The following is a 121,896-nucleotide window of genomic DNA, read 5'->3' as shown; positions in this document are numbered from 1 at the left end:
TCTTTCAACCAAGTTGAGTTAAATTATACGTATAATGATTTCAAGTATCAACTCATGTGTGATAAATCAGAAAGCAAACAACCAGGACTCTTTTTTTTTTTCAGAAAAATGTATTTGCAATTCAAATGTTCATATAAAAAGCATAAATTTTAAAAAGTTCATAGATGTGTTTTTTCAGAAGTGTTATGGTTTTGCCATTCATTGCAATTACATTCCAAAGTAATGCAGGCTGGTCCACACTGCACCATCATAGACTTTTGTCACACTGAAGTCACTCGCATCACAACTTCCCCTGAGCTGTTGTCTTCTGACAGATCTTCGTGGGGCCTCATTCGACTGAACAGATGCAATAACACGTAGCCGCACTGGAACCGAGGGGAGGTTAGCTGCGTCGGGTGGACCAAGTTCCTGTTTCGCAGAGCCGTTAGTGGCAGCCATAAAGTCCTGCTTGTGGAAGACTCTCCCCTGCTACTTTCTTCGATATCTGTGGCTTTGTCATAGTTTAAGACATCCCAGTGTAAGTTAACAGCTCGCCAACGCTTAAACACTCTGTAAACTGCAGCTCCTTCATGGACAATGAGACCTAGAATTCAAGAAAAAAATAAATTAAAATGGCTGGTCATAATCAAGTAACATCAATAACATTTGGGAATGTTATTTTGCCTGCAATTAAGTATTTAGTCAAATTTGTTACTCATCATCTTTAAAAATATGGTATTCTTACTACTAAAATGTTTTGGATAATAGCAAAAACCATATTACATGGGAATGATTAATCAATATTCAATGATTAAGAATCCACTACTATGCAGAAAACAGAGTTACCATGGGATATAATTTACTTTGTCCATTATGGCTCAGGACATATCTTGGGCATTTCATTGCCTTAGGAGAAACACTAGGTTCCTTTATTCATTCGGCATATATTTAACATATATTTCTTGAGCCAAACAATGTGTTAAGGGGTTGACTCCAGCTGGTTACTTAATTTGGGAAGGAGACAGGAATTAATATTGATGCCATCTCCCCAGTTCCTAAAACAATGCTTGACACAAAAGGAGGTATGATATAATTTTTTGTTATTTTTACTTTCCTCAACAATTTAACAAAATTTTATTAAGTGCTTATTTGAGAGCTTTATGTATATTATCTCATTTGGTTCTTACCAGAGCCTTATGAAGTAATTATGGGCATCTCCCCCATTTCATAAGCAAACACACCAAGCCCCAGGCATGTTTGGGAACTTCTCAGGAGCAGACAACTAGTTGCAGTGGGGCAGGAATTCAGACCCAGGCAGGACAGTTCCAGGGTCCTTGCTCTTCGCTGCTTCAGTGAATTAGATGATTATGCATTTCTGAGAGAGCATCTTGGGAAAATAAATTGGGTAATAAAAGGACTTCAGAGACCACAAACTAGCAGCCAGTGAGTCAGATATGGTGCCCTGATACATGGGTTCATGTCCTCTATCCACCCAAGGTTCCACCACACCCTGCATTTTTCGTACATTTCTATTTCAGCTGGAGTGCAAAAGCTTTTGAATTTGTGACCCCCTCACAAAAAGGAGTCCTGCGTGGGGGGTTGGAGGTGTCCTTCAGACAGAAATGTGAGGGGCAGCCCTCCTCTTTCAGGAGGTGGCCAGTCCATTGAGAGGCGGTGGAGAGGTCAGTGAAGTCTTTTTTTTTTTTTTTAATACAATGCATCAGATGCCAACCATTTTTTAACAATAAATTCAAAAATGAGTAGCTCCTCCCTCTCCTGCATTTAGAATCTTGGTTATATGCTCTCAAGACACTCTTAATAAATGTGAACAAGGAAGCGTGTTCAAAATGATTATTTACATATTAGTTTGCTTTTGAGAAAACAGTATCAGCACAATCTCAATGTCAATCCTTAAAAGGACAGACAGCTTGTGGTGTGTGGATCTGAAGGACTTCAGAGACGAAACCGAAGGGACACAGTCCCAGGCACTAACGTGGATAAACCTTAAAACCACAGTGGAAACTTCAAAGCCACAATGAAAAAAATGAATGTTTCAAAAATAACTAACTAAATAACATATTTTTATGGATACAAATTATGATAAATAAAAGCATAAAACATGCATGAGAATAAGAACCATTAAATTCACAATAGTGGGAAGAGAAAAAAAATGAAATGAGATCTGGGAGAGGCTTCAAAGAAGACTTCCAACTGTATCTCTATTGTTGCCTTTTTTTAAGCTGGGTGCTGGGGAACATATTCACCATATTATTCCGTAGCCTCTTCTGTGTGCCTGAATAGTTCCTAATTTCAAAAATGACAGAGAACAAGGAAAATTGACCAAAGACAGACTGAAGAATTGACAGGCGAAGTAGAAGAGACAGTAAGGAGGTGACCCATGTAAATGTGGGGAGCAGGGTGGTAGCAGTAAGGAGAAAACAGAGGGACAAAGTAGTAAACTTGTCAGAGGAGAACTGAACAGCAACTGTAATACAGCGAAAGGGGTAAATCAGAGTCCCACATTTTTAAGGCTGGAGAAATGGGTGATTGAGAGGATGAGTACAATGAGTAAGGGTTTTGAACATGTTTTTTGGGGGGGAGATTAGTTCCTATTTTCATCAACTAAAACAATGCCACATAGGGGAGAGAGACACTCAGCCCTTGGAACAGCACACCTGCCTACTAGCAGAATTTAAGCTTTACACTGCTCCCTCACCGGGAGATCAACTCCAGGCATAGGTGACTTACCAGCATTCCAAAGACATTGCCATAGGCCACCAAAAATGCATATGGTCTAATAAATAAAAATGTCTTAACTGAAACTATTGTACATCACCAACATAACAAGGAGAAATGTAAATGTCTATTAATTACAACAATTTCAAATAATTGTTATAATCAATTTCTTTTTCCAAAGGAATATTTGGAGTTGACCCAAACAATGAGATGACTTTGGGGAAAGCCATATTTAGAAGTCGAAACTACCAGATTTTAATGGATGATTCTATTATCAGCTCTCTGAAAGTTCAGTGGCCAATAATTTAATTTTTCTGGTTCTATTTTTCCTCCTTAAAATGCAATTGGAAAACCTAATCTATACATCTAGCAGAACAGTATGAAGATAAATTAGAATTCATCAACTATAAAGCACTCAGATTTCTTCAGAGATGGTAACTATATAAATACAAGATATTATTATTAATTAAAATATCAATAGTGGATCTATGTGGTGAGGAACATTCATTCACACTAATCACAAAACCATTACAGCTTGCAACGGGTTCACTGTAGATCAGTGCTGTGATAGGGGGAGACAGCTTCACCAGGGAAAAGCACTCATTTTGCAGAATCCTATTCTCTTTTTTATTGATTTCCTTTGAAAAGCCAGAAATCAGATAATTTGCTAGAGCTTAAAGTCACTTTCTGGGCATACACTCCTGGTAGCCCTTTTCTAAATACATAAATCCACCCATGTGCAGAAATAAATCCCACAGGTCTTTACAGAACATTTTGAACTGAATTTAGAGAGAGAGAGAACTACTTGAAGTTTTCACGAAGACACAGTCTCTTAAATTTCCAGCTCCAACTGCTGCTTCTTAATTGCATTTCAAGTTATGAATAATGCTTAGATTGTGTTTTATTCCCCCCAAGAATTCAAAATTACTCCTTGCCCTTTAGAAGCTTAAATTTTACTGAAATACATGGAACCCCGTCCCAGCCCCAATGCTGTGCTCTGTGATGAGCATTTTCCCCGTCCTTCCTCAAATGTGCAGGAGTTGTCGCGAACGCCTTCCGTACTAGTGGTTATGAGAAGACAAGACCTCTATGATCATTGAAATCCAGGAGTAAAAATTCATCCAACTCTAGTTTGTGTGTTGAAAATCCTGCCATTAAAATCACACCGCCGTCCTTTCTTACTGATGATGGGTCTCCTCTGGCTCCCTCACGGGGAAGCCCACTTTCTCCAGCCGCTGTCACTCTCTGAGCAGTACAAGCTAAGCCTTAAAAAGAATTGATCGCCTTGACATTTTAGGTCGTAGGAGAACACGCTTAACTTTACTTTTTCATCTGAGTCACTAAACCTAAAGAGAAAATCAATAATTTCTATGAAATGTAAGTATCAAATATTTTAGAACACTTGCTACATTATTAATGGCATAGACGTGAACAAGGTGTGATTCATGGGAATTTGAAGAGTTGAGCACTGTGTGGCGGCTTTTTATCATTTTCTTGCCAGTAACATTTAATTGGGGCACCCCTTTGTATTGAGGTGCAAAAGAACATTTTTGTTAGAGAATAGTCTTTAAAAACAAAGGGCGGGTTTAAATAGTTTCTGATTTCGTTGAAATAAAAACAATTTGTTTATATAGGTAAAATATACCCGATATTTTTTGGAACATATTTTTTTGGAAGTGGCGTGTTCGTTGAAATTCTTATATGGTAGTAGAAAATGAGCTAATTACCATAGGAACTTATGGGGCAGGCTCTCAGGTAAACATGTTCATACGCACATGCATCCACACACACCATATGTCTATTGTGTGAACACAAGAGAAATGGCGTGTTATCACTGAAAGAGACTTCCAAAATTTACAATCAAATACAAATTTTGATATTAATGACCAAAAAGCACTGGTCAAACATTTCATTTCTTATGTTACCACTCAACTTTTGCCCAAATAAGTTTGGTCAGTTTCACAATTTAAAAACCAGATTTTTATCAAGGATCTATTTTGATAGCCAAGCACTGTGCTATGTGCTTTACATGCACAATTTTCATTTAATCTTGATGGCAATGTTACAAATAGATACTGTTACTGAACAATTTCATGGTTGAGGAAATCGAGACTTACAGAGAACTTGTCCAACATCACGAAGATAAGAGAATCAGAGCTGAGATTAAAGCTCAAATTTGTCTATAAGCAAACCTTGAGTGTTACAGCCCTACTCGTGGTAAATGTCGAATGTAAGGCAGTATCTCCTAGTCACAGAATGACGACAAACTAAAAGAGACCTGCTGTCAACTGAATGTATGTGTCTCCCTAAAATTCTTGTTGAAGACCCTAATCCCTAATGTGATATATCTGGAGGTGGAACTTCTGAGAGGTAAGGAGGGTTACAGTAAGTCCTAAGGATGGGGACCCTGTAATGGGATAAACGCCCTCATAAAAAAGGCCATGTGAGGACACAACGAGAAGATAGTCGTCTGTAAATCAAGATGAGAACCCTAACCAGTCACTGAGTAGGCCAGCACCTTCACCTTGGACTGACTCCCCAGTCTCCAGGACTTTAAGAAATAAATGTTTGTTGTTTAAGCCACCCAGTCCATGGTATTTTAGTACCTTGAACAAGCTAAGACAGACCCTGCAGATAAACTACATCACCCTCATTTAAAATATAAGTAAATTAAGTCCTGGAGACTGTGGTTGGAGCAAAGTTATACGATTAGCTGCCATTTTTTAACATCCTTGTATGTCACTGCCAATGCAACAGCCCTTTCTCTGCTCCCTTCTCCCTCAACCACACAATAGAAAAGGGAGGGGAGCCTTATTTGAAGGCAACACTACATGGTGAGAGCGTCATCTGGTTCGCTGAACACGCCCTGGGCCTTCCGGAGTAGTGTGAGGCCCTGGGGAAACCACAAAGAGACACAGGCTAATGCCCTGTGTGCTGTTCAACCAAAACGACCCTTGGGAAAGCTAAAGAGCTCTCAACTCACAGCAGATATTAGCCAGAAAAGGGCTCTTGATTGTGAAAATATCCAAGATTTCTAGATTCAGTTTTACTCTTCTCCCTTGCCAAGATTCTTTCTCTCTGAAAATTGCACATAACCAAACTTTACATATATAATCCTGTGTCATTCTGAAAAGTCAGTGTGCGCCAAAATAATGGTGACTTTGGGTTCCATTTGACCTCATTTAGGAATATTTTCGAGTCAATCTCACAAACTGGCCTGGCTTTTGACGTCTAAATTTTCATCCCTTCTTGGAAAACCAGCATAAGTTTAGACCGAAGAGAGTTAAATAAATGAGACTTCAGTCCAAGATACTCTTTGCTGCAATAATCTTTGCTGGAATGTAATAAAATGCATTAATCCTCCTAGCCCATTTCCCAACCTACCCCAAATTTAAATGGAAACTTAGATGTGAGTAAAGAGGTGATAACTTTAGAAATCACTCCCCCATTGTTGAGTCTTGTTAATATAAATCTTGAAGTAACCATAAGTCATTATTGCTATGTATACTAATGTTTTTTGCTGGACTAAACTACAGATGGAGCTTAAGGAAAAAAACAGCAATGCAAAAATATAAAACTTAGATAAAGACTGAAAGCAATACATATATCACCACAGAAGTCATTAAGCTCAGGAAACAGTTATAGTAAATCGACAACTTAAGAGGCAAGTCTCTGGGAACTACAATACCCTGATTATATGTGGGAATTTCTGTGAATACATATTTCCAATGGTGCCCATATCAGAACAAATAATGTAAAAGAAATCCTACATAAAATGCACTTACATCTATAAAAGATGGGTTGATTTTTCTATTGTTGAATACGAGTTTTAAATACACATTCACAGAACCAAGTTGTTACTGGCAGACTGGTCATTAATGCTTTAATGAGAGCTTGATGCTTTACAGCCTCAACACAAACCACTGGTAACAAAATCTGTACAGAAACCATGATACAGACAACTTATTGAGAAACACCCCATGACATGAAAACCTTTGACACTAGAGGCTAATTTCCAAATATCGATGACCTAACTCACTCAACCCCAAAGCAGATCACAGTGCACACGAAGAGATGATTATTGAATAGTAAAGACCCCAAATGACTCTTTCTCTGGGATCGCACAACGGAAAATTCATGGTCACTGTCCTATAACACTGACAACACTCTCTCTGTCCTCCTCGCTGCCCAACAAAACCTGCAGCCATCAGCCTAGATGCAAAGAGCACATTAGTGCTGCATTTGTAATGCTGATGATATCAGTGACTGGGAATAGAACAAGACGGCAAAGCCAAATTCCAGGAAGGAGCAGCATCTCTTACTAGCTGGCAGTGGGAGAAGCACGCCCTTTCCTGCAAGGTCCTGACACAGGGTGAAGTGCTTCCTGACCTGCCCTCCTCATACCGGTTAAGGACCATCTCCCAAGTCAGCCGAAACCTGAAAATCACCTAGACTCCTCTATCCCCTTGCACTAAATGCTGCTAATTCTGCCTTCTTAGCAAATCTGAGATAAAACATAAATCAGAGAATTCCCTGAAAGGAGCACTCTCCTACATTTGCATGATGAAGTATTAAACATGCTTCAAGATCTAAATGCTCTCATAATTTTTTTCTCTGATTCACTCAAAATTAATCATTCCCTCCTACCTTCTACCACACCACACAAGAAACACCTGCACTGTTTTACTTATTACCCATTTTGGAACAACTTGTTTATATGCCTGTGACTCTAATCAGCTGTGTGCTCTCTGATGACAGGAACCCTATTCCTACTTCAATGCCTTATACACAGTAGGAATTCAATAAATCTTTACTGAATGAGAAGACATGAGAAACACTGGAATTTAAAGGGATAACAAGAATTGACAACCTAGTTGTGGCTATTATTAAAACAGAGAAGAGATCTCAAGTTTTGTTCTTCAAAGCATTAGGGTAGTATCTTGATATCAGAGACAAACAGGTGTACACTCCAAAACTAGAAATTAAAAGGGCCCATATTTTATGACAGCGGATTCTGGGCCATTGGGGTGGGGATGGCAATGATTATGTAAACACAGAGACAGACATACCCGCTGAGGGTTCAACAGGAGTAAATTCTCTACAAGGATTTTTTTTTCAGCCCCAATAAATTTAGCAGCCTCCCTCATTGTTTGGTGGGCCTAGTCATCAAATGTTTGTCTGCATAAATCGATCATGAAGTCAGACAGTTACAAAATTATTGTACCCAGACCCAAAGACTAAGAGACAGGTATAGATTCCAGGTAAACAGGGAGAGTAAAAAAGATGTTATCCATTCATCTGACTGACCACTTGCTTGCCTAAGAAGTCAATCTATCAATTAATTATTTTAATTATTTCTTTATTCTTTAGTAGACAGAAGACTCCTGATCTTTTGATTACGAGCCCTGGAATATTACCATACCATGGCAATATTCAGAGAACAGTCCTCAAAAACTGCAAACTTTTTGTTATACATTATAAAATACATGATGTTAAATTTTGTTTTGTTTTGTTTTTGCAAAAGGTTTCAAAGAATTCACTGGAGAGAACTGTTAATCTAAGTTTCTACCCAGAATTGCTTGAGGTAAAAAAACAAACAAAACTATGGATATGATTATTTCAATAAAAGAAATAAAGGAATGAGCCTGGTATTTTTACAGATAAAAAAATATATATCCTAGAGTTCTCATTAAACTGGGAGCATGAATTAGAATCAGTTTAATTTCAGTTGAATGCAACTTCAATCCTGTCCTCAGTTCATGAACAGATGAAAGTAGCAAGGGTTAACACTGTGTATCACAGGGCTAAAGGGACTCAGTTACTGAATTTCAAAATTAGAAAATTTGGGGTATGACTTAATCCAACCCCTTCATTTTGGGGTATGAGGGTCCTAAGGACCAGAGAGACAACATGGCTTGACAAAGCATCCACGTCCCACGGTTCGTGTCCAAGCCCAGAATCAGAGCCAGACGCTTGACGCCGGTTCCAGAGTGCTCACTCGGCAAGAACTCAAGACTTCAGCAGCCCTCCTTGGGCAAAGCCAGCCCTCACTGTGCCTCTCTGGCCCAAGGAGTATTATACTGACTATGAAGTGGATAGAATCAAAATCTCCCCTTCAGTTAAAGCAGAGGCTGGGGTGTAAGCTCTCTGGCCTTTAGCCTCAAGGGTACATTGCAGCATTTGGACAGGAGATGGGAAAATTCCAATGACCCTCACAATTTATAACAACAAATTACTCTGCAAGCCTGATGTAACAGTATGAGGTTTAAACACTGATCAAAATCCACCTCCTGTGTTAACTAAACTTTTTGGGATCAGTAATCTACTTTGATATACGTCCATTAGTTTCCACACTCTAGTATGTGGACCAAAGCCAGTTCTTAGAAGGAGACTATTAGTAGACTTTTCCTCATGGGAAGTAGAAATAAACACAAGTAATTTCCTCCTTTTTCCTGCAATGGACAAACTGTCTACTGCAAACTCATAGAACACAGTGTTATTAATCTTTAGAGTAAACCATATGTGTCTTGGTTGTTTTATCTTCCAGGGTGAGAATAGTATTTTTAAAAATCTAAATTTAAATATGTAAAAAAAAAAACCTCTGTTTATCTTTGTCACCTATGATAGGCTATTTCACTTTTCTTGGCCTTATTTTTCATTTCTCTTAAATCATACAGGCAGTGGGTAAAATTTCCCAAAAGCAGTTACCATCTAAGCATAAATAAAATGTCTAACTCTTCCATTTCATTCACGTCTGTTAAGTTTAACTGCAAAAATTAAGGGAATTTTTAAGCTAACTATAAAAAAAATGCTCAAACCTCTGTTTCCTTGATATTTTATTCTGTGATCTAGCAACAGAATTTGAGGTTGAAATGTGATTCCTTATATAAACAATTATTATTAAGAAATTGTTTCATGCAGATCAGCGGAAAGAGATGGCTTTGGTATGGTGTATTAAATATTTTCCATTCTCTTAACTAATGTTTCTGTATTTTTTGGTTCTATTAATTTAGAATGAGTAAAGGCTTCACAAAATAGCTACATTATTTTGGGTTTTTAGAAAAATTTTTTTCCCACCATTTCCAATCTAAAATCAGTTCTTTCATACTTAAAAGTATTTCTACTTGATGTCTCACCTCACAAAAAAAGCAACAAAGAAGTGGTTTCACTTTATTGACTAGACAACATTTGTAAATTAGCCATTCAGGCTCAGCATGTAAGAAGTGGTTTCTACCAAATAATAAATAGAATTAACTGACACATAAACTACACAGGCCCTGGAGCAACAGGGTCTGGGATTCCAATCTTCGGTGTCTCTTCCAATCTATGTGACCTTGGAAAAACCTGTTAATGGTGCCTTAGTTTTCTCATCTCTGAGATGAGAATAAAAGTATCTACACTTCATTGGACTTTTCTGAGGATTAAGTGTTCAAACTTAATAGAAGTGCTTAGAATCTTGCCTGGATCGCAAAAAACATGCTGTCAGCTATCACTAGAGATACAGCTTTGGAAGCAGTGGGAACCATACATGGATCTCATCTCTATGCTCATCTCTGTGGTTTCTCATGACATAAGAGTTTGTCCCCTACTCCGGGTAGCACACCCAGTCCCTCATCCTCCATATAATACATAAAAGCATCATTTAGAAGAATAGTCATACTCACTTTTGCTTCAGTTAAAAAAAAAAAAATCTTTACTGCAAAACAGAATGAAGGCAGGAGATCCCCGAAGAGGGTGTGCCAGTGCTGAAGAAGGATCCTGGGTTGGTAGGTTAAGGGAGGTGCCTCTTCTTTTCATGGTCCTCATTACCACACAATCTACTTGGCTCCCTCTTGCAAGGAAAACTTCCTGTTCCCAAGTTGGGTTGGCCTCTTTAATAACCTCATTTCAGAGTAGCTTAGGAATGCACTCAGCTCTAACGTTGGTGCAGTTGTTCCCAAACCTCATGTGTTTAGAATTCTCATAACCACTTTTCTGGAAAATAGTCACAGAGAGAGTCAAGTTTCCCAAACACACACATATGTTCCCGCCTGCTTGCAGAGTAAGGCCACAGGAGCTGTCGTCGCCTGACCGCTCACCTGCTCTCCACAGTTGCAGCTTGTGTGTCCTCTGATTCGTGGATGTCCTTGGCTTCCTAGACCCATGCACTTTGGGTCCATGTGGATGACTCAGCCACAACGTGGTGGGCCTAATCCTTGCCCTCCTTGAGTGATGATCCTCCTTCACTCCAGCTGGGAACTTGCCCTTCCAGAAATGACAAGCTCTAAAACTACCACCCATTGCTGATAATAACCACCTCCAATGCCTCTCACTCACTTTCTTAATGTGTCTTGTTCCACCCCTTGCAGACTTTGAGCCCCTGGACTGCGTAGTCTTCGCCTGACCCGCCAGCTTCTTTCTGGCTGTGGTCCCTTCCCTAAGAACTGAGAAAGCGCAACCCATCCTTTACCAGGGGTGTCCAACCTTTTGGTGTTTCTGGACCACACTGGAAGAAGAGTTGTCTTGGGCTACACATTAAATACACTGTGACATGTAATCACAAAAAAACTCAATGTTTTATGTTAATTTACAATTTTGTGTTGGGCCACATTCATAGCCATCCTGGGCTATGACACCCCTGTTTAATCACTCTCTCACCAACGGAGTGAAAGGCAAGGTTCATCTTGCTGCTGTCTTCCAGCAACTCTGCATACGAGAACCCATCATAGCCCAATCTCACCATTTCACTGCTCTGCACTTACTCTTCATCCCTATTGGGTAAAAAAGGACAGCTGTAAAGCCCTGTAAATTGGGGCCACCCCTACTCCTGTCTCAAGAGGGCACTCAATCATGTCCAGTAAGGCTCTTGGCTCAGCTTCCTCCCCCAAAGCCCTCTGTGGCTCTCCTCAGACTCCCTTCCCCATACTGTGCTTCTCTGTCTCAGCAGATGGCCATAGCACCTACTTGACAAAGGTATTTTACAAGGAGTCCCTTTAGTTTATTCTCCCAGAGCAGCAGCTGCAGCCATCCCTAGCTGTGCCACCCTTTCCCCCTGCCTGCCCGCCTCAGGGGCACAAAGTCCATCCTATGCAAGTCAAACCCCTCCCCTGTGTGCTGGGTTCTATTTCTGTGTTCTCAGGGACATCAAGCTGTCCCTTCCCACCTGGATCTTCAATCTTCTGATTTCTTTGGGTCTCTCTTCTCAGTATTTGCCCATGCCTAACTCTACCATTAAAACATGGAACCTTTCTCAATTCCACAGTCCCCTCTTTATTCTGTCCTCATTCAGCTGAGATCTGTGACATAGTCTGACCCCTCATCTGCCCATTTCAGCCATCCTCAGCCTACTGCAGTCTTGTATCTATTCATCCGACCCCTGTATTGCCAAAATCCAGTGAACACACTTAGGCTTTATTTCACCTACTCTTGACGTGGCATCTGGGACTGTTGGTCACTTGCTCCTCCTCCCCGAAGTTCTTCCTCACCTAATCTGACCCCACTGTTTTTTTCACTGGTCATGCTTCTCTCTGCCTTCTCTTTGAGTTTCTGTGTGCTCCTCAAACTGCCAATCGTCTCACCTGAATCACTTTCTTTTGCCAACATACTGGTTTCAACTACCAGATATACCATAATCTCCAACTCAAATTTCTATCCTCAGTTTCAGACTCCTAAATCCAGCTGCTTACTAGCCATATCCACCTAGACTCCCCAGAAAAGAAAATGTTCAAAGGAACTTATCTTTCCTGTCAATCAGCCTCTATGAATCACATCTGATGGTCCCTGTCCACTGCTCCCCCAACTCCATCCTACCGCCATAGAATTGATCACCTTGTCTTCTAACTGATCTCTTTTAATATTATGATAGTCTAGCAGCTGCCCACTGCCAGTCTTAATGCAGGCCTAATCACAGTATTACAACTCCCCCAATGTCGGCCTCTCACTCCCTCCCCTTCAACAACCCCTTGCCATCAAGGTCCTTTCTTCAATATCAAGCTGATCAGTTGGGTACAGCAGACCACCCTTAGGGGTCCCTGAGCTTTCCCTCTCCTAAGCTCCATCACAAGGGCCCTCTAGCTGATCAAGACTTATTCCCCCACTACTACTTGCCAACAAGCATCCTGTGTTCTTGCCACAAGAAATCACATGAATCCTTAAAAATATTACATGTTTTCATGTGCTGACAAGTCCAAGCAGTTGCTCCTCTCTGGTCCCCCGTTGATTTTCTTTAAAAGTTAGCTCAGGACTTCTTTCTTCCCATAGACTTTGCTGACCCTAAGTATGATTAACCTTCCCCCATCTGCTCTCACATATATTTCTCTCCTGGAACTTCGCAAGTTGTAATTGAAGTGCTTATTTCCCTATCTCTGTCCAGCAGCTGGTGAGCAGGGGGCGTGTTATATTCCAGGGCTAGACAAACCATTACTTCGAAGGAGCAGAGAGAAAGTATTTTAGGTTATGTGACATTATGGTCTCTCCAAGGTTCCAACTACTCATTGATAATACATGAATGGACATGTCTGTATTCCAATAAAACTATTTATGGGCACTAAAATTTATATTTGATACAATTTTCATATGTCACAAAATATTATTACTCTTTTGATGTTTTTCAACTATTTCAATATGTGAAAACCATTCTTAGATCATGGGCTGTACAAGAACATCCCAGTGTCTTTTATACCTCTACTCTGCACTCCAGGCTTTGGAGACAATAAATAGTCAATTGATGACTGTCACCTCTTTGGCTAAATTACCCCCAACTGAGAGAGATGGCTCAAAGAGTCACACTATGTCTTAAGGAGGAAATGGAAGTCAGCAATAACAATATGTTTGGTCAGCTGCTCTGCTAATTATATCAATATTTCTCCAGAAGAACTTGAACCTTACAAGGTCAAATGAGAGAAAGGTGCTGGTTTGGGTTTTCTCTCCAGGGGAGGCCTGAAGAGTTAATTAGTTTTGAGAGACCATGAAGGGCAAGTAGCAAAACAAATTCCCTTCTATTTTATTTCCTGGGGTTTTTTAAAGGCAGCAGTATCACTAATAATTAACTATGATAATAATCTTTTAGAGAAACTGATAAACATCAGTATGACTAAGGCATACAAAAGCCTATAATTGGTACCTCCAGAGTGAAGAGATAGTAACAGTTTACTTCTTAAAAAGGATAAAAATGTGTTTCATCTCTAAGAATTTTGAATTACAAAGGGCTACGCTGCCTCTCCCATGGAAAGGCTTATCCAGGATGAGCTCAGAAATTATAAACATAAAGGACCGGAAGCTGGGGCTGGTGTTGGAGACCAGACTCCTGCTTGTGCTGTATTAGAATCTTTCTATAAATGAAGTTGTGGCATTTTCTGGGGCAAGAGGCACATTAAAATATTCTGAAATCAAGAAATATGATCTGTGCTTGTAAAAGAATTCTACTCCAAGAAATCATTCCTAACAAGCTAGCAGAGTATGCAACTCTGGTAACAGTCCTGGCTACAGGGGGGACAGACCTTGCCAGCGTGGCCAACCTCACAGCCCGGTCCCCGCCGAGGGAGGAATTTAGAAGGGAAACCCAGGGAGGCTCAGGCCAGAATGGAAGAAGGTTTCTGTCCACCTGCACTAACTAGCAGCTCTGCAAAGGTCTCCTAAGTAGCCAAATTGCTGCACTGAATGGATGTAGGTCCCTGATCAAGTTATAGATCAGGAAGCAGAGCAGGGGTGGCTGATAGTCTTAAGTCAGGGGAAATTGTGATATGACGATTCAACAAGGACATATTGGGCGAATCAACTTTTCTAGTTATTTTACCAAAGAGTGTTTGAGTTCGTGTGTTTGTTTCACATGCCTAAAATTCAGGCAGACTTATCTAGGTTAGGGCTTCTCATGAACTTCAGAATGAAACAGAAGGCCAACACCTTCGGCAGTGCACCTTCTTAGACCGTAATGCAAAATGCCAACCTCCCACTGAGGCAGCTCTCCACGGCGCCCGCTGTGGCTGAAGGCTGGCCTCCTGACATTCAGGGCTGTTTTCCTGAGCGATCTCCGTGCTCAGGTCCCAGACCTGGTGGTGGTGGTGGTCGTCACTGGGGTGGATGGAAGTGGAATGTGATGGAAGTTTGAATCTGGGCTTCCAATGTTTTGTGATTAAAAAAACAAACAAACAAACTGCTTGACACAAATTAGAAGTCTTAGAATCAAACTTGCTGACAATTTTGAATCGGGTGGGGCAGGAGTCGGGGCATAGGCAGCTGATGGCTATTATCCCCACCCCCCACAGGAAAAGTACTTTCGAAGTGGAGATGGCCTGTGTCCATCACACTGGGTGCTGGGGTCCTGGTCCTCCTTAGGGCAGGCTAGGACAGGGCTCACTCTAGTGGAGTTGGTAATATATCTAACTAAATGCAGGACACCTAGTCGCTCCTCATTCAGCTGAGGCCTGTGACATATTCTGACCCCCCATCTGCCCATCGCCATCCTCAGCCTACTGCAGTCTTGTGTCTATTCACCCAACCCCCGTATTGCCAAAATCCAGTGAACACACGTGGGCTTTATTTCACCTACTCTTGACGTGGCATCGGGGACTTTGTTACTCTGTGAAGGACAGCGCCTGCGCAGGCCCTAAACAGTGCAATCAACATGCATAGTCTCTTGGTAATTTTACATTTTCATTTGAAACTACTTGATAATTTCACATTTTTATATATATATATATAATTTTATATTTATATATATCTATTTTGCAGCTTAAAAAAAATGCTCTCTCTACAATGACCCAAGGCCTGTACTTTCTGCAAACTTTGCCAGCCATTGCTCTTTCAAGCACCTTCTTCTATGTGGTCGATGACCCTGTGTGGTTACTAAGCAGGAACTGGAAGCTCTTCTGTGCTCTCCAGCCAACTTATTGTTTTCTGTTCTACATTATGGCATTTCAATTCCAATGCTAATTTCTTTCAAACTCTTTCAGTAAATATGTTTCTCATTTAAAATATTGTCAATTTCTGAATCATGCTGATTGAGAAGTGCCAGAGAGCATGGAAAATCTTAAAGAGGGGAGAGTCTAAAAGTCATTTTTATTTTGCTTGGAATGCATTAGAATTTTTTTTCTTTAGTTGATTTACTTTTTTAATTATGCTTTGCTTAAGCTAATTGCTTTATACTGGTTGAAAGTGAGCCACAGGAAGGAAGATGACCTAAAAGTGCCATTTAGAAGGAAACACGCTGGCATCAGACAGAAGACTGGTCATTCTCGATAGCAAGAACTCATTTGTGGTAACTGGGTTTGATTATCCTAAACTTGTTTGTTGAACTTCCTCACCTTTCCTCATTACTATCAAAGAATTATAAAATGTACATTTTAAATTCCATGTCAATAAAATGTTAAATAATGTGGTACTTTAAGCTACATTGCCTGAAGGAAAAAAATAGCAAAGTGAAGCAATAACAAAAGCAAGAGAAAAATATTACCTTGGCTTTTAAAAATGTAAACATATGTCTGATATCATCAGTCTAAAGCTGTAGGAATATGTTGTGTTTATTTATTATTCTGAAGTGCTATAATGAAATGTGCATACAAGTTACCAACTGGGAACTCTAAATAGTTTTCCTGTGTGTACAAGTTTTTAAGTTGCTTTAGTTAGATATATTACCAACTGTGAAAAAACAGATTTTCAAAAGGGCTATAATAATGTTGATAGAATTTACATGAATTTTTAAAAAAATTATTTAAAATTCAAAACATAGGAAAATAAAACTTTATTTTGGAGAGTATGGCATTTCTTCAGAGGAGCATTTTGTTTTTGGTATTGACTATAATTGGCCCAGTAAAGAAAAGATATTTTGATTTGATCCTCATTCTAGTACATCTCAGATTATTTTTAAAATTCCTTAATTTTTGCAGCTTTCAAAAGCAAGAAAGTATAAACAATCATGTTATACTTTATTTCATTATTTCAAGAGAGCACTGAGAAGTACACTTGGTTCCTGATGGGAAAACTGTGTGCGTGTGTGCGCGCAAGCAAGCACCCCCCCGCCCCCTGCATCTGCATGCTTGTGCTTTAATCTGAGAAATAGAAAAATACAGAGAACAAGCAGTAACAGAAGCAGTACTTTAGCCACAGAGCCAAGTGACCGAGGAGCAATTTTTCTTAAAGCGATTTCAGGGAGCACTTTCCTCATGAAAGAAAGGGGCAGACTGAGGAGTGAAACCCCCTCAGTGTCAACAGTGTAAAAGAAGAGACTGGCCCCTAAGCTCCTAAATGCGCAGGGAAGGCAGGGTTTTTGAGAGGCGGTGATCTTTGATTTTGATCGCTCTTGCTGGATTTCACTTTTCAGAAAGAATAAATGGAGTGTTTACAACACAGATCATCAGTCTCTGTCCCTGCACATCGTGTCCCTGGCATCCCAAAAGACACCAGGGAGCACAGGCTGCATGTTCGCCTGGCCCAGTGTGGCCATTCTTACTTTCTTAGATAAAAATTACCTCATAGACTTAAACAGTTATAGAATGGATTTTTAAAAAACCACTCTAATGGTGTTAAATACAGTTCCAACTACCAGCTACAATATCAAAAAATGACATCCATGCTTGTCAAGGACCAGGAAAACTGAAACTCTCGTAGTAGTGCGAGGCGAAGGAAAATATAAATTGTTAAAGCCTTTTTAGGGTACAAAATGTTAACATGTGCTTATTACTGAAACCAGACTTTCCACTTCTTGGAATCTGGCCTACAGAAATACATAAAAGGATGTCCTTCGCAGCATTGTTCCTAATGGCAAAAATATCCATCAACAGAAGAAAGTTTAAGTAAATCGCGTACATCTGTTCTAATGCGAAAAGAGCTCGAGATCATATTGTTGAAGGAAGATGACTATTTGTATGAAAAATAAAACACGTAAATGTCTCGGTACCCATGTGCATGTGAACCTAATGAAAACGATCTGGAGGATACGCGGCAGAACATTGAGAAGGGATGCTTCTTCAGATGGACTGACGGAACAGAGTCAAGTGAATAAAATGGCCTTTTTTAAGCTTTATGTATTTCACAATTATAAATACAAAGGTGTTTTTTTTAATTTGAACATATATATATATTTATGAGGACAATTAAGAAAAATTTTAGAAGAACAAAAGTAATCCAAGTTTCTAAATTTTGTCATCATAGTTAGTTCCTTCCCTTAGTATTTCAGGGAAGATCAAACCATTTTCCAGACGTGGATTTGACACCACTTTACAGTGTTACTGAGATTAGGTATAGTAATCACTGATATTTTTGGAATTTCACTAAAAAAATAGGATTTTAGTTTTAGTTTGTTGCTTCTGCCAGAAACTGAACTCACCTCTATTCTGCTAAACACTAAATGACTTGGGAACAGCTCTCCTTTTTAGACACAAGTGAATTAAATGACTCCCTGTCTTTGTGGCCATCTTAGTCCCTCAATCTTTTAGTCATTAATAAACGTATTCTTCCTGTGGACCAACCTTGCCTAGAATCACATCACCAATGGAAGTAAGAGCCTTCTATTTTCTCAATGCACAAAGTTAAGAACCATGTGCTGTTCCTAGTGCCATCAGCCATTCGTTTGCTCTCCATTTTTGGCTTGGTAACCTTCCTTTGTCCACTGTGCAAATCCTCTCAGTGGGGAGCCTACCTGAATCTGCTTTGGTTATTACTTCTCCCTAAATTACTGCCCCTGGGCTACATCATCTGGGTGGTTTAAATCCTTTATATTAGTTTTTCTGGTACACAATGATAGTCTGAATGCTGTCTTTTTAAATATATAAAAGATCTCCCCAGATGTAAGAGTTTTCTCTCTTTATACCTCCATTTCCTTAAGACATGTGTCCCTCTTACAACTCTCTACCTCTTGACTGCCACCCTCTTCACTGTTAGTACCCTTCTTTCTCTTCATCCTCTTGAACTCATTTTCACTTTATTCATCTTTCACGGAACAGTTTCTTTATTGTTGAGGAAACACAACCTATTTATACAGACATGGTGAAACTTGTTAAATCAAATCCTTACCCATTTACCATTCAATCATCTAGAAATCTGTCCAATATTGTAGCCACTAGCTACATGTGGTTAAATTTAAATTAATTTAAATAAAATTAAGTTTAATATGCAGCTTCTGTTTCTCACTAACTACATTTCAAGTACTCAATAGCCAAATGTAGCCAGTGTCTACGGTCCTGGACAGCACAAATATACAATGTTTGCATCATTGCAGAAAGTTCCGTTGGACAGCCCTGATTTAGGTCCTTCGACTCTCACAGTACTTAGACCCTTGAGAAAATTCAAACCTTCAATAGCAGGAAAAAAACTGGCGGTGTAGGTAAACATGGTTCACTTCTTTGCACAATCACATCAAAATTACAACTAAAATATTGAACCATCACTCAGGACCATCAGAAATCAAGTTGAATGGAAGTCTGACAAATACAGAATTAAAAAAAACACATCCATCCAGACTGGTAGGAGGGGCGGAGATGTGGAACAGGCTGGTCTCACATCCACATGTGGAAGATAAAAGTTTGGGAGGAAAATCTTAGGAGCAAGGCATCCCAGCTCCACACCAGGTCCCCTGCCAAGGGTTCCAGTGCCAAGAAGATAAGACTCCACAACTATTGACTGCAAAAATCAGAGGGGATTGAGTCAGAGGAAGAAACTTCTGGAATCCCAAGTAGTTCTGCTTAAAGAACACACAGGCTTACTCAGATTCACTCCCTCTGCGCTCCAGCACTGGGGTAGCAGCTTGAAAGGTACCAGTGGCATACAAGGAGGAACTGAAGTGTCTGATATAAAGGTGGGAGCTAGAGGACAGTTTTCCCCTAGACAGAAAGTTGGGCACAGGCCATTGTCCCTTTTCTTAGCCCTTCCCCCAGAGTCACAGAGCTGGAAGGCTATTGCCATATCTGAGACTCCATCAACCTAGCTACACTATTTGCCCTGCCCTGGAGATCCCCTGAGACTCTGTCCCACCCACTTACAGGTTCACCCAAACTGTTAATGGTGACTTCTGCATATGAATGGCTGATCTTGGTTCCTGCTTCATGACTTCCTAGGTCCTACCAAACAAGCAAGAGCCAGCCCCAGTGAGCCCCCAGCCCTCATACCTCTTGCTAAGTGGCTCCAGGCATGGCACTAGCAGAAGCCAACCCAGATTCACAGGCTGGGAATTTCCAAGCCCAGCACAAGTGGCAGCCATCTCAGACTGCTTTATATCTCATGCAGGCAGCCCCGGGCAGAACACAAGTGGGGGCTGACCTTGGCCTGCACTACCTGGGAAACTCCAGGGCCTGTGCAGGAGGCCCTGTGTCCACTCACTGGACAGCTACAGACCACGTCAGAGTGCCATCACCCTGCCCATGCACAGCTGATCCTCCACGGAGGGCAGAGGTTGGTGGTAAGTGGTCACAGCCAATCTTTGCAGCTGACTTGCCTGGGTAAATCCCATCCACTGATCTACCAACAACAATCAAGGCTCAACTACAAGAGAAGGGTATACTTAGCCCACACAAAGGGTTCACCTGAAGTACCCAGCTTAGGTGATAGGAGAGGCTGTGCCACTGGACCCTACAGGACACCTTTTACATTAAGCCATGCTACCAAGACACAGAGGCAAAGCAGCTCTACTTAATACATAGAAATAAACACAAGGAGGCTGTCAAAATGAGAAGACCAAAAATAAAAAAAAAAATAGCCCAAATGAAAGAAAAGATCAAAAGTCCTGAAAAAAAGAACTAACACAATGGAGAAAAGCAATCTATCAGATGCAGAGTTCAAAACACTGGTTATAAGCATGCTCAAAGGACTTAGTAAGGACCTCAAGAGCATAAAAAATATCCAGTCAGCAATGAAGGTACACTAACTGAAATAAAGAACAACTTCAGGGAAACAACAGTAGGGTGGATGAAGCGAAGAATGAAATCAATGATCTGGAATGCAAAGAAGCAAAAAACTACACAGAATAAGAAGAAGAGAAAAGAATCCAAAAAAACAAGGATAGTGTAAGCAGCCTGTGGGACCACTTCAAGCATTCCAATATTCGCATCCTAGTGGTGCCAGAAGGAGAAGAGAAAGAAAGAAACTGGAAATCTATTTTTAAAAAAATGAGAGAAAACTTCCCTAATTTGGTGAAGGAAATAGACATACAAGTCCAGGAAGCACAGAGAATCCAAAACAAGATGGATGCAAAGAGGCCCACTCCAAGACACATCAAAATTAAAATGCCTAAGGTTAAAGATAAAGAGAGAATCTTAAAATCAGGAGGAGAAAAACAGTTACCTACAGGGTAGTTCCCATATGGCTGTCAGCTGGTTTCTCAAAAGAAACTTTGCAGGCTAGAAAGGATTGGAAAGAAATATTCCAAGTCATGAAAAGCAGGGACCTTCAGCCAAGATTGCACTACCCAACAAAGCTGTAATTTAGAATCAAAGGGCAGATAAAAAGCTTCCCAGACAAGAAAAAACTAAAGGAGTTCATCATCACCAAACCATTATTATATGAAATGTTAAAGGGAGTTTTTTAAGAAAAGGAAGATCAAAACTATGAAAAATAAAATGGCAATAAATACATATCTAGCAACAACTGACTCTAAAAAACAAACTAAGAAAACTAGAAGAACAGAGACAGAATCATGGCTACAGAGAGCATTTTGATGGTTGCTAGATGGGAGAAGGGTGTAGGGGAACAGGTGAAGAGATAATGGGATTAGGAAGTACAAATGGGTAGTACAGGATAACCATGGGGATGTAATGTACAGTATAAGATACGGAGTAGCCGAAGAACTTATCTGTATGACCCATGGACATGAACAAAGCTGTGGGGATTGCCTGAGGGATGGGGCTGCTGGGTGGAGGGGGACCAAGGGTAAATAGTCAGGTCAACTGTAATAGCATAATCAATAAAATATAATTTTTTTAAAAAACATAAAAAAAAGAAAAAATAGATGATGAAAAGCAGAAAATATATTAATAATAAATGAAAGCAACAATAAATTCACTGTGGCTGGAAATAAGTAAATAAATTTCCCAAGTAAGTAAATTTTCTATAAATCTTTACATTTCTATTTAAGAATCCAATAAGAATCTCATCGTAAACATTGTATACACTGGCTGGATCATAACATTTTTTGATTCTGGAGTAATCTATAGATTTTTCAGAACCATTTTTTTAAAAGAACATTTATGAAGCTGCCAACCTACTCCTTATAAACAAGTTTAAAAAGCTTGGATGAATAGAAATGTAGGAATGTTTTCAACTGCTTTAAAGCCCTCTGAATGGCGAGCCAGTCTTACATCCTCCAACAGTGACAAGGGGGCCATCCTCCCATTGCCGAGCATCTCCTCACCCCACAGCCTGCTTGGCTCTCACCTCCCCATGGAGTCCGCCGGAAACCATCCACCCTCTACGTGCGGCGGCCCAGTGTTCACCTCTCCCAGCTCTGTCCCGTCTCCTCTGCACACTGTCACGCTGTGCCCACCTCAGTGCATCTACTTGCCTACTACATGTCTGTCCTGCCTGTGGGGCTGGAAGCTCCTTGGGGGCAGGGAAGAGATGGACACATTTTTATTCGCAGCACCTAGCACTGTGTCTGGCACATAGAAAGTCTTCAATAAATATTAATTAAACTGAGCTGAGCAAATTGGCCTCTAACTTGCTTTTCATTGTATTCCGACTCAAACTCTTGCTGTCGGGGATATTTGAGGTGTAATCAATGTAATCTATTTTGTCACTGTCTATACTTAATTACCAGACATTTAAATTAATTTGAAATGTTAGCAAGAGCTATTACAGTCTATGATCTGTTTGGCTACTAGAAGCTTATCTCTATTTGCTTTCTTGACTATAGATAGTAGTTTCCTGATTTCTTGGGAGAAAAAATAAAATTTTCTCTGGCCCCAGACTAATTAATGAGTTTTCCAAGTGAAATCAAGAATGCTGTTCAATCTGAATTCTTTAATATTTTTCAAAACATACATAAATCATTGAATAATGAGATTTGGATTTGATGAGCCAAAAGACAAAAAGTATTGTCAATACTTAAAACTTACATAAAAATTCACTCTCCAAAGTGTCTCCAGGAAAATGTCAACTGGTTTTTGTTCCTAAGAAACTTGACCTTATAAAATGGGCAAATTCCTAGATTTCAAAACAGATTGCCAAATATATCATAGATTGTTGAAATATCATTAGTTCATATGTATGTGCTTTTTAAGGCAGGATTCTAACATTAGAATCCTGCTAATGTTAGAAGTCTGACATTAGCAATCAAAATTTGAGACATAATAAAACTAAATGCAAGCTGTGAAATTTAGGAAAACAGTTTCCTGACCAGGAAATATATGGCTCCTTTTAGGTAATATCAAGAAAGTTAACTGGGTTTTTTTTCCTGTAGGTTGGATTGGGAATCTAATGGGTTGTTTTTTTTTTTTCACCTTCCTTTTGAATAGTAATGGAATATCACATTTTACAACATTTATGTTGAAAGACAGAAGAAACACTATCTCTGAATTTGTTGAGGGACTTGTAGAACAATTTTGTAATCCTTCTTCATTTAGAACCCTACCCTCGAGATTACATTTGTATAGAGATTTTGAATTTCTAAAAGCGTGCATAGGCATTTTCACATTTAATGCAAATTGTTCATATACATGATTAGCTCAATTATTCAGGCAACATCTGCTCAGTTTACATATTACCCATGACATTTCCTTTCCTTTTTTTTTCCTTTCTGGCTTGAAATTTGATCATTTTCTTTCTCCCTAGCTTTGCACTAGTGACAAAGGAGAAAAGAAGATAAGGAGGGGAAATTTAGACTGATCATATTTTAAAATTTATAGAGGTCTTTTAGAAAAAAATAACAGAATATTAAAACTGCTAGCTAAATTAAGGCTTTCATGAGTAGAGACATTTAAGTGATTTAAATTATTTCGATGTTTGAGATTTACTCAAATACCCTTAATTTACAACTTGCAATTGATAACATTATTTTATAATCATTATTTCATTTAGGCCTGTCCTAAATGATTATCCCCATTTTTATAGGTGAGAAAACAGGAATTTGGGCAAAGCTGATCTGTCCAAGCAGAGACTAGGGCTAGTTGAGCACCCATTCCTTTAATCAGCGTGCATCAGAACCTTAGGAGGCTTGTAAAACACAGATGGGGCTGAAGTTTCTGATTGAGCAGGTCTGGGGTGGGGCCTGAGAAATGTTCATTCCTTAAAAAAAGACGTGGTAGATGTTGCTGCTGCTGGTGGTGGTCTGCAGACCACACTTTGAGAATCGCTGCTTTAAACTGTAGCTGCTCTCCTGAGCTCTTCCCACATTCCACTGAGCTACAAAGCACATCAGTGCAGGGAAAGTGTCCTTGATGTGGTGTTGCCCTCCTCATCCCGGCTCCTCACTGCCAACTGGTCCCCATCAAGGCGCCCGCGGCACCTCCCACACCACATAAACACTGCATGAGCTGGCTTCCGTTTTTCTCATAGACAATATCAGGGAAACAACAGATCAGTGAAGTGAAACGTACAAATAGGAAATCTTTTTTGTAGTGTTGGCTTAGGCTAAAATGTTGGATCCTTTTTCTCTTCGAAGCCACTGAATTTAATAAGTGAAACACAGAGGTACAAGACAGAAATTAAAACTGTCCCCAAGTCCCTGTTCTCTCCCCAAATGAACAAATATCACCACCGGTGTCTTATCAGTGCTATCCCAGCTTTGTGAAGGGTAACTGACTTGCTTTAATTCCTTAGAAATAAATGACTGTCCTTACATTGCCCACCCCAAATAATTTTGAGTCCTCCTTCTTTTGCATTGCAAAACATGTCACTTAACATGGACATTATTCTGTTCATTTTTTCATATTATTTAAGAACATAGATGCTATGCTCTTTTAGAAGAGTGGCCAGGTTGTGATGGCCTGGACAATTAATTAACTGGAGAACCAAGATCATGCGAACCACAGCATTCTATATGACATCCACCTGATGAAAATGTAATAGCTGCAAGAAACGGATTACTGACAATTGGTTAACGTTTAACGTCATGGTCTTACCTATGCACACTAGATCCATAAAACCATACATTCCATAGCAGATTTGAAAAAGGATGTCCTTCCTCTGCCACACTGCATAGGGGCTGAAGGCTGACCAGAGGAGCCAGGTCACACTCGCTATTAAGAACAGGGATCCTAGGATTACAGCAATCATCTGAACTTTCTCAACCAGTGTTATAGAAATGCTTTGCCACTAAAAGAAAAACAGAGGCATGTAAGAAAAGAGGCGCTGTGTTTAATTTAAAAAGAAAAAAAAAACATTTTTATCTCCATGTTTCTCTTTGTAATTTCAGACCCTTTTCAATCTGATCGGCCCCCAAATAAGTTTTTCCATTTCATCCAGGCTATACAAAGTAGACAAGGAGAAAAATATTAACGAATTGCCTTAACTTTATTATTTTCAGTAATTCGCCATTCTACAAGTTTAATCTAGTTTTATTCCAGATAACAGTACTGAGCATGAATGGCTGAGGACTATTTAGTACCTGGAAATCACATTATCATCTATCTGCACGCACAGAATTAAAAACACTCTGGAGAAATATGGTGAAGACTCCTCTATCTGGAAGTTTATTTTGCTCTTACCGCATATGGCTACTGCAAAAAGGGGAATTTCTTGTTTTTGTGAGAATGTAAAAAACAAATAATCAGGTTATATAAGAACAAAAGTGAAAAAGCTATTTAAGGTAAAACACTAGAATAATTATAATGGAACTATAAAATTATATATCATCTGTTATTGGTACACCTCATGTACTCAGATATTATTGACTTTTAATTATTTATAGGGTAATCCACGAAGTCATTTTTGTCAAGATTTAGAATTTGTACACAAATGGAGCATCTTTGAAACTCACAAACTATATAAAGCACACATTATTCAATGGGGAAAGTAATCTAAGACAGTTTATAGTACAAATGATCAAAAACCTTTCAAGTGTGCTATCAACTTGAGAGAATTAATTAGTTATGTTCACACTTTGCATAGGTGAAACAAAACCAAAACTGCTATACAGTTTGTCAGTAAACAATGAAACTCAAAAAAACCTACAGAATCTCATTTTACGTGAAAGAGCTCTGACTGTTGCAACATATGGCTTGTCAGAAGAATTCCTAAACAGTTTAAATAACCTTTAAAAACAAATGAGCTGAAATGATGAGGTCCATTGGGTGAATCTGGTATCTCTAAAACCCTTTACTTACCTGAAGTCTGAATATGTGCATACACAACTGGCAAGTCGATCACTATCAATACTTCCCTCTCCCCTCTCATGTCTCTCGGTCTCTTTCATCATAAATAATTTACATGTAATATTTAAGTAGGCACTTGACCATGTATATTCATGAATACTCTTAAATTCTACATTTGTGAAAGATTATATATCGAAATGTATTTGAAATATTTCATTCTCTGGAGTCATTTATTTTTCTTTTAAAAACAGAACCAAATGACAAAGTTTGGTGGAAATTCTATTAGAAAGATATTTCTAATCATTTTAATATGAAGATCAATTTTGTGAAAAATGGTTCTTGCTTTCACAATTCTGAATGAGTAATAATTAAACTAGTCAACATTATCTTATCATTACAAATCAATCAATGTTGTATTTCAAGCTGGCTTTTCACTAACTTCCTGACATAATTTTGAACACATGAATATCAAGCTGCTGGGAATTTGAACTTTAAAACATTTTAAATTGGTGTCATCAAACAAGTGTGAAGTATCAATGTCTGTTGTTCTTGTTTAGTGTTGTTACTCACTAAAATCTGCATTAAGTACAAACACTTGGTAGGCAACATAGAAAATGACTTTCGGAGGAATCAAGATGGTGGAGGACTGAGTGGAAGTCACACTGACCTCCTCCAAGGAACAACCTGGAATTACAACTACAGTGTGGAGAAAACACCTGGAACAAACAACTGAACAATAGCGAGAGAAGGCTTTTAACCTCGGACAAACAGAAGAATCAGCTTTAGCACAACCTAACTAGTAAGGAGTGTGATAGAGACTCGAGGAGGCAGGAGGGGTACCCATGGGTGGCAGCACCAGAAGGATACTGAAACGGCCAGCTGGATCCCGCTGAGAAGAACGGGGTCAAAACCATAAGCAAGGATCTTGAGCCTGCAGCACCAGAACCCCAAAAGTACACAGAAAACAGTCAGCTGGGTTGCTCTCTGCCAGAGACAGGCAGTTGGAGACACAAAGAACAGTTTAAAGTGCCAACATATAAATTTTTGTTTGCAGCCACTTACCCTGGTCTCCGGCAAAGACGGGGGCAGAGTGGGCTAGAGACGCCTGAGGAGAGACTGGGGAGAGAGGCTTTGAGGGAGAGAACTGAGAGAGTAGCTGGCGGAATCCCAATGTTGACTCATCCCCCATGTGGCAGCAGCCGTCTTGCTCAGGCAAAGACCACTCCCCTGAGCAGCAACAGCATGAGAGGACACAATAGCCCTGTCCCCAGGAGGCTCAGCCTAGGCCCAGTAGTGCTAAAGCCTGACAGCTGGGTACAGAGTGGCAGCCACAGACAGTAGATCCCTGGCTAAAGGGGGAGCAGAGTGGTCTAGAGACACTTGGGGAGAGACTGGAGACAGAGACTTTGGGGAGAGAACAGGCAGAGTAGCTGGCGGGATCCTGGTGCTCACTCCTCCCCCATATGGCAGCAGCCGTTTGGCTCAGGGAGACCACTCCCCTGAGCAGCAGCAGTGTGAGAAGACCCAATACCCTGTCCCCAGGAGGGACTATGCACCGCCCTGTGGTGTCTCTAAGCCGGCCCACTGAGTGCAGAGTAACTAGATTAACAGCTGAAGGTGAGAGCCACAGACAGTAAGTAGATTCCTGGAAGTCTTAAACAGACTGCCTAAGGTTGGACAGGGTCAACATCTGACATCATCAGAGGCAGATCCAGAAAGAAAAAAAAACAGCAGTCTCCTACCATAGAAGTTCACACCACAAAGTCAGGAAATCAAGACAAATCAACTTAAGAAGCAGGAGCAAAAAAAAAAAAAAAAAAAAAAAAAATCTCACAAATAATGGAAAGACATAGAAACACCTCTGAGTTGAAGGGAAAGGAGGAATCCCCAGAAAGAGAACTAAATGAAACAGAGGCAAGTAAACGATCAGATATTGAGTTCCAAACAACAGTTATAAGGAAGGTCAATGAGCTCAGTGAGCTCAGAGAGAACTACAAAGAACTACAGGGAAACTACAAGGAACCTACTTAAAACTGTATCAGTATGAAAAAGGACATAGAAACTATCAATAAGAGACAAGAGGAAATGAAGAATACAATTTCCAAATTGAAGAACACAGTAGAAGGAATAAAAAGCAGGCTAGATGAAGCAAAGGATCCAATCAGAAAGCTGGAGAATTAGGTAGAAAAAAGCTCCCAGAAGGAGCAAGAAAATGAAACAAGACTTTAAAAGAATTAAGAGGTGTTGAGGGAAATGCAGGACAACCTGAAATGTAATAATATCCATATAATAAGGATACCAGAAGGAGAAGAGGAGGAGCAAGGGATGGAGAACCTGTTTGAAAAAGTAATGATGGAAAACTTCCCTAATTTGAGGAGAGAAAAAGGTCACACAAGTCCAGGAAGCACAGAGAGTCCCATTCAAGAGGAACCCAGTGAGGCCCACTCCAAGGCACACATCATCATTAAAATGGCAAATATCGAAGACAGAGAATACTAAAGGCAGAAAGGGAGAAAGAGGTAGTAACTGGAAGCCCCAGTATGGCTAGCAGCTGACTTATCAACAGAAATACTACAAGACAGAAGAGAATGGCAAGAAATATTACAAGTCATGAAAAGCAAAGGCCTGCAACCAAGACGTCTCTACCCAGCAAGTCTCTCAATTAAAATGGAAGATGAAATAAGGAGTTACCCAGACAAAAAGAAGGCTAAAAGAATACACTTCCACCAAACCAGTATTGCAAGATATGCTCAAGGGACTGCTTTAAGAAGATGAAAAGAGTCTATGAATACCCAGTTCCTTTCACAGTCACCAATACTTGATATTACCAATATTTTTAATACTTATTAATCTGATTGTGACAATGATGTTATTTGAATTGTTACTTTATTAATTGTTGAAACTAAACCTGTTTTTGTATATTTCTTGCCTATTTCTATTATGTTTAAAAAAGATTTAAATGACTTTTTGGTATTCTTCATCCATTTTTTGATTAAATGTTTGTAGAATTTTTTCCCTAAAAAAAAAAACAAACCAAACCATTAACCCTTTTTTAGATGTGTTGCAAATACTTTCCTATTCTATTACTTGTCCTTTAACTTTATACATATATCACTGTATAATCTTAAATGTTTAATATAGTCATATTGTCAATATTTTACTTCATTGCTTCTGGGTTTGAGTATGTTACTTTAGGGTACAAAAAAAATTTTATTTTCTCTGAAAACTCCTTAGATTTTACATACTGACTTTTAACTCACCTGCATATTTCTTGTATAATGTGTGAAACAGGGCTCTATATTTGTTTTATTTCAAGACTTAGTGGTCCCTGCACCTTATTTGTTGAATAAGCCTTATTTTCCCCATTCATTTGAAATATTAATTTAATCATATACTATATTGTTAGAAAGATATACACGTTTGTTTCTAGAATGCTCATTTTATTTCACTGATCTACTTGATTATTTCTGTACAGCTATCATGATTGCTGAGATTTTTTAATGGATTTAAATTTTTTAATACTTTATAATGGATCTTGACAAAAATTAAATAAGTAAAATCAATCTACATTAAAAAGAAAAGAAAGAAGGAACTCCTACCTTTTGCGACAACATGGATGGAACTGGAGAATATTATGCTAAGTGAAATAAGCCAGTTGGTGAAAGAAATACCATATGATCTCAACTATAAGTGAGATCTATTCAACAAAATAAACCACAGGCAAGAAAACATGGAGCAGACTGAAAGTGACCAGAAGGGGTGGGGAAGGAGGACAATGGTGGAAAGGAGAAGGAACTAAACAAAGAACATGTATGAATGACCCACGGACATGGACAACGGAGTGGGAATTGACTGTAGGGGGGGATGGGTGGAGGAAGGCAAAGGGGAGAAACTGAGACAACTGTAATAGAATAAACATGATTTAAAAATTTAAAAAATAAATTACTTTCAACTAGCATCCATCCTAAATGAGTGCTACTGTGTCTATATGCATTAGCATACCCTTTATCAATTTATTAATCACATCAGGTAGATGAAAACAAAGCACACTTTTAAATCCACTAGGCACAGGTGTTTGCAAGTAATCCTTTATGTTCCAGACTCATTACATAATTTTAGTGGAGTTAAATTTGGACAGCTCAATATTGTATGGATAATTATATTTAGCTTCAATTAGTCTTACTAATTAATTGACCCAAAGCTGCCTGCATGCCAATTCAGTAACAAATGGTGGCCAGAGGCCCTGCCAGACACTGGGATTTGGATGAACTGGTGGGGATCATTTGATGCCACTGTAATGTCTCCTGAGACACAGGAAATTGTGGTGGCTCTCAGAGTTAGTATGACGGCAAGGGGGTAGGGGCGCGGAGGTGGCAGCCTTCTGACACATGAGGCTTAGCTGTTCCTTAGAGAAAAAGTGAATGACTAAAGGGACAGATTTACTAGGAATAAGAAAAATTGATGCTTCACACTTGTTTGGTGATAGCAAATTTAAAATGGTTTAAAATTCAAATATTTGGCAGTTTGGAATAAACGTGGTCAGAATTATGTCAGAAAGCAAAGAAATTAAAAACGCAATCACAGTACACAGGAAGCTTAACTATATCTTATTATCATAAACATAATTTTTCTTTGCGGATATAAGAATTTGAGATTTTTGAAGCTTATTTTTAAAGAAGAATAAACTGTTCAAGTCTATAATGAGCTCACTGAAATTTTTCATTTTGTATCTCTTCACTAACAATGAAAATCTGCCTAAAAGTGCATCGATGTTCTTCATAAATTAGTGAACCTTAAAATTAACACCATTTCACTGAATAGCTAATAAGAACCATTACTGAAACCAAAATTATTAAACCAATTATGAACATAGGCATTTCCCTTTGAACACTGATAGTATCTTGGTAATTTGCCCACTAGATACTGATCTTTCTTATTGTTGCCACTATGTGCAGTAAGTGGGATTTGTTCACATTCTTCCCCCAGGAAAATAACGTGGCTTTCCACCACTAGGAAACATCCACCTAGCATTCTTGCCCTGGAAGGTGCACATTATCTACAGGCTCAGCCTCAAGGAGCTGTGCTAATGGACCATTAGCTTGGACAATAAAAATAGATGAGTCTCTCGAGACTTTTGTCTTTACCCAATGGTATCCAAGGCCTGGATTTCAGTTTGTAAGACATTTCTGAATCTTAGAACAAAATCCGTCAACTGCTGAACACACGGTCTCCTCTAAAACTTGATATATATGAATATATATACACAATACTTTTTTCACTTAAATTTCTTCCCAAGATTGGAAAGGGAAGCAAAAGAACAATAACCAGGTTGGCTCTAAATAATTCCTATTATTGTCTTTCTTTCCATAACATTTAGGTATGTGTTGACACTTTTATACTCCTGAAAAGCCCAATTATATACAAACTATGGAATCTAGCAAAGTTAGACCAATTAGTTCCTCTTCTGGAAGTTTGTTCTTATTGAGTGGACTGGAATTTAATAACCCTAGTCTATATTTTTGTAGGGCTAATACATACTGGGTACTTTTCTAAGAGGTTACACATATTAACTAACTTAAGCCCCAGGATAACTCCATCAGGAAGGTACTATTATAACCCCCATTTTGTAAATAACTGAGGTAGAGAGGTTAAACAATTTGTCCAAGATGAAACACCTAGTAAGAACTAGAAACTGAGATACAAGCCCAGGTAGTCTGGCTCCCAGGTAGTCATGCTCTTCACCCTTATACTATACTGTGTAGTAATGCCACCGGGCGCTAATTGCATACTCCCTGTCTTTGCAGTGCCACAGCAAATTTTCCTGATAAAAGCTTTGAGCCTGTCCTCCTTGTATGTACTGGGAATAGCTTTCCAGCTGGACTTCTAGCTCTGAATCACTCCCTGATCTCTCTATGTAACTCCCAACTCAACAATGTTAATAAAAGAAGAACTGCCCCCACTGGGCTGGACTCAAAACTCCATCAAGGAAGGCTAAGTGTTTGGTTCAGCACACATTCCCAGTGCCTGGCACACAGCTGTTGCAGGAAGGGTGGAAGAAAGGGTGGCGGAGTATTACCAGGGAGAGAGGAAAGGTGGGGAGGGGAAGTCGAAAGGAAGGAAGGAAAAAGGGCGGGAGGACAGATGACGAGAGGCACCCTCCTCAATGTCCTTTCATCTAACTTCTCTGTATTCTCCCACATACTATGTACTCTTTACTTTGGTCCCTCTCTGCTTCGGAGCATGTCCCTTCCTCAGCGTGTGATGCCCGTCTCCCCTGTTTTCACCAGATGAAATCCCCATCCATCCGTAAAAGGCTCTAATGCCATCTAAAGCCATCTGCCTCGTGCCGCTCCTCTTCTAAGCAGAATCCCTCTTTCTGGTCCCCGTAACCCAATGTTTATACTTCTGTTTAGTTCAGATTTCTTTCTCACTTGGATCCCAGATACGTGTTTGCCTGCTGTCCACGGACTGCAGGTTCCATAACAGCAGAAGTGGAGACTCATCTCCCTTTGTGCTCACCAACGAGCTGGACACACTGTTGATGCTCAGGGAAGACAGCCCAAATGTTCCAAAATGGCGTACTGATTTCTTTGAATTAGTTACTTGCCTTGAATACAAGATTTAAATCTCCACTGTAAAAGGAGTACTCCATGCTCCAGTGGAGTCGGGGTATAGAGGGAGGGTCCTAAGAGAGACACCCTTATCTAGAGTGAAGGAGTCCACAACTGAAAACCTTACATAACAGACCTTGTTACTCCTTTACTACCCAACCTCAACTTTTACTTAGATTCCTCATGAATGAGCAACCCAAACTTAAGTGTCTCTGTTCTTTCACTTTTCACAAATTTATTGTTTCTTAACCTACAAAGTGTAAGAAGCAGCTGGTTCATTATTCTGAGAGTATATTTTTTGATCTCCTGTGTGCACATATTAAATTGATTTTTATCCTGTTAATCTGGTCTTTCTCAATTTTATTATTAGTCCAGCCATAAGAACTCGAGAGGTAGAAGGGGGGGAATTCTCCCCGGCCCTGACAACACTGAGCAAGTGCTTTAAATACAAAGTATTCTGACTTCAGTTCCATCATCTATCTGGACTGCCAGATTAACATTCTCTCCACATTCATTCTATTGCTACCTACAGGATAAAGTTACAGCTCTGTCTAAACCACCAGTAAGGAGAGAAGTGAGAATTTAAACTCAGATCTATTTCCAAAGCATAAGTTCTTTCTAAAATGCCCTCTCTCTGTATGGACACAATTATACCTATCTAAAAGGTAGTCACAGAGATATAAAATAATCAAGTATTAAAAAAGCAGTTCAGCAGAGTGCCAACTGAATCTGACCTACATAGCTTTCTAAATGGCATTCTCAAATATTTCTTGAATCTGAATGTTGCAGTTCGTTAAATGAGTATTAACATACAGAAGAAAACCTCAAAGAATTGTTTCTTTTTAATTTTAATGAAGTTTGGAAAGAATTAAACTCATGTTGGAAATTATTTAATATTCTCTTTATACACAACTCTTCATAGATACATCAAGTAAGGGCGACCAGTCATAACAAGATACAAGCAATGTACATGGCACAGAGTTGAGTACCGTTTTGTGGGGGGGGTCATGCCATTGTGGCTGTCTTTATGGGAAGTTAGATAAGCACCCCAACAATTACCACAGGCTGCTCTGAAACCGTGGCAAAAATTACCACCCTTACCAATGAAATCTTACTATCAACACGGGTTTGTTACTGCCTTCGGAGAAAAAAAGAGTAGAATAAAAAGCTAAGAGTTTTCTTCAAAGAGATGGGAGCCTAAGCCAAGGTAAGATCAAGAGTCACACCTTGTAAAAATCTACTTCAACCAGTAAGTTAAGAACTGAAGAAAGGCCTGACTCAATGAGGCCTCCAGGAAGCTATTTAGAAGCTGTACCTGTCATTCCATTGTCTGAAAGAGCTAATATACCTTCTCAATTTAGAACTCAATTTCCTCCTGAAAATAAAAAATGCTCAGAGAGAACAAGACTGAACTCAGGGAAAGTAGATTCATTCAGTGTGCATTAAATCATTCAGTCTAAAGTACTGTTTCATCTTTGTTTTTACAAGGAAGGCCAGCTATGAATCATAAACTAATAGATTTGTAGTACGATGATTTATAGTACACAGGTGACAAGTGGGATTACTCACCAGTGTCACGGGAGAAAACACCTGCTCTGAACAAGTGTCCTCTTCAGTAAAAATGAATTTAACTAAAACCTATTTTCAATCATCTTTAGATGGTTTTTAAATTGAACCACTGAATTTGGGATTTTAAATGCTGGTTGGAAAGATCTCAAAGTATAATCAATTTGACATGTGGATACAACATTCAATTAATTACATTCCCATTCTTTGTAGAATTGTACTTACAGGGTGCATGTTAAAAGTGATTTCATGGTTTGGTATGGGTCTTCTCTGATAGAAAAACATCTTCATAAACTTACCACAGCTGAGATAAGTGTCAGACATAAGAAATTTACTTTGCTTCTGAGAAAGGTGAAATCTAAAAAACCTAGCGAAAATAACTAGGGAAACATAAAACTGCTTCTTTAAAATACTACTAAAACTGATAAAACTCAGCAAGACTAACCAAGAAGCAAAAGAGGAAATACAGTCACTGATCCTATAGATAAAAATAGTAGTAACGAAATTTCATACACAACCTAATGCCAATTAATTCAATAGCATCAATGAAATAGACACATTTTTTTGAAAAACATATTAAAACTGACTCAAGAAGAAATAGAATGTATGAACAACCCTATATAAAATAAATTGAATTTTTAATCAAAAGTCTTTCACAAACAAACGAACAAACACCTCCAGGACAAGGTGGTTTCACCGGAGAATTTTATCAAGCATTTAGAAAATACAATATTAATCTTATATAAACTCAGAAAATAAAGGGCAGGACATTTCCCAATCCATTTTATGAGACCAGCATAAACCAGATACCAACACCTAACAAAAACATAATGAGAAAATAAAAATTCTTGACCAGTATCCTTTATGGGCACAGATTTTTAAAAAATATCTCTATAGAATGTTAGCAAATCAAATCCAGCAATATATAAAGGAGTGAGCAGAGTTTATCTTAGGAATGCAAGGTGAATACAACGTTCACATATTAATCAATGTAACTGACCTTATCAACCAACTAAAAAAATAGAGTCTCTCAATAGATTGGTAAAATTATGACAAATATCCATTCATGATAAAAACTACAAACAGAAATAAAAACTCCTTACCCAGAAAAAAAAGTGTCTACAAAACACTTAAAACTAAAATAATATTTATGGAGAAAAAAAGTGCTCCTGCATGCCTACCCAAGATCAAGAACTAGACAAAGATATCTACTATTCAGTACTGAATTGGATGTCCTAGTCAACAGAATAAGGCAAAAATAAAATAATAACAAGTATAAAGTTTGTAAAGGAAGAAGTATATAACTGTTTTTATTTTTAGATGAGGAATTGACAAGAAAGCCTAATAAATTAGGGAATTAATTTAGCAAGCCTCAACATGTAAGGTCAAAAAACAAAGGTCAATTGTATTTAAATGTCAGCAGCCAAAAGATGGAAAATAAAATTACCAAATACTATCGATATATAAAAAACACCATAAATCCAAAATTGCACAGGACTAAGATTTTTTAAAAGATCATCCAGAAATCATTGCTAAAAGAAACTAAAGAAGACCTAAACTGGCACTTACGGATTCGAAGACTACTATTGCTCAGATAACCATTCTCCTCAAATTTAACTTCCACACTTAAAATAGAAGAAAAATAGTATCAGGAAAACAAAGTTTTCTTATTATTGTTTACATTATTGAAGAAGAAACTGCTTCTTTAGAATAGTCATCAATCAGATGATGTTATCAATTGAATTTTAATTCACAGTGATTTAAAAAGAAAAACATACCTCAAAATTGTTGGTTGCAATTTCCACAAGAATTATGCAGGAGAAAACCCTCTGAATCACTTCCTTGTGGGGAACAATCTTTAGCAGAGCTCCCTTGGCTGTTGGTAATGCCTATACTTTGAAGGACAGTGTCTTGGCCACAGATCATTGCTTTATTTAATTACAATGCCTAGAACTAGATCATGGGACCAAGAGAAATGCAGAGAGATTGGTGGGCAGCTCACCATGTGTGCTAAGAAAAGCTATGAGGGGTTCACATTATTGTACAGAACTCAGAACATCAATAACTTTTTTCTCCCAGAAACCTGGAAATTCCAAGAGGTTTGACATACCATATTTCATACTTTGGAAATGTGTTCAGTATGGTTTGTACTTCCAGGGGAGGGTCATCTTTTAGGTTCCTGGGATTAGTGTCCAGGACTGTTGACCTAGGCCCTAGGATTAAAAGAGAGAAATTGTCTTCTTCCAGAAAGGAAGCTCTTATAAGATTTCATTCCAGTACTGAGATTCTTACCAACTGTACCCTGACAATGGGTTCAACTGGGGTGGATACAGGGATAGGCAAGCCTAGCCTTTGTCTTTAGAGCCTGAAGAGTAAAGTCCTAGATGAATCCAAACAAAGGTGAAGCTGGCCTGAGGCCACTTGTGCAGCAAAGGGACTAAGAATCCAGGGGTAAACCAGAGTGACCAGACAAGCCTGGATAGTTTGAAAATGCAATTCCAAGAGGGGAGGAAATTAATCCAAAGTGAAGGTTTGATTACTAAGTGAGAAGCAAGACTAGCAGAGTCCAGAGACATGGCGTAGGCAGGATGCTAAATGGGAGAAGAGAGGTATCTGTGTGTGGATGGCCAGGAACCAGGACACTGATTATAAGGGTGAGATGGGCCTTATAAAGAAACATCTATTCAGAAAACTGTTCTAACAAGCTGTCCTTTATTATCCAAATGCCACATCCGTGGAGATAGGAGACTGAGTCCTGAAGACTATCCTATCTGGTTGTTTACAGATTCACAGGAAGTGGTAGATCAAAGGCAGACAATTGTAATTGTTTCTTACAAAAAGACGGAGTATCCTTAGTTAGAAGGTTTCACCCTGCTGAGAAAAATCTCTCAAATGACTATGAACAAGAAAAATAACTTTTCAAACTGATTAGCAAGCAAGATTAATTCAGCAAATATGACGTATGGAGTCTACATAAGGAATTTCAAGGGTTCTGGATCTCAGTCAAGGAAACACATATTTATGCCTCCATTTTTTCCCCAGAACCATCATGTTTTGTCTCTCAATGTAATTTCTTGTTCAACTGTTTTGATTGTTACAGATTTTCATACTTGTACAGGGTTTCTCATCCACATTTAGCGGTCCAAAGCTGAAATACAAAGACATTTTAGCTCTTCAGAGTTCAAGAGCTTACATGGCCTTTTTCTTCTGTGTGCTAATTATTTCTTGTAACAAAAGCAGGTGCTGTCCATTATTTCAAATCAAGGAAATTTGGCCCAAGTATCAACTGTCTAATGTAGTTAGTCTTAGTAACTAGGCTTTGCCCCATATGAATTAAATATGTGTGTCTGCATATAATGCATTTTTGTTTCATTACCCTCCTCAATATTCGGTATTAATTATGTTTAAACACAGGCACCCCAGGGGATCTCTAGCTAAGTAATTAGTGGTGGTCATAATCCTATTCGCTTGTTCTCTCCAAGAGGAGTTAAAAGCTTTCTTTGCTGAAAGAGTTTATTCAAACTCTCAATGGACTGTTACTGTTTTCAACCTTGCTTGTGGAGCAGAAATTTCTTGGAAAGCAACTACCTTCCCATTTGCAATACTTCAGTTCACATAGACCAAACACTGTTATTCTCCTGGTGGTCAAAATGGCATCCTTGGTAACTAGGAACCACAGCATCAGAAATATCAGCACTTCCATGGGATCTGGGCAGGATCTTTACAAAGTGCCTTTCTCTTAGTGATGGCAAGGCAGCAGAATGTGTTGAGACAGAGAACTGTGAACTGGCTCTACTACCAAACAAGTTATTCTTCTCATAAGGACTTCAGTACCCAATTATTCTGAGATAAGTACATCAAATGTCATTTTATAAAGAACATTGAAGTCTTGTTATTGACTTAGCCACTTGGTAAGTTTTAAAGCTACTAGTCAGTCCCCAGAACCCCATTAAAGAAGGAGAACAAGGCATGAAGGTAATTATTCTGAGATAACTATGTTAAATGTCACTTTACAAAAAGAGGAAGAGCAAAGAAGGCAGTATGTTTGGGAAGCTGTGAAATTTTTATTGTCACTAGAGAGTGGAATCCATGTTGGTTTCTATATTCAAATAGCCTATAATCTACTGGAGTGATTAGACCAATGCATGGGAAACGGGGGGGGACCAATCAATAAGCTATAGCTGTGCAAAAGAGATGGGAGTTTCATACTGGGAGTCAGGTGGGTAGACATCAAAGCAAGCTAATGCAATCCAGAATGGCTTTTTGGAGGAGACAAGCCTCCTGTTGATAGTGGGGAGAATTTGGAGATGTAAAAGTCTCAGATAAGACCTTGTAGGCAGGAACAACCTTAGCAAGGTCCAAGGAGGGGAAATGACCAAGGGATGTTTCTTCTGTGATACCAAATTTAAAATAAGGTTGTGTCTGCAGGACCTCAGAGGGACCATTTGAGAAGTGAAACATGTGGTAAGTATCTGACAGATTTGGCTATATACCATCTAACAATATGATTAACTTCCTCCCTATAAGTCCTGTGTATATATGATTATCTGTTTACACATCTGCTTCCCCATTTCACTGTGAGCTCTCTGTAGGCAGGAACTGAGCTTTTTTGATGTCTGAGTCTTTGTTACTTGGCACAGTGCCATGGCACGTTAGCAGAACTTAAGAAACATTAGGTCAATGAATTAGTTTGGTTTTGCTTTGTCTCTTCACATGACTTGTTTTGACAGCATGAAGGGATCACAAAAGTCACTTTAACTTTCTAATTCTAGTCTTGTGGTTCTCAACCAAGGCTAATTTTGCCCCATCCACTCCTCAGGGGACATTTGACAATCTCTGGAGACCTCTTTAGTTGTCATTACCAGAGATGATCCTATTAGCATCTAGGTGACAGAAGCCAGTGATGCTGCTAAACATCCTACAATGTACAAGTTGCCCCTCCCCCCAAAAATTGGCCCAAAATGTCAATAATGTAGGAGGGGTGTCCAACCTTTTCGTGTCTCTGGGCCACACTACAAGAAGAGTTGTCTTGGGCCACACATTAAATACATTGCAACATGTAATCACACACACACACACACAAAAATCTCATAAAGTTTTAAGTAAATTTACGATTTTATGTTGAGCTGCATTCATAGCCATCCTGAGCCACATGTGGCCTGCAGGCTGCAGGTTGGACACCCCTGGGAGAATGAGAAACCCTACTCTAATCCGTTACCCTTAAGACTAAAACAGATGCCATGTTAGGATTTTTGGGGTGTTTTAGTTGTGTTCTCTTTTGAACTTAAGCAAGCTTATCTTTTAAAAGAAATGAAGGGGAAAGAGCCTGATTCTTTTCTGGATAATTACTCTTAGTTTCCTGGGAAACTTAACAGTAATAATGTCCAAAGTGTGTCATTGGTCATCTCATCAGCTAGAAAACTGCATTACATGGTGACTGTGGCCAGAAAAATACATGAAAAATGGATAGTGCAGAGAGGACAACGTCAGATAGTGACTAATATGTTGATTTATTCAAGGTGCATAGTTAAAAACAAGTTCAAATTCTTTGTAATTCTGCTTTCAATAACCTACATGTACATATTATCACAACATGCTAATTTGGTAAATAAATGACTGATATTTCAATGCACTTAGACGAGTAAGGGAAAAGCATATCCCTTAAGGAAAGATTTCTTTATAACATGGGCAGATAGAGACGGATAGATGAACACATGGGTGAAAAGGAGGAAGGAAAAGAAGGAGGAAGGAAAGAAATATAGATGGATGGATGGATGGATAGAATAGGTGATTGAGAGGTAGGTAGGTAGATAGATTTACACATGTATAAATAGATGGACAGATGGATGGATGGATAGGTGGATACATGATGGATGGATGGATGGCTAGAGAAATATACAGACAGGTGAAGAGACAAACGAATGGATGAATGAATGGACACACAGGTGGATGGACAAACAGACTAACCTGCCCCTACCCAAGGCCACAGTTAAGGTCACTATAACATTAATAGTGCTGTATGGCCATCCTGCATTGTGTCTTCATACACTATAATCACCCAAATTAAAAGAAATGGTTGGCTTCTCTAGATTTGGTTGAGAATTGGAAGAAAACTATCCACAAATGTTAGGATGATGCTAATATTCTGCTGCCAAACAACTTCTGGATCAGGCCACCTTTAGGTCTTGGGCAGGAGAAACTACCCTAAAGACTAAATGATTGGTTGTTTTGGAGAAAAGATGGTTCATCAGATAGGAGAGAAGAGCAAAAGCAACCTCGTAGTAAGACACAGTGGGCGTGGGAGAAAAACGTGTCCACTGACCAAATCCAGCCTAGCCTGCATTTGATCATACACAGTTTAGAAGGGTCCTTATATAAACACATTTGGAAGGAGGCAGAAAGCTCCTCAGAGGCCCTTCATTTTTAGGAAAAGTGGTTAAGGTCACCGAGCTGGCTCATAGGACATAACATGACCACTAGGTTTGGTCCAGTGTTCCTGTTACTCTGCCACAATGCCTCTGAATTTTCTCTGAAATATCCTTCTTTCTTAACTTGGACCATCTTCTCAGTCCTATGAGCTCATGTACTATTCACTCTCAAGTCTGCCTTGCCAATCCAAGGGAGTCAGCCCATTATTTATGACAGAAACCACTTGCCCCATGACCCACAATGTCAGAGGTGACTGGGGAAGGGCCTGGGACCCTGACCATAGCCGGGGCCCTGGCTGCATGTGAGCTGTTTTACAAAGGTGCACCTGTCCTTCTTATGAAATGACTGCCTACTCTGAAAAACATTCCAAAGTAGTGAACATTTCAGAAGGGATGAATATGAATTTACCCACATGACAGCTGAACTAGTTTTTAAACTACCTATGAACAAGACTTATGTTATAAAAGATGTGAAAGAAAATTTTCTAGAGTTCTCCTTTCCCTGAGAGATGTTTAGAAAAATAAAGTAAGTGGTTTGGAGAAAAGTGGAGGGCCTGAGGGAAGCACTATTGATTGTTTTTGGCAATCAGATCCTGTATTATTGCTTTTTAGGAGGTTATATCCCTATTAAAAGATAATTGAGTCTTCAACAAGTTTTGTTGACATAAGTTTTGTAACTGGAAGTAGAAATGCACAGCTAGAGCTGAGCATACTTTGCAACAAGCAACTTGGACCCCCAAATAATCAATAAATTATTAAATAGCTGCAATATAAAATGTGCCCCCCCACTAAAATAAATAACGCCTATATATGGGCATTTTAAGGCTAAGAGAGAGAAGAGGAAGGGCAGGCATGGGGTTGCAGTGGAGTTCCCGGGAGGAGGAAGGGGACCTGCTGATGCCCAACTGTTCCCAGGGCAGGACAAACTCTAGGTGGCGTAAAGGAGCAGAGGGCTGCATCTGCTCACTTGTGGAAGCTCCCTCCAGCTTGAGGCAGGGGAGAGAGGGCAAAGAGGGGGCTGCAAGGCGAGAGGTTCAGAGAGAGTGCAAATGGGAGGTGAGGCCCATGGAGGTGGCCCATGGTGGGTGATTTCTGGAAGCTGCTCTCCCTGACATTACAAGGCTGGGAGGGGTGGGGTAACACAGAACAAGGCTGGTGCACCTCCAGGTAACGGAGGCACATGACAGAGTGCGCTCTGGGCTGTGCTTCTCCTTTATGGAGGCGGTATCTGTGTGAGTGCAGTGCACATGTATTTGTGTGTGTGCATGCATGTTTCTGATTATGTGCTTGTGTCCTTCACCTGGTATTGATGATGGTTAACATCACAAGCCTGAGTATGGTCAGACCTCAGTAAGAGTCTCAAATCTGCTGTTTCCTACATAACCTAGGAAATTTGCTTGACCTTCCAAAATCTCAGTTGTCTTGTTTGTAACACAGGATAACAATACCTACCCCAAAGGACTGCTTTGAGCATCTCAGGAGAAAATTTTCATGAAAGGCTTAGTAGCATCCCCAGAACATAAACATTCAAAGAACAGCACCTAGTGATTAAATGTTAAGACGACAGAGTTCCTGAAATTCACCCCTCGAACCGTGAGCACAAGCAAGCCCAGTGATGTGTTGTCAAGTGAGCAAGGACAGAAACTGCTTCCCCCCTCCCCCAGAACTATGATTGGAACACATCAGTTAGTTCCCATTTGGGGAATACATTTTCTTCCAAGTTCTTTAGAAAAACTTGGCATATTATATTTATATATTTTTCATTGATTTAGAAAATGCTGTAATATGTGTAATTCTAAAGGCCTCCTTGAAAAGAAATGATAATACAAAGAATTCTTGGTTAGGACACTGAGACTAAGGTCACATAATTCAGTTTCTGTATTTGTAAGATTATTTTGTACAAATGAGTCATTACACTGTGTCACTGGACTTAGGAGACTGGATGGAATGTGGAAGACTATTGATCTGCTTTTGCGTGTTTCCACTATTGTAGTGTCATATAGGCTACCAGTTGCGTGTGAAGGACAGCATCTTCATATACAATGTATACAATCATAATATAGTATAACATACAATATAAAATGAGTATTTATCTGAACTATAGAGTATGAGAGGTTAAAAAATGCTTAGAAACATTCTAGTCCAAACTCTTATTTTATAGAAGCTAAGAATAAGGGTAAGGTGACTTACCCAGGGCCACACAGCTAGTTAATTACCAACATAATAAGTTACAGATCTTTATATTACCATTAGTAACAGCAAACTCAAAAATGATGTGAATTTATATTTCTAATCTCCAGCCTGTGAATTAATAACTACTGAATTCCTTGAGGTCTGACAGGAAGATAATTTATTTAATATCAAAATCTAACAAATTATAGAATGACATGGCCAGAAAGCATGATTTTTTTTATGGTATCCATGACAGGAAATTGTTAATGCATGGCCAACACTACTGGTAAACATTAGTCTAGGTAACACATGACATATTTAAAAGTAAAATTGGCTCTGGTAGACATATTATTTTTCCTAAAAATTATTAGTAGCTTAACATGATTTACAGAAAGCTCTTTATACAATGGGTTGGCAATATTCAGGGTATATAATAATTTTTTTTCTTGGTGGTGAAGAATGGAAATTTCCATTCCAAAGGAATCTAACATATAGTTTATCATTTTAATACAACAATCATAATTAATGTTGACTAGCGATCAAATGAAAAGTATGACTAAAATTTGGGAGAATATTCTTAAGCATACTGAAAACTCAGCATGTTATTGAGGCTTGACTTTAACAAAAAATTTTAAAAGAGAGTCTTTTTAGATCAGAGACTATTTCTCCAGTTAAAGTATATACACGGTTGGGCAAAAATGAGTTTAGCGATGTTCATATAGAAAACAGTAAAATAATTAATAAATAATAATACAAGATTAAACTTTGCATTTCACATATTCATAACTGTAAATCTACTTTTGTTCCACCCTGTGTGCACTTGAATGAAGAGGATAAAGAGGGCGTAATTGAGGAACGACAGAATCTCAACAACATGCTGTATTGAGAAATAGTTAACAGCAAAATCCACCCTCCTAATTTCAATATTTTATATCAAGGGAGTATTTAGATTTTTTAAATGAAAGCTATTACCTTACTTTTCACAGAGCTGGTTTATAATGCCAGTATTAAAGGTAACAGAAACCTGGATTTTAAGATGAAAACTGAGATTATACAACTAAAGAAGAAATACAGAAAGAGTCTAAAATCTGAAAAACAATTATGCTGTACTTCATTTTTGCAGTGATGATGAATGAGGGTCCATTGCATACATGCCCTTCTTTTCTTGTTTCCAGCTCGTTAATCTCCCAGAAAGCATCACTGTTCTTGGCAGAGGGGTCATCTTCCCGCTTTGTCCAGGACTGCCACACTGCCCAGATTTGGAGGACCTTGAGGCACGGGTACATTCTTGGAAAGGCTGATGTTCTTGGAAGTCTTTCTTTCATAATCAAGAAAAATGGCTGCCTAAATTATTAATATGAAAATGAAATACAGTGTGGTTTCTCACACTTTTCCCTTGATTAAATTCACTTTGTTTGGACTGCTGTTTTAAGAATAAAAACCTGTGTGTGGAATCAAAAACATTTATTGAAGCTCTTCTAGTTGTTGACATTTATCCATAGCATTTAACTGCACATCATGGCTCACACTGCTGAGATTATTTCATTCTTTGGCAGTGGCTCCATTCCCGTCATGAGTGGGGCTCATGAATAACATTATGAATCTTGATTCTGCACCAACATCTTTAATGGAGGCTGAGATGCATCTTCGGAAAAGGCATTTTTCAACAAGCATAACTTACAATGAAATATTTAGTCCATCTACTTACTAAGATAAAATTTGTGAGTCTAATTTAAACCACTATTTTGTAGGGAGTGCCCTTCTGTTTCTTAATTCCACTGCCGTCCTAACACTGACATTAGACAGCCACTCAAATCCTCTTCCCGTGCTTCTTGGACTGCGTGTTTGGTGCTGCTGGCTTTCTCCTCAGCTGAGGAGACTGTCAGGTGCAGCCGGATGTCACAGCCTCATCAGTTTAGGAGGAAAGAATGAACTCACCAGTAAATCTGAATCAAGAGGCCTGTGGGTAGAAGAGAGGATAGGAGCAAGCCATGAAAGTATTTTTTCTTCAAAAAGCACTTCCAGAAAGCCTGTATGCTAGTAGTCACCTTGTATTTTTACATGTTGGGTAAGAGGGAAGAAATAAAAAGGTTTATGTTAAAATTTTGTACCAGTTTTTGATGCTTTGATGTAGTGTTTGCAAGTGCCTCTGAGGAACTAAACAGTCTCCTGAGCAAAGGTAGATGTGCATTTTATGAGGTTGAAAACTTCTTGGAGTGAGATGGCAGTTTAGTGTTATGATTCCAGCCTTTGGACCCGCCAAGTACTTATGAATGACCATCGGAAGGCACAGCAAGCAACAAATAAAACCATCTCTTTACATTTATTTATTAAGTCCATGAACAGTATTCTTGAAATTAGTGTCCTCCGAGGAAGCTTTTCCATCATGTGACGCTTACTGCCTGCCTGCCTGCCTGCCTGTAACCACCAAGTGGAATCTACTTGTGTAAAGTGAAACTGAGGGACTTCAGTGCCCGAGGCCTGCGACTCTCTCCCACCAGGGAATACACAGCACTCACCCACTGTCCCCACACACGTGCTCCGACTAACAGGAAAGAGGGATGCCTGCGTTTCCATGCTTATGATTTCATCATACAATTCGGAGCATCTCAAGTGGCTTAGCCCCGCACAAAAATTGCAGGGGACTGTCATAATAGGTGATTTAGAGAACAGTTCCTGCTACCATAGGAACTTCTGAAAGAAATAAGTGCTAAGCTATTGATTGCAGCTTGTGTAAAAGGACCGTAGAGTGACTTGAGAAAAATTATTCTGAGGCTACTGGAATCATAAGTAAAAGCTGTTAATTGGAATAAGAAGTAAAAGCTGCTACTCAGGCTACTGGAGTAATTGGTAAAGGGTGCTATCCTCCCATGCACAGTGACATCACATTTTGGAATGCTTGGGAGGAATTTAAAGGTATGCGCTCATACAATGAACAGTTGCACAAAAATACCTAAACCTGTGGACAAATGTTTCAGAAATTGGATTTGGGTGCAATTCCCACAGAAAGCGCATTCCCAGGCAGAGTCCTACCGCCTCATGCAGGGTCAGGCAGTGGGAGGCGCTAAGACTTTCTTCGGGCACAGGGATAAAGGCTCAAGCAGAAGAGTTGACTTTGCCCAGTCAGAACATTTGAAGACAGAGATAATGGGCGAGAACTAACTCTAACATAAAGTCATCTGGCAATTAGAACCTCAAAGGGATTATTTAAATTCCAAGTAAGAGACACACAGAGAAGGGCAGGTGTGTAAACACTGCAGTAGTGACAGCAGTAAAGAACTTACCAGAGGAGAAATAAGAGCAAGAGAAAGGAGGAGCTTTGCAACTGTGCCATCGGAAAAGAACCACCCAACTTAACACACAGAAGACAGGGCAGCTGAGCCCCAGGACGGCTTTGGAAATTTTCTCAAATTGATTTTCTTCCATACGGAGATGAATAAAATATGACTGAATCAGCTGTGCTATATAATATGGCTCACTTGGGAGGCTGTGAATTATTTATTCCTGAGTATGTACCCATTTGGTATATTTATTCACTAACCTTTTAAAGTCATCTGATAAAATGGTGCAAATTTTTCTTAAATTGGTTCATTTGGGTAAAGCTGTTTCATGACCAGCTTCTTCCTTCTGCACCCCCCAACTAACTTGCTTTCATCCATACATCTGGAAAAAACAGCATCCATGAAGTAAGTGCTCTCCACGTAACAGCAGAGGACAGTCACACCACATTTAGACTTGGTCCCTCAGGAAAGCCATAGGCCCACAGAATTTGGTTGACTACTCCCTTTAAACTCAATCACTTTCCAAAATAAAGAAAGAAACTTCACTCATCCATCCTGTAACTTAGTCCTCACACTGCGCCTGGCCCTGGTCATGTGTTGGGGAAAAGCAGGTAAGTTTCTCCTCATGCAGAACTTACAGACTAGCAGAAGACACCAACATCAGACCAAAAACAGCATAGAGGAAGATGGCATGCAACTATAAACTGTGAAGAGTACTACGAGAAAGTACCGACTGCTTGGCAAAGGAGAAGAGAGAGAACTCATTGCGGCCTGGGGGCTCAGGGAAGGCTCTCGGATGAAAAGGCACTTGATCCTGAGACCTGAGGGATGGGTAAGCCTGAGAGGAAAGCAAGCGGACAGGTGTGCCTGGCAAAGGGAAGAGCCTTGTGTCGATTCTGAGGAACACGTTGAACCAGAGATGGAATGTGGCAGGTCAAAGAGCCAGTGACACAAAATGAGCTCAAAGACACAGGCATGGCCTGGGTTAGTCAGAGCCTATATGTCCTTTTAAGGATTGAAGTTTTCTCCCCAGTTCACTGGGGAACCAGCTGCTAAAGGGTTTTTAGGCAGGAGGTGACGTTTCCTTCACTGCTGCATGCAGAATGGACCTGATCAGGGGAGAAGTGAAAAATCCATTTAGGAGGTCATTTAACTGGTTCCAATAAAAGGGGGCCGTGACTTCGGCCAGATGGTGGCTGGAGAAGGAAAGCGAACGAAGCTGAGGTCCACTGAGACAGGGAAATGAGAGGAGGTGGATGTGTGAGGGGAAAGGCCAAGCATTCTGCTTCAGACATTTAGGTTTTTCTGTCTTGTTTAATATTCATTCAAGGATACTTTTCTATTGATTTTAGAGAGAGATGAGGGGAAGGAGAGAGAAAGAGAAACACCAATGTTAGAGAGAAACATCGACTGGTTGCCTCCCTTACATGCCCTGACTGGCAATCAAACCCACAACCTTTTGGTGTATGGGATGACTCTCTAGCCAACTGAGCAACCTGGTCAGGGCTGGACGGTTACTTTGAAATTCCCATTAAATATTCAAGTGAAGATAATCAGGTAGGCTTTTAGATTTACGAGCAGGAAAGAAGCATTATATTTGACAGAGAAGCCATGAACAGGATAAAAAATCAAAATGAAACAGATCAGATAGCAGGGGAACCTGACAGAGAAGAATCAGGAGGAGGACATTGTCTGCTGCAGCCTATCTGAGATGTCTGGAGACCCCTCTTCTGTTGGAAGACCCTTCTTCCAGGCCATGGCTGGCTGGAGCAAGAAAACTTTCAGCCAAGTAAGTAACAGGCAGAGAAGCTAGCTTAGGGCGGGTTGAAAGTGACAGGGATTAAGGAGGGGGGAAACATTTAAGTGTGGGCAACAGTGTCCTCTTGAACAAGGGGTCTAGGGCTGCCAACACCTCACTCAGTTGAAAATCTGCATATAACGTTTGGCTCCCCCAAAACTGAACTACTAATAGCCTACTGTTGACCAGAAGCCTTAGTGATAACATAAACAGTTGATTAACACATTTTTTATGTTGTATGTATTATGTACCCTAGTCTTACAACAAAATAAGTTAGAGAAAAATGTTATGAAGGACATCATAAGAAAGAGAATATGCATTTCCAATATTTATTTTTTAAAATCTGTATATAAGAGGACCTCTAAGTTCAAACCCATGTTGTTCATGCGTCATAGGAGTACAGCTCAGGTAAAATAAAAAGCAGTGGCCGGATAGGTCCAGGGAACTTCAGTTTGTTAGCTTTTGGCTTTTCCTTTTCTGTTTCTTAGATTGGGGGCAGGGACTATTGAACTCTATACAACTACTCTTGGGAATAATCCAACAAAGAGGAGACACCAGAGAGTCAAGAAAGCTAAGAAACAACTGACGAACAAAAACCTTAAGCTGTTGAGCACTGTACCAGGAAGAGAGAGATCATGCAGGAAGCATCACCCTGGCATTCCACACAGGACTTGAAAAAAAATTGATTTTAATTTTTCCAAATTCCCAGGGCTGTGCAGATTGGAAGCCTTGAGAATTTAGAAATGTTAAGGGATGCTTCTTCATGAACAGTATGTATTTGGGATACTGGAGTCCTGTCAGCCAACAACACAATTTTGCTTACTAACTCGCTGACAATGCCATTTGAGAATCCTCAGATTCTGAGTTTATTCCACCAATTATTCCTCTAAGTCAGAACACCCAAGGCTCTGTGTTTTATTACTTCTATTTATAGTAATAAAAATTCAATCCAGAGATTAAAATAAACACATAGAATGCAATGAAGTAAAATGAACTAGCTTCAAATGCATTACTAAGTAACCCCTCACAAATGGAGTCCCCTAGGCTTTATGTCCGTACATATGCTGCTAAGTGCTTAACTCAAGGACACTCCCATCGCAGCAGCCGGTCCAAGGACAACAAGCTCCATACACAGATACTATAAGCAGAGGCATGCATCTGCACAGCATGCCATGAGCAGCTCGGAGCCAGCGGGGTCCCCTATGGGGTTTCTGAGAATGGGGCTCTCTTTATTTGTTTCTCAATGTTCGTCTTGTAAATTTGAAGTACAATAGATTCACTTACTCATTCATTCATTCAACACCTATGTATCAAACATCTACCAAGTGCCAGTCATGATCTAGTGCTGAGAACACTATGCAAAATAAAACAATTCTTGTCCACAAGGAGCTTTCACTTACATTATGAATGCAACCTAAACGTACACTTACAACTTACAAGGCTGTGCTATTCTCTGGCTTCTTCAATGTCATGACACTTTCTTTAGGTAGGTGACTTTTTTATTATATCCTCAAGTGGCAGAAAGAGAGCTAGCTATCTCTGCCTTGTCTTCTCATAAGGACACTAATCCCCATCATTCAGATGCTACCTTCATGACCCAATCACCTCCCACAGGTCCCACCTTCAAACACCACCACATTTGAGATTACATTTGAACACATGAATTGGGGCAGGGGTAGGGGGTGGGGTGGGGGACATAAACATACAGTCCATAATATCAGGTGATTGCAATAATATAAAATCATTAAGGTGGACCCTAATCCAATATAACAGATGTTCTTGTAAAAAGAGGGAATTTGAACACAAAGACACATAGAGAAGAAAGACCATGTGAAAATGCAGGAGAAAGCAGCTATCTACACACCAAGAAGAGGGGCACTGAACAGACCCTTCCCTCCTCACTCTTCAGAAGGAAATAACCCTACCAACACCTTGATCTTGAATTTCCAGCCTCCAGAACTGTGAGACAATAAATTTCTGTTCCTTAAGCAAAATAGTCACATAACAGACATGCAGGGAATACAAGGGCATGTTTTCTAGAAGTTAAGGTCAAAACTAGAGGCATGGTCTATTTCTATGCTCTATTAATTAACATTTTTACTTCCAATAATGAAAAGTGAAGGATGCTATTCTGCAGCTTCACATCCACTCACTTTAGTGATAGCTACAGAGAATTTGGTGTTGGGGGCATGTCCTCAGCCTGTTTCATCTCAGTTGCCTAATCAAATTAAAATCCAAGGTATCCATTAATCTTGGAAATTCAATTACCAGATCAGGGCAATTAATGTCTCAAGATAAGAACTAAGGTTAGCCTAATGCAAAGTTGTAGACATGGTAAGAACTATTAGATAAGGTCTTTTTTAAATTGAATTTATTGGGGTCACATTGGTAAATAAAGTTATCCAAATTTCAAGTGCAAGGTTCTGTAATACATCATCTGTATTGTGTGTTTACAACTCCAAGTCCAGTCTCCTTCCATCCCCATTTATCCCCCCTTTACCCTCTCCTACCTCCTACCATCCCCGCTTCCCTCTGGTAATCAGCATATTATTGTCTATGAGTTTGTTTTGCTTAATCCCTTCATCTTCTTCACCCAGCCCCGCAGTGCTCTCCCCTCTGACGGCTGTCAGTCTGTTCTCTGTATCTGAGTGTTTCTATTTTGTTTATTAGTTTACTTTGTTCATTAGATGCCACATATGAGTGAAATCATACTCTCTCTTTCTCTGACTGGCTTATTTCACCTAGCATAATACTCTCCAGGTCCATCCATGATGTCACAAAAGGTAAGATCAACAGATACAGTCTTTTATAAGACCTTCAAAAAAATTCAAGGTGCACGAATAAAAATGGTATGCCCTGTTCAAATGTGTTTTGAAACTATCTTTCAGAAATAATGTAGGAGATCTGCCTCCATAATTTGCATAAAGCTTTGAAAAGGTCTCGGTACTTATGGTTTTACAGCTGAGGTTCCCAGATTTTCCTGGTTTCCGGAGCCCTTGGTGTCACAGTAAACTTTCTCACATCTGTCCCAGGCACCCCCCACCCAAAAAAAACAACCCACAAAAAATACCAAACCTTACATTTCTGTTTATTAAGTAGTTGGATTCAGACAATCTCATGAATACTTATTTCCTAACAAATTAGTAGCTATTTAAAAACCATAATATAGATTATTAATGTCATTATTAAATGACCACAATTCCTTGTAATGGGCCATGTGACCCTGCTGGGCACTGAAGAGCCTCTCAAATTTTGGACTCATTTAAGACACTACCACCTCCATTCCCTGTTCCACCTGGATCTTCGGGGGCACTTCATTTTATCTGAACAATCACTGAAAATCTGGCTTTATAAAAGAATTATATCAAAAGGAACATTTGAGATCTAATGTTGAAACCTGAAACCCTGAGCTACCTCAAGCTAGCAATTCACCCTCTGCTCTACAGATGGCGCTGCATTTTCCTTGAAAATTCACAATATCTAGAGGTGTCTCTGGGGAAGTCTTAAGGCATGAATCTCTGAGCCAGGGATTTATACAAGCATTAGTTTGTTTCTTGGATACTACAATACACTTTGGGGTAAGATCTGTAATTAACAATAGGAGATGGAAACTCTCATTTCTAATAATCTCTTAATCATTTCCAAGGTTTTGGCTGAATTTTTGGCAGATATGACATTTGTCAGTTTTTTTTTCTGGAAACATGGCTGCACTAGTATGAAAAATGCCAGGTCGGCCATGTTCTTATTGCTTGATTATGTTTGCATTACTATAATTGTCTTCGATTGGAGGTTTCTTTGAAGGAATATTTTCAGCCTCTTGTCAATTATGCGATGGTAAAATGGAGTTTAAACCCAGTATTATAATCTGTACTCTCAACTCCACAGGCCTAATAACCATGATACGTCACATTAAGCTGAACTGCAACATGAGTGAGAATGGCACTGCCAACTCCTCATTCTTTGGAACACCGCTGGTGGCATATTCAGGACCATCTGACATTCACACTGAGCGCTGGAGACAAAAGCCAACCTGGATATTAAACACAGATAAAGCTTCTATTGTGTGGATTGAGGGTAATACCTGTAACTATCCTAGAACTGGAATGGCACATCAATCAAGTTCCATAAATGCCGTTTTTATCATTGTCTTAAGGCAAGAAAAGCTAAATGATTTATTTTTCCCCTGCACCTCTGTCTCTGGTCTTAAATATTTGGTTTCAAATATTTCAAAATATTTCATATAATAGGACATGTAGAGTTACGATTCTGACTGCAGAGTTAAGATTCTAGTAAATACTGACATTAAATCAATTCACTATCTTAACTATTTGCCATAATACAATTCATTTTTCTAATCTTAAGATATAGCATTTTCAATGGTCCTGCTTTGGCTAGCATCTACTCTTAATAAGCATGAAGATTTCATAAAGAGTAAAGTAAATAACTTGATTAAAGCATTGAAGTTGAAGGAATATTCAACTTTATTTCTTTAGCTGAAGGGCCGAAAATCTTTAGTAACAACATAAATCTACTTACATCATTTCAACTCAGTTGAAAAATAAATAAATAAAAAGCATCTCTCATGGTTCTTCCAAATAATAAATGATGGAGATTAATTAAAGTCTCACATAATTAAATAATTAGATAATTAAAGTGGCATATCTAAAGTAACTAAACATTCAAGTTTCACAAGGTATGATGGAAATTCATAGGACAACGGGAATTGACAGATATGTTGCAATCATGGGGGCTGAGTTTCAATTAACATGCGTTAAGGAGTCCAGCTCACTCTACGTTAGGTTCATTGATGGCATTCAGGCACCAAACAGAGACTGTTTATACTCTTCAAACATCCTGTTTTTCTTTGCATTTAGGCTGGAGCCATGTGACTAAGTGATCAATAGAATGTGAATGACCAGGTGTCAGCTACACCAGGCCTGGCCATAAGGTCATTTTATGGGATTCTGTCTCCTCCACTTCCTGAAGACCCTGTGTTGCAGACAGAGTATCTCCGATGGAGGAAGGCGCTTGACCCACATTGGACCGGAACGTGAGCAAGCAGTACTCTCTGCTGGGTTAAGCCACTAAGGTTTTGGGGATTGCCTCTAGAGCACAGCCTCACCTTGACTACTACAAGGTGTGTCTGGGCAGTCTGGTGAAATGTCTGGGTCAACATAGCAAGACTTTACTTGCACGATTAGCCAGCCTTCTGGACAAAGACTCAAGTGCCACAATTAGAATTTGTCACTGTTCCACAGAGAAGAGGGACTGTTCCAAATGCGGCAATGCATCCGCTTCGCAGATTTCTACACCAACCACCCTCCAAGGACTCCTGTCTAGTGCGGCATGGGGGAGGTGAGAGAGAGTGAAAGGCTGTGTGTCAAATACTCTGCATTTCGCCCTCCATGTCTCATTTCTTTCTTTTCCTGTCCTATTTTTTATAAAACCATCTCATTAGCTCCACTGCCCTCTGGCTGGATGGGGACAACGGGAGGGGCTTGCAGAAGATGAGAAGCGGGGAAGGAAGGGGAGGGGAGGGGAGGGGAGGGGAGGGGAGGGGAGGGAGGGGAGGGAAGTGGGGGAATCTGTTCCCCTGCTCCCTCCCTCGCTATGAACTTCGCAGTGGCTACGTTCTTCTACAGCCTGGTGTCTCTCTTTCACCACAGCTACAGCTCTAAACAGTGGCCAGGAACTCCCCAGCTGCCCCCTCCCAAAAAGGTGGCTGTCACCTGTTAGTTCTTTCAGTCCTGCTTGTACCACCTACAAAACGTATTGAGCAATCTGTCTGTTCCATATAAGACCTGATACAGACCACATATAAATAATAAAGAGAAAGCTATCTTTATTGAAATGTCTGTAAGACACCAAGTCATACCGCAGCACTATCAGGTGAAGTGAAGTGTTGCCCCTACTGTGACTCAAGGCACCATGTAGCTTGGCTATTTGTTCACCACCCTTCATGTAATAGACATGTGAGTGACATGTGCTACTACTCTGCTGCTTACCTTGGCACATTTGTTTTCATTTCTGAAGGGTCAGATGTCTTACAATTTTAAGAATAAACATCAGGCTATCCAAAGACATTTATAGATTATCTAAAGTTATGGAATAGCTGGGAATGTTCTCTATCATATTCACACTATTATCAGGATTTCTTTGGTTATATTTTCTAGGCATTGCTCAGGAAAGCTTTTTATAGCATATAGTTTGTTCTCATCCATTTTTTTTCTATAAAGTAATATATTAGAATAGACTTTTAAAGTCACAGTACACAATGGAAAAAATTCCTTATTTTTTAAGTCACGTGTTTTATACTTTAGTTATGCCAAATTTAATTTTACTTAATATAAAGATGTCCAAATAAAGATATTTAAAATATTTATTTTAGAGTTATTTTACAGTCCCATTACACCTTAATAAAGTTAATTATTTTTCAAACAACTTGCTGGCTCAGCAATTCTTAGTTTCTATACTCTTTCAACAATTCCAGAAGAAAACTTTATAAAAGTTAACTGCAGAATTGAGTATGATATTTGTAACATCCTCCTCAAGTTTGTTGTCAGGTGTTTTGATAGAAAAACAGCAATTGCCGATTGATATCCATTTCAATGAGTTACATGACTCTTTTGTTTGAGGTCATTTTATGACAGCTGTCCCAGCTTACTTTTATCTTTACACAGGACTGGGGATATGCTGTCACCAGAGTGAGGAATGCCTATTATTGAGATGAGGGCCAAAATAAAGATAAATCAAAATGGGGAAAAAACAGTGTGTAGTCAAATGTCTGCTATGAAATACAAAATTGACATAATTAAAACTTCCATGTCTTCCCATTTTTGACACTTCAAGATATATTTCCTAAGAAATTAATAGAGAAAAACTATTTCACCAGCTACAGAAAAAAAATGAAAACTAATTATTGCCCTAAGATTTTGTCTAACTGCACTATGTAAATACAGGTAAAATTGCATTTTAATAAATTCAATCATTATATCCAGATTCAATTTTAGAAATTTGGTCCATTTCTCAGCTAACAATTCATATTAACAACTGTGTGGCTGGAAGTATCATAAATTCTAGGTGACAAACACACATATTATGTGTGTGTTCATGTTTTTATTAACCACTGATTAACCATTGAGCCATGTTTCTAACCAATGAAAATCATGAGAATTTCGGTAAGATTAGATGTGATAGCTCTTGAACTTGATACTTGTGCTATGCTAACTACACTCACTAATTAGGACACAGTAATACAAAATACTGTGCTGGTAATATTTGGGCAATATAAATATAGTCTTGTTGCTTTGCAGATTTCTGTAGAGCTGTGGGCTGTTACAGAATATAATCAATGCAGGGCGCACTAACTAGAGGACAAATCACTCTTTGGAAATTAAAACTTCACTGGTTCTGGTTTAAAAAAATCTGATGATGCTGTTTATATGATACATAAAAGGACAACAGACAGTAACAATTTCATAGATGAAAACAATGAAGAACACATTATTAAAGGAAGTCGGGAATGCTTAAAGTGTACTTCTAACTTGCACTGCAATTTTTGGGGATAGAAGACAATCATTCTATCTCCAAATCAACCTAGTATCACTGCCAGAGATCAAACCACAAGCTGACAGCCTGTCTCCAGATATGTTTACACTGTAGATACATTGTCCATTCTCAATGAAATTCACTTCATAAATCTATTCCTACCTGCCAAAATTTATTTTAATCCATATGCCTGAAGGCTCATGTTAATTTACCAGGCAAATATGATCTAATGGATCCCTCAGCTTAAATAAATGAAACAATGTTGAATATTTACACATGCCTTTAATACACATTTCAAAGCCAGTAGTACCTTGACTATTCCATTTAACACAGGATAGCATGAAGAAGTAAATAGAAGAGTAAATTTACAAAAATCCAAACATAGTATTAACGCAAGTGCTACAAGAGTTGAAAGTCATTATTTTTAAGAAGCTCAGAAGTCTAATCTTAATGCCAATAACTCCTAATTCATTTGTAAGGAAGAAAGCACATGCTCACTATAAAAGAAATGGCATGCAGTAATGTATTTGGTTCAGTAAGCAGTAACATGATCCCATTAGAATTACCTTCTATGGAGAAATGGAAGCAGGAAATAGTAAAATTCAGTTTGTTATTTGTTATTTTCAATTCTTAAATATAATAAATATATAAATGTGTAATTATATTAGTATAAGGGTGAAAAAAATTGGACACTGGTAGTAGGAAGGGAAGGAAAAAGTACAATCAATATCAAAATGTAATGTCAGCAAAGCAGTGTGAAGAACTGGGGAAAGATAAAAAAATAAAACAGCAGCAGACTGAAGGGATCTGGGTATGAATTCTTTCTTTCAATTACTCATTCTGAAATCATGAATGAGTCAGTCCAACTTTTCTGGGGCTCAGTTTCCACCAGATGTACTACATGATCTCTCAGATCCTTTCCAGCTCAAATATTCTGGGAACATTGCCATTTCACAAAGGACAGTTCAAAAAGAAAGATTAATTTACTTTCTGCTTAGGAATTGAAATACATGTCCTTTTTTTCCCCTAAACACCTACTCAGTTCTAACTTCTGCCAACTTCTGATATGAGATATTAAGTAGTGGTGATGTGGTACTATTTAAAAGAAAGATACAATAATTAAGTCACAGGTACTCTGAGGTAGGGTAAAGTTCACTAGAAAGAACAGAAAACAAGCGAGACAAGCCACTGTCTACAGCCCTCTAATGTAGCCCAGAGCCAGCCAGAGGATTCCTTTCATCTGTGATCCAGAGCTCCAGGCAAGAGGTCCAGCCTCCTGGCCTGAGGCTAAGGAGGCTGCCCAGGTGATGTGAGAGGAGGGACAGCTCGTCCTCTTGCCTACAGAGCAGGTTTGTTGCTAGGTTCAGAATCAAGTATAAAATAAGTTATTCCCAAGGTGTGTAAGTGGCCAAAGAGCAGAAATAATTAAAAAGCTGAAAAGGAGAAGGGACAAAGTGTGATTTAGATGAGCATCTAAATACATTCCTTTTGCTCTGATGCTATCCATCTTTAGGCTACTCGCATGTGCCTCGCCAGTTCAACTGAGTACCTATTTCAGGGCTCCATTCCTTACTGGTCTGGGGCGTCCTCTTCACATCAATATTTGGCTTCTTCCTCCTTAAAATGGTCCTTATAACCCTTGTACAGTGCCTGGGTTGCCAGAACCAATGACAGTCAATGATGGAAAATCTGTATATGGAAGTTTTCTTGTGTAAGGAAAGGTTTTTTGTTTTTTGGGTTGTTTTTTTTTTCTTTTTTTTTTGGTAAGCAAAGTACTAGGATATGGAAAAGTTTAAATGAGAGGCCAATAAAGAGTTTTATTTGGATACGTATGATTTATATGCAGCGTAAGAGAACAAGATAGTGCGGAGTGTTAGCCTGGAGACCAAAAGATAGACAGCTGATGTTTTATTAACAGAAGCCAAAGAACATTTTAAAAGACTTCTTCAAAGCCTCAGAAATACGGGGGGAAGAAGGTATGCCCTGTAAGAACTAGAAGTAGAAAGTTAACAAGGAGAGAAAATTCTCAGCTGTAAAGTCAGCAGGAACACAGAAATACAACCGGCTACAGTAGAGATAATGCTAAATAATTGCAAGGACATAATAAAATATAATAGGAGAACCAAAATTCACATTGGAGTAAGCAATTGATATTAACATGGACAACAGGAATACATGCAATAATCAAAGACATGATGAATAAAGCTTTCCTGTACTTAAAAAGAATAAATTAGTTTTTGAAATGTCTCTTAGATACATCCTAGGGAAAAAATTACTGAAATAGAAACATGAAGAAATATCCTAAAAGAATCCAGGTTAAAAAAAAAAAACCAAAACAGAACTAGTTACCAACTGTGGAAAAATCGAAAGAATGGCCACAATTATTCAGTCCTATATCCATGCCTTTTGTGTTTTCCAGTTCCTTCCACTGAGAGGTAGTTGAGTCTGTTTTGCCATCCCTTGAATCTGGTCTGATTCTGTGACTTGCTTTTACCAGTAAAGATGTCAGAAATGGCTGTGTACCAGTTCCAAGCCTTTCTCAGATCCCTGCTGTTTGAACAAGGCAAACTAGCCTGGAGAAAGAAAGAGAGCCCAGTTGCCCTAGCCCAGGTCAGAGTTCAGCAAGCCCGCGAATGCTCACAATGTGAGACATCTCAGCTAAGGTCCACAGAAGCATCTCTCTACCCTATAGCTGACCACAGAGGCATGAGAAAATCCAGCCAAGACCAGAAGACCACATAGACTACCCGGAGACTAACAAACAATAACAAAGGATCGTTGTTGTAAGCCACTGCATTCGAGGGCTTTGTTACCCAGCACGAGCTAACTAATTTACCTAAATAGGAATGAAAAATTGTAACACGCACAGACACACACACACAAATTTGCAAAAATATGAAAAAACATGAAAAAAATATCAAAATATTTTAAATATCCTTAAAGGAAATAAGCAAAATTTGAATACTCCCACAGCCAATCAAGCAAGATAATCTCTTTAGACAATTCTTAGAAAAAATGCAAATGGTTAAATAATTATCAAAATCTACTCGACTCAGTTGATAAAATAAACAAACAGCAAAATTTAGTAAACGCTGAGGTTGGCACAAGAAGGCAACCACAAACCGCTTGCGGTGAGAGTGTCAAATGGTGCAGCCATTCTCATAAGTAAGCTCATGCTGTATCTTGAGCCTGAAAAATGCTCATGCTCATGTTTTATACATAGACTATTTCATAGAGTATTTCATGTTATAACACTTCAAAAACAAACCAAAGAACAGGCACCAAAAATTGCATGTTCTTCCACCTATTAACCCTACTCAGACCTTATCTTAATGAAATAGTTATATATATGGACAAAAATCTGATTACACAAGAATTTCAACAATGAAGGAGTGACTATATCCTGGTATATCCTTTTAATTAAGAATTATGTAACCATTACAAAAACCATATGTAATCAGTATTTATAACAATAAAATAAGAACAATACAAAAAGAAAAAACTTGGTATTAAATTTCAGATATATTAAGCATGACTACGATTTAATAAAATTGTATATGTGTATATACTTAAGAAAAATCAAGGTCATGCTAAATAATCTTTGTATCCTGTGGATACAAATATCTCTAACATACAAACACACACACAATTTTCCAATTTCCTACTCTAAGTATACATTAATTTTATAACTACAACCAATAAATTGACTTTTTAAACTATCTGTTACAGCTTTGGGTAAACTTAGAGATCATTTCCTGGTTCAGTACATTTTATAATCTTTACATCAGTGACTACACATTGGCACAGTATATAAACTTAATAGCTTTGGGCCCTTAACCAAACCGGAGACTGTATGAATTTGGATGACATTGTTAAATGCTGAAGTGATCGGAAATAAACAGGATGAGATTTAAAAGGGACTTCTGCTGGGTCATTTACAGAGGATAAACTAATTACACCGTGTAACAAAGAGAATGAGGGCAGGTGTGTCTGAAACAGATCTAGGAGTTAGTGGACCAGAAACGGAACATGAATTAGAAAGTTGTATATAAAATCGAGCACATTATTGAAGCCTAAATGAACAAAACATGAGATTGATTCTTCCCTACCCTACTGGCCACGTATAGTGTTTTACAAATATCATCTATAGTTTCTGGATCCACAATTTAAGAAGAGGGGTTCAAAGGGAAACATTATAAATAATAGTATCTCTTTAGAAATGAGATCAAAGAGAAAACACTGCTGAAGAGATTTAAATCTTGGAATAGATGAAAAGTAGTTATTACATAGTTGGCAATGGGTGGTCTCCATGTCTAGTAAAAAATGCCAAAAAATATGAGCGAATCATCTGATAACGTGTCATCTCCCTCCTTGTCACCATCTCCTGCGCCCAACTATCCACGTTTCCGTATGGAACATGTTCCCCAGTGCAAACATGTGGGAAAACATAGCAAAGATGATATGAAAGAAGGAAGGAAAGAAAGAGAGAGAAACCACAGAGGGACAGAGGAGGAGCTAAGGAAGTGAGGGTGAGACAGAAAGAGGGAATGCGGAAGGTTAGAAGAGAGGGAGGGAGGGCAATCTGGAAAAGACATTCTACAGGAAAAAAGCGGACACACCTGAAAAGACAGAGGGAGACGACCTGGTTTTGAATTCGAGCCACTCCTGTCTCTCACTGTGCCTCAGTTTCTTCTCTATAAATTAAGGAGGAAGATAAATGAAATATGCTCTTTAAAAAACTCAGGGAGAAAGTGGTAGCAATTAGACAAGGAGATACTGTATGTGCATACATAGTGACCCAGGACAAGAAAACAGCAAATAGGCAAGAAAGAAAGGGAAGCAGATGGAATACATGAAAATGTTTGAGAAATACATCAAACAGATTGAAACTGCGTATTAGGTACTGGAAATAAATTTGATATATAACAATAAACATGAAGTTAATGGACTTCAATGATAAAGAAAAATCCTTTGGGCTTCCAGCTAGGATAAAGGGATAAATTTATCTTGAAGGGCTTAAAGACATCAGCTGACCTTGGGCTTCTCCCCAGCAACATTCAATATTAAGACATGGTAGAAGATCTCCAGAGACCTCAGACAAAGAAAGTTGAGACAAATAAAAAACCTTTGCAAAATGACTAATAGTGACTGCTCAATGCATTTAACCAAAGAACAAGAAATAAAGCCACTGTGAAACCTACGGCTATAGAATAGAATGAACACAGTGACACCATAAAATTCCTAGAGGAGAACATAACAGGAAAATCTCAGATACTCCAAAGCAGCAATATTTTCACTCATATATCCCCTACAGCAAGGAACATAAAGGAAAGAATAAACAAATGGGACTTCATCAAAATAAAAAGCTTCTGCACAGTTAAAGAAAACATCAGTAAAATTAAAAAAGAACCAACCATATGAGAAAATATATTTTCCAATGATACCTCACACAGGGGTTTGATCTCCAAAATATATAAAGCACTCACATGACTCCACTCCAGAAGACAAACAATCCAATTAAAAAATGGGCAAAGGTCCTGAGCAGGCACTCCTCCAAGAAGGACATACACAGGGCCCAGATCAGCATCACTAGCCATTAGAGAGATGTAAATTAAAACCACAATGAAATACCACTTCACACCAGTCAGAACGGCCATCATAAACAAGTCAACAAACAATAAGTGGGGGTGAAGTTGTGGAGAAAAAGGAACCCTAGTGCACTGTTGGTGGGAATGCAGACTGGTGCAACCACTGTGGAAAACAGTATGGAATTTCCTCAAAAAACTAAAAACGGAACTGCCTTTTGATCTGCCAATTCCACTGCTGGGATTATACCCTAAGGATCCTGCAACGCCAATTCAGAAAGAACCTATGCACCTCAACATTCATAGCAGCACAATTTACAATAGCCAAATGCTGGAAGAAACCTAAGTGCCCATCAGTAAATGAGCAGCTCAAAAGACTATGGTACATTTACACAATGGAATACTACACAGCAGAAAGAAAGCACTGCTACCTTTTGAGACAGCATGGATGGAACGGGAGAGCATGATTCTAGGTGAAATAAGCCAGGCAGTGAAAGACAAGCACCATATGATCTCGCTTATAAGCGGAACCTAATTAACAAAATAAACAAGCACGGAAACAGAACCAGAGACACTGAAATAAAGAACACACTGACAACAACTAGAGGGGACAGGGGAGGGAGACAATGGGGGAAAGAAGGGGAAGGGTCATCAAGGAACACGTATAAAGGACCCATGGACAGAGCCAAAGTGGGGAAGGATTGAGGGTGGGGGGTGGGCGGGGCAGGGGAAAGTGGTGGCAGGAAAATGCAGACAACTGTACTTGAACAACAATAAAAATTAAATAAGGGTGATTAAAAAAAGAAACATTAACTAACTAAATTTAGCACACAGAAAGAGACGGGGAGAGGTGGTGAAGTGCAATGATAGTCAGGGTAAACAAAATTCAAATCTGGTAGAGGAAAAGGAAAAGCAATGAAAGTATGTTAAAATACAGAAGTAAACAGAGAATAGCTAAAAATATATAGTGTAATCAACTTGAATTCGGTAGCAGAAGGAAGTAATGAAAGGTAGAATTATATTTATTTCTTGATAGGATTTAGGGGCATAAAGATACTGCCTGAATAAATATAATTAACTAAATAAAACTATGAAGCTACAGTTATAAAGGTTATCACTAAAAGAGTTACAACATGAAAGACAAGAACTTTCCAAATAATGGAAAAAAAACAAACAATTACACCAAGGCCATTTAATAAAATGTTAGGAAACAAAGAAAAACGTAAAATATAATTACAGATTTAAGACTAAATACAGCTATTATGCAAATAAATACATTTGCATTGTATTAAGATCCAAAGAAAAAGACCTACAGACTGGTTCCTAAAGGGAAAAAATGACATGCTCTATGTAAGAAACACTTAAAGTGACTCAGAAAAGTTGAAAAAAAGGTTGGGCAAAGGCATGCTTGGTGAGTACCAACAAAAATTCAAGGACTTTTATCTTAATTTAAGGTACAATGAATTCAAGCAATTAGCATCCAAGAAGAAAAAGCTACTTGAAAACTACAGCCAGTTCCAGCCACAGAGAGCATCCAACAGTCATAAATATGGCATCATCACTTATATAGCAAAACCTATATGAAATACGAAAGTATAAGAATTATTAGGTACTGAAATGTACAATATCTTTTTGCCAAAGAACCACTTAAACAAGAAATAAAAATATCACAAAGCTGTGCTAAGTGTTTTATAAATGGAATTCCACATCTTAAAATAGAGAATGTGACTTCTTTACAAGTCTCCATGGAATATATTGAGCACTAAATAGGTAAAATAAATACATAAAGCCTCAATCAATTACAAAACAAAAACAAAATAATTTCTGTTTATAATGCAATAAAAATAAAAACCAAAGACAAAACCAGAAAATCAAGGGACCTTACCATCTGAAAATTTTAATTCTTTAAACTAAACTTAGTGTCAAAAATAAAATCAAAACCAAGAATGCGGAATATGCAGAAAATAGTGAAAATAGAAAACTCTATCAGTCTCTAGGAAAGAGCTGAAATGTGCTCAGAAAAAATTCACAGCCTAAACTTCTTATATTAATAAATTAGAAACAGTTTTTCAAGTCAAAAAAATCTAAAGGCAATAAATGTAATAAACCCTTATCTAACCAAAATCAAGAGGGAAAAAAACAGAAGTAACCACAAATTATTCATGGAATATGTGAATCAGAAAAACTTCTTGGCTCAAAAATATTATAATAATTGTAAAAACTGAAATGAATGGATGATTTTACACATTACCAATTACCACAAATAAAACTGATGTACATTTTCAAAGAATAACCCTTCCCAAAATACACCAGACTTGTGAATCCCACAAATCGTTAAAGCAAAAGATCATGTCAGTGCTATTTATGATGCACATAGAAAAGTAAGGGAAGCTCTATGCTCTTTCTAGGAAACCAGCATAATATCCACACCAGCATCTGACGAAGACAGCACACCCACGTAGAGAGAAACCGCAGAAAAATTCCACTGTGATCCCAGTGCAAAAATCTCAAAGTAAATGTGTGAAGCCCCACTGTGCAAACAATGGGGCTCACGACAGCTGTGCAAGGACTGTTGCGTGTTAGAAAATAAGTCAATGTAATTCTTCATATTATATTGACATAAAAAGAGAGAAATCTTAAATTCTTCATTAATGCTGGGTAGGAACTGAACACAGTTTAGTTAAATTTAAGTTTTATCTATTTTTAATTTTTTAAAACTCAATAAAAAATATGGAAACATCACTAATATGATAAAAATAATGCCTAACCTTTATATAGTGCCTCTTACGTGCCTGGTGCAGTTTTAAGGGGGCATGTACTTATTCAAAAGCGTTCTTTCCTCTTTTCCTAGTAATGGTGAAGCAAGGCAGTGGCAGTGGGGATGCGGGGGGAGGGGGGGCTGCGGAGCCCAGGCTGCAGGACTCTTGGTTTATTCTGAAAGTTGGAGGAATCATGTAGTTGCCAAACCAAAAGAAGAGAACCATCTAAAGTCCTTCCACCCTCTGGACCGGAGGCCGTGACTGCGTATGAAGCACTCTGCTTTACCAACAGCTGGCGTACCGCACGTCAGATGCAGGCACACTCTTCCCGCGCGGACAGTTCCCGAGAGCCCGCCAGGGGCCGGACACCGTCCAGGTGTTAGAGGTACGCCAGCAGAGATAAACCGTCCCCGTCCAGCTCACTTTCTGGTCCTAAATCTAAAAGCAGGAAGGATTTAGCGGCATGAGCCCTCACTGTTGGTTGTCAACACTCCCCAAATCTCAGGCACCAAGTTAAACAAAAACAAAATGTGGCCCTTTCCTAAGGGGCCCACGACGTCCACAAGGACACGAAGGCCATCTGGAAACCGATGACCTGTAAACACCCCAGTCATTTTCCATGGACAAAATAAAAGCAGGAAGACCGTGGGAAGTCTTCAAACAAAAACGTTGAGGGAAATACATCCACTGGAACCTGAATAGCCTGGGACCCCACGGACCATATAGCACGCTCACTTTAGTGGTTTGATGAAAATGGACATTTTTAAAAACCAGTAAAATCTACCTTCCAATCACCCTGAAAATATGAATTGAAACTGAAGAGCCAAGAAACATGAGAATATACTCTGATCTTAAGCAAAAGAGGTGGCACTACCTCCAAAACACCGATACTGTGAAAACTACTTTCTGTTCTCCAGGTACTTCGAGTTCATTACCTCACGGCACAAGGAACACCCCACCCTTCACCCCCCGCCCCACCCCCCACAAGCCTTCTCAGCAGTAAGAATGTTGCTTAATTTTTCAGGAGATTTCTTTTCCTCTTTCCTGGCAAATCACTTTAATATAAAGATTTTAAAAGGCAAACCAGAGCCACCCTATGATTTCCAAATGACTGACTCACTGCCAGAAATTGAGAAGTCAGCCTTGTGAGCATTTTTAAAAGGAAAAACAGCAGATTCTATCTTCATCACAAGCCAATATGACTAAGAACTTCACTGGAAAAGTTGGCATAAAGGTTTCTAAAACTAAAATGGTCAATAAGTAGTTAAAATGGGTAAAAATTATTAAATTGTACTCTATTTCACAAACACAAGCCATTTCTAAAGTACTACTTTAAAAGGCAAAAGCATCCAAGAACTTACAGTCACCACATGACTTTTTTTGAGCAACCTGGTACCTAACTCATCATCTACCCTACTCAAGCTCACTTTCCTTGTTAAAATAACATTAAAAGGAATTTCCCTCCAGGGCTGTTGGGACAGATTCCAAAATCCTTCTCCTGAGCCCAGAAGCATCTTAAGCCAAGTAGATGGCTCATAAAGCAACCAGATAACAAAATATATTCTAGAGGACTACAAGGAAGCCTAGTTTTGCCCTGAGGGTTCAAACTGCCTACAAGTTCTGGATGCTGGCGTTTCAATGGAACACAGTATGTGTGCAATCTAGCAACCCAGGTCAAGTTCATCATTACTGCTTCCACTGCCTTCCACTGCTCTTACTAGCTCCACTGAAAGGCAAAGCCCTGCTTACACTTTGTGCATTTCACCCCTTAACGTATAAAAGCAAACTGCATCAGATGTTAAAAAGGGCAAAACACTCTGTGCCTGTCTCTTCCCTTCTCTCTTCTCTATCCCTGAGCTTCTTTACCTGTCCTTGGCTCGCCATTCTATCGAAAGCTCTCTAGCTGATAACTTTGTTCTGTTTCTGACACTTAAGATAGCATAGGGAGGTGGAAGGTAAGAGAACTCCACGAACGCGTTGGAGCCGGGAGGTTAAGCAGGGTGAGGGAGGACCGCTGATGCGGAGACTTGTCCTACCCTCTGCTCCTATTCCCCAGACATTCTCTCTCCCGCTAACTAACATTCTGTCTGGTACCCTGGGCCACGGCACTTGGGCTGCTCCCGCCCGCCCTGGCCAGGCTGTTCCTCCTCCCATCACCCCCCAGGAGGAGCGGGCTCCCCATGCCACTGGGTGTTGACATTCTCCCGCTCTAAGATGAACCAGCCTTGCCCTGTGTCTCTATAGAGTTTCTGTGATCTCTCAAGCAGCTAATCTGATGCTCTCATCGACAAAAAAAAAGTGCCTGCGAAGGAGGATTCTCCTAAGCAAACGCAGGCCCTGTTAGTATTTCAAGGAACACAGGCCTTTTTCTTTACCTCTAATTCAGTCTTTTTGCCTAACCCAGGAAGATTAATTGCAAAATAGAACAAGGTCAAAGAGAGGGAGGTGGGTATTTGAGAAAATCTTGTCTAGGTCGAGGGGAACGTGGGCATGAAGTAGGAGTTGCAGTCACGGTCCTCAGGCCCGAGTGTGGGTGAGCGCCCCCAGAATCCGACCTCGCTTAGACATCCAAATAAGGAAGCCTCTTCAAAACCCTGGCAGGACTTCAGATGGAGTTCGATTTAAATGGACGGCGGTGGATCTGAGGGTACGAGCTGCAGCCTGGAGCCCCACAGGCAGACTCCCTCTGGCTCAGCGGGCCCTGGCAGTGGAGGCTGCCCGCTCCATGTGAACGGACACCAACCGACTTGAATCGAAACAGACAAATTCCTGTTCTTTATTTCACAACAAGTGATCCAGGAAAAACTGTTTAGCTCCCCTTGGTTTTACTGTATCCACCTGTGAAAAGGACGACTTAAAAAATATCACAGATTTTTCTTAAGGGATTTTTTAATTAATGCATATGAAATAACTTTATATGAGAAAAACAAGAAAATGTTAATCATTATTTCTCAAGAGAAAATCAGAATGAACACTGTAAAATAAGTTTAGTAAAGTCGAGGATGTGTTCTCGAACACTCTCTATATATTCATTAAGATGACAATGCCCTTTAAAACGCGATTTATCAAATTGCTCCATGACGCCCAGAATACTCTTCCCAATGTGCTATTCACCTTGATGTATAATCAGCAGATCTTCACTGCCCTCTCTATAACAGAACACTTCCCAACAGCATCGTCCTACACACTCTTATTCTCTTTCCTTCATTTTCTACCACTAACAGTTAAACGTGTGCCCACTGACCTTTTCTCTCATTTATCCCATAATCCTACCTCTTGTTTTTCCATTAGCCAGTCTGATTGATTTGAGGGGTTTGACTTTTCGTTAAAGTGTGCATTCTGATTCTTAATCAAAGCAACATATTGTACTCTGTTTGTCAAGCACACAGAGGAATGCTCAGATATGAGTCACATGGCTCCACCGCCAGTGAAATTATATTGTAATTTAATAACAAAGTGAGAAATTCATGGTACCAGAGCAAGTATATCACTTGGCAGTGCCAAACACTGTGATTAAAGAATAATTTTCAGTTCATTATCTGAATTTTTAGGCTATTAGGCAAACATTTAAATTAAATGGAAACAGGGGGATAGCTGATTTTTTCAATCTTAATCTTGATTTTAAATGCCATGTGTGTCTATGACAGAAAAGAAGCAAAATTAAGAGTGACAGCTGACAGCAGAACTGAGAAAAAGACATAGTACTTGGGGCTCATGGCACAGTCTCTAGGCAAAATCTTCCCATTAGAGTTAGAATAAGGATTAGAATTGGGATTCACTTAAATGTTGAAGGTTAGTAGAAAACAGCTCAATACGTTTATTTAATGAAGTCAAAGATCTTCCACGTTTTGAATTGTTTTCAAAGAGTAGATTATGGAGGAAGAAGGGAGTAGCCTTCCAGTGGAGTAACCTGACAAACACTACTTCAAATCAGGTGATCGAGGTCAACAGCAACAGTAACGACTCATGTGGATAGCATGTAGCCTTATACAATGGGATGAGAATGGCACTTCAACTCCATGGATTTGCTCCCAAAAAACCATTCCAGTCCACCTAAGATAAAAACATCAGCAAACCTAAATTCAGGAACATTCTAAAAGACACCTGACTAATACTCCTCAAATCTCTCTAGGCCAAAAACAAGGAAAGCCCAGAAACTGTCACAGCCAAGAGGACCTAAGGAGACAGAGGACAATTAAATGTAACATGATATCCTGGAGAGGATCCTCACACAGAAAAAGAGTATTAGGAGGAAACTGGTAGGAGTTTAGTAGAGTGTGAAGCTCAGTCAATAACAACGTGTCAATGCTTCTCCTTAGTGACAAGAGCACCAAAGCAATGCAAAAAAACTGGACACGAGATAAACAAAAACTCTCCATGTTATCTTTGCAACTCTCTTGTAAATGTAAAATTATTCTAAAATTAAAAGTTTATCAAAATGTCAAAGTCTACTAACCTGGAAAAACAAAACAAATTACTGACTTTCACTGTGAGCATTTTGTAGGGCTAGAATAAACAAGAGGCAGTTACATGTTGTTGCCATCATTGTTGTTGTTGTTATTGTTGTTTCTGTAGCCTCAATTTCCAGATAAGGCTTCTATTTCATCTTTTGCTCGTCTTGGTGCTAAGTATCTTCCCGCAGGCTTCTAAGGGCTGGCCTTAATCGCTAGCCAGCGCCCCCTTACAGGTCCTTAGACTCACTCCTTTTTCTGACCCTGACCATGACCTCTACACACTGCTCTCTAGTAGAAACTGACCCATTCACTGATGTTAACATTATCAACAGCTCTTAAATAATCTACAGGCACCTGGAGTAATGTTTAAAGGAAAAGAAGTATATTTAATTGGAAAGGCCTATAAATTTGCGGGCAACATAAGCTTTTCTGGACTTTCCCATCATGCTAAGGCAATGTGGAAGGGCCCATTCTTTACCAAGAGAGTTGGACATAAGATATGAATTAAGCCTCAGTGTCCATCCCAGACTGAAAATAGAATACTTTTGTACTGTAGTTATCTACTTAAGTCCAGAAGTAATGTTCTGTTATGAACTGCGTATGTCTCCTACAAAATTCATATGGTCAAACACTAATCCCCAATGTGACTGTATCGGGAAATAGGAATTTCAGAAGGTAATTATGTTAAATGAGATTATTAGTGGGGGCCTAATCTGATAGAACCATGATCTGATAAGCAGAGAGTCCTCCATGTGCGGACACAGAAAGAAGGCAGCACTCTACAAGCCAGAAAGAGAGCCACACCAAGAATCAAACCAGCAAGCACCTTGATCTTGCACTTCCCAGACTCTAGAACTGTGAGAAATAAATCTCTGTTGCTTAAGCCACCCAGTCTGTGTTATTTTGCTACAGCAGCCCAAGCTGACCAATACAGTTCTTTATGAAAGAAAAAGTGGTTTTAGAAGACAGGGCCAAATATACTTACTCTACATAAAATGATATATATGATGGAAAGATCAGTTTGCTAATACTGCCAGAAGTGTATTTCGTTCCAGACAAGAGAAAGCTAAAGGAGTTCTTCACCACCAAACCAATATTACAAAAAAATGTTAAGAGACTCTTTTAAAAAAAAAACCAAACCAAAAATATGAATAATAATATGGCAAAAACTACATACCTATCAATAATTACTTTAAATATAAATGGAATTGATTCTCCAATAAACAGACGTAGTGTGGTTGAATGGATAAGAAAACAAGATCCATACATATGCTGCCTACAAGAGACCCATTTCAGACTGAAATGCACACAGACTGAAAGTAAAGGGATGGAAAAGGGTATTTCATGCAAATGCAAATGAAAAAAAAATCTAGAATACTTATATTGAACAAAATAAACTTTAAAACAAAGGTTATAACAAGAAACAAAGAAGGATACCACCCCAATTCCATTTCAAAAAAAAATACTAATTCAAAAAGACATATGCATCCCTATATTAACTGCATTATTATTTCTAATAGCCAACATATGGAAGCAACCTAAGTGTCCATCAACAGGCAAAGGGATAAAGAAGATGTGGTAGATATATACAATGGAATATTTTCCAACCTTAAAAAAGAATAAAAATCCTGACATTTGTGACAACACGGATGGACCCAAAGAGTATTATGCTAAAGGAAATAAGTCAGACAGGAAAAGATAAGTACTATGTGGTTTCATGTATACTGGAACCAAAAAACAAAAAACAAAAAACAAAAAAAGAGAAGAAGTATATTTTGGAAAAAATCTAAACTATGTCTTTTTTTCTCATCTAGCACATACTCTTATCCAACCAAATGCATAAAGATGTTTTTCTTCCTGATGAACGTCACTGGTGCTACTTTTCATAGAATCAACTCTCCCCACATTTCAATATTCATGCAACACATGATCCTCAGATGGGTGCCCTAATAGTAAATTTCCTTCCATTTCTAGATAAGTTTTGGCCATATTTTTCCATATAGAGAAATAATTAGATAAACTTTTACCTTTTTTATTATGTACTGGATCTTTAAGATGGCTTTGTGTGGAAGCATTTCAAATCCCTTATCTAATTAAATAATACTCCCCTCAAATTTCATAAATTGGGTGTATCATCCAATTGCATTTAGTTAGCAGGCATTTGAATGCAAAGGTCGTAATAATTTTCAAGAATAGTAGAAAACTGATTGCTTTTGTAAATAAAAGAATTAGGACATATGGTCAACCTCTTCAATCATGGGTCGGTGATCTTGATAATCTCCCTGTCTAAAGGCCAAAAACCAATTTGTTTCTATTTTATTAAATTAAAGGGGCAGGCAGGGTGCCTATAACCTCTCCCAGAGGCCTTCCTTATACTATACCAAATGTTCTAACTCACGGAAGTTGCTCTCTGCTACTTACCAGTTAATATCACAAATAAGCAAAACAAAGTACAGTTAAGCAAAGCTTTTAATTTTCCTAAAAGCCATTTTTTTTTCCATTTTAGCTCAGATGGTTGAGATAGCTTTTAAAAGAGTATTCGTGCTGAGCGAGGAAGACCACCAGCCAAAAGTGGAGAATTCTGTCCTGTTCATTACCACAGGGAAAAGAGTGAGAAGACTCCGGAACTCAGGGGCCACTGAGTCTGGGCTCACTCTACCAGCACTACGATCTCAGAGCTTGGAGTGTATATATAACATCTAAGGAACCTGAGGTTCTAACAATAAAAATCTGAAACTAATTCGATGTTCTGGTTTGAAAGGCTGAAAGAAGCAGGAAACTGGAGCAGATTGTTTGCATGTTTCTGAGTTTGGGCACAATAACTAAACTGGAGGATAATCAATAATCTCATTTTAGCTTTCTGCTATAGCACAATTTGAAAGCAGTCCAGCTAATGCAGAAGCAGAAATACCGGCGGTTGCAGACACATTTCTTAAGCAGTACAACTCTTACCTTCCATTGCAGTACTTTATAGAAGAGTACTACTTATCAAGGATAAAACTGGAAATTCTAGCTTTGCTACTCTGTGCTAAAAATCTAAAAGGACAGAAACAGAGACTGACAGAGACACTAACAGCTTTCAAGTTTACCAGAGTGAAAACACTGGAAGTATCCAATAGTTCTTAGATTCTTTTTCTCAAAGGAAGGAACTTTCCCAAGAGCTCTCTCTCATTTGCTGTCCTGGTAGACAGCATGTCTGAAGGGGCTGTGTTTAGAGTGGGGCACAGTGGCCACAACAAGTGTTGATCTATAGGGAGCACAAGTGAGCCTGTTGGGGACTGATCTGAACAGTGGATATGCAAGTGTGGATACATATAAAAATCCATCAGGCCATAAACTTCAGATGTATGCACTTTATTCCCAAGGAGTCAGTTCTCAATGAAAGAGCACACTGTTCAAAATAAATGATATAATTCTTAGACTTCAGAAGGGTCCTGTGTCTGCTTGAGGGATAGGAGGAAGCTGTAAGAACCAATTCTGGCTGCAGTCTACCAGAGAAGAAGGGCTCACTGCTCAGAACTGGTGCGGGGCAGGGGAGTTTTGATTTCCTGGGTCCTGAGAGCCAGTCATGAAGTTGGAGACATTGAAGTTAAAAAAAAAAACTGTATCCCACCTCCGCAAATCCAGAAATCAATTCACCCACAATACAGAGCACACAGGCTAAATGGCCTCAGTGGGCAGGCCTGAGAAGCCCACACAGTCTCTGTGCGTGAAAAAGTATTGCTATTTCCAAAAGGGTTTAACATGTTATCTGTTTGTGACTTAAAGATGGCCTTTTGTATCAGTGTAATGGTCAAGTCTGAGATAACTGTTCACGTTTGTTTCTCCACATAACTAACCCACCCTCTGTGTTTCAACTGACACTGACCTCTTCTCAACACCCTCCCCTCGCCTCCATGCAGCCCTTCGCCCTCTACCCCTGTTCACACATTCAGGGCTTAGGTAGGTATTTTCAGTCCTACCACAGTGCCCTGGGCATTTTCCATAGGGGACTGCAATCTATGCACTTTTACGCGCCACTAAACTCCTGAGTCTGAAGGCCAGAAACTAATAATCGATCCTTGGCACCAGCCTCATTGCTGTAACCCAGACATCGAGGAGGAGTGCTTTATACCTCCCCAGAATGCTGTCCTGCCTCTCCACCCCTTCAGACCTGACCTCTAGGGAATGAATCAACTCTAGTGCTTCCCACTGCAGGAAACCTTCTCCGATCGCTCTTGCTACACTGGCTTTCCTTTCTCTGAAACTCTGTGACCTTAAGATCTCACTGTTAGTATCTTCTGTTATGCCCAACAGCTTCATATTTGCATGTTCCTCGCCAGTTAGATTTGAATGATCAATGTCAGTATTTTAATAATTTTTCCTATCTTCCTATATTCATAGATATGTTGATATATAGCTATGGATCTGTCTAGTCAACTACTGAGTGGAATTAGAGCACACACATGTTCTCTAACCTGTTTTTTTGTCCTCAAAGATAGGTTGTAAAAAACTTTCCAAGTCAATAAATGTCATTGGCTTCAGAGTGCTCCCTTGTACTGTGCTGACATAATTTATATAACTGTTCACTGGCCCTTATAGATAAGCATTCAGGTCCTTCCCAATATTCCTCTATCACAAACAAGACTGAAATCAATACCCATGTACATACACCACTTCAGACTTGGATAATTATATCCTTAGAATACACCTCTTGAGGTGTGACTGCCAGTCAAGGAGTGGAAGATTTTCTATTCAGAAAATAGTCCTAGATCCACTCTCCAAAAACACTGTTACCAGTTTGTAGACCCCAAGTGCTTTTTCTAGAACCAATCGCCTGCCAAGTCCCACTTTTTGAGACTGATTTGTTATTTTGTTTCCTAGAAGGACAAAAACATGGCAGCTTGTAGCCTTGCATCTTTGCCTTAAGATTGTGGGGAGGTGGGGGGAGGGGGGGCGGCGCGGCAGTGCTGTTGAGAGACAATGCAGTCAGAATTCCTCCTTCCATGTCTCTAGTTATTGGTGTAAGTAAACATTTCATCTCACTCTTAACATTGCCACTAAATATATAAAAAGATGTCCAATCTCTCTACCAACCAGGAAAATGTGAATAAAATAAAAATGGCTTTTTTGGTTTTGCTTTCTTCTTGTCGTCTTTTTGGGGTGAAAGCAAAGAATACCATTTTATGTTGATGCAAGTGCGGGGAAGTGGCATGTATGCCCATTTTTTGTTTTCTTCCCTAAATGCATTAGCTAGCACTTCCAAAACAATTTCAAATAACAGCGGTGACAGCAGGCACTCATGCTTTGATCCTGATATGAACAGCTGTATTTCTACTATCTCAGTCATGAACCATGAAGAGGTTTTCAGTTGAGCTTTATATTTTTAATTATATTTTACTATTTTTATATTTTAAAATAAAAATTATTTTTAATAATTATATTATGATTAAATGACTTCTACCAAATGTATTTTTGAGCATCCACCAATATGAATACATAGTGATCGATACCTACGACATCGTGTGATATAAATGAGACAATTTCTACCTATCTGCCCATGTGTCTAAGAACTTTTCACTTTCTGTCCAAACATGAGATTTGTTCAAAGTTTCTGGACCAACAGGCAAAAAGATAGTTAAAACACGTATTCTGATTATACGTATGAGTAATACGTAAGAGTAATAACAGTATTATCAAAATCCACGTCACAAGCCATTTTAAGCCTTGTTTATTAATTCATCTTAGGGAAACTGAGCCAAATTTTGGCAAGATTCAGTCTTGTGCAAAGAAATCCCGATTGAGACAAGACAGGTCCAAGGCCCCAGAATAAGATCACCTGCAAAGAACTTTCACAGCAAAATCAGACATCCATTTCTTACCCTCAATCCGAAACACAAATGGAGCCCAAGGTATTTCCTCCCTCCTTCTCAAGGTTCATGGCATGAAGTGCCCCCTGATAAATCCAATTGCTGGAACTGGCATTGTTTTTAAGTTCTGCTTCCTTTAGTTGGCTAAGAATAAATCTGTTTAAATATTAAGATATGCCAGTAAGTGATATCATGCTTTTTCTCACCACCTGCAGCTAGTTATGCTATCTTTGAACTAAATGCATCTCTCTGCTTAGTATTATGATCAAGCACCAACAATGCCATATGGACCACACAGAGAATAAATTACAGTAAGGTAATATGATAATTTAGATTTGAATAAAATAAATATGATGGCACTAAATGCACACATTTTATACACAGTCATTCACTTTAATAAACTTCCTTGACTGATGTATTGTCCAATACTATGCACATGGTCAGGCACCATCCTGCCCTTGAGTTCCTCCCACTGTAGTGGAGAGACAAAAGCGTATGCACAACTGCAGAAGCACAGACTAGATAAAATTCCCATGACAGTTCCCAGAGGAAGAAGATTACACACATATTTGAGTGATCAGAGATGTCTTAGTGTGTATGTGGCTTTTGAATTAGATTTGGAAAGCAAGGGGAGATGTCGCCACATAGAAAACAGAAAAAAGGCATTTCTCGATGGAGAAAGGAATGCCATCAGCACAGGAGCTAATACTGTATTCATGGTCTGTGCCGGAAAAATGCAGTTACTCTTTAGCAGATTCACAGGTTATAGGATGCACAAGAAGTGGGCATACTTTTGGCAACTTCCAATGCAGCTCACTCAGTTAATACCTTGACTACCATGCCAGGGAGCATGAGTGGGACTCTAGGCAATTGAGAGTTGAAGAGGATCTTAAGAGGAGATACAGCATGCTCACAGTTGTGTTTTAGGATATAGAAAAGGTGTGATTCTAAGTATTTTAGCAAAATTAAGTGATGTATTATTTATACTTGAAGACACTTGTATTAAAGAGAGTATTAATTGGTGGATATATGTTGATCAAATGGTTTTGGCAGGCTGCTGATTGTTGCTCAATACCTACTCATCCATTTCTCATTAAAGAACTCTCAAATTCAGCTGGTTACAGGCTAATCAAAACAGACACCACACACGTCCTGTCTCGCCTGGCAGCTGGATGTCATCAATGACTAACCTGGAGCTCAGGGTGGGCCCTCTGAGTGCTGCACACAGCTTCTGGGGAATGGCCTCCAGAAGCCCTAGACATTTCCAGAGAGATGTCCTGACTGCTCTTCCTTCTGGAATGTGGACGCAATGTCTGGAGATAAAGCAGCCGTTTGGGGTATAAGATGAACTTGGGATGGAGGTCACATACACCAGGATAATAGGAAAAAGACCTGGACTGTGGTACATGGAGCACCTGCATGCCCCAGGGCACCTTCCACCTGACACTTTATAAAAGAAAGAAGTTCCTATCCTTCCTGAGTTTCAGATACTCTGGACATCAACCACTGGCATCTAACCCAGTCCTATCTAACATGGTTGGGAAAGGGATGCAAGGGGCTTAATGTAGCTACATGTCCACCAAATCTGTTATGTTCATCTTCAGAAGTTAAGAATTCTGTAAAGGATGGAGCAAACCATACTGAACAACCCAATCAAACCTAAGAAACTGCATCCAACTGCTGGAGAAAACACATTCTTTTTGGGCACATATTACACATTTACAGAAATAACCAGATATGGCCAAGATTCAAGTGTCAGCAATTACTGAAAGAATGAATTCAAAGCAAGTGTGTTTTCTAATCATAAGGCTACTAAGCTAGAAATCAGTAACATGAAGATAATCTTCCTATGTTTAAAAATTAATTGTATTGTAATTTGTTAATGTCTATGTCCAAATCAGATTGTAAGTTACGTAACAAACTGACAGATCAAGCCAATCAAAAAATATTTTTAAAGTTTGTAATGATGTTAAGTATTAATTTTTAAAATTAATAAACTTGCTTTCAATCAAAAACAGGTAAAGGAGAGGGACATATACACAATCACCGAAATGCCAGGAGGGAGTAAATATAGAAAGCAATACTCTACTCAGCAAAGTTATTATTTAGAATTAAGGGGCAGATAAAGTGCTTCCCAGACAAGGTAAAACTAAAGGAGTTCACCATCACCAACCCATTATTATATGAAATGTTAAAGGGACTTACAGAAAAAAAAGAAGATCAAAACTATGAACGTTAAATGGCAATAAATTCACAACTATCAACAACTGACTCTAAAAAACAAACTAAGCAAACAAGTAGAACAGAAACAGAATCATAGAGATGGAGATCATTTAGACGGTTATCAACTGGGAGGGGAAAGGCGGAGAATGGGGGAAAAGGTGCAAGGATTAATAAGTACAAATGCATAGGTACAAAATAGAGAAGGGGAAGTTAAGAACAGTATAGGAAATGGAGAAGCCAAAGAACTTATATGCACAACCCATGGACATGAACTAAGGGGGGAAGATTGCTGGAGGGAATGGGGGTACCAGGTGAACGGGGGTAGAGGGGCGAAATTGGGACAACTGTAACAGCATAATCAATTAAATATATTTTTTAAAAAGAAAGCAATGTTCAACCTCCTAGTAATTAGGAAAATACAAATTAAAACAACAAGGTTATCACATTTATAAACCATTAATAATTCACTTTGTTAATTATTAGTCATTTCCAGTATTGGTGAGGATACGGGAAATGGCCACTGTCCTACATTGCTGATATTAGCACATCTTAGGCGGATGACTATATTCTGAGAGCAATTTGGAAGTATTTATCAAAAGTTAAATGGCACATACGTTCTAACCCAACAGTTCCACAGCTGGCTCAACGCTGCAGTAATTCACCCACCATGTGTTCAGAGTTCACTGAAGCATTTGTGTAACAATAAAGATTTGTCAACTACCTAAATGTCCCTCAACGTGAAAACTGTTAAATAAATTGTTAGGTTCATTCTGAAGAACACACTTGTTAAAATAATAATAGAGTTATATGTTATGACATACTGTCCAGTGAAAGAAACTTCAGAACAAGGCAGACAGTGAAGAATAAAACATTATAGAGACAAACACGTATATGCATGTAAATGCATTCTTCAACAAGCCCAAGCGGCTACAGACCAGCCACTCGACAGTGATTCCCTAGACTGGGGTGATGGATGGGGGTGGCCTCTGGGAGGTAAATAAAAGGAGGGGTTATTCATTTTACACTCCCGGTTTTTATATTATCTCAATTTTTTAAGTTTTAACATACATATTAACAGTATTGTTGAGTAAAATAATAGTTACCACAAGTCCCACGGTGATGTGTGGTGACTCATAAACTAAATGAAGTGTTTTTCCATTTTCCCAAACTGATGTAAACTTTCCTGAACTCCAGAGATTTTGATCAATCTTATTAAATGCTGGCACGACTTAAACTGAAACACCTCAAAGTGGGATACATTTTTCTAGACCACTCACTCAACAGCATTTTTGAGAATTATTTGTGGCAATGCCTTCAGCACTTTGGAAGACACCTGGCACAGAGTCAAGAAATAGCAGCTATTGTTATTATCAGTAACAATCCCTAGAAGTAGTCACCACAGGGCAACACAAACTTGTAACAAGTGTGCTGATTTGCAGAGCTCAACCAAGGTTCAGCCACAGTCAGCCAGGGAGAGATCCAAACATACCCTTTACTTCCTAATCCAGATCATTCGCGACCATACTTTTCAATCCTGGACATGACATGTTTGCTTAAAGTGAGCATTTCTCTAACCTACATCATTTTCTACTGCTGTTTGCTACGTAATCAACTTATTTTTAATCCATACATATCTGTAAATACATAAAAAAAACAGTATATTCATTGTATTGAGTTCTGAATGGATTTAGCAGATACTTCAAAGATAATAATTGTATAGTTTAATCTCTGTAAAGTCAATATACTGACGCTGTTTGGTTTTGGGTTTTGGGGTTTTTTTTGATCAGACATCTAGAAGAAATTCCATTTTCAGACTGATTCCATATGAGAAATGACTGCTCGTACTTCTGAAGTGCTGGCCAAATTGTGACGCACAGTGATAAGCGGCTCTATGTTACTTTTCATATCATACATCTGTCAGCCACAAATACCTAGCACCTTATTTGAAGTAAGAGCCTTGTCTTCAGACTATAAACTAAAACTGCCTCCAACAATGGCCAATATTCTTTTAGTTCTTTATGGGAATAGTAATCTTCTGTCATTGGGGAGCTGCTAGGAAAAGGTTAAATGAATACATTTTAATGCAGATCATGCAATGTAGATATGTTATTAATGTTAGGATTTCTCTCCTTACTTTCAATGAAACTTTATGCTATTTAATTGAAAAATGTCCCAGTTTTATATCAACCCTTTGCTGCAATACTGCCATAAAAATTAATATGCTCGATTTTGCTAAAGGTGTTAACTGCTGAAAACATGTTATTGTCCAAGCAAAATAATTTTAATTTACATGTGTTTATACCATATGGTACCCAAGGGTTTGCTGCTGAGAGAAAAAGTCACTTACTAAGTAACACCGTTCACTTTTCTTACTGTATCAATACCTGATGAAGAATATCTAGCTGTCCAAATTGAAGCATATACTACCACGATACTCAATTTATAAATTAACCATAATAATGTATTCAATTTTTATCATTTTAGCTTTTAAATATTCTCTGAAATCCATATTGGCCTACAAATACATTTCAATATTTGATAAGGCCAAAGTATTGGGTTGGCCAAAAAGTCTGAAAATGATCTTTCAGAAAAAAATGGTTTTTTTCTGAAAATGGCTCCAATATGCTTAGCTGTCTTTAACTTCATTCAAAACAATTTTGTTAGATTGTATTGTGACAGCTGTCATAGCAGGGATTTTTTTAAAAAAGTCAAAATTGGTGAATTTTTGTGCAGTCATTTTAATATTGAAGATGGAAGAAATAAGTAACATTTTTGGCATACTGTGCTTTATTATTTCAAGAAAGGTAAAAATGCAACTGAAACACAAAAAAAGATTTGTATAGTGTATGGGAAAGGTGCTGTGACTGATCAAATGTGTCAAAAGTAGTTTGCGAAGTTTCGTGCTAGAGATTTCTTGCTGGAAGATGCTCCATGGTCGGGTAGACCAGTTGAAGGTGATAGTGATCAAATCAAGACATTGAGAAGGATCAATGTTATACCGTGTAGGAGAGAGCTGACATACTCAAAACATCCAAATCAATAAAGTTATGGTGAAAATGAAAAATGTGTCTTTTATTTTACGGAAAAAACTAAATGGATTTTTTGGCCAACCCAATACTATGTGTACATCTTCATGTAAAAGATGGTATATTTATTTTATGCATTTTTTCACTTAAAATCCAATACCACACTTTATTCCTGTTTAAAATATGTTTAATTAGCCATGGCTGGTGTGGCTCAGTGGATTGAGCACCAGCCTGCGAACCAAAGAGTCACTGGTTTGATTCCCAGTCAGGGCACATGCCTGGGTTGCAGCGGGAGGCAACCACACACTGATGTTTCTCTCCTTCTCTTTCTCCTCCCTTCCCCCCTGTCTAAAAATAAATAAATAAAATCTTAAAATAAAGAAATTAATTTTATATATATATGTTTAATGAATGTTATGACCAAGTCATCATCTGACATAAGTTTCATATTCCTACAGGCCCCAGCTGCACCTATGTGGATTCTTGAAAACCACAGAGCTGAGATGGTTTTCCCTGACAGAGCACAGCATTCCTTGTACCTTTTGTCATGCTATCCTGTAATTGAGTTACTCTGCCAAGATGGCAGAGACAGTGTGAAAAATCAAGTTTTTAAAGTTACATACACATTCTCTATTTTCAATAGCTAATGTACCATATTTTCTGTGCATCAAACGGGTATGCATGTCTTCGAAGCAAATAATATGCCTGACACCCATTTAGTGTTCTTGAAATGCCTTGTATCTCTGAAGTAAAATTCTATTTCCCATTTAGAAAAAGAAAATTATATTTATCTCTCCTTGTTCCTTTATTTCTTTGTTATTCCCAGTTATTTCCAAGTACAGTGCTTTTCCTTGGGATTCACAACCAATCAGGGAGACCCATTCTCCACACCTCTTTCCCACCAACTATGAACCTCAGGAGATGGCTTGCCTCAACAGTTACCACTTAATTAAGGTTCCTCCAGTTGTTAACTAAGAACTTAAGCTGCTTGGAAAATTGTTCTCCCTCAAGCAAGATGGCTTGCCATTAGTAAAACAATCAGCAGTAATTAAAACCCTCATTTTCAAATACAGTTCATAAGTTTTACATCATAAAAATTGCTTCTCACCTAATTCTCTTTAAAAGCAAAATCAAGTCCCTCTTTAAGAAAACTAAAGCCAAACAAAACCCAACATGCAATCACTATTTCTGTTTCAAATAATGAAACTGCCCCATATTTTGGTCAATGGTAGCTTTTAGTTACATGAATTCAAGTAAGGAATATTCTCCTTGTTTTATCTGGCAAAAATGTCTAGAATACTAAATGATCAATATATTACAAATATTTTGGCAGAAAACACTAGCTGTTACAATTATCTTCTCTTTAAACTTGCTGCTCCCAGATACTCAATAGGCAATTGAAATGTGAATGAACTCCCTAAAATAACTAAGTGGATTTAACATTCTGCTTGAGCTCATATGCTTTATATTCTTAAACTATTTAAGAAGTAGCTCTTCCTGCTCTCTGAAAAGATTAAAACTAAATCTTCCCAAAACTGTGATGTGCAATAAAGAAAACAGAAAATGATTAATCAAAGGCTAAGCAGACAGAAAAACAGGCACCTGTTTTTACAAATTGGATAAACAATAACAGATGTCAAAACCTTTTAAATAAACCTAGACCAGGTTTATTTTCAAACAAGATTTAAAAAGACATAGAAATATCTCTAACCTAGTGGAATTCTGTGTACCATGAGTCAAATTTCAAGAACACCACTCTAGTTAACAGGAAACACTAGAGGGCAGAGTTGCATAGTGAAGCTCTTCTCACATCTAATGAGGGAACAGGATACCATTTTTGGGATGCTTGACATATAAACCCTCAAGATCTGTCGCTGCTGACTTGTTTTGAAAGGTTTTAAACTTTTAACAGTTGATCTAAACAAGTCCACTCGAGGCAATCAAGCAAACACAGGAAACCCAGACAAGGACTCCATGGAGATGACTTACCCTGAGAACGATGTATCTTCTCTCCTGCATGTATTCATCAACGTAACATCTCACTCCCTATGAAACGATCACCACTTTTCTCCTGAATAAAAGATTCTTAACAACCCACTTGTGCTTATGGCCTTTGAAAGCTAAAGGTTTTAAGTTACAAATGACATTTCCCATCAAATTTGGGGAACTGATTATTCCATTTTGGGTGACTAAGTACCATAAGCTCAAGCAAAATGTCTCCATGTTATTAAAAGTTTCCTTAACAGGAGGAAGGAGTCTCCACCCTTCAAAACTCCTTTACATTCATATTCTCTGTCAATGATGGAAATGCAAAACTGCCAGCATCTTGGTGCACTGATTAATGGAAGCCATTTATTTCAAATAGATTTTAGAAGCCCAAATGTCAATTTCTGTAGCTCCAGGAGCAACATAAAAAGTCATTTCCCCTTACATTGCGTGACTTTCACAGTGGTCATGTCCTATAAAAGACCATTGCATCGCCCAGTTATATTACCTTGAAAATTACAGCCTCATTCATTCTCCAAATAGCCAAGGTTTTTGTGACAACATTTAGTAAGATGTTAGAGCTTCTCTTCAAAACAATCCATCTTATAAAATGTGTTTTTAACAGAAAAAAAATGTACTTGTCCAAGGAAAAATAAACCCAACATTAGTTTACTTGTTTTATTATTAGTATAATAAAAATTAATATAAAAATTATAATCCAAATAGACCAAATTTCTCATATATGATGGCTTTTATGTAAATCCTAACCCCTTGATAATTCTGTAGATTAAAAAGTGAATGTGGCAACATAAATGATTTAAATAATTCAGGAAGAACAAACTGAGCATCTGTGATTCTTCAAATACAGAGTACATTTTTCACTGTTCTTTTCTCTTAATTTATCTGATTGTACCCTTTTTATCCTTGCTCTTAAAACCAATGTCCTGATTATTCACCGTTATATCCAGGATATACAAATGGGTCAAGGAAATTGGGTCCCCTATCAAGGTTTTTAACATATTGATGCAAATTAGAAAACTATAGGCTGCAAATACTGACCCCTCCAACTCATTCGTAGAAAACTAAAACTCAGAATAAAATGTACTTCAGTAGAAAAACCAGTCATGGTAAACATTCACTAGCATACCTAATTTCCAGAAAGTCATATATGGAAAACTTTTGTCGAAGTCAAAGATCGTAAATTGACTGCCTTCCCTAACCACCCTAATTTAAAATTTAACCACTCTTCTTGACACTTCTTATCCCCCTTCTTTGCCCAATGCTATTTTCTTAGTATTTCCTACTAATTTATTAATTATTTTAGAGTTGTTTCTCCTAATCTTCAGAAGCTAATTTCCAAGAACCCACTGAATGCCTGAAACAACAGATAGTACCAAACCCTATATACACTTTTTTCTCTATACATACATAACCTATGGTAAAGTTTAACTTATAAATTTAGGCACACAAAAAAATTAACAACCATAAATAATAATAAAATAGAACATTATAACATGTAGTAATAAAAATTATGTGAATGTGCCCCCTCCAACCAATCTGATAACCAAGATGGCTATTAATAATGGGTGGGCAGAGTATACAGCGTGGGCATGCGGGGCAAAGGAATGATCCGGGTCCTGGTAGGATGGAGGAGGGTGGCTGGAAATTTCATCATGTTATTTAGAATTTAAACTTGTAAAATGTATATTTCTGCAACTTTCCATTTTATATTTTCAGAGAGCAGTTGATCACGGGTAACTGAAGCTGCAGGAAGTAAAACTGCATATAAGCAGGGACTGCTGTACTTGAAATTTTAACTTATACGTTGTCAGTCTCCCTCTCTGGCATGTATGTTCCTGAAGGGCAGGGATTGGATTTACTTATTTATTTATTTATTTTAGAGAGCAGGGAAAGGAGGGAGAAAGAAAGGGAGAGAAATATCAATGTAGGAGAGAAATATCAATGTAAGAGAGAAACACTGATCAATTGCCTCTTGTACGTGCCCCCGGCCCAGGACCAAACGCGCAATTCAGGCTTGTGCCCTGACCAGGAGTCAACTGGTGACCTTCCGCTTTGCCGGATGACACCCAACCAAAAGAGCCACACCAGGTCAGGACAGGGATTTTATTTCATTTGTTTACTCTTGTTCATCACCAATCCCTAGAATAGTGTCTGGCACCTGGTAAATAATTAGTAAGTATTTGCTACATATTATCAAACAAATAAATAAACAAATAAATAAGCAAGCAAGCAAGCAACAAATCCATAATCTGGCAGAACCGTTAGTGCTGAAACTTGTTCTAACAAGGTTAGAAGTCAGGAATTAATAAAACGCCACCACATGCCAAGAATTTTGAAAATGTTACTTGATTTAACTTCCCAACAACATTAAGGAATTATACATATGGTATCACTGTTGGTCACACAGCCTAGTATATGTCTGAGCTAAAATTGGGGCCCTGATCTACGTATTGCTAGTGGCCATGCTACGCCCTCATCCTTGTGTGTTTTTGAGCACTTCTTCACTTTCTGGAGGAAGGCACTCCAGTTTCATGTTGTATAAGAACAGCACCTGGTATAAGGCTGGTCCCTTTCACCGGAGCATTGTATCGGAAACCAAGACCTGGTGCTGGGCAGGCTTTCTATCACTGGGGTGTCACTCCAAGGCGCTCTCAACAGACAAGAGCTAGGAAATGGGTGTTTGCGTGCTAACCCATGCATAAGCACATGTGTGTAAGTATCTCTATATGTAACCATTTATATTTATACTAACCAAAATGAGCTTACGCTAATGTGTCAAGCTCTAATCTAGTATCACATGGTTCATTCTAGCATATCCTTTGTTAATCATCCAGTTATTAACACAACCTACTTGTCTACAGTCTGTCCCTCACCATCAAGAATTTAACTTTAGAAGTAGAGGTCTTACCTATTTTAACAAACTCTGTAGCTGGAGGGCCTAGAACAGTGTCTGTTACATAGTAGTGATTAATTTGCTGCATGAGTGAAAAATAACCAATAAGAAAGTACTGATTATATAATTCACAGTAGAAAAACGCAATGATAAAATATTTTGAGGATATCCCTTGATGTGAGTAAAATCATTTTCTACACCAAAAATAAACACGTATTAATCCATCGCTATGCCCTGTTACATTATTCATCTCCATGCATTCATCATCACTTAGCATTGAAATTTTTCCCACAGGCAATTCAAAGAATGGTTGACAGTTTTCTCCTGCAGTTTACTACAGGAAAGCTTCATCGTGTCCAAAATGAAGTAACATATTTCCATCTCAAATTCTCTCTTCTGCAGCAGATACTTCCTTTAGCCTTAGTGGGGTGCAGGAGAGGGAGGATGGAACTATAGGAGGTAGCGAGACTCATCCTCCATCCTTATGTATTTTACTAAACTACTCAGAAAGGGTTCAAACTCTCCCTCCACTGCCTAAGAACCATGTGTCCAAAAGCTACCCAACAAATTTTGGTAAAAAATGTTCTTGTTTTTCGTTGGCTTCACATTTTCCTACTTACTACTACTTCTCAGATTGCTGAAAAGTCTTGTCTTGGTGTAAAAATGACTTTAATGGAAGCTATGGCAATGCAACCGAGAATCTACCATGAAAGGTAAAGAAAGACAGTTTGAGAAGGGACTGCAAGGTGGTTTTCCATTCAAGATTTTCTTTCAACTTCCAGTTTTGAGCTAGGGCATCTGGGTCCTAGAAAATACAATGTGTGTGAGGACTGTCACCCTTATTTGTTTCTCTCCAAAGGACTGGACGTTTCCCCTGGAAACCTCCCATCTCCTTGTCCCCCTACTCCCCTGCCAAAAAAATAAGAGTGCAATGTTGTCAAGAAAAGAAAAAGATGGAAGGAGGAGGATAAAACAAATATTTACTGAATACTCAATATATGCCTGGCAAATCCTGTGCTCTTTTCTACTCTACAAGCTTTTTATTTTCTGTATTTTTCCTTTAAATTAATAGAGAGGCCACTTACATACATACTTATGTTACAAATCTGCAAAGGGAACATAGAAAAGAAATTAATATTGGGGATGGGGGTGGAAAGAGAACAGAGAAAAACTATTTTCTGCTGCTTCTGGAATGTTCTTCCATCAAATTACGTAAAATCCACTGATATTTGTGAGAGATGTTATCCTTCTTAACATCTTTTTTTTTTAATAGGCCAAACAAACCAGGGCATTTAAACTTCTTGAAATAGTCCCTTGTTTATCTGACCTACTCTATAACTCAGAGCGATGACACACGTGAGTGTCATGGCACAACTGCAAGTCCACACATAACAGAGGAGCGCTGGGGGGAGAGGGCTCCTGTAATACGAACTAGATGCACATAGGCAGGGCCTCCCGTGCCCAAATTAAGCCTTGGCACTTGCACATAATTAGCACACCAAAATAAGAAGCAAAACTAAAAGGCACATTGAGGCAACGGACCTTTGTTACTATGATAAGGAGATATCGTCCAGTATCATCCATCAAAATGAACTATTTTGAACAGATAAAAATGAGAGAAAGAACAGGACCGTAGACAGTAGTTTTCAGAGCATATCACACTTAAAGGAAGGATGGAACAAGAAATGTCTCCCCATTAAGTTTTCTTATTGACTTCGTCCAAATAATAATGCCTTCAGGTTTCTTAATGTTTTCCCACATGACTGCTTCCAGTCCATCTCTATTTGTGCAGGATTTCCTTTGGCTAATCGCATAGAACACCTGTTGGTGTGTTATGTTCACAGAGAAGATGTTGTCAAATATCCAAGGATACAGAGAAGACAAGTCACATGACATTTTTCTTGGCCGAGGCCTCAGTGTCTGCCATCCATTTATTCGTAATTGTAGGTGACTGCCTACTCATCAGTCCGCTCCCTGATGCTCAGAAGGATCGGAAGCCCTCTTATTTGCTCTCCAAGTCATCCTATTCTACTCTTAGAAGGTCCAAAAATAGAAGGAAGCTGAGTTTCCTTTGTTCCATTCTCTTCAGCAAACATCAGTCACATCACAGCAAAGCCACATGCCAAGGCAAAGCAGAAAATGAGCAGGGAGGAAATAGCATATTTCTCTAGCTACATCTCCCTGTGTTGGAGTATTGCATTCACTAGAGGAAAATCATTTTTAAAGTATGTTACAACTGCACAAACCGCTCATCAAAAAAACACATCACCTTGTTTTCAGCCAGGTGGCAGATTTCACATCAAAAAGAAAGAGATTATACCCAATAGACATTCTTAGCAGCTCATCTATACCCATGTTCATACAGTAAAATTTCCAACAAATTATTTGAAATCTCTGAACAAATGCTAAACAATATCCTTCAACAAGTGACAACTTCAAGAAAGCAAGTGTATCACACATGGGTAATCTCACATTTACTGAGTCTTTTTTCATGACTTTTTTTTTCAAAAGAGCAGATATATCTCACTAGAAACTTTTTTTTTTAATTCTAGGTTTTTAAAAATAGATACCGCACTCTAAAGGCTTTTTCCTGTGGTCTAAGAACTGAATATATTTTCCCAGGGAGAATCATAATAGGATTATTAGAAGATCCACTTAGAAGCAAGTTGAAAATTGACACCAGTAGATGGCAAATGTGTGAGCAATAAATGCAACTTGATTTCCTCAAGTCATTTTCTCACTGCAGAAATGTGAACATGAGTCACATGATTCTTTCTACCTTACTAAAAGATTCATTCATTCGTTCGTTCATTCATTCATTCACAGCCCAAATAGTCACTGAATGCCCACCAACTGACCAAAAAAGTAAACCTCAAGCTGTACCAATCTATGTTGCATGATTTGTTCTAAAATCTCTCTCACTCACAACCATGCTTGCCCTCCTAGAAGGTAAACCTGGAAACCCCAAGATAACTAAAACATCATTTTAATACATTCCAAAGGGGATATTCTAAGCACACTTGCTGGGCTGTAGAGAACCTGGGAGGACCTGTTTTGGATATGGACATAAATGCATTATAGAACTCACAGAGAGGATCGGCTGGCCTGTTTCAGGGACATTGAGAGCTTATTCTGAGATGTCCCTTCCTTCTGCTATTGACTTAACTAAAACTACTGGAAATTTAAGATTTCAGTGTGAGACAATCAAGAAACTGTTTAGAAGACACAATGGTTTTAATATTTAATATTAAGGAGTTAACAGCACTTTGTTATGGAGCTATAATACCAACATTTTCTAAATGATACAAGCTTATTAAGACTTCACTCAAAATTATAAAGAAACATATAAAAATTTGAAAACATTTCATCCATTGAACTAAGAGGTCAGAAAACACCTACATCCACATCAATACACCCTTCGTTTAAACCAGAGGTTGGCAAACAACCACCAAATCCAGGTGGGCCAATCCAGTTCAACATCTGTTTTTGTGTTGCCCACAAGTTTTAAAATTTTAAATGGTGGTGACGGGGGCGGGGGGAGATCAAAAAGAAGGACACCATTTTCTGATGCATTGAGGTTATATGAAATTCACATTTCAGGTGTACAGTTAAGGTGTTACTGGAGCACAGCCATGTCATTCATTTATAGTGTCTATGGCTGCTTTCCTACTGGGACAGTAGTTCGGGTGGCCCTTAATGCCTGAAATATTTACTCTCTGGCCAGAGAAAAGATCTGCTGACCACTGGTTCAAATAACAAGATAAATATTATCAAATTAAGACATTTTGGAGCCACAACAAGATTCCTTTAGCCAACCACTGATAAATCTTGCCCTGTAACATACTCTGACCAGTAAGTCTGCTCAGCTCCACCCAGGAAGGGGCTCTTTCTTCTACAGGTAGCTGATTGGTGGAGCCAAAAGAGCAACAAGAAAGGTATCAAAAAGGGAAGTACACTTAAAAGAGCTAGAAAAATGTAGAAAAGCAGATACATGTGGAGAAGAAAGTCTGGAGAGTATCATCTACTGGGACATAGTCCCCAGTACTCTTACTATAAACGGTAAAAGCACGCAAAGGCCTAAATGGACTCCAGCTCTTTCTACTACCATCTCAGAATCATCTGACTTTGAGACAAACTGTAAATCATGTCGTCTACACAGTAAATAAGACAGCTAAAAGTAGTAGAGAGTGTAATTTATGTATTTTAGTCAGTAGAGAATCATTAATCTGTTCTAGTGAATAAAATGAAAATTTATGTTTTGAAAATTAGCAAGCTAATGAAACAAAAATAATTTCAAAGGTGAGCAAACAACTTGCCTTGTGCTGTTCTTTATTTTGACCTTTTTAATTACCTATATAATCTGCTAGTATATGCATTTAAGTATTACATTTGACATTGTTTCTCAGTTGTTCAGATGTGGCAATGAAAAGCTTCCCCTCAGCTTGTCATTTACTGTTAAATCTACAGAGAATGTTAGTAACAGAAAAAGTAAAAGAAAACTAGTGGCTTGCTATGTCAGCCAGGCTGTACCTACGCAGACATTTTAATCCGTAAAATGCACATGCCCTGAAGTGTTTCAAATGGCAGCGTGAATGCTGATAAGGTTCATGCTCTGATGTTTTCTTAATACATTTTCAAATCAGAGTCAGTTTTCAGTGATAATTTGTCAGCTTCTCCTAGTGCATCAGCTCCATCATGAAAATGACTTAATCACTTCTGAAGGTGAAAATACCTCTTTCATGACGGAGTCCCATTTAGGAAAATAATGACTCCAGGGTCCTCGTGAAGTTAATTAAAGTCCTATAAAGATTTTACAAATACCTCCAGAAGCTGTACCTTAGAACGTTTGCCAAGATGAACCAACGTGGTGCCAACTTCCTCTCTAATGCAAAAGTGTAATGATGAATCCTAGTGTTTTAAGAATGTGGATAAAAATGAAGAATACCCAACTCACTCTCCTTCCTAGGAGAGTCTCCCATCATTCTTACTGCTGTGAAAGACCTGTTGCTGATAGCACATTGTAAGTGTTGAAGGGAAAGCACTAAGAAGGCTAATAAAAATGTTAGAGGATAGTAAAAATTGTCAGGGGCTTAATATCTGCAAGGTATATGGCCTACCTGCAAGTCTTCATCCCTTCCCAGGTAGGACCTTCCTGGTCCCTCCTAAGTAACAAAGGAGGGGGAAGGAAACCTGACAGACACCACGAATCAGGGCTGATGCTTGGTCACCTGCCTGTGCCCCTTTGTGATTATCGCCACCCATCACCCCTACTCCCGTTCTGAGGAGCTTCTCCACCTCCTGCCAAAATATAAACAAACAATGGGTGCTTGAGTGCCCTAAATAACACTGTCCTGGGCTTAGCCGCCTATAATAGCATCTCATCACTCCAGCAACATCCCATGGGAAGGGGCTTCTAGAGAGTAAATACACTCCAAGTGCTGAGATCACTGTATATTATTACACCTGATTTTTAAAATGCTGATTCATTCATTATTCACTGTAACAAATTTAGCCAGAAACTGAGATGGGTTCTCCCAGAAAAAGGAAGTAAAATCTACGGATAAAGAATGAAATGAAAAGAGGAGTCATTAACTTCACTTAGGTGACAGTAAGACTTAAGAAAACCATAGAGACTTGTGAGCGCTCTTGCTGTGAGCAACTGAATGTCCTCATCTGTTAAAACATGTAATAATTATCAGAGCCAACATTAAAATGTGTCAGGCACTATTCTAAGCACTTTGTGTATATTTATGTATTTAATCTTCGAAATCATGTATAAACTAGGTGTCATTATTATCTTTTAAAGATGAATTAATGGAGGCACAAAGAGTTAAAGTAATTAGTCCCAAGTGAGATAGCTGTTACCATCCACAAACATTGTATTTTTCTATGTAAAGGAAGTACAGTCTGCTTCCTACAGCAAGACGAAGTTCCCCATACAACTGTTCATCGAGGAAAAGTTACCTCTTCAAATATTTGTATTTCTTGACGAAGTATTGAAAGCATTCACAAACTTAAACATAGCTTAATCAGTTTACAATGCCCCTAGCATCTAAAAATATATCTGATCTTAACATTCTAATGTTTCACAAGTTTTACATACTATGAGATTCAAAGCACAATTGGCTTTTACTCTTGAAATATCATTAATGCATCATCTTGACTATGTTAATCAATAAAATACATTCTAGAAGTAGGTAGAAGGGTAAAGGCACGTTAATTACTTCAAATGTCTTAATTAACTCCTACTGCCAATGATACAGCAATTGAGGTTTAAACACGTTACAGAAACTGCATCAGTTTTCTATCGGGTCGTGTTGTTCAACATCATCAAAATTCAATGAAATGGGGAAGTTTAGACCCACATGTTCAGAAATTTCTGATCTCAATGAGAAAAACAAGTAAAACTAAGGTTTTAGACTCAGGGCAGCATGTTTCCCTCACACGCACACCTGCTTCCCGGCTAAATGCTCCTTTCCCTTCTGCATGAGGCGCCACTAATGGAGTCACCCTCCCATTCATTTTTTAAACCTTTTTTTGTTTCTGAGCCGTGAGAGGGAAATTACAGTGAATGCCTGCTGACCAATATGGACCTGAGGAGGACCGAATGCAGAGACCAGAGTAGGTAAACAGCCATTTTAGAAGCTAGCTCTTACGGTAAATTAAAGATGGCTAGTCTTAAAAAAGGGGGAAAAAAGGCCAACTCCAGAGGTGGAGGCCACTTGTCCATCTTCCCTTCTCTTGAGTCTGAGGTGGTCCTGTGGCTTGCTCTGATCAAGAGAATGCAGCAGACATGGAACTGTCACTTACAAGGTCCAACCTTAAAGAGATCTGTGACTTCCGCTTTCTTGGAATCCAACCCAATGTTGTGAAATGTCCAAGTCACATGGAAAGAGAACTGAGTCACCAGCTGACAGCCCCACCTGAGTGAGCTTCCAGACACCTGACAGCACCACCTTGGGTGTTTCAGTCCAGTCACAGCTCTGCATGATTATAGCTCCACACTGGTGCCACATGTGGAAAACCTCCCAGCTGACCTCAACCAACCAGAGTCTTAGGAGAGAGTAAATGATAGTTGTTCAAACCACTAAGTATTTGAGAAGTTTTGTTGTGCAGCAATAAATAGTAAAAGTCTTTCTGGACCATTTTACTGTTTGACCCAAACCAGAAACCAGCTGCCATCTGACCCAAAACATCAACAGAGTTGAGAACGCTTTCCGACAGTGGCTGAGACGATGAAGCTAGAAGCCAGACTAAGTTTGAATCCTGACTTTGCCTTTTACTTGACAGGTACCTAGGAGAAGCTACTTCACTTTTCTGTGCCTCAGCTTCCCTTTGTATTAAAAAAAAAAGAAAAAAAGATAACAATATTCTCTACTTCCTAAATTTATAATGAAGATTAAGTATCAGTATCGGTATATGCAAAGCACTTAGATCAGTGCCTGACAAAGAGTAAGTATTCAGAAAATGCTTTCCCAATATTTTTATATTTTCTTTTCTATTCTGTTTTACATCCAAGAAGCCACCTGCTCAAAGCTATATGAAGGCTCTATAGTTAGGACGAAGGGTGATGGAAAGTGAAGGTGAGGCCCCCAACGTGCTCCTTATTTGATCCTGCGCCGTGAGGGGGAAGATCTCTGCCATGCCGCAATGAATGCAATAAATGCTAAATCTAATTGGCCTCACCCCAGCACAGGAGGAAACCAAAACTCAAGAGTAAATGCTCAGTTTATCGGTCGTCCATAAAAGAAATGTCAGACAATTAGTCAAACTTTATCTGAGAATAAACTACTCCTAGGTCTAAGGATCCACACTTCGGGAACTTCTTAACTGGTTTCTGTTCATTAAGAGTACTGAGCTTTACATACCTACCCTGCAGTCTTGGAAAGTTATTATCTCTGGCATGATCTAAGCTATCGTCATTACACTCATAACCACTTTGTTTTTAAAAATTATTTTCTAGTTCACTGCAACAAACAGATGAGGTTACAGATGAGGTTGAATAGGTCATAAAATTAAACCAAATGTTTAGTAATATTGGATTAACTTATTGTTTTGGTTGCTTATTGTTTTGATTTTTTTGCCATAACATACATATTTTTGGGGAAATTGCTTCTGTTAAAATAATTATTATGTGTTTTTTAATGAAGCAAAACACAATGGTAATTCATTCATTTTGCTATAGCATTAGAATTGCATGTAAATTGTATTTTTGCTCTAGCATTTTGTCTCCTCTATATTTTAAAATTGTATCAAGGACTCATACCTACTTCAGTAATCATCCCAAATGAATTAATATATTGTAGCATAAGTTTAAATTTTTTGAAATACTTGACATTCTGTTTCAGCGCTTGAACATCCGACCACACAGTTCTCATGAGACTTTCACTAGAGTCCCAAAGCTCTCCATTTGCCATTTCTACATATTTCTATTTGCAAAATTACTGTAAATTCAATTATATTACTCTCATCCTGGTCTTTGAATATGATTCCATTTGTTTTTCAAGACAACTGTAATGGATCCAAAAATTTATATCCAAGGAGCTCACTCAATCAGAGTTTCTGAGGAAGTGTGTCAGGTTCATGTCTCTCTTCAGCATGATAACATCACTCACCCACACTAGTTATTCTTCTTTTCAAATTATTTATAAGCCTTAGGTCAGTTTGAGAAAATTAATATTTTCATTTCATGCCTGATAATCATGCCTTAAATGGTGACTATCAAAGATGCAAATTAATTGCAAATTATGTGAAAGCTGCACAAATTAAAAACTATGAAATGTAAATTATTAATGCAGTAGCACTTCAGCTTCCAGATATCTTCTGCAAACACTAACAATTTCACCTATTTTATACTACTCAATGCAAACTAATTTTGTTATTTTAAAAAGAAACAGTGAACACTAGGTTTCATGACTTTCCTTCCTTCCTAACTTTTAATTCCCTCCTCCTTTCCCTTCCATTACCTCCTCTGTCTCTGTGCTATGATCCTTACCTTACTCTTTTATATCTGCTTAACTTCAGCCCTTTGTCACTACTAAATCTTGTCAATTACACATTACTCTGCCTTGGTTCAAGATGTCATTCTTACTGTTTTGTATTTTACATTACATCGGTCTTTTCAAAAGACTGAACCAGTTCCCACATGTCCAAAACAAAAAAAATAAAGCTTATTTCTCCAGCATATTTGTAGGTTTATGGGTATTGTGTTGTTCTGTGGTTATGCACAAAAAAGTTTAAGAATATATACAGTTTCAGTAGTATTATTGAAATTTAACTGTTAGGAATATTTCTGCATCCACTATGTACTTGACCACAGCAAAGAATGAGAATAATGAAAATTTAACTATGGAAAAACCTCATGAAAAAGAAAGCCTAGCCCTGGCTGGTATGGTTCAGTGGATTGAGTGCCAGCCTGTGAACCAAAGGGTTGCCTGTCCAATTCCCAGTCAGGGCACATGCCTGGGTTGCAGGCCAGGTCCCCAGTTGGGGGAGTATGAGCAGCAACCACACATTGATGTTTCTCTCTCTCTCTCCCCCTCCCTTCCTAAAAATAAATAAATAAAATCTTTTTTAAAAAAAAGAAAACAAAGAAAAAGAAAGCCTAGTGAATTGAAAAAAGTATTCAGATTAGAACTAGGTTTTAATCATTGTTCTTTGAATAGAGAGTCAACCAAAGTTTCCAGACTAGTAAAGTTTTGCTTTCCTTGCATTTGTTTTCTATAAACAGGGGTTTATAGACCCCTCATCAGGGGATTCAATGCTTAAATTAACAAAGTACTACTAAAATAAGTTGTATTTCTAACTAATAAAATTAATCTAATTGGAGTATAAGACATTTTATCCATTTACCATTTTAGAAACAAAGATGTGTATAATTTCATCATTAATTAACAAATTAATAAAAGAAACCATTTGACAAAATGTATTTTGAGTTTCTCAGATAAAAAATGTCACAGATTTCTCAAAACACATCTCTACAAATTCTAAATCTTGATTTTACCATGATTTGTATAACATGTTGTTAAGTAGTATATGTAAATATCCCTAGTAACAACTAAACTCCAATGCACTTAGATCTAGCAAAACTATTTCAGGGGAAAAAAGGTCAAAATGTCTACCTGGCAAGGTTGTTTCATTTTAATGGCTATGACATGGTATCTGTAACAGCAGAGTTCACAAGTCCAGGAACCCCTCTCACTGATCCACTTCAGCAGGCACAGCTGATGTGTATACCGAACTGACCCATCACATCGGCAGGGGTTCAACAGCTCCCCCTGAAAAGAAAACAGCTCAGTGTGAATATTTATGCCCATGTCTCTATTTTTAAAATCTAACACGTGCTTTCTTTTCTTTCAAAGTCATTTACCCAGAAAGATATCAGCATCAAACTCTATCCTAGAAAATGAAATTAAATTTTTATACCTCTGATGGGAATGAAAATAAAGTCTTCAAACTATTTCAAAGATATTGCTTAGAGTTACGACATAAATGTTCTATCAACATACAAAATGTTTGGAAGATGCAGCTCCCAATACTCTTGGGGGAAAGCTGTACTATTAAATCTCTTTAATAACTTGTAAGTGGATGGTCAGATGCATTTCCTCTGCAGTTATTCTTAATCATTGCTCAAGAAGAAATGCATGGCATCCCAGAAAGTAGCTTGCAATAGCATTATGCTTTTATTTTTTTCTAAATGTAGCATCATAAATATTGACTTAGGGCACTATATTCCTGAAAGCCTGCATATTCTTACGCAATTTCCTTACTTTTAAAAATATTAAACCTAATGTTTTCTCAAACCACACATTTTGTAAGAGTGACGTATTATCCTGTTGTCTCCATGAGTACTTTCATGTAAGTTTGCATGCACCTCTAATGGAGTTTATATTTTAGAATCGTTTCTAACAAAATATAAAACTACATGGTTGCCTAAACAGCCTTTCTTTTGCAGGGCTAAAGTACGTTTCCCCTTCTCTTGTAAAAGTGTAACATGTTTGTCAAATCACTGAGATTAAGTCACTAAAATTTGCAATCAGGAAGGACGTTGCCCTTTTGGTTTTGTCATGACTCACCCCAGTTTGTATTCTGAGACATCTGTCTCAGGACACAATTGTAGAAAAAGGATACAGGTTTGTTCCTTTGTATAAACCGAAGTCTGTTTAGTAAATAAGAGATACTTATGGCACTATTATTAAAGCACCTGAAGAATGTGTAACTGCAATACGAGGTATAAAAAAAAAATGTGTAGATCAAATGAAACCCTGTATTCGCCGCCGGGACATTTTCATCTGCCTTCAGAGAACTGGAAAGGCGAAAACACAGGAGTAGCCGCCTCTCCGGCGGCGGGACCAGCCCAGCCCCAGAGCGGAGCCGCCGAGAGGCGAGCGCTGTCCGTGGTGCTGAAAGCTCGGCCGTCGCGAGCGAGAACCCGCCCGTCCCGCGCGAGCCCGCTCCACCTGCTCCGGGGTCCCCCGGCCTCACCTGCTCCGCGCCCTGGAAGCAAATTTTGCAGATAGGCTGGTGGTGCTGGTGCTGGTGCCCGGAGCGCTGGTCCCCGCCGCCGCCTCCGCTGCTGCTGCTGCGGCTGCTGCACATGGAGCGCGTCTCGGGCTGGTCGCCGGCGCCCCGCCGTTCGCCCTCCCCGCTCGCGCCGGCCTCGGACTCCCCGGGGCCACCCTTCCCCGCCGCCACTTCGGGGACTGCCGCCTCCGGCAGGCGCCGCGGACCTTCCCCAGAGTCGCCAGCCGCCGACACCTCCTGGCCGGCGGGTGGCAGGGGCAGCGGCGGCAGCTCGTCCGCGCCCCGGCGCCGCGGGACCACCCCAGCCGGCGGGTCGTCGGACCCCGCGAGGCGCTCAGGGGACGCGGGCGGCGCGGGCAGGGGCGGCAGGTAGCGCGGGGGCGCGGGGACCGAGGGCGGCTCCCCCGGCGGCGCCGGCGGCGGCGGGGGTGGCTCGGCGTCCCCGCTCTCCGCCCCGCGGCGCCGACCGCCGCTGTAACCGTCCTCGGCGCTCATGGTGGGGCCGCCGCCGCCCTCCCGGCAGCCCGGCTGGAGGGCCGGGTTGGGGCTGCAGCCGCGGGGAGAACGGAGGGCGAGGGAAGGAGCAGGGGGGGGGGAGGAAGGGGGGGCAAGGGACCGGGGCTCCGAGGGCCGGGGGGGCGGGACGGGGAGGGACGCGGTGGCCCGGCAGTGGCGGCAGAGGCTGCTGCTCCGCGGAGCCGCCGGCTCGGCTCTGACGGAGGCAGCGCGGAATTCGGCGGTGCGTGAGAGCCGCGGGGGGCGGGGGCCGGGGGCCGGGGTGGGGCGGAGCCGCGGAGGGAGGGCTGTGCGGGGGAGGCAGTCTGCGGAGGGAGCGGCGCGGGGCTCGCGGGGGGAGCGGCGCGGGCGCTCTGGGCAGGGCGGGCGGCGCGGCGAGGGCCGGCCTGAAGGCGGGGGCGGGGGCGGGGGCGGGGGGATCCCTCCGCCGCCGCCGCCGCCGCCGACCCCGCCCCGGGCCGCTCACGTCGGTTCCGGGGCGGATTACCCCTCCGCCCGCGGCGTGGCACTGCGGCTCTCGAGACCGGGTGGGGGGAGGGGTCGTAGGCCACCGGGGTGGAGACCGTTACTGGGTGGGCCGGTGGGCTGCGGCGGCGGCGGGCGGCATGGGACCGAGACCGTGGAACTGAAGACCCGGGTGGGCTCGGAGGCGCGCGAGGCAGGTGCCCTGGTCGCGCCTGAACCACTGAGCACGGGCGCGGGACAGAGCGCCTAGACCCTGGGGTCGGTAACCACCTCTTGCAGGCGACGGCGCGCGGCCCTCCCAGCCCTCTGTCTCAAGGGCACGCTCCCTGGGCCACCAGAGCCCCAAGAACAGAAGGCTCTGGAACCTGTGTCCTTCTGTCCGCCTCTCCTCCCTCCCTCCTGCAGTGAGTATCCGGATTTATTTGTAACTATCTTGGTGACATTGTAAGTATCTTGAGTCATTTCCTGGAGACGTGCCTCCTAGTGCCACGCTCGGTGGCGGTCACTTCTATCCTTGTTCTATAAAGGACTCTCCTCCCGTCAAGTGACTGCAACCTCGGGTCTCAGTTTTACGCACCCCGAAGCCAGTTTGTCTGCAACTCCACTCCGCAAAACCTCTCTGGGACTCGTCTTCCGGCAGGGCAACGGTCCCCCTTCAGTTCTTTCTGAAAAGACTTTACCTGCAGGGAACTGGAGGAGACGCGTGCACTTGCACGCATTTCCACGTTCATACGGTGTAGAATCACAGAGCATTGCATTTGAATACGGCAATGTATCTGTCGATGTGTCTGTACAAATCGATGATGATTTTCACCAGTGTAACCCTGGAACGTTGGGCACAACAGACTCGCATCGGACACTCATTTTTGGCTACATTTCACAGCTGAAGACCCAGAATCATATAGGCAAAGGAACTTGTTCAAGGTCATAGGACTATTAACAAAGAACTTTTGAGTTCCATGACTGCAGATTTTCTGGCTCGAATACACTGATGTTTTTTTTCCAGTCCCCTCTCCTGCCTCCTCAAACAGTATTGTAGTACATATATTTGATAGCGCTGACTCCCCGTAATAGTTAGATGTTGTGAAATGCTCAAGACACACTACCAGCTTAAATTAATTTTTTCCATTATATATTTTGGCAGTAAGAAATACTTTTTGTAAAAAACAAAACAACAGAAAAGCCCCAGCTCTTTTGACAGAAATTGGTTGGTTGGAAAAACAAAGAAAGGCGGAAAAAAGTCAAGAATGCTGTCACAAATGGTCCCAGATGAAATAGTGCACAGGAATGTCCTCTAACACTTAGCCCCTCAGACTAGTTTATTTTTGGTAGCAGAGTGGCAGGCAGCAAGCACATTTTTTAAATAATCCCGGAATGCCCTAGGAACTTATCACATTGAAGAAATGTGGTTGTAGACATGCTTTCATTTTCAGTCTTCACCTGTCAAAACGACATTGCACAAGTCTGTATATTGCCAGTCTTAAGATAATCATAAGCCTTAGGACAATCATAATTCTCGATCCTAAGTTTGTGAAGTCAGGGTGTCTAAATCGGTTTTGTAAAAATCCCCTAAATCAATGTGACTACTTTCTACCAGGTGTAATAACGTACATTATTATTTGAAGGACAGCATAAAAGCTGTGGGTCCTAGATAAACAATGCCGGATGACTCAGATGACGAAGTCACATGGGTAAAGGAGGCAGCAGCCGCAATGCTAGATGTGTTCCTCAGCTGATTGCTTCTAAAACGTAATGCTGGTAAGAAAAAAAAACTAACTTTCCTTGATGTGGTGAGTAGCCACATAAAAAAATTTCCCAGCTTCTAGGACCTTTGGAGTCAATCACTCCCTGAAAAAGAGAAACATGTCCATGATCTTCAGTTAACTCAGTGAATCTTAAATGGATTGAGAAAGAACACCTTTATAACTGACTTCACCTTCTGTAAAAATAGAGAACAATGGGGAACACAGAAAGGATGAATCACACTCAGTCTGCCGTCACCCAGGTGGAAGAAATGATAAAGCACAGACATGGGAGGAAGGACAGGGCACCTACCATCACTGACAGCCACCCAACAGCGAATGTGCATCCGCCAACTGAAAAATCAAAGAGGGGAGAGACAGTTCTATCTGAGCAAATACTGAAAGGCGCAGCCAACCCACTTTAACCTATGTAAGTGAGAAGAAAGATACAAATAATACAACAAATGCTTGAAAATTCTCCATTCCTGTGTCTCCCCACCTCCCCCAAACACACACGGAGTAAAATGTGCCCTTTACCAAAACCTGGATTTTTCTGAGTCAAATCCAAGCATAGGTGAGAGAAGGGAGGGGCCCAGACAAGTATGTCCAAAAAATTATTTAATGATGTTAATAGATACTCTCTTTGAACTTTCCTGAACTTTCCTAGTGACCAGGCTATACTAGGTCAGAATGGTTTCAGGATGGCCTTGAAGCTAAATTAGGTATGATGTCCTTGATCAGTCCTCCACACAAAAGGAAAGTTAGCCTAGGGAGCTCTTTAGAATTGTTTTTCAATTCTATTAACTTCAGCCCTTATAGGTGCTCCATAATTGTTCAGTTGGCACCTTCTCAGTGCATGAATGAGGCCACTGAGTACAATACACAGAATTCTCAGTTGTTTTCAAGTAACAGAGAAAATAAGAACTCTTAAGTATGTTACAGAACAAAAGGTCATACTGTATGGGTGGAAGGGTGATTTTTAAAAAGGATAACAGCACAATGTGCATTGTGAGTACTCGATACAGAGTGAACTCTGGCACGCAAGAACTGAAGCAGTGTCAGCACCATACAACACGGCGCCTTGTGCAGACAAGTCCACAATGTATGTCTCCATATCATGTTATCTCCTTGACTGCTCTACTTAGATACCTAACAGTCATTTCAAACCAACCTACTCCAAAAGCAAACACCACCACCAAACTTGCTAGTTTCCCAATATACGTTATGCCAATGAACCAGGTGTTCGTTCATCCAGTTGCTTCTGCCAAAATCTGTGGAGTTATCCTAGACTTTAATTTTTTGCATCATATAGTCAGTGTGTCAAAGAATTCTTTCACATGCACTTTCAAACTACTATTTCACTATTATTATAAAAATTTCACTCTTACTATTCACCTTCAGACCTACCATCCCAGTTCAAACCACCATCATGGTGCACCAGCACTATCAAAATAGCCTCCTGTCACCTGCTTCTCACTCTTGAATCCAGCTCCCAGGGCAGCCAGGATGATGCTATTCAAATGTAAGTCCAGCTGTGTCACCGCCCCCGCAGTACCCACCAAAGACTGCCCATCACACTTCATGCCACATCAAAATCCGCATTCCCTGCAAGTCTTCGCTAGCTCCTGACTATGTCTCTGAAGACGTCGCCATACCCTCCTCACCACCTTGTTTCCTGTGCCTGTTATTCCTTCCTACCCCAGGCTGACCTTGAATATTCCCCAAGTACACTCCCTCCTTACTCTTCTTCCATGTATTAAGGCTCACTCCCTCACTTCACTTAGGTCTCTGCTCAGAGACACCTTGCTAAAAAGACTTTCCTTAACCTTGCTATCTGAATAGACTCCTCTACTTTGATTTTAATTCTAACCATTTCCCAGTTTTACCTATTTCCTATTGCTTTCCTATCAACATTATGTATTTACATATTGTGTGTATTTTGTTTGCTTCTTTTCTAATCTCACGTCGACTGGAATACTGGCTTCGTCAAGGATTTCTTTTTTTTTTCATTCCTCTGTTACCAATGCCTAGAACAGTGCCTGATCATAGTTGTGCTCAGCCAGAACTTATTGAACAAATAGTTGAATAATTCAGGTGATCAAGTGGGTAATTATTGATCAGTCTCTGTATTTAAGGCACTGTTCAGCTGGTTAAACTGCAGTTTCCAGGTGGGAATGCAATCTGTAAGATAGTTAAGAATGCAACCATAGTTTTTTGATGTGATCCATGTACTACAAAATAATGTTTTTATTGCTTAGCCAAGTTAACTAAAATTATTCTGTTCTCTTAGAGATTTGTAGCTGCTGCCTAATTAGTCATTTGCTACCATATACAAGTGAAGTCAAAGTTTTGGTTGACCTTAATCTCACATTTAACAAAGACATCAGAAATCTGAAAATGCAACAAAGTCGTCAGAAATTTGAAAATGCATGTACTGGTATTAAGGGAACATGAAGGAGTACAGGTGGATGGTCGCCATATCTGACCGTTGTTTTTGGTCATCCACCAGGTTCCTCATTTGATTTTACACTCCTCCACTGCATTCTTCATTTGTCATTTCTACCCATAAGTTTGGTACAGTTCTTTCCTTCACTCTTTTCCTTTGCGTCTTGCATCTCTTCACTGTTTCCTGTCCTGTTGGCTCTAACCCAGCTGGCCAGTCCCCTCTCTACCCTTACTAGGTGCCTGGATCCTCACCAGCTTCCGTTGAACTGACTTTTCTCCAGGAACCTGCTATCTTCTCGGAAAGTACTGGGATATCTAAACTGCAGACAAATACCATCAAAGCTATGAAGTAATTAGCATCCCAATTTCTACCAAAAAATGCTTCCTTCACTCTCACCCAAAATGCTTTCAGACCTTCAAAACAATAAAATATCTTAAGAGCACATTTGATTTAGAAAGGATCATACTGCATTTTTTAAAAAATACAATAAAATAACCAAGCATTATTTTCTCCCTTTGTCTCTCTGCCTTCAATGTTGAAAATGTTGAAAATGCTGAATGACTTTTTGCCTGGCAGGTTGATGGCATGGGAGTATGTTGAATTACTGTGTACACTTGATACCTTTAACCTGACTGACATCTGGGATGGAATTGAATCAGTGTGACGTGATAGGGCCACCCCAGCCTTAGAAAGATCTCAAATAAGGCCCTGATGTCCCTCAGCATTAAAAAAAAATATACATTTTTAATACCAAGCTCACACATGAAATGTGGTTTTTGTAAACCTTTATCATAGTGTACCGTGCATTGTGGACTCATATGCGCTTACCTGGGTTCCCCTCACCCTGCCCCATGTGCTAGATTATAAACTACTTGGAGTTAGAGTCTATCTGTTTAATCGACCTTTTCTCTGAAGCATATACTGTGATGGCTGACATTAGTAATAACAATAAAGGCGGATTAAGAGAATAAGTATTAACTAAAACCTTCATTTTCAAAAGAACTATTATGTATTTTTTAAAAGTCATTGATAAAAGGAAAAAGAAACCTGAGCTGCTAAAGGGGGCAAAGGTCATCAATGTAACTTCTCTGGTTTAAAACAAAACTCAGTTTATTAACCGCTCTTCTATCTTCTGCTTCTGTGAGGTCAACTTTTTTAGATTCTACATGTAAGTGAGATTATACAGTACTCGTCTTTTTCTGTCTGACTTTTTTTCACTTAATACAATGTGCTCAAGGTTCATCCATATTGTGGCAAATGGCAGGATTTCTTTCTTTTTAAAGACTGAATAATATTTCCTATATAGAGAGCACATTTTCTTCATGCCTGCATCCATTGACAGACACTTAGGTGGTTTCCATACATTGGCCACTGTGAATGATGCTGCAATGAAATGAGAGTGCCCTGTTAAGAGATAAACTGATGCATATTAACATTTTTAAGAGTTTGGGTAAAAACCCATTTGAATCAGGCAGCATTCAATCTAGCAAAACAGAGGAACTCCCAGGAGCCAGACAAAATGAAAGGCTTAGGGACTGGAGGGAGTGGGAACAAGGAAGTTACACTGGGCAAAAAATGGGGTTGGTTGTTACAAGGTTACTTTCCTGTAGGGCAGCGATTTTTAAGGGGTGTGTAGCAGCAGGCACACCCATGCTGCAAGAATTTTTAGAAAGTGCATTACCTGATGAGCAGGAGCACTGACCTCTTTTCCCTTGGATTGTCAAATTAAAAATGACAACAGCCAACACAATAGCTGTTTGGCGGTAATTAATCAAAATTGTACCTCTTTTTTTTTGTTGTTAGATCAGCAAAAAATAATTTTTTTGATGTGCTGCAGAATTTTAGTAATTTCTGTTACATTTGCCATTATGTGACGAAGGTTGAAAATCACTCCTTTACAGGATAGCAGGGACCGGTCAGTCAGATTCCCTCCCAAGAGCTTATCAGGTGATTTCTGACTGGTTTAAGATTCCAGTTCTGGGAGCGAAACTGTAATTAAATCTCAATTTGATAATGTGGGGCTTAGCCTAAGTGAGTCCATTTGGGGTCTGTTGTTGTGTTTTTAAAAGGCAAACTTGAATTTCATCTTGTTTTTACGTTTGCTCCTGAGTAGCAGAGGAAGCTAGGATGGAGGAGTAAGGGTGGAAGTGTTACATGCCTGACCTTTCGAGATTGATAGCGTGAGGTATCATAGCCACGCTCCCTCAAAATTGTTTTTGATGCCACTGGCAGAGAGAAAATAATAGGAGTGAAGGGGCACTGAGTTGAGTAAATGTGATATTTCCTAGGCTGTTATCTGTGTACTGTCTGAGAACAATATCCTGCTTTAATGTTTCTGAGAGTAATTCATTTATTAATTATGACTGAAAAATGGTAACACAAGCCTAAAGCGCGTTCTAGCTCTGTGGTTCTCAAAAGGGGGCAACTTTGCCCACTCCTAGTCCTCACCCCCCATTCCTGGGGGACATCTGTCAGTGACTGGAAACATTTTTTGGTTGTCAGAACTAGTGGGTGGTGCTTCTGGAATGGAGTTGGGTATAGGTCAGGATGCTGCTGAAGATCTTAGGATATACAGACCCCCCCAACCCCCTGGTTAAGATTTGTCTGGTCCAAAACTTCAGTAGTGCCCTAAGTAATAGTAGAAGTCTTTTCAAGACCTGAGTATAAGGGAAATAAAATAAATAGTCATAATTTTAAAAGCAACACTGAAAAGGAAAGGATTAACTGCACAGAAAAAAAGTTTCAGGAGTAAAAAATAAAGAGAGAATTTAAATAGTAGACTTCTTTTTTTTTAAATCTTAAAAATATAGGTAGAGGGGGAAAGGACAGTGCCCAAAGAATAACTGTGAGGCAGGATAGTAAGAAGCTAGGGAAATTCCTTGGTAGATGGAATGGGGAAACTGAGACAGATGGCTGACTCAGACCAGCCCCACTCAGCACCCTGACTCACTTATCTCCTTTTCCCTTGCAAGACCGTTCTCTTAGGCATTATGACAATGAGGTTCTGATCAGCATCAAATTAGCTCCAGGCCCAGAAAAGCAGCAAAACCAGATGAAGCAACACCGTGGCTGACATTGGCACCAGATGCAATGACCAATGACCCATGACCTTCTACCCTGGCACCAATCAGTAGAGACCAGGACCTGGAAAGGACACACCTAGAAAGCTGATGAATATTCTATTAAGATCCTCCCCAGGGCACTCCCCTAAAATTCCTGCCTTTAGAAAACAAATAAAAACCCTTAAGGCAAAGGACCCAGTGTGTGAGCTCTGGCTCTCTCCTCCCTCTCTCTCCTTCTCTCCCTTCCTCCCTCCCCTGTCTCTGCCTTTCTCTCTCTCGCACACCTGTGCCTTTCCCGTCCTTCTTTCCTAAGGCATGTATCTTTGCTTCCTCTCTACAAGGGCCCTTCTTTTTTCCTCGGTAATTTATTTCCTGAGTCCACATAGCCCAGCTGGCTCACTTCTTCTGTCTCTGTGACTTTCTTTCTAAAGGGCCAGAGCAGCCACACCTAGGCTCCTCTCTTCCTCACACCCCTAAAGGACCAAGGCAGGTCCACCTAGGCTCACTCCTGTTGCTATGATCTTGCCTCTTTTATCCTAAGCCCGCCCTTTGTCTCACTGTCCCCAGCGTTAATTAATATACTCTCAAAATTACCTGGACTTGTATTGTGAAATCTTTCAAGCACGAAGTCAGGAAGCAAGAGCCCACATTGCCACCAACAATTGGGCAGCTATGCATAATGCAGGAACATAAGCTCAGAATAAAAAGCTAATTTAAAATAGATTAGAAGTAATGCATGTGCAAGAGGTAAAGCATAACAGTAGAGTCACTTCCTTTGAGCTTGTTTTTCATCTTTTCCATTGCTCAGTGAACAGAATTTCCCCTGATTTTAAAGGACATTTTGGTTTTAAGATTACCTTTATGGAAGCTAAAAATTATATTTGAAAAATTATAAACTGCCAATAACTTAGATTTTAAAACTTCTAAAATAAAAGGACACACTTATATAATTTATGCTGAAATCCATGGACTAAACAAGAAACATTCTGATGATAGTAATGAGAATGATACCCAGAGATGGTGGTGATAAGAAAAAATTTGACTGGTATAGGAAAATGTTATCCTAATAAAGTGTGTTAAAAACAAGAACATATAGAAGAAATCCCCAATTGGCAAAGAGATCATGTTAGTAACTCTTAAATAGGAAAAAAAATCTTTAATATGACTGTAATTCAGTTTTTTCAAATAGTATCATGTGTGTGAAGAAAAGCAGTATATGGCACCCCAAATTGCCTATTTGGCATAAGGATGATATTGAACTGATTGTTTTTCAGAAACAGCAGATACAGGAAAAGCTCTGAAAATCAAGTGATTCTTTGTAAAGGACATTTACATTTATAAAGAAATCTCCATTTGTAAGGGTGTCTCCATCTTCATACCAGGAAGAGAAGGATAACCAGATCTCTAGAAACTCTCATCAATGGAGCAGGTATTGCCCTAAATCTGCATAATAACCTTACCCTTTTTACTAGGCTTTTCCTGGCCACCTCCCATATCTGCCCCCTCCCCCAACAGCTTTCCTTTGCCTTTAGCTGAAGATACCATTTAAGGTGCTGGCTTGGGCACCCAGTTTTCCTGAGTAACTCCCACATATGCAGGAAGTATACATGTTATTAAACTTCCTCTTGCTTTTCTTCTATTAATCTATTTTTATTACAGGGGGATCTCAGCCAAGAAATTAGAAGGGTAGAAGGGAAATTCTTTTTTCCTCCCCTACTATTTTCGATGCTATTTATCGAAATTTTGAAAAATATAAGAAAACAAAACAAAAAGAAAACGGTGACTCCTAATCCTACCATCTAGGAGTAACAAACATGCATTTGTAGCCAGGGAGCATCTCTCTTCTCTGTCGAATCCCGTTCCTAGGAGGGGGTCTTAGGTGAGAGGAAGAAAAAAGCCACAGTCTCTGTTGGAACCGTCACGCAGCAACGGCTGAGTCAAAGAGATGTCTCTCCTGGGAGGGGAACCATATGTCGTTCAAGGGCTTCCTTTTTTATTTTGTTTTCCTTTGCTTCTCTTTGATGGTCCAGAAGAATCGGAGATGCTTTCCTCAGCCCTTTGCGCTCCCCTTGGGGGGCAAACTGGAAGGTACCAATTGACTAGCTGTAGACTCCAGAGAAGACAAAGAGGAGGGAACCTTAAGATGGGTTCAGTGGGGAGGGAGGCACAGGGGTGAGAGCCAGAGAAGAGGGACTGAGCAATGCTTATAAGGGGGGGCTTACGGACCAAGAACACCATTAACATAATAAGAAGTCTTCTCTACCTGTTAGTCTTTAGGAATGAGTACTTAGATTTTTTTTTTTCAGTTAATTAACTAAGCCCTCTAGTCTTCCCAGACATTATGGCTCCACTGAGGGAATTCTGCTCCACAGACATGAGTATTTTCATCATTTTCTCATACTCTTCTAAAATACAGTTTTTAACAGTGAGATGGCTTACATTACATGGGTATATCATTTATTTCTTCTTCCTAGGACATTTAAGTCATTGTCCTTTTTTTCCTGTTTGGTTTTGTGTGTGGCAGGGCGGTTTGTTGTTTTTGCTTGTTTTATGGGAAAAGGAGAGGACCCCAAGGCTATTAGTAATAATATTTGTATAAGCATCAATACAGAAATTTTTCTTTGCATTTTTCTTATTATTTGCTTTAAAGTAGTATCAATGGACCGAGAGGTATGAACCAGAAGCTATAACATTATGATAAAAACCACAAATTTAAAACCAAGCTGCAGTCACACTTTTAAAACACAAAAATAAACAAGAGTTCTCATTTTCAGATGGCTACATTGTTAATTCCCTAATAGCATTTACAGTGTCATTGCTGCTGTTCTGACTGCCTTCGCTTTTGACACATTTGCTTGTGACATGACCAATTCTACATCCTTAATTCCACATCTGTTTCATTAACTTCCCCTCTTCACTTCCCTCTTAAGTAGTAAGAATCTGTATTTTTCTTGAATGTTTCAGATGGCTTCACCCTGAACTTCGAATTTCTCAGCAGCTGCTAGCTGTGCTTGCTGAGGTACGTCCTAGATCTTGGCGTTCCCCCAAACTATGTAGTTATCTGAAGATGGGCGGGGCATGCTGGCTTCCCATGTTTGTGGGTGTGAGAGCTCCATGCCCCTCATGACGGCCTTGGGAACGTGGATCCTAAGGAACCTTTTGTCGCCAGCCCAGGGCCCATTCTGAAACTTTCACTTCACACCAGCAGCCTGGGAAGCAACTCCAGAGGCAGCTTCTCTCTGGTGACGGAACTGCTCCTTTGCAGTAGCTGGCCAGGCCAGCATAGCCCGTGCTTTTTCCTGGCCCTGCTAGTTTTTGGAGCTCAAGTTCCACGGTGGAAGTGTTGTCGTTTCTCAGCTCTGTTGCCATTTATTACCCATTGATTACCAGCTGCTTTGTATGTCCCAGAATTTTGTTTTATTATGCCATTGGCACTCCCACTGGCTTTTCGATATCTTAGGGATTTAAGATATTTCTTATTTTATTTGAATAGGGTTTGGAGAAGGGAAACTGATGACTGTGCCTCTTGTTTGTAAGCTGGACCATAATTCAGAAGCTTTTTATGTCGTAAGTTTGTCTGTGTTCAATATTAGGCTTCGCTGTGCCTCAGTGTCCTCATTTGTAAAATGTAGACAATAGTACCTAGTATTTTCATACAGGGACCATGCACAGGACGCTCCATAGACACTAGCTGTTATTACTTTGTCTGTCATATATATTGTAAAAATTGCTTTTCACTAATAATGCTGTATGTTTATATGGGTATAGATATAAGAGTGTGTGTATGTATCTCTGTGCTTTTCAATAATAAAAGCCAGCATTTACGTGGTGCTTACCATGTACTTTTTAAGCACTTCACATATATTAACCTATATTTCCAAAGGAGAGATCCCAATGGAAATGAGAAAATATTTTGAACTGATAATGAAAATACAAGATAATAAAACTTACGGGGTGCTTTTTCCATTACGTTTCTTAATTAGCTATCACCGGTATCTTAAAAATGTTTTAATTTCTGTTTATTTTGAATCTAGTTTCAATGCTGAGCATAGCCTCAGGCAGAGGGCTTGTGAGCTACCACTTTACTAGGAATCACCATTTTCAGGAGTAGGAATGAGGATGAGGGGAGATGGGAGAGTCAGGTGAGACGCTGCCTTTGAGTGGGCTTGCTCCTCCTGGGGACCTACCCCAGGACTGTTGAAAACTGCACCACCTCTGGATGGTCTTTAACGGGAAGGGGAGGGCCAGGAAGGGAAAATACTTTTTCTACCAGCTTTCATCTCCTCCTTTCTCTCTGAGATTTTAGTCCCTCAATTCCCAGCCTTGGTGGAAATCTAACCCAATATGCTCACTTCTCTCCAGAAGCTTGGCCGCTCAACTCCAGGATGTCTTGGAAAGATGTGAAGGCTTCAAACAGAATTGTATTTTCAACATATCCAGCTTTTCTAGTTGTTCTCACTAAGACATTAGTCTGCTAAAAACTACACCCTTGAGGCTGGAAGTGAAAGCTCACCATATGTTTGATACATGAATTATTTTACTGCTCTTTTTTCCTAAATAATCAACAGTTTTAGTTTTGGTTAACTCTTGATCTAATAATCTTGATCTTGATGCCCTGACTGGGTAGCTCAGTTGTTTTTTGTTTGTTTGTTTGGAGTATTGTCCCGATATACCAAGGTTGCTGGTTCAGTCCCCTGTCAGGGCACATACAGGAATCAACCAATGAGTGCATAGTTACGTGGAACAACAAATCTCTTTCTCTATCTCTCTCCCCCTCCCTCTGTCCCTCCTGCCCCTTCGTTAACTTCAGTTTAAATAATAACTTGAAGCCTCTCCCACTGATAAAAGGAGGATCATTTCATAGATTTGGCTGCCTCCTGGCCATATCCACTTGTTTGTGCTTGAGGCATCTCAAACACCCGAGGTTTAAGACCCCAGGTTGTGCCTGTTTAAATGTGTCCCTCCTGAGGTGTCCACTGGAGGGACTAGCACCACTCTCACTGAAGCATCAGACGTGCCACTATACCGTATCAATGAGTGGATCCTAAGGATTCGGCCTCCTCTAATTTAGCCCACGTTTATCTGCACTGGCTATGCCTTAGCTCAGACCATCCTCACTTCTCCCCTGGACTACTGCAACAACCTTTGGATTAACCTTCACTTCCAACTTTGCCCTCCCTCCTAGTCATTCTCCATTCCACTGCCAAATTCATCCTTCTAATATACACATTTACTCCTCTTGGTGACATGGTTAAAATCTGCCTTGAGAATAAAGTCCAGTTTCCTCAAGCTGACAGGCAGGGCTTCATGGTCTGGCTCCTGCTCACCTTTCCAGCTCACTTCCAGCTACACTGACCCCTTACATTGGCACGCTAAATGTATTTGCAGATCTTTGAACACATCTTTCTCCCTCCTGTCTGTGATTTGTCAATGTGAGAGTTTGCACTGTTACTTTTTCTTCATTCTGATATTACCCATTTCTTAGTTGGCTAATTATGCTCAATCTTGAAAAACTCAGCCAAATTGTCAACTTTTTGGGTAGCCTTTCCCGATGCCCCCAAAGGAGAATAGAGTAGGATCCCCCTGCCTTGTGACTCAGCATACCCTAAATTTTTCCTCTATGACAACACTTAAAACAGTGTATTGCAACTGTCCGTAGTCTTGTCTCCACCCACTGCCCCTGCAAATTTACCACCACCTCCTTGAAAGCACGGACTTTTCTCTTAAGTCTGTGTTTGCAGCTCTATGCATAGTGCCAGGCATATAATAGGTGCTTAATAAGTGTCTTAAATAAATAACCCCATCACACTTTCTATGAGAGCCATCTGCATGCATTCCTTTGTCTATTTTGCTGGCCAGTCAACACGTTGAGAATAAGACCTCTTGTCCCCAATCTTCCTTCCACTGTCTTATATCAAGCTGTCTATATTTTAGACACACATTAACTATTGAATTAAATTGTCATTAGTGCTTCATATGTTCAGGTTAACCTAAATGGTGCTCATCAAAAACAAGATGTTCATTTTTACAGTGCTGATCGACAACATGATGCCATGATATTGAAACAGATGGTTGGTTCTGACTTTCATAGTTCTATGGAATACATTCTTTCAAACTGCTGTAGAACCTTTTGCATTCACTCAATACTTAATAGTTTGCATTGATTCTATTAGGATATTGTACTTAAGTACCCACTATCTTCAATCAGGACTCCCTAGAAAGATAATTCTCTATAGCCAGAGCGTCCAATCTACCACAGCCTGGATGACTTGGCTCTCTTTGGTGCCACAGCATGCTCACCAGGCCCAAGCAGTTATGTGTTGGATGATGGGAAATAGAAAATTCCCTGCTCGGCCCCCTGGACAGTGTTTACCTAACCCTGCAAAATTCTGATTCTGAATCTCTATTTGTGAGATTTCACATACTTTTTAGAACATTACCTCTGAGGGGATACAATTAGGTGCATCAACATTTATTTCATAGTAGCTGTAGCTTAATTTAGTCAATATTTGATAAACACTCTTGCACCTTGATTGAGATTTGGACAGAAAAGTGGGTTTTCATGTAATTTTGAGGGTAGATTGCTTCAGCTCTTGGTTAATATCATCCAAATTATGTTTAATCTTTTATACTTCCTAATGTATATAAAAACATGTTCACTTTTACTAGTCCAAGTGTTAACATATTGATTATTGTGTGAAGCATGTAAATTTTAATCAGAGTTGCATTGTATCTTGGCGTTGAATTAGAAGTTAGATTCTAAAGATAGCCTATTTGGAAAAAAATCATGTGTAAAAAAGTTACCCTTGATGATCACCCAAATGAAGGCAGACATTCCTTCTCTCCCAAGTCAAATGCAGCCAAATCTCTTCTCTCATTACCACAGATTGCTGTTTCATCGGCGCCACAGCAAGTGAAGTTACTGGCTTGCATTTAAAGGCCATTTTGTGTGAATAACTTATCTATAAAACAAAAATTATTTTTTAGTGGTGTGAGAGGACCAAAGCAAGCAGAGGCCCCAGGGGTCAGCATGAGGTTTCATTCTCACTTAAGAGTACATGATCTTTGGTGTAGTGGGCAAGATCACCACACATATTCTCTCTCTCTCTCTCTCTCTCTCTCTCTCTCTCTCTCTCTCATAAGTCATCGAAGTTAAATGGGCATGTTCTGTGTCCACAGTAGAAGTTTTAAAAATTGTTCTCAATTGCTTATAACAACTCCAACTAAAACCAAGAGCTTATCTGTCTACTCAACCTATTACAACACTTTTCCATTTCTGATCATCACACGCCTGATTTCTGGAGTTCTGAACTTCCCTGGATAAGTCTATTTCTAATACATTTGATGAACACAGAAGAGAGTCCCGATGGCATTATCTATGATTCTATTTTTAGAAACCTTTCTTAACCAACCAGTCATGTCCATTATGGTACAAGCCTGAGAAAATATGTTGCGTTCTTGAGACGTGGAAATTGGTCTGTTTACTGAGAGCTGGGGCTTCTCTTAAATTATTCTCTATAGCTGAGCTTAGATTTGGGATTCCTAACAATAAAAAATGTAAATAAAACTTTTGTAATGAAAGAGAAAAATTCTAAAGTCTATCTCTGAGCATATGCTTTACCTTGGTCCCTGAGCTTTTACTTATAAATGTAATTAAAATTTAATCTGGATGTGCCCCACTCTCACTGAGAGTCCCCATGCAAAGACAAAAAGGACAAGTTTTTTTTTTGTTTTGTTTTGTTTTAAGAAAAGGAGCTTGAGTAAGAGGATTTGGAGAGCCCTGACAACTGAAGTAGAGATGAAGGGACAAGGACTAACATATGCTGTCTCTCTAATCCTCTCAGCCACCTGGAAAGTGTTTGCACCATTTTACAGAGGAAGAAACTTAGCTTTAAAGACATTTTTAGTATCTTACCCAAAGCCATGCCGATAGTGCTATACCAGAGATTCCAACACGAGTCCGCCTATTCCCACACTCTGGTTTTTTCACTATATCAAGCTATTCATGTTATTCCCGAATCCCATGATTTCTCTTCACTTTTATCATAAAGGTACTTATTTTTATAACATTTTTTTCCTAATCAAGCTAGGAAATTTGTAACTACTGATTCTTTTAAAAGATTTCCATAGTGTTAGTTAGATTGCCAGCCTCTGAAAGTGACTGGAAATCTTGGATAAACTATAAAAAATAAGAAATGAATTCTGAGCCAGACACTGAGGTCGCAAGAGCACCAGAACTAGCTTTTGCACCAGGTCTGTCTGCCAGAACAGACTCACTTGACTTTTAATTTTCACAGCCTCGGCTGTGGTGCAGGGAACAAGAACATAATGTCCAGGGTTGGCCCTTGGGGAGTCTAATAAACGACGCTCGAGATGAAGATGAGATCCCAAAAGGTTACAACCTAACATAAGGGAAAACAAAAAAGAGGTCGGATCTGGGGTACTGCAGGGACCATCTTTTGTCTCAACACTTGGCTCTGAGCAGATTATAGGAGAAAAAGGCTCCTGAGAAAATGGACCTACCAGTTGGTCCCTGGAGGACATAAAGCCCTAATTCAAGCTACCTGTGAGATCCAGTAAGCTTGAAGACAAAATTTTTATTTAGAATAAGGGTTTTCATCCAGTGAAGACACCACCTGAAAGAAGAACTATTAGGAATTGTTTAGGGATTTTTTTTTAAGTTCTCCTAATACTGGGAGCACCCTAGGCATTTTGCAGGTAGGAACAGGGACACAAAACCTCCATAATAAAGACACATTCCACTCAAGGTGCTAAGAGCACACTCCTTGAGAAACACTGATTTAAAGTAGGTGGGCAGCAATCCCTAAGGATTTGAAAAGGCACAACAAAATTTGCCTGGAGGAACCCATCTTTACCTCAGGTTCCAATTTTTTTTACAATTCCTAAAGAAAAATAAAATTATAGTAATAAGAAAGTAAGGCACAACCCTACAGCAGACGTCCCCCCGCCCCACCACCAAAAAAAAGCATAAGCACACTATTGATTGCTCTTCTGCGCTGGGACCTGGATAGGGAGAAGGTAAGAGATTCTGCAGAGTCACAGGGGAAAGGCCTGGGCACTGCCAGCGAGGGTCCTGTGGCAGACCCCAGCCCTCCCGACACCTGGGCCAGGCCCTGCTAGGTTGGAGCACAGCCCCTCCCAGCTGAGATCTTAGGATGCAGACCTGCAGGGAGGGCAGCGCTGGCTCTGAGGGAGGGACATGCAGGGCTCAGGAGAACCTGTTTTGGGGAGGCAGGGACCTGGATTTTCCTGTTTCAGACGCTCCATAGAGTAGTTCTCTAGTCCCCCACCTGGGAGGAGAGCTGGAATCAGGACTGAAGTGGAAGTAGGAAGGGGACCTGGGGCTAACTTCTCACAAATACTCGTAAACCTCTCTCCTCAGCCCCACGCAGACCCTAATTTTCAGATATATGGTACTTTCCATTTCCAAAAACTTCCATTTCTGGACTTCAGTGATATGTCTTGACTTTCCCTTTTCTGCCCCTATTTCAATTTCCTCTGTGTTGCTAATTCGGTTACCGCTCACTTTCCCATTTCCTTTCTAACTTCCAAAATTACGTTCTTATTCTTCCTCGTCTTATTCTTTTTATCCTAATGAGCCTTTGACTTTTCAAAATTTCTGTAATTGTCAACTTAGTGAGGTTTGGGGGAAGCAGGAAAGTTGTTTGTGCATATGTAACCCATTCTACATATTTAACTGAAAGCGTCTCTTTTTTATTTTCTTCCCCTCTTTAGAATAGAAGTTCTCTGTCTCTTTTCTCCTCTTCCCCAATCGTTGTATGCTGCGGATACACCTGGTGCTCGTATTCACAATTTAGGCTCAGAACACAAGATCCTAAGAAGCTTCGGCTCATGTAGGGAGGACACGTTAACACCCTATTGTCTGGAAAAGGGTGCACGGGTAGTGGACAAACCAGCACAAGCACATATTAGATATCTAATTCCTAACTGAAAGCAGATGATTCCTGCTTCTGACGAAACTGCACCTGTCCATGAGGCTGAGGCCCCAGCATCTGCATCTGTGTCATGAACACCCCTGCCCCAGATAATGTACCAAAACTGGGCCAATCAGTGATCTCCCCTTGGAATTTGGACAGTGAACTGATATGGTAGAATTAGGAGTTATTAGTAACTGAAGTAAGTAAATGACAGCATCCCTCAAATTCCATTGCTGAAGCTTTGTCGTGAGCATATATTCACGATACAGTCTTTCCTATAAGCCAGCCTTCGATTCCCTCTTGGGTTGTCTGAGCCAAACCTTAAGAACTGAAAGCACCAAGCCACCTGTGTGACCGCCACTCCTACAGGTGACACTGGCACCGAGGAATAACAGGGAGCCAACACAGGTGAGTATGCTCTTCCCTCAGACTTTATTAATGCAGGTTCATTCAGCTTTTATTAATGCAGATTTCATCTAAATCTACACTAACCTAATAACACTGCTAGTCACTCAGAAACAATCAGTAATAATATCACATGAGAGAATTGGGGGATAATGAACCCAAGTCCCAGTGTCTCAGTCTCTGGGTCTGGGAGACGGCACTTTGAACAATAGGTCCATCAGCGTCTTGTAAGGAAGGACCTCTGGAGCCGGGTGGGCAGTAGGGCAGACAAAGTCCCCAGTCCAGCAGGGCAGAGCCTCCAGTGGCCAATGCCAAGGGAAATCAGCGTGGCATGGAGCAGCACCCTGTTATGCATAGCTCGGCTGTCTCAGCAGTGGTCTGGAGCCTGCCTCAGTTATACATTGAGAACGGTGGACTCCACCCTCCTAGGTCCCTTGATAAGTGTCTTGGCTCCCTGATGGCAAATGTGCAATTTCCCCAGAAGCTTATCTATGGGTGGTCCTGCTCCGCAAGACACAGCTGCTCTGGTCACATGTGCAGATATCTTAGGTATATCTCCTTGCCAGATGTGTCTAGTGTGACTTGGGCAAATTTACTCTTGAACCAAAGTGTCATGGCTGACTGACAGCCATTTTGGTTGACATAAGTGACTCTACTTTGTTTTATATACCTTATGCTATCTTGACTGGACCAAAGCCATTTTATTAGTCATGCCCTCTACAAGCTCCCAGACATAACATTGTCCCCACACATCATGAGTCCCGGTGGGTCAGTTCATCTTTGTGTTCCATGAGAAACCACCATACACCATATACATACTGTGAGTTCTTCTTCTTCTTTTTCTTTTTTTTTTTTTTTGCTTAGACTGGGTCTTGGTTACTATAACTTCACTCAAAATAACCGAGAAGAGTGGAATGCATTCTTAAAGGTGCTGCACTCACTTGCCATGAAACAATAGGGTGCTGAGCTGCTGTTGCGAGAATCAATTATATGCATCTCTTCCCAACTGCACGTTCAGTGACTTCACATTGATAGCTTGAGGTCAGCCGTGGTGGGAGTTTTTACACCATAAGAACTGGCAAATGGTACAAATCAGGGTTTGGGGGTTTCCTTCCTTCTCCCCAGAAGAGCTGGTTCTTAAACATTTAACCACTGATTGTAATTCTAGTTGTAAATTTCCCTGGCCCTCAGTTTGCCCATGTCAAAAGTGAGTATAACATTTCTGTTTTTTTCTAAGAGATCTTGGGGTTTAATCAAGACAGAGAAAACAAAGATTTTAAACTATTGAAATATTCAGTAACTTTTGACTATAATCAGACACTTTCAATTAATTCAATGAACAGCATGAATGATTAATGACATATTGTTTAAGGAGTAAATATTTTTCTGAGAACAGGACAGAGTCTGGGCATGTATAATCTTGACTGGCTTATTTATAACTTGAGGAAACAAATATAATAAAAGGATATTCAGAACATATTCTGAAAATAACAGTAGAGTCTCCACTCACTTTCTTTAGCAAATTGTAACCATCCTCACCCACAGTCTCGGGGCTGAGAAAGCAAAGTTACCTTTAATGCTCTTCCTTTCCCTGCACTTCTACTTAGTGGGAAATTCAAATAATTTTTCTCTGAAAGATTAAAACTATCATCTCAACTGAAGGTAAAAAAAAATTTCAAATATCAGTACAATACATTATATTTGTGTACAAATATGTTTTACAGAGTGTATCTAGGTGCCTCATCTATTTTTACTGAAGAGCCCCAATACAACTCTCAACTTACCTTTTTCTTTTACATACATATAAAATAGAGGCTCTCTAATAAAATATGGCCTGAATTTCAATTTGGAGTAAAGTGTAAGGATGCTACTAGATTTAGATTCATGTCTTAGGCTTTTTGCTCTGTGCTTTGAATGCTCAAAGTAACATTAACTCTGTGTCCCTCACTGAAAATAGTTGCTGAATCAGGACAGGGTGGATATTTTATCGTTGTAAAAAAAAATACACTGGTTAAGTAATTCGGATAGTATTTAGAAAGCTCCCACGAAGTATGTGTTCTTATTATTTATAGGTGCTTTGGAGAACATCAAGGAAGGGACAAGAAAGAGACCAAATAAGCAAGTCAGAAACCTGAGCTGGAAGGTGGACTTCACAAATGATGTATTAATAACCTGCAGTCTCATTTCTCTTCTTCGCTGAGCCCTCTTTCATGCCATCCCTTCTAAGGGGAAATTTTTACTAAAGAACTGGATTCAAAAGATTTGGTGAAACATACTTCTGAAAACAAATTTGCAGGAGAGGGATTTTGCTGAGAAAAGCCTAAGAGAAATATGTTTTTCACACATAAGGGACAGCCTAAGAAAATTTAAAGGATGAAGGGAAATATCAAGACCTGGAGAAAATGAAAAAAAGAAAAGAATATATATGGGCAAGTGAAGAGTGAAATTTGACCAAAACAAGAGAAGGGACTAGTAAGCAGTTATAACGCATAATGGAGTATTATAAATTTATTTGCCAGCAATTCAGAATTATAAGCTTCCATGACCCACATTTTCACTTCTACACTGGAATAAAAATTGCAAAAGAACCAACAGGCAGAAACTGACCTTCAGTTCTTTCCCTTACAGGTGGATTCCCGTAACCCCCTTTCCAGGCACTAAACGCCAGCTTGCTATGGAGCCTTCTTCCAGGCCTCTTATCTTTTAACTTTATGTCTGACTTAGAGTGAAAAGCCCAACCTAGGTAAAGGATTTTCAGATATCATTGAGCAGTCAGGTTAAGGTTTTTTGCCCAGTTGCATGGAATCTATTATATATTATCACTTGTGTACTTACATATTTTTAATTCTCTTGTAGCCCTTGAGGCAAGCAAAAATGTATAACTTGACAGTACTGGTAACTTACCCATATTAGGGTTGAATCTTGAAACATTCAGGGTGATAAAAGAATAAGCATATTCCAAAACTGGATGATGTGCTAATGGCCACTGGCAATGCTAAGGACTCCAGAGCAAAAGAAAAGGAGACTTCCCTGTCGGACTTGGTGATCCTTGGAAATCTCTCTCATGACAGTAATTTCTTCAGATCCACATTTTTTTTTAATTCATTCAACAAATATTACCAAGAAGCTACTTTATGTCAAGCAGCAACCATTTGTTTTTGCAGAGAACAGGACAAACAGTACCTGCTTTCATGGGTCTTACATTCCAGTAAAGGGGAAAAACAAACAAAAGAATATACAAGAGAAATGTCAGATGGTGACCAAGTGCTCTGTTGAGACCTGGCATGATAAATCAAGGCGATTTTAAATTGGGTGGCTGGAGGCTGTTTCTCCAAGAAGGTAATATTTAAATTAAGTAAGTATGCATAGCAGTAAGAAAGAGATTAAGTGAAGATCTGGGAGAAAGACATTCCAAGCAGAGGAAATGTTTTCTGCAGGAAGGAAGTACATGTGGCTGGAATGTGGTGGATGAGCAGGGAGCGTGTAAAGTGAAATTGGAATTGTAGGCAGGTGCCAGATTACAGAGAGTGGACATTGTAAACAGGAAAGGGAGATCGCATTTTATCCTGATTGCTATGGGAAGTCTTTGTAGGATTTTAAGAAGGAGAGTGATCAGATCAGATTTAAAAGTTTAAAAATCACACTGGCTACTGTGCACAGGATGGATCATAAAATGTCAAGAGGGAAAGCAGAGGGACAAATTAAGAAACTATCACAATAGTTTATGAAAGCTGACAATGGCTCAGATGAGGTCAACAAGCATAGAGGCAGCGACAACTGGTTAGATTCAGGATGCATCTTAGAAGTGCCCTCAGTGGATGGTGGCTGCCAGCAGTCTTTGGCATCCTTGGTTTGTAGCCGCGTCATGCTACTTTCTGCCTGTGTCTTCACAAGGCGGTCTTCTCTCTCCTTATAATGTCGCCAGTGATGGGAATTACAGCCAGCTCTCCCTAATCCAGTATGACCTCATCTTAATTTATTTCCTCCAGGGGGACAAGAGTATAGAGGGACACACTACAACCCAGTATAGCAGCCAAGAGTCTGCATAGTTGTCCTCAAGGGACTGTTCTCTAAAGTAACCAGTGTTGTGGAGAAACAGGCTAAGGCAGGCTCACAAGGCTATGAACTGCCCTATTGTCTTCTAAAGCAAGGCATTGCAGTATGGTGGGGAAGAGTGTGAAATACACAGAGACTCCGATCCTTAGCCCTGGGGGAATGAGGTTGTGACTGCAGCAATAGTGAGAAGTGCGTAAAGGAGAAATGCAACCCGCCTTTATCAGAATTTTATCTCAACTATGGAGGTGACAGGCAGCATCAGCAAGTATTATAGGCTGAGTTGGGTCCCCCACCCTCCAAATTCATTTATTAAGGCCCTAACCTTCAATGTGATTGTATTTGGAGATAAGGCGTTTAGGGAGGTAATTCAGGTTAAACGAAGCGAAGAGATAAGGGTAGGAACCTTATAAGGCCTGGTGTCCTGATAAGAGGAGACTCCAGAACTCACTCCCTCTCCAGGAGAGGACACAGAGAGAAGGTGGCTATCTACAAACCAAGAAGCGAGCTCCCACCAGAAACCCACTCTGATAGCACTTTGATTTTGCACAACCAGCCTCCATAACTGTGAGAAAATAAATGTCTGTTGTTTAAGCCTCCCAGTCTGGAGCATTTTCTATAGCAGCCCAAGCAGATGAAGACAGCAAGTCGTGACTTCAGGTATAATAAATTCAAATGCCCCACAGACCCAGAGGCAAGGTAAGGGAAGAAGGTCATGGTGTGGCCTACTTATAAAAACATATCTCAAATTTTCATGACAGTTTCTGATTTTATCCATTTAAATATTTATTAAACAAATATTTATCATGTGTTTATTATATCAAGTCACTAGTTGCATCACTGCATTTCAGACATCTCTCAAGGTCTAGTGGGGATCAGTGGATTTTGGTCAGATGCGGAAGAGAGAATGGCTTTGTCAAGTCACCATGTGCTTCGCCATTGCCATGCCTTGAACAGAAATAACATTCACCTTCTGGTATCATGACTTTAAAAAGATGAAAAACAAACTTGTGCTGTGAAAATAATGTGATATTAACTATTTCTTAATATAGGGGAAATATAATTTGTTTTTTAAACCTAGTAACAATATTCTAGGCACTCTAGACATTGTTCCTCATGTCATCTCTAATAACATGAAATAAATAGTTTCATCCACTTTTCTGTTTTCTCGTTTTTACTTCATGCTCTCGTCCTATTATTCCAAGCCATTTTCTACTTGATTACCACATGGGGAACTATTTCGATCCTTGATAACAAGTTTAGAAGCTTCTAGCAACCTGATTTCACAGCTTGTATTTACTCTAAGCTGTTCCTGGATGGGCTCCCTAAAAGAGTGTACAAATAGGAACCCAGGGGTCACTTTGAAGTTCTGGTTTAACATCTTTAATGACAACCTGGAAGAATGTGAATACGCCACAGTAATGAAATCTGATTCCAAATTGGAAGTTGCTGCGATGACAGGAATAAATTGAAGAGAAAACCACAGAGTAACTGAAATTTAACTTGGTAAGTTACAATCCAATATATCTGAAAACTGAAAATGAATTCAAAACATGAACTGCCAATGGATGAGTGAAGTCAGACAAATATTAATGTCCTAAAAGGCCTGAGGGTAATGGCAAAGTTAATCATGCATGCTAGCAGAACTGAGATAGGCTAGAAAATGATCAATGCTGTTTTGTACAGCAAGTGAGGAGGTACTGTCGGGAAGGAAAAAGTAAAGGATTGGTAAGATGACATCTAGGATGTGATATTATATTGGATGTGTTATTACTTAGAAACTCTCTCAATCACAGACAAAGGCATATATCAAAGGGAGAGTGGAAGGAGAGGACTGGCATTGGGGAATGCACATTGAATGGAGGATTAAAGCAGATAAGTATGAACTGGCCACAGTAGCAATTTTTCAAGACGACAGAAAGCAGCGTAGTGTAGTAGGTTGAGAACTCCAACCTTAGACTGGTTTTGAGTCTCCCATCAGCCACTTACAACTTGTTTGACCTTGGGCAAGGTGTGGGACTCTCGGAGTCTCAGTTTCTTGGTCAGAAAAAATGAAGTAGTGGGAATACTCGATTCTTAGGGTTGTTTGAGGAGTGAATGATACTGTGCATGTGAGAAATGAGTACAATCCCTGGTATGTAAATTCCTAACAAGTGCTAACTACAGCAAACAATAATAATAATAGTGATCCACACATAATTAGGTTTTTCATAAAAGTGTAGGTACTTACACTTTTGTCAGGAAGTGTTTACCCTCTGTTCATGATGATTTTTGCACAGGATTTTTTTCTAGACCTGACATTCAACTGTAGAGTTCCCAACAATCCATCAGCCTCCATGCTTGCATGGTATTAATTTTAAGTAGTTCATTATCCCCTATCACTTTCTCTACCACATAATTCTACCATCTGTCCTCCCATCTCTTCTTAATCAGAATAGCCTAATAGGCAGTCCTGGATTTAGTGATTTTTTTTCATACCAAGAGAATACGAATGAAGAGCCAGATGGTAAATTTGAACATATCTAGGACAATCACCTTATTTAGCTACAAAAACAAACAAAATTAAACAGTGGTTTCTCCTTTTCATACATTGGTTTCCCTGGTCAGATATCTCCTTGAACTTTTTTAGATGACAAAAAATTTCCATCCACTCATTATGTAGCATTATTTTATCATTTCAAACCCTGGAATATGAGAGGAGTCCATTTTTAAGTCACATTATATAGTTGCTTCCTTTTGCCTAAATCAGGTCGTGTGTGTGTGTGTGTGTGTGTGTATGGTTTTAAGTTGATGGGTAAATGGAGAAGTTTTTCTTCAAAGGGTAAGTATTTGAAGGGAATTTCATGTGAACTAAGGGAAATAGGTATGGACAGTGTAATAATCCCCCACAGGAAATTTATGTAAATGCCCAGGTTAGAGTTTCCTTCTCAAGGTTTCCATACTGATTTATAGGCTTCCCAGAGACAAGAAGGCAATGAAGTGTGTTCGCATAAAGGTTCTTTTCTGAGTTTAGAGCCGGGCTTGCCCCCTTGTCATCTGAAGCCTAGTGTATTAATTAACAACACTGAACACATTCCTTTTTCAATTGAAAACTTGTACTCCAACGGCTTGATCAATCTGATAACACTGAAATAAAAACCATTCTGGTCCCAGAGGTTTTCTTTCGGGAATGACATAATACTCCTACACAGAGTCCAGACATGTCAATTTCTTTTTCCAAATTAGACATTTTTCCAGAGTTTGTAAAAATCAAGTCGATTCTGGCAGAAACATTACTTTGAGATAATAGATCAATCATCTCAAACCTTTGTGTCATCTTGGATTTCAGTGCCACTAAAATAATTTATTGTACTTTAATATATTTCCACTCAGGCACCAAACAACTTTTTATAAATAATTTTAAAGAATTTTTATTTTTTTTTAAACTTGACTAGCTCCACAAATGTCTCACTTCTTTAATGTTGTGTCTCCATAAAACACCAGAGACAACATTTGCACATTTATAGTACTTCTTATCAGGCATTCATTTTTGCTTAAAAAAAGTCTTTCTCTAGAAAAGGAAAAACTAGTACTCTCCTTTTCTGAAGATATAACATT

The 121,896-nt window shown here is 39.5% G+C and overlaps 1 protein-coding gene across 1 annotated transcript; it reads right to left on the bottom strand.

Annotated features, from left to right (window-relative positions):
- Positions 1-202: 202 nt before the first annotated feature.
- On the bottom strand, positions 203-96,161 carry MARCHF11 (membrane associated ring-CH-type finger 11). Its single transcript, XM_054578203.1, has 4 exons — positions 95,613-96,161; positions 94,250-94,405; positions 24,738-24,930; positions 203-583 (listed from the first exon to the last, which is right to left on the bottom strand). The coding sequence occupies exons 1-4, from the start codon at positions 96,144-96,146 to the stop codon at positions 261-263; spliced, it is 1,206 nt and encodes a 401-aa protein (XP_054434178.1). The 5' UTR covers positions 96,147-96,161; the 3' UTR covers positions 203-260.
- Between the last annotated feature and the right edge of the window lie 25,735 nt (positions 96,162-121,896).

Source organism: Pteronotus mesoamericanus, unplaced genomic scaffold (genome assembly GCF_021234165.1).
Source record: "Pteronotus mesoamericanus isolate MK-2021 breed Mesoamerican mustached bat unplaced genomic scaffold, CSHL_Meso_final contig_50, whole genome shotgun sequence".
In the NCBI taxonomy this organism is placed as follows: domain Eukaryota; kingdom Metazoa; phylum Chordata; class Mammalia; order Chiroptera; family Mormoopidae; genus Pteronotus; species Pteronotus mesoamericanus.
The sequence above is the reverse complement of the archived record's forward strand: the minus strand, read 5'-3'. Positions and strand labels throughout refer to the sequence as shown.

Bases quoted from the DNA above. Each gene is read 5' to 3' on its own strand.
- MARCHF11 (XM_054578203.1), bottom strand. From the start codon at position 96,146: ATGAGCGCCGAGGACGGTTACAGCGGCGGTCGGCGCCGCGGGGCGGAG. The intron at 24,931-94,249 runs GTAGACATTTTG...TTTTTCTTTTAG, and splicing joins AAATGAAACAACCTTGCCAG to TGGCAAAGCATTTCTATAAC. The intron at 584-24,737 runs GTAAGACCATGA...CTTGAATTCTAG, and splicing joins TATGGATCTAGTGTGCATAG to GTCTCATTGTCCATGAAGGA.